The sequence below is a fragment of the Phasianus colchicus genome, chromosome 2, assembly GCF_987193195.1.
Source record: "Phasianus colchicus chromosome 2, bPhaCol1.hap1.1, whole genome shotgun sequence".
NCBI classification, from domain to species: Eukaryota; Metazoa; Chordata; class Aves; order Galliformes; family Phasianidae; genus Phasianus; species Phasianus colchicus.
Genome location: NC_143437.1, coordinates 24,675,635 through 24,819,813, shown reverse-complemented (window position 1 = coordinate 24,819,813; position 144,179 = coordinate 24,675,635). Strand labels below are relative to the sequence as shown.

At 40.5% G+C, this 144,179-nt stretch overlaps 1 long non-coding RNA gene across 1 annotated transcript; it reads left to right on the top strand.

Annotated features, from left to right (window-relative positions):
- Positions 1–27,427: 27,427 nt before the first annotated feature.
- On the top strand, positions 27,428–137,205 carry LOC116233007 (uncharacterized). The gene is made up of 9 exons (XR_016464057.1): positions 27,428–27,644; positions 34,632–34,793; positions 124,607–124,692; positions 127,223–127,381; positions 128,814–128,889; positions 132,036–132,183; positions 133,149–133,249; positions 134,582–134,829; positions 135,505–137,205. It is a non-coding gene; the product is annotated as an uncharacterized LOC116233007 (long non-coding RNA).
- The last annotated feature ends 6,974 nt before the right edge of the window (positions 137,206–144,179 follow it).

The following is a 144,179-nucleotide window of genomic DNA, read 5'->3' as shown; positions in this document are numbered from 1 at the left end:
AGCCTAGGAGGAAATGCTTAGCAGGGAATGTGGCAGCTGAGGCTTGTGCACGGGAGCTCTGTGAAGCTGGCGGTTATGCGGCATAGTTTGATAAGAGTGTGGCTGTAAAATATAAAACTGAGGAGCCCAAAGCACTGCTGTATCAGTACAGCTCAAAACCCAGCACTTTATGACTGTTAACAGTACTTTGCCCTGCTCAGTGTGCTCTTTAAATGTTAGTTAAACCTGACAGCGTGTTTGCAGGTTAGTGTAATATTCCTGCAGCGCAAATGTTATTTATAATAAGTTGTGACTATAATTTATTTATGGGAGGGAGGAGGGGGAGCAGACAAAGGCGGTCTCTTCAGCCTGTTAAAGTCAGTGACCAAACCGGAATAAAAGCCAGGTGCCCCTGAATCTAGTTCTTCCACTTCCAGTTTTTCCATGAAGCTGTATTTAGCATGACTATGATGTTTTATTTTTATAACTGCATCTCCTTGAGTGGCAGAGATGGAAGCCACATGGATATTTCTTTCAGCTTGAGGGAAAAAGTCTATCTTACTCCTCTGTGGAACATGCAGGGAGAATAGCAGTGAGCTCGATGGTGCCATGAGGTGAGCTTGAAACTTTGTCACTAAACAAACAATAATCACACATTCTTTTCACACGAGCCTAGAATTCCCTGTTCTTGTTTTTCTCCTTAATGTTGAGTAAGGAGCTCTGAGAGAAATAACACCAGAACTCAGTCTGCCTCGCTTACTTTATACTTCAATATAGCTGAAGATCAGTTTGGAGCCCTGTTTTTTCTCCAAGAGATAGCATATGTGTTTTAACAGCCTTGAGAGCTGCGGGATGTGTAGATTATGCTCTGGCTTATCTTCCCTAGGGCAAGCTGCAGCACACTGCTTGTTGGGACAGTGTTGAGTTATAGCTGTAATGCACAAGTGCAAACAGTGGGGTCACAGACTAGTATTCAAAACATATATAAGCTTTGGGTGTGCTGGTGACTTCATGAGCCTCCCTCTTAAATCAGCCAAAACAAACTAGAAAGAAAAATAAATACAAGCAGAATCTTGAGCTAGGAATGAAGGTGATCTACAGTGTTAAAAACCATGCATCTGTGTTTCTAAGTGTAACTTACTTTGCATTAGATTGGTTAAGTGACCACAATGAGCATTAACGTATTTCCCGTAGAAAAGCATGTTGCGTGCAATAGATACTTTTTCCTATTTTCGATATAGGAACAGATTGGTTGACAAATACTTTGTCAGTCTGTGGATAAGACTTGTGCTGCCAAGACTTGCATATCTTCTTGACAAGATGAATCCTAAAGTCTTTTTATTGCAAACTTTGTTTAGCTAAACAAATACAGAGATGTCAGGCAACAATTATTTTGTAATCATATCAATAAGAACTCATTGTCCACTTTCATATTACACCTGGCTTTGTGTGATAGCTTCGAACTCTAGCTTGTCTTAACAGGAAAGTAAAAATAGTGTGTGCATGCAGATAACAAAAATTGTCTCCCTTGCAACTGAATCCAAATGAAGAAAAATACTTGTGAAATTAGATTCTGAACAAGCTGTGTTGTATACAAGCTGTCCTCAGGGCCTGATTCTGATCTTGTCCCTCTGTAACTTCAGAAGAATCCTAAAGACTCTGGTGGTTGCTGTGATCTGCCATAATACCAATTATAAACAGACACTGCAGTGCTTATACAGAGTTCAGAAAGTGTCATTTTGTGTTTTAGTGGCAGTATTGTTATAGGTGGTATGGCTTAAGATGCAAGGGCTTGTCTACTTAAAAAAGAAATTCCATTTGTAGTTTAATGGAGTATAAAGAGACAGGAAAAACACCCTACAAAAATACAGATGTCTTCACTTCTGAGGCTTTTCTGTGCTCCTGCTACTTAAACAGGGATCAAGAATCATATTGTTCTATGGGCTTGCTCTTTGTTTACAATAACCTCTTTGAAACTTGATGTTGAAACTGGTTTCCTGGATTGGTTATTGAATCCGGTAGGCTGAGACTGTGCTATGAGTGCTGGGAACTTTTGGCTTTTTTCTTAAAAATAGCAAAGGGTTTGAGATTTGAAAAGCAGCTGTATTTTGCTATCACATAGACTTTGTGGAAAGGGCTTGTTTCTCTGCTTCTCTCAATTTCATTCTCAGTGTTTGTACTAGAGCATAAAAGTAGAATGTCAGAAAAGCAGGATTTTGCATGGCCATAAACGACCAAAGCAAAGGATGAGGATGATCAAACCAGTTATTTCAAACTCCTGAGTCAATGGCAATGAAATATTCTACAATTAAAGTGAGTTGTCAAATATGATATAACGCGTACTCTAGCTTCCTTAACACACCCAGAAATCCTCTTGTTCTTCCTCACATTGTGCCTGGTCTGTTTAGGCCAGGAGCTGCATGAAGTCATGCACTTCATACTGGCTATCTGGTTGTGAATGCGGAATCTTTGCCTTTCCTCATAACTGCCAAAAGAACAGCAATATGTTTATGGAGACTAACTTTCTGGTTACAGTGAGGAGAGTGCTCCCCTGTACACCTGCCTATGGAAATCTGGCAAATAGATCCCGTTTTAGTGTTACCAAATTTAATACTGTTCTTAGCACGCTATATGCAAGGTCTGTGGTCACTTCCATGTGCAAACTGTTGTATCTAGTTTCCTATGCTCACTGTACATGCAATAGGACTGCTTAATGACAGACTTGTAGCCTTTATTCCAAATGTTGTGGTTTTCTATTTTTTGTTTCATTTTAGTTAGACCCCCCCAAAGTAATTAGCACACCCTGTGGGGTTTTGTGTGGTTTCTATCTGAATACCCATGAGTTAATTAGCTTGTTTGCAGTATCTCATTAATTCATTTCCAGCTGCAAACTTAATTGCTCTTTTATTGCTGATGAGTAAAATAGCTTTAGGCTCCCAATTAAAATGGGTGTATAAGAGCTGGGCTTTCAGCTTTTAGAAGGGTTGGTGGAATTGCCAGTCTGCATCCCACTGCAGACTGGACTCCTTCATGGCAGCGCTTTTTGGGGATGGAGTCTTCCCAATGGCATATTTGGTCTTGGTCTTGAATCCATTGCTTAAATGTCAGTTTTCTGCAGAAGGAGGGAAATTGAAGGGGAATTAGTTGCCTGTAAACCTCAGTGTATAGAACTAGAACTACTAAGAAAAAGCTTGTTACTGGTGTAGCCAGGGATATAGAAGCAGCGGACACTATTGGTTACAAAATGGTGACACTACTGAAGCTGCCAGCATTGGTGGTCAAAATTTTCTCGTAGTGCATCTTGAGTGGAATCAGACAGCAAGTCTGTTTTCATATTCTGGAGACCTATCAAGCACTTATTCTTGAAATTTCTGCCTCCTGTTATGCATAAATGGACTTGTGCATGTCATTTTATTTTTCTAGGCTATGATTTCTTCTGTCTAAAATTACTATAATTGAAGAATGTGTGTAATATGTTCTGAGATTGCTGAATGGCAAGCATTATAGAAGAGCCAGGACTATTGATGTTATAAAGAGCAATAGCAAAATTCATGGAAAAAAAAGAAAAAGAAAAAAGTTGCGAAGCTCTCATTCTTTTTCTTTGAGTGAACATTAAGAATACACAATTTATATTCCCAATGGTGACTAGCTTGCTTCCGATGACCTTTACAAAAAATCCATTGCTAGTGTGGAAAATGTACTGAAACAATGTAAGCGTGCTTACTGTAGGCATGTGTGTTGCTTAACACAATAGGGTCCTGAAAGTAACTGAAGTCTCCGGATTCTTCTGCAAGAAGTGATCCCATATGGGAGCTATTGTGATGCTCCCTCTGCTGTCTCTACAGTTCCATTAGATTTCATTTGGGCTTTGCACAAACTGGAAAATACAAAAGAAAGAGACATGATATTGTGAAGGGTTGGTAGAGCTCAGAGTTTGGGGGGAAAGGTATTTCTGTACTTCAAATGGACGAGAACCAAAATCTTCAATAAGAAGTCCTGTGCCTTCTTATGATATGACTGTAGTGCTCAATTTTACTCGTTACCTACATATTTAAATTCCATGCTTTTTAAATTGTGAATCCACTTCAGCAGCTACTTGAAATTGTGAGTGAAATATATTTTCGTGAGAAGGAAAAACTATCAAGCTGTGGGTTTTTATTTTAGAAAAAGATCCAGAACAACATAATCTGAATTCCACAGTATTTTTAGTACTTTCACAGCTTATTCCTTTCCTCATAAAATCTGAACTCTTTCTGACTTTGCCTTAATTATGAGTTTAGGAAGAATTTCTCTTTCCTAGACTGGTGAAGGGGGGGAAATCCCACTTATTAAGAAAGAACATTAGATTTTTCTCAAATCTGAGGGTCACAAGATGTCCAGACTATATGACAAAAATTACAAAACAAGAAATTGGTACAGTCTGCTAACAATTTACTCTGGAATTTTACTCTGGAATTCTTCATGAGAATTTAAATTATTGTGCAACCTAAGAAATTTAGCAGAGATTGTACTCCTTTTCCTGATGGGCGGGGGGGGGAACAGGTTCCTTAGGTGATGCTATGGCACAGATGATGATGATGATATGGCACTTTTGTTCCTGTTTCAGCTGAATGCTAAAACACATGCATAATAAATGTACTTAAGAGTCTGCTGATGTAAGCTTTGCTTTGTTACCAACTTTGACTCTAGCCCAGACTGACTGAAGTTACTGGAGTTCATTATTGGTGCTACAGAGCAGCAGGATGATAGAAAAACTATTTTAGAATCTTGTCTTATTGCTGCGGAAAGTGTCCTTTTAAATAGCAAAGGGATGTATGTGCTTCAGAAAAAAGGTGGGCTATGGTTGGTTGTGGAGATCTGAAATAGTAAAGCCAAGTTTTCAACTTTATAAAATGGGAACTGAAGCAGCAAGACATGAGAAGGGGAAGGAGATGAGAGACAGCTCATGTGGGAGGCCCAGGGTACACCAGAGACCATGTATGGATCTGAGAAAGCTTGGCTCTTGCCTGTAGCTGCTCATTTCCCCTGGGTCTTTGTGCCCCAGACTTGCGAATTGCTATTCTGGGTGTTGCTGAGAGGAAGTACTGTTCACAGAAACTCAGTTCTTGGCGTGAACAGCTTATTCTAACCCTGGCATCTTTTTCTGGCCTGTCATCTTTACCCCAGTGCCTAGACAGAGTCTTAGTGAAATCTTTCTGGTCCTATTTGTTGTGTCTTGGCTTCCATTCCTCTGTAGACGCTGACTTACACTAGGGAATCTCATTAAAAATTCTCTCCATGCAGAACGTTTCTTCTGAGCTTGATCTACAGTAGAATTAGGTGCTGGTGCCCAGGCCTGTGTCTGCCAGGCTGGTCTGTGGCTGTGGTGATGGACAAATGTAGCCTGTGAAGGCTTTTGCAAGTGCTTTTCAAGGGTATGGAGAACAAAGATAGCTGTGAGGCTGCCAACCAAGATTTAACCAAACTGTCCTTGTTGGTCTGGACTCTCTTCTTTCTCAGGAAAATGTTTAGAGTTATTGAAATAGTGCTGATTTCTATTTATTTTGTCACACATTTAGGTTAACTAATGTTAAGTCTTTCATGAGTTATCTCTGTTGGTGATATGGTCTAATATCTTTGTGTTATGATTAGTTTCATAGAGGATGTACATGTTGGCTAGTTTCTCCTGCTGTGTGAACCCCACTGTGCTTGGGAAAAGTGCCTTTTTTCACAGTTCCTGACTGCTTTTTAGTGGAAATGGCGTTTTTCTCAGTATTCCTGGACCGGTGCTTCTCTGGCTGTATCTGGTGTGTCCTTGCTGCTGTCTCTCTGCTCCTGTGTGGTATTTTTTTGCTGCTTATCTCTTACGTGCACACGACTCTTACATGAGTTGTAAGCATTCATTCTCAAACTCTCGAAAAACCTTCAGAGCCACCACAGAGCAGCCCTGCACATCATCTGTGTTTTGAGTGGTGGCTTCTATGGTACAGGTTTGGTTATCTGTCTTGTGAACTAGCTTCAATGCTTTTTTTTATGCTGATTCTGAATGGGAGTTTGTAATAGCACCAGTCAGCTTAACAGAGCCAGTGACTGCTTCACTGAAGGGACTCTGGGAGTCCAGGTAGGGAGGGCCAAACTGGGGAAATCAAACAGCGTTCATGATATGTTGGATATATGTTATCATCATACAGTTTAAAGTTTCCGTGTTCTAGATTTAAACATCACAACTGCTCAAGTTCACACACGTGCAGTCTTCATACAGCCCACCCTCATTTACATATGCTATTGGCAATTTTCTCCAATTAAGAGCATGGGGCTCTTACAAAGCCAGCAAGTAATCTAGACTGAGAAAGATCTGGTCTAAATTCCATCAAAGTTAATAGCTATCTGACAGTGGGCTTCAATAGGAACAGGACTCATTCTTTCAATCAAGGGCAGAGGCATTAAATAGGCAGAATGATGGTACAGAGAAACACACCAGAAGGAAGATGTTTGTCACAGTGAAAATATCGCGTGATATCATTAGTTTGGCAAGTAAGAAGAGGGAAAGCTTCCAATGTTTTAACTGTTATGACAGTTATTTGTTACATTATGAGATGAATTCCTCACTTTATGGTAAAATCAATTTATTTTGAGAAGTGGTGCATCTTGCAGATTTGGACAGATTGGAGGTGCTGAGATATATTTTTTGATTGGTATAAACTTAGTCTAGCTTTGTACAGGAGCTTCATGTGGCAGATGAGAATCTGTCCCTTTGCCTTTCAGGGAGAAATTTTAGCAACTGTAATTCAGAAAGTCACTTTCTTTTGCATCACAGGAGCCCCAGGCTTACTCTACTACTGTTAAACCAGTATAAAAGTTTCCTAACTGTTGCTCTAATAGAAGCTGTTTGGTTTAAATACTGCACTAGAGAATGCAATTTTCACCACAGTGTGGTGAAGTTGCTCAGCATGGTATTTTGCTGTAACATGACAAGGCTTATATTTCAAACAGCTTCAGAAAATATATGGACAGTTTTCTCTCATCCTTACTGTTATGACTTCCATACTATTTTATAGTCTAAAATCTGGTAACAGATGTGTGCGGTATTAGTATTGGGTCTGGTAGGTGTGAGAACCATCACACTTTATGGAGGTGTGAACTCCCCTGTCTTTACTTCACACCTTGCTGCTATCATAAAGAAGAGAACAGCCGTTTGCAGAGCTGAGCTGTGTCCTGGCCAAATCCTTTATAGATGGGCCAATTTCCTTCCCAAATGTTTGATCGCTGTGGTGTTGATGTTCCAAAGACACCCTGGCAAACAAACTCTTTTTGCTGGCAGAAAGGGTTGGTGTTTAGAAATTTAACTCTGAGTTCACTTTTTCCTAGGAAAGCGAGAGGCAAATTTAAAGGAGCAGAAAGCTTCAGACCTTTAACTTGATCAGTCATCCCTCCGCTTCCTTTCTGAAATCCAGGAAGGTTATTTAGAAAGCAAAGGACTTCAGTGAAATGGGAAATAAGTTATAGTTAGGGAAATATTTTCTAACCAGATAATGATAATCAAAAGGCACTTCTGTGCTCTGGTGTTGGCTACAGTTAAATGATAGGCTTTTTTTTTAACCCCATAATGAATATGCTGTTTCTTTGTTTTACATCTCTAAATAATCATGGGCAATATTAAATACATGATATTGCAGAAGTTCATATTGATTTTGCTGGCTGTCCTGGAGCTTGTTTTGTCTTTTGTTAAGAGCACCTCTGACTAAATGTTTCTGATTAAATTGAAAATTGTTGTAGTCAACTTTATACCCAAGCATGCAAATGTTTCTGGGAAACTGACCATAAACTAGGCTGTAAGAGAGTCCTGCAGATTGTGTCCCAAGACTAGCTGCTAGGATATAGGAATATGTTATGCTTTGCTGATGCAGTGTCTTTCCTGGGTATGCACAAAATACTGGGGAGAACTGGCTAGGCAGCTCTAGGGAGATTGGGCCAGAAGCTGGGGAAGCTCTGGAGAGGAGTTTCAGAGAATAATTAAGAAAATGTCTGCTTGCCTTCTCCCCTGTGAAAGTGCTGGAGGTAGCATGATTTTTGACTTGGGCTTGTCATAGCCGTATGTCTTTAGATGGCTTCTCATGCCAAGCCTCCTTGGAGCTGGGAGTGCTGTTCCTACACTGCTGCTTGGCCCCATGTGACGGGTACACCGCACAACCATAACCTCTTCCTCTGGCAAACAGCGTTAAAAATATTGCAAAGATCCAACTGTGGTCTTTTTTCCTTTCCTCTGAAGACTTTCTCCAAATACCTTGAATTACTTTGCACAGGGACGATAAATCATAGAAACATCCCAGGCAGCAGGCATGCACTAACATGCTGGATTTAGCAAACTCTGTGCTGGGGCGCATGGAGCATGCAGTGAAACCTAGTGGGAGAGTTGAAGTTGCTTTCCCAGCTGCTTTCTACTCCTTTTCCACTGCATACTGGTTGGGCTGGAGATAGAATGTGTGTGCATCTCAGCTGCTTCCGTGCCAGCAGCAGACTGGTGAGGTTTTCTTGTGATGCTGCAGCTGAATCAGCCTATATGCTTCAGGGATGTGTTCCCTCTTCCTTCCCACAAGTACCTGTGTCCCTGTCCCTTTTTTTGCCCAGGAGTGTGGGGCTGATTGGTTAGCTCAGTTCACTTTAGGAAAAAAAATTATATTTTGGGGGAGTGGGCTGGTTTCTTTTCCCTTCCCAAAAGCTGGCTCTGAGAGATTTGCAAGCTAGGGAAGCCCTTGCAGAGAAGCAGGAGGAGGGGCCAGAAGGGGAGGGTTGCCTTGCAGTCAGCAGGAGCTGTTAGAACAGCTCAGCTGTGGCAGCAACCACAGCCCTATTACGCAGCACAGGCTGTGGCCTGCTCGGCCTTTTGCCTGCTCTGAATGCTGCTGAGTGCAGACAGAGCTGCATGAGTGCACTGCCAGGAGGAAATCTGCTGCTGTGCACAAGTTAAGACTGGTTAATTATCTCTTAATTTCAATGAGTAGCTTTTATAGTTTCCTTACTGTAGACTTTTTTCTTAGCTTAAAAATATAAATCTTAATAGACCAAAACTTTGCTTAGTGACTAGTACAACTAAATTCTTTGGGTATTTCTTTGCTTATAAAAACAAGTCTTTGCTAATTTTTTTAAACCTTGTAAAGCTTTCTGGCTCAGAAAGCTGTATTTTTGCCAGTTTTGAGCAATGTTATCTCCCGTGGGCTGGGAAAAGGGGAAGCCAGCCCTTGGCTTGTGAGGTGTCTGTAAAAATAAGTTCATCTTGCAGGCAGAAGCAGGGATCTGCTTGCAGGGCCTTCTGATGCTTTGGGTGGAGGAGGCAGGCCCTCATGTATGCAATAACACAGGTGGCCAAATGGTTAGAGAGCTCTGACTCCCAAAATGTAGTGTGCAGTTCTGCAGCAGGCTGGGTTTGGGCTGAGCTGTTGGAGCAGGGCAGGCAGTGGCATGGCCCTGGGCTGCCAGGATCCAGCGAGCAGTCAGAGCTTGGGTAGTGCCTGTGGAGAAGGGATGATGCACAGCATTGGGCTTATTGGAGGGTGTTTTTTTGCACTTATCGTTTGACAAAGACATCAGGGCTCAAATAAGCAACAGCTTTCACCACTAATGCCTTTAATGGGACTGTGCTGGTAATAAATTACAGCACTGAGCTTGTTAGCAGAGTCTAGGTCTCAAATGCTTGCCTTATGACCAATAGGAGAAGCTTTCCCAGCATGGCAAGGGACAGGATTTCTATCTCTCTGCCTCAGAGGGCTATTAGTAAAACAGCAGTGCTCAGCACAGGTCTGCTGCAAAGCTGAGTACTGGCAGCGTATGTAGAAATTTTCTCATGTATATATATTTTTTCCTTTTAACGTTTTAATTTGGCCCTCCAGTATGGGTGTGGACTGACTGGCTGCCTATAGGGAAAAAAAAAAACTTGCCTGGGCCCATTCTATAGGCAGAAAACATCTTCAGCCTTCTGTGAAGAGACTTAGATGAAACAGAAGACAGGAGCTTGTTTCACTCAATACTAATCACCCTAACGTAATACGTGTTTGCTTTTCTCAGTTATGGGCCTGAAGTAGGAGGCTCTAAACAAAAGCCTTTTTCCTTCTCCCTGACAATCTTATTTTAATGCTGCCTGCTATTTACATGAGAGGGAAGGGGAAAAGCAGGAATGATAGCATGTAGTGTTGTGACCCAGCTGAGGAAATTCAGCAGGCTGCTGTGTGCTGGCAAGCACAAGGAGGAGGAAGCACAAGCTCACAGCTGTGTCTGCAGGCCTCTTTTACTGGTGGTGTGTGTATGTGTTTGGTGTTTAGGTTTGACCTCTCCTGACCAGCACTGAAGATTCAGTGGCATCTGGAGTACAGTCAGGAAAATCAGGGGTTAAGTGGGATGTCCAGCACCCATACAACATGGTTGCAGACTTGGGTACCTCTGCTGCTTATGGTCAGGCTATAGTTTTTCTCAGAGGAGTGCCCAGGGTCTTTTCTATGTTAAGTACTATGAGAGTTGTTCATCAAATGGATGGGAAGAGGGAAACTTGCCCAGCTCTTGCTGAGAGTGTGGGGTGCCTGCAGCATGGGATGTTGGCAAACAGGATGGCTGTTTGGTGGGGAGGTGATGGCCTAGTTTTTGCATGTCCCCGGTGGAGCTCTGTAGCAGCCTTGAGATGAAGGGACCTGAAGAGGTCAGAAAATGGTAGTAATTGACTGTACTGTCAATGTATCAGTTGTGTTGCTTTTCAGCAGGTAAACTGAATTGCTGAACTTTGACTGTGTTTGGAGGTATGTGTCTGACCAGCTGGATATTTAATTGAACTAACTCTTACACAAGAAAAGAATACCAAGCTCCAGTAAAGTCTGCAGAACCTCGGCGACTTAACGGATTGTGCCTTCTTCAGGCTAAGATATTTCCTCTACAAACATCTTAGAATTTGGGCAGTGGATAGGAGGGCAGTTGGCCAGCCCTGCTTCCTTTTCTTGTGACTAATTTTGGTCAATGGAGGTCTTGTTATTTTCAGAAATGATCTTAAAACCAGATCTTTCTTTTTTTGCAAAAGAATGCTTCTTTTAGAAAAACTTTTAATGATTGAAAAATACTAAGTTCTTCATGGTTTCTCTTTTCTCACTTGTTTTAGAAGTTAAAAAGAGGACTAAAAGGAGTAGTTACGAACTTTTTTTCAGTAAAAGGCATTTGAAATTTAGCATTTTGAAAGTCACAAAGAAAAAACTTATCAGTCTATATAGTATGTCACCAACCTTTTCCCTCTGAATTTGCACATATTTACCTTGGATGGAGTTCATAGGAGTTCATCCAGGAGGAGAAAAGGAGTTTTTTCAGATTGTCTAGCATCTCTGGTTAGTTTAAAATCTGTGTGTGGGGTGGGGAATCTATTGGTTAGCATTAGCTTCTCAAATTCACCAGGTCACTGTCAACAGCACAACTCCAAACTGGGAAGTTGCTGAGGAAATATGATTGAGTTGATGTGCAGAATTTCAGTGGGGTGGACTGATGTATCAGCAAACACACAATATGCTAAGGAAGGCTACCAGTAGTTATCAAGGTCTCATTCACTCCTAGAATCACTGGCTTGCCTTGTATATTCAAGCTTCTGTTTTTCTCTTAAAACCAATATTTGTACAAAATGAAAATATTCACACTATAAAAATTTAATATATAAGCCCCACCATCCTTCTAATTATTCAGCCAGCTGTTTTGACATGTGCATTGACAAAGCTGGTATGAAGAAACAGTGGCTTGAGTGTTTTTTAGTGTGAAGGGTGTTTTTATCTGTTAGCAACTGTTTAGTAGGCAGCAAGCCCTTAATAATAAATATTTTCTTATCCTGATTTTGTTTTATTTTTTCCTGTTTCCTTATTTCTACAGCTTGGCCATCAGCTTCATGCCAGTCCTGGTTAGTCTCATCTAAGGGATCAGAGGCAGTGAACTAGGGGACAGTGAAAAATGTCCAGTTTTTCTGTGTGGATTTCTTATTTATTTTTTTTTACTGTGTGGTTTTGTTTATACTATATTTTACGTCTATAAAGAGCCTTTCATTGCAGAGAATCCCCAGCATCTTTAGTGGATTTATTGGGAAGCACCAGAGTGGTTTTTGACATGTTGCAAAAATGCAGCCCCTCTAAGGAGGAAAGGTGTTATTTTCCCAGTTTGGGACAAGGTGTAAAGCAGAAATATCTGCCTAAACTCAAAGCGTGGAGTACAGTGAAGTGAAATACTAAGAAGTTGTTAGATTTCTGGACTTAAATGAGGATGTAGAAGGGCTCTTTGTGTTTTGGTACTAGGTTAGGGCTTACCTGAGTGATAGCATCTCCCCAACTTCTTTTCTTTTATTACAAAATTGGATTTAGGTTTGGGAAATGGTATGTGATCTATTGGGTGGGAAAGTAAGGTTGTCCTCGGTTCTTTCGAAAATATTAACCAGATTAGAAAAAAGAAAATTGATTTCTTTAGTGTCGTGTACACCTGGGAGCACATACCCAGCAAAGCACAATGAAATGTCAGTGAATAGAAAGCTGTGCTTGTGCTGAGGTAATGAAGGACCCCACAGCTGTGTTCCTCCAATGTTTCTCATAGTGATTTTCCATGAAGCTATGGAAAAATATTTATCCTTCCTTCTATAAACATGTCTGTAGGAGATTTAAGGCAAGGCGTGCATGCACTCATACACAGAAAAAGTCCCCTTACATAGCCATAATTAATAAAATGTCTATGTTTTAATGCTCCAGGAGGCTACAAAAAAAGCGTGTTTTCCTTATCGCCCACCCCATTTTTGTGTGTGAATAGACACAATCTTTATGGAATAGATGTTCTCACGGCCTCTGTGGAAATCCATGTACTAGAAAGAGCATCCTCTGGGACAGTACAGACTAAAGAAACTGTACTTATTTTGTCCTTCAATAAGCTTGAGGTGCAGAATGTGAAATTCCATACTTAGGAGAATGGCCCACCATTCTTCTTCCTCCTTGCTAACCTATATCTGGATTTTTCCATCTCTCAGGAGGAGTCCTTGCTCACTTCCCACTCTAAGCAGCAATATTTTGTTGTACCAATGCCCTTTTTTAATAGTGAGATTGATTTTTATTGTCAGTTGTCTACCCAGTATCCTACTAACATGCACAATAAAGTAGAAAGGGAGAACTGAGTGCACGCACACATCCTCAAACATGAAGTTGTTTATGTGGTTAAGATCAGACAGTGACCAGCATGCAGAAGGTACACCTCAACTTTGAGTCCACCAATTGACTCAACGTGATTTCAACAAATAGTTTTGATTACATCACAGTGCAAGATAAGGAAGGAGTCCTTTGACAAAGCACTATTTCTCTTGTTGATTTCCAGATGTAGGTCCTAAGAGGGAAGACTGAGATGGAGATGGCTTTTCTGTTGGTGGTAGAATCTGTTCAGTTGTCTTGAGATTAGATGGGTATGGCCTGGCCATAACAGAGGCAAATATTTCTTCAGGACAGGAATAATGTAGGAAATACTGTTGTTTTTTTCTGCAACAGGAAGCTTTTATGTAAAATAAATACTGTTACATAGAGTCAGTCAAACCTATGATATGCTTTGTGATTAATCTTGCTTCTTTGAAATTTATTCCTGGTCCAAAGCTGAGATGAAAATGTCTGTTCTGGGGACTTCCTTATTCATTGTTGTTTCCCAAAGATTTGATTTCTGAGACTTTTGTCTGTAAGTTGTTCAGAACTCGTGGTGGCAAACAGATGCAATACCTTGAATTAGAAAGGGGATGGTATTTCAGTCAACAAACAGATTAAAACCAGAATTGGATTTTGAGATGGGGGGGGAATAATTCAGCTATTCTGTGCTCATATTCTAGGCAACAGTATAAAAGTGAGAAACCTAAAATGTCATGTCATGGGATTTTAAATGCTTCTTAAGTTTCCTCAATTAATTTTTAAATACTTTTTCCTGTGGGACTTTCCCTAACATTAATTGAATTGTAGGAAGAAATTGTGGTTTTTATCAAAACAGACTTTTGGAAAGCTATTCTGACCATATTTAATACTCATCAGCTGGGGGTTTTCACTTTCTTGCCTTTGAAAAATGCTGTTTTTCCTTTTTGACCGAAGCATCAAATTTAAATAGTGAACTTGCTTTCGTTAAAGAGCCTCTGGCAAGGAGCAGACCGCTACGAATGCTGGCATGAGTATTGTGATGGATTCCTGCTCAGACAATTTATCACTTATATCATAAGGAGGGATATCACGGGCCATTGCTGCATCCTGCTGTGAGCTGCTGCATAGTGCAGCCAGAGGAGTTCAACTGTTTCTGTAAGAGGAGGATGCTTTTGATAATTATAAAAACATCAGCCTTGGTAAGGAAGGTCAGGTGGAGTGCTATTCCACTTCAAGCAAGTCACTCTGCAGATATGTTTCTTTTCCCCTTCCAGCCAAGAACTTGTTGCTCCCTTCTGGTTGGTGTATTCTTTCACCTTCCAGAAACTGTCTTTGCTGATGATCTATATGATCTCTATAACTATTCACATTCCCTGCTGGTTTAAAAAACAAAACCAAACAAAACTGCAAGTTACTCAACTTTCTTGATATACTATACTATGCTGATCCTTCTACATCTACCAATGTCAAGCCTCTCCAGACTTGGCCAATAGTCTCATTACATCTGGGTACACAAGGGAGGCCCCCCCCCTTTTTTTTTCCACCATTCTTAAAGGTAAGACTGCTTTACTAGTGTGTTACTCAATTTAACATAAAAGACATTAAAGAAAGAGCCAGAGGACTGATCAGTCTTCGTTACTACTCACCATGTTTTTGTCACATTCAGATACTACAATTATTTGATATGGACACTGTTCTATTGTTAATTTGAATATCAGACTGGGCGAAAGATGGATGGCTGCAGGCTTTCAGTAGAATTGTGTCCCTTGGCTGAAGGTCACCATGCTACTTGTCCCTCTGGGGCTCTAGGTGAATTAGAATGCTGTTTTGAGTGAGACTCAGTAAAGCTCAGGGAACTGCCATCACAAAGCAGCTTGTGAAATCATGCCTCTAGATCAGAATTTCTGAAAGACAGATTGCTGTTTTCTCATTTTACTATCAGGCAAAAATCTTGCAGTGTGATTGTTATACAGGCAATTACAATATGCTGTTAGCCGCAGAAATTCCTTTAGCAGTCTCAGTGGCAGTACTTTTGTAGAAGTAGTCTCCGGGGTTGTCATTCTCCCTTGTCTGTTCCTAGTACTGCTAACTTCATAATACTTGGCAGAGCTGAATTTGATGTTAGCTTGCTCAAAGCTGACTACCATTGATTCCAAATTACAACATTTAATGATGCTGAGGATCTTATTGCCATGAGGAATTGGGCACATCAAGGTTGTAGTAGGATCCTAGAAAGAATAAACAACTCATTTGTATGCAGGTAGATGAATAAGAACACCAGTAATTACCTGCTGTACATAAGACTTGGTTCTTCTAGATTACAATCACTCCTCTTTCATCCCTGTATGCTTTACTTTTGCCCTTTCTTCTCCTTCCACTAGTATACAGTAGTCCCTCACTCTACCTACATTTTAATTTGTACAACAGCTATGTACTATCAAACAGTGTTCTAGTAATTTCTCATTCTAATATAAATTTCAGAAAAGTGCTTGAGAGGAAGGGGAGGCTTTTTTTGGTATAATAATAATAATAATAATTCAAATGCATCTTCACTCTGCAGCAGAATGTGAGTAATTTAAGCACTTGCAGCCGTTCCTCTCTTCTGAGATCGATACCCTGAGCAACTGAGGAACGTGTTGAGTCCTATGCTTAGCTGTTTACTTACAGTAGCCCTTAGCTTTTGTATTGACTATGTGTTATTTAAATATTGGGCCTGTCAAGCTGGGAAGAAACAGAATGAATGACTGCAAGAGTGAGACAAAATATGATGTAATGATGGTAAAATAATCGTAGTGCAGAAGAGGCAAGAAAGTCAAGCTCAGTGGAAGCTGTAGAATGAGTTGGAAATCTTCAGATAGATGGAAGGTTTTCCAATGAAAAATGTTGATTCATTGAGCACTTTGCAAAAAGGTGTTAATTTCAAATAGGTCTTGCTTAGAATGACTGAAGGTCATTTCCATACCATTACAGTCAGCCTTTAAAGGTCTGAAATTACTTCAGTACTGTCTTTATTCTGTTTCAAAACTTTTTTGCTCTTTTTTGGAGTTAATTCATTAATTAGTGTATTGTAATTTATTTTTTAAAGCAGAAGTGTTTTTTTCCATAAAGGGAAAAATATAGTTAGGTTGTGCAAGTGAATTACAAGGAGAGGGCAGTTAGGCAAGAGCAACCTCAAGGGAAAAGCCATGAAGAAAGATGAGAATCTCATACAACAGTACATACAGCAGCACCAAGTGCTTAGGACAGGATCTGTGGGAGCTCAGTACTGGCTGTGCATAACATCACTATTGTGGCATTTCAAGGAGAGTTCAGTCCACCATAGTGGCCACCAAAGTGTGTCACTCTGCTACAGCAGGAAAATCTTGAGCTTCTCTTTTCCCACTCGTCATCTCAATTTCCTCAGAAAATCAAGAGGAGGATGGTACCAGATGGCCACAGCCCTTCCCATGGTGTAGGATGGCAAAGTCACCTTTGTAGAAAGTGCCTGATCTCTTCAAACTGTGAAAGGAGCCAACAGAGATGATCCACCCATATTGCTTGCATTTATATATTTTAACCTCACATTGTGATTTTTGGACACTTAAGATCATCCCACAGATGATGTTGGAAAATGCTGTGCTTGCTTCCAGACAGGACCTGAGAACTAGAACAGGAAAGCAGTATGAAAAGTGGTATGTTTTTGCAGGCAGGGTTCTAGCCCAACTGTGGCTCATAGAAGTGAAAGGCACTGTTTGCTCCTATCTTTACTCCAAGCAATCAGGAGTGGCTTGATGGGGGAGACACTGTATGGTGTTTTGTTTGGGGAAGCTGAGACAGAGGGAAACAATAAATGCCAGACGTAGCTTCTGAAGCCTGTTAAATAGAGAACCAGCAAATGAGAGACACTTTTCTGGGATAAGTACCTGCTGTACAAAGCTTGAAGTTTGGCAAATCAGCAGTCTCTTGTTGAATCTTTCTCTTTTTTAAAAAAGTAGGATTTTGGATTTATTTATTTATTGTAGAAAAGCATTGCATCAATGAGAGAACAGGCTGTCATCAGTTTTTCCACTCAGTGGAAACAATTTTGGCTAATTGCCTGGGGTCAGCAAAGACTAAGTATTCATATGCTGTTGTACTACTTCCATGGCATGTAAATGATGTACCCACAGTGGTCTAAATGTCCAGGTGACCTGATTCAAAAGATTTCTATCCTGGCTCCTTAGCCAAAATAATATTGGTGTGATGTTTTGCAGGTGTGATATTTGTATCTTCCAAATCTGGAACTTTTATCTGTAGTAACCCTTGGCAGCCATTTCCTTGTAAGCAGCAGCACATGTGGGAGGTGCCAGTTGCAGAAATGAGGACGAGTTAGCTCAGGGTGAGGACTGTGATGCTGCACCCTTGCCATAATAGTTTGCTGTCATATACTGGGCTGTGAACTGTGGCAGGTGAGTAGCAGGGCTGTCCTGACAGGAAGGGTGAAAATACCCAGTGTGGGTGTGGGAGGAAAACCTGGGGAACCACTGCAGAAGTTGCAGGGTAAGCCCTTTGCCTGCATGAATCAGAGCGCATGCGAAGAGATGCAGGTTTAGCAGCTACCTGGAAACACACATGCCTTTGTTGCTGTAATGAGGAGTATGCAGACTGGGCCAGGGGTGGGGAAATGACCTTTGTATGAGCATCTGCTGCTGACCTATCTGCAAATTAGCATGAGGAATAAGCATGAAAAATATACTGTCGCATCGCATGTTGATCTCTGGAAGGGAGACAGAGGTGTTAAAGCAAAAGAGTGTGGTAGATGGTCTGCTGAGCCAAGTGTGCCTGCCACTCAGGGATGGTATTTTATGAGGATGCTTGTCATGTAGGAAGATGCGGAGAAACACTGGTAGGATGATTGCATCTGATTTGCTGTTGCTTAGCATATGAAAAGCTTGCTAAGAAGTGGGTGGGTGGTGGGAATAGGTTGTGGTGTTGGAAGAACCTGCCGAGCCACCTTCCAAACTACAGTATTGTTATAGGAGAAAGAGCAGAACCCAACGTGGCAAGCCACCTACTCTGCAGCAGCCAACAGCCTGGGTTGTAGTGCAGGAGCTTCCCCTGGTTCCTGGAATGGGTTTTTGTTTCGTACAGATTTGATCTTAGCCTTAACCACCATCTGAAGCATATTAAAGGCATGTTCTGCTTCAGGTTATGTTTAGACCATGAAAACAGAGTATTTTTTAAACACATTAGCTGGCATGCTTTAATTAATGTAGATTAAAATGTTCAGTCTATCTAAAAAGAATATTTTAAACAATGAGGATATACATATGCATTTTTTCAAATTTCTTTGAATGTGATTTGTCCCTTCTGATAAAAGGTGTAATATGTATTTAAAATGGTGCTACTTGCAAAACACAGACCAGTAAGAATAAAGCTCTTTTCCCATTGTTGCTGTGGCCCAAAGCTGTATAAAGATTTCTGGTATTTTAATGGTGGTAGAAAAATGTACTTGTTCCCTTAACCCTTAACAGGCCTGGTTTGATGTTGGGATGCATGCTGGTTGTGGTTGGGCTGGGGAGCTTGCTCATGGCCTGTTGACAGGTCAGCAGGGCACCTTCTGGACAGACCAAATATGGGGCAAGAAAACTGTGTGCAAGAGGGATTGGGGCAGTGAAGCATGGCCAGCTGAGTGCTCATGTTGCTGCTAATTTTGCTGGAGCCCTTTTTCCCAAGCATGCATTTTAATGCCTGGTTAAATGGGCTTGTTTGTTTAATTGTGTGCTGCTTTTGGCTCTGTAAGTGAATCATCATCAGTGTGCATCCCTGGGTGCTGGCTGTGGCTGCAGTGCGTGGGGAGCTGCTGGCAGGGTGCGGGGCATGCGCAGGGTGGGCAGTGAGCACAGCTGCAGCTCAGAGCCTAGCACACTACAGGCATTTGTGGGTTGTGTGTGGCTCTCTGGGCACGACTCGGCAGCCTCCTGCTCTGGCATGACCTGACTCTCCTCCTCATGCTTCCCAGGCGGATGGGACAGATGTTGCTGCTTACATGTGGCTTAAATATTTTGCTTTTCCCACCCCCCTCTAGAATGTAAACACTTTTGTAATTGGTGAAATCAAATACAATTAAAACATGAAGGGAAACTGAGAAGCCAGTTATCTGTTTAAGCTCAGAAATCCCAAGCTTGTGTAAGAGTAAACAGCTGGTTTCTCTTTTGGCAGATATAGAGGGGAGTGCTACCTGCTATCTGTAACTTGAGCAGAGGTGCATCATGAACACACATGGTCAGAGGGTGGGGGACTAAAAATCTGTTCCAACTGTTTTAAATATTTACAAGATTTGAGTAGGAGCATGGTTTTTTGAGTTCATTTGACCCAACCAGAAAAGGTGTGTGTTGTCTTTTTCTTGGAACAAGGGGTTCCTTTGGATTTTCTTTCCTACCTGTATTTTCTGCTGAAATAGTTCCTACTGGTATCACTAACTTTGTCCTCCTGCTTGATTGCTTCTGTACCTTGTTGGCTAGGCACAAGGCAGAAATTCTAAAGAACAGATGGGCCAGTGCAGCAGAACCTGTAGCTCCATTCCCAAGCCCATGTTCTTCTTTTATGGGTCCGTGTTTAGTACTGGTGCTATGCTTGGCTTTTGCAAATATTTCCACTAAGAGACATGACTGTTGCTAAGGATAATGAGCAAATCGTTAAATATTAAAAAAAAAAAAAATTGCAGCTTGTAACTGGTATTATCTGTATCTTTGGCTGTGGAAGTCACTGTATGTGTACAGTAGTATCTGCATAGGTGTGTTTCTTTTGCCAGCTGTAACTTCCCCTAAACCTTTCTGTGTGATAACCTCTGTTTCCATCTCTCCCAGCCTTTTCTCCTGCCTTTAGAAGTGCTGTCAAAGATTCCAGTATAAACTCACATTCATGTTCTCTTTCACTGGAGTTTCTCCTCCATGTGGGATGCCTGTTGTGGTCATGGTCAGGACTTGGAAGCTGCCTTGTCTTAGCAACAGGCTGCAGCTTTCTGCTCTTCTCCTGTTACCTTAGCATCTGCAGCTCTGGCAGTGCTAAGGGCTGTTCAGGCATGCCAGTTTAGCAAAGCCTGAGGTTAAACAAACACGGCCAGCTTCTGGTTTAATCTAAAGGGGAAAAAAACCCACAAAAAGTTACTGGTTTTCTTTAAAGAAAAAAAGGAAAAACTGATTACAAAGTAATACTGTGATTTTTAGGGCTGTGACTTTTGAACTGTTGGTAAATTAGGTACTTCTGTTACAGGAGTGACTATGGACAGGTCATAAGCTTTAACATAACAGCTTTAGTAAGTTTCGTGTGTCTTTAGGAAGCAAAGAATCATTCCTTCCCTGTCCTTCCTAGAAGCATGTCTTGGCAGCAGAAGATGGCTTCTCCAGGAATCCTGAGATACCTTAACCTTGCAGGATGTAATTGCACAATGTGTTGGCTTCAGTGGTAGACCTGGGTGAAAATCATTCCCAGCCTTTCCTCTCTGAGTTGGCTGCTGTGCTGGCAGTGTGTGCAGCTTCCTTGTATCCCCTGTACTGAAGGCATAGGGCTACCTGGTCACACAATACACTTGTCTTGTTCACTTGTACTCATTGGGGAGCAATGAGTAGCACTCTGGGGAAGTCAATAAAAGCAGTCTGGCATGTATTAGATCCCATCTGGGATGGCTCTGCCTGGAGTGCCCTTCTACTCAGACTGGCTCCAGGCAGGCTGCTGTCTCCATCCCTCCACAAACCCCAAATCTGATGCTCCTCTCCACCACGGAACCCAACAAAGGAGAGCAAGCAGAGTCTATTCTATGTGGAAATATGTGAAATATTGCTAGGAATGGGGAGCTAACTGCAGTAAGAATGCATTTGGCAAATGCATCTTTTCTGTTTATAAATACTGTGGAAACATTCTTTGATTTTTTTCTATTATTACTTTTTCTAACCAACTTTTCATCTTGCTCAGTGAATGGTTAAAGGGAGCATAGCTGTGACTGGAGTGTACTTGTACATGTTTTGAATGTTTGCTTTAGCTCTATTGGTTGCCTGCACTATGCCGTATTTTTTGTTACATCTTTCATATTTTGTTGCCTGCCTTGGGAATTCCCAAACCACAAGAAGCTTTTACATTAGCTCTGCAAATGCTCTCAATGCAAATACTTGTGCTAGTCTTTTAGCATATCTTCATTAATGGATATATGTTTGCACAAGAACCTGCAGTGTAATCTGTGTTTGCGAACCTTCTTGAAGATGGAACTAAATTGCTGTGAATGTTTGCAGTAAGCTCATGAAAAGAAACCTTGACCACCATGAATTTTCAGGATTTTCTCAAACAAATACCTATAAATACTTCTCCTTTCCCTTTGCTGTTTTCTCCATGGTGCGTGTATCTGGGAGTTGCAGTAGTGATATGCTTTTAAAATTAAGATCTTCAGCTCCTATTGCTAGAAAATGTGTTGATCTGATTTATTTAATAATGGTAGCTGTCCGTGTGGGCTGTTTGCTTGGGTTATAGGGTTGGTAGCACTACTCTTGCAACTGCTCTGAGTTTATGAAAAAGGGGCTAAGAACTGAGACAGTTTACCCAGGAAGGCTCCTTTTCTTATCAGAGACTTTCTGAAACGAGAGAGCTCCAAGTTCCTACATGCAGCCCTGTTTGTTCATAAAACCCTCCTGCAGGGGTGTCTATTGCAGCACCCCTTTTGTCTCAATCAAGATAGGAAAATCCAGCATAATTAGTGAAGTCTGTTTGCATATAAAATATAATAGTCCCTTATAATTTGTCTCAGCACATATGACACTTTATTTTGTCTCTGCTTTAAGTGTTTGTTTTGACTAATTCTCATTTACCTGAAAAAAAATCTTTTTCTAGCTTGGAGGGGGGTAAATGTTATTTTTTTCATGCCTTGGTATTACAGAAATTCTTGGGTAGTCTTTGAAGGTGGATTCATGTCAGAGCAAGCGCAATCCTTCTTTGCAAGAAGGGTAGACAGCTTTAACTCCTTTCTTTTATAGGTGTAGGCTTTTCAGAGGATATATGCATATCTATCAGCCAGTTGCTTTTTAGCTTTTCTCTTTGTCTTGCTGTTCAAGTCTCAGCAGAGAGGATGTTATGTTGTCTGCTGTGTCTGTGGTTTTGCCCTGTGTTTGTAGAGTGTATATATTTACTATTTTAGTGAAATATATGCTCATCCACTATTATGCTATACAAATGGGCTTTATCTGCTCAACCAATGTTTCTTGATTCTGGATGCATGACTTGACCTGAGGAAATAATTTAATTCTGGCAGTATCTCCTGGTTTTAGTTCTGACAGGCCTTATCAGATAACATAGACTTTGAACTTTGCATGTCTCTTCCTTTTTGTCTCTTAATTCTGCTGGCACAGGCAGAAGTCACGCTGAACCTCCATATGTGGCCTTGTATGTATGCAGCTTTTATGATACTCTCTGAAATAAGTTTTGGGGTTGCTATCAATAATTCTTACACTATGTTCTCTTGTGGCTTATTGTCATTTTCTACCCAAATGGTTTCACTTCCTTATCTACTCGGCAGATAAACATGTCTGCCGTTAGATTAATTGAAATGGGAATACTGAAATGCTTATTGTGGTTCTGAGTATGGCTCCTAGATGATGTTGTGGATCTTTCCAGGCCTGGCTCAGGATAGGCATGCACAGCTACACACCATCCCTATGCATGCATGCAGAAAATAAACCAGAATTTCACTGCAAGACTGTAGACTTCACATATAAAACTGCCAAGTTACCAAGGCAGAGAAGACACATCCTATGTTACCACTAGAAGGACCTATTCCTTTTTCCTGCGGTTTATCTTTTGGTCTTCCCTCTCTTTCTTTTAAATCCATGTGCTTTGCTACAGTAAAAGACCATAGAGAGACATGACAAAAAAGAAAATTTTGGAGAAGAGGAGCACTGCCAGCAATGCATGGTAATATCTAGAAATTTAGAATACTGCTTTCAGGAAAGTTTTGACGAAAGACAGTTTGTGTGGAAAAGATTTAAAAAAAAAAAAAAAAGCTGAATGGCTGTGGCTCTTTGCCCAGCCTTTAATACTTAAATGTTGAACTTAGAGTTAGAAATAAGCGGCCTGCAATGAGTTGGTGAAATCAGAAACATAGGAATATTCATAATACATGCAAACAAAAAACTTAGATACTGATGATATAGAGAGCCCCTGTTTAAAAAAAAAATAAAAATCTATCAACTCTCTAAGCATTTTCAAGTTGCAGAAAATGCAGAAAGTATCATGATTTTTGTCTGGTTGATATCAGTGGTACAAAATAAATGACTTCTATGAATGTCTGATCTCAAAAGCTAAAGTATAACTTACTAATGAGGACAGGAATTACGTGATTTTGAACGCAACTTGTCAAAGATAGAAATAAGCCTATTGAACATGACAGTAAGGTACCTCACTTCAAACAGTGAGTATAAACAGAAAAAGAGTAGCACAGAAATAGACCAAGTTCAATGCATAAATGAACAAACAAGTAGGCAGAAAAAAGCCACATGAGAAGGAAGTTCTTGGGAGAAGAAAATAAAGTGTACTGAATAATGCTCCAAGTACAGAGTCACCTGCATTGATTGTAGCGGACAGTGTTATTGAAAAGTGTTATCTTATGCAAGCTTAAAGATGTATAAATGTTTGTACAATACAGTGCTCTCACAAGAAAATAATAAACGGTTGTAAATGTGAAGGCATTGCACTCACTATGAAAGGGAAGAACGTAAAAATGTAACCAAATGCTGCAAATACTAAAATATCTGTATTGGATAGTCCTCAATTTGCTATGCCAACATAAACACAGGGAAAGCACCAAGAGAAGCTTTACAAGATGAAAGTGCAATTAATAATTGACTAAGTCAGAGACAAAGTCACTGCTTGCAGTCAGTACAAATAAATTCAGAGATGCAGGGACACTCAGAAAGGGACAGACAAGTGATTTATGAAGTAGAGACACAAGGAACTCCAGAAATCCAGTCTGAACAGACATTGTGGTATCCCTACAGCAAAAAAAAAGCTGAAAGTTATCAAAATGTTTTTTGAAGGTCTGCAATTTCTTCCAGGCACTCTGCACCTGGAGAAAGATTAAAGAATTTTGCTGCTTTAGCACTTGCCCCAAAGAGTAATTACTGTATGAGGAGGAAGAAACAATGTGAAATATAGAGAAACAGAAGAGAATATACTCTTGCCAGTTGAAAAGTCCACATGGGATCAATGTATGGTCATCGTGGAAAAGTCAGTCAAGCTATGATGTACAATGCCTCAGAGCTCACTACAAAGCATGTGCAATTGAGGAAACATTTTCTTAGTGGCAAAAATGAAAAGCAGCTGTCTTTGGCCCTGAATATTGAGGATACCGGCAAGAGGATGAGGAGAACGCCTACCTTACCATGTTCTGGGCATCAGCAAATAAATAGAGGTGGCTGAGATCAAAGCTGAAGAGTGTCAATGCTGCCTCTGAGATACAGTAATGTACAGGGTCTGTACTGGTGGTACTCTTGTGAAATCATACAGGGACAGAAGAATGAAATTTGTCTTAAATCAGCACCTCAAGCTCATCAGTCTGTTGGAAAGAGTCAGAAGTAACTCCTTAGCAGAATCAAAAGACTATCAGTGGCTATCTGAGATGCTGTGTGTGGGATGTCATTTCCATGTTGAGATGTCCTGACCCCAGCAGCTTGGGTTCTGCAAATTGCTAATTACTTCTCTGAGCAATTTAAACTCATTCTAGCTCTTGGGTTCTCCTTGATGGGATTTATTCCCAGCCTCTTTGCAGTTGCTTGCAAACTGGGAGACAAATGTGTGGCATGGGGTATTTTTCAGTCACAATACACCTTACTTGTGCCATGCATAGACAGTGCCACATCATCACTTGTGTAAATGTACTGAAGACCCATCTCTTCTCTTTTGAAATTATATCAGTCACAGTGCTACTGAGATGCTCTTGATGCCCTTTAAAACAGGGCAGTTAGTGGCTTTTGTGTCATGTCAGTCTGATTAACGGAGATAAGAATCAACCACATTGAAAAGGGATATTTGGTAATAAGTATACTTTGTCAGAAATATAAACTGCGGTGCTCAGGATGCTCCTGCCACTGTGGGTACTGCAGCACAGGCCTCTCTGCTCCTATCTCGGTGAACCTAGCTGCAGATCTGGCTGTCTGCCCAGCTGCAGAACAAGAGTTGAAGTCATTTGACTGAAAAATGACCATCGGCTGTAAGAGAATGTGTCATGGAAACTTCTCATAGTAACCCCAATAGTCTTCTGTGCAGCATTTCAAATGAAATGCACAGTGCTGAAAGATTGTTGTGTACATGACTGACACCTTGAGTAAAAAGGAGCTTGCAATAAGAAATTGTGCAACTGCCCAAGAACATGGGAACCTCAGGATGATAGAGAGAATAAGCCCAGCCATATACAACTACTGTGTGGGCAGGAGCTGGAAAGACCTGGGAACTAAGTGGCTCCATGCTGACGGATGTGTGAGGAGGGATGGACGCAGGGGAGGAGTTGTGTTTATCTCTGAGTTATTGAAATGAGCAAGGAGTCTGAGATAAAGTCATCTGAAAGCAGATGGAGCAGCTTGTTGAGAGCAAAGTATTTTAAATAGTTATAGTGAAGCAACGGATTAAAATGCTAACGAGATCATATTCTTGTCATAATAACCTGAGTTAGCCAATACCTGATGAGCAGCTGTAAAACATGACGAAATGAAGCCAAGAGGAGATGATTATGAAATATGCAGTGTTTATAAAAGGCCTTAGACCTCTTCACCCGAAGCCAAACTAATTACCTCATGGTTGTAAATGATTGTTTGGATTCTGGGAATTCAGTTGGATTGTTAGATGTTATTGAAATCGCATGGACAGAGCAACGATGCTCAGAGGTAATGTGATGTCTATAGATTCATTTCTCTGGGCTGTGTATGAGTGGGTTCCTTATGAAAATCACTTAAACTTTCATTCTTAAAAGATTCACTTTTTAAGGCTTAAGTGAATTCTTCATTTCTCGGTGCATTATATGTACTGATTTCCAAAAGATGAAGTGCGCACCAGAAACTGGTCCGTATCATTTTGCTAATTTTACTCAAAAGATGAGGTAAGGGAGTCTTGGAAAGTGTGACATGAATCCAGTAGTGAAAGAAGGATGGGCCTTTCAGAGAAAATTTCGAAGAGTTCTGTGTTTCTTCTATTTAGCGAGCAAACTAAAATCATAGAAGTTTCCCCCTCCATTATTCAAACTGGAATGTGTTGGGATTTATGTTTCTAGGCATTATCAGTCCTTTTGATTAGATCTCATCACATGATGGGTTGTTTCAGAATGGAGATCTCATTTAATATAACTTTGCTCTCCTAGAAAAATGAGTTTTCCTTCACTTGCTCACATAAGTTACATAAGATTTCTGAGTGCTAGGCATTTTCTTCGAACTGAAATGAGAAGCACTTGAGGCTGTTTGCCCCACTGATTTGTTGTTGCTGCTTTCGTTTATCTTTCCCTCCTTTCCGCCCCCTCTCTCTCTTTCCCTCCTTTCTGCCCCTTTTCCCTTGTTCTTGCTCCTTCTTTTCTTTTTTTTCTTCTGTTGTGACCAGGAAACTCCTTATCTGTTGTTTGTAATTTATTAAAGGCTCTGTGCTGATGAGTTGCTGTAAAATTACATGAGCGTGGAAGAAAGGCACTATCACCACAGTGACAAGTGGTGAGGTACCAATGAGCTCCAATAGTAGCTTGGGTTTAGAACAGTGCCAGCAAGTCCTGACAACTTTCTCACACTCCTTCTCTCTGAGGCACTGAATAAGTTACTTCTGTGCCTCAATTTCTCCATCTGCAAAACTCTAAGAACAATGTGATGATGGTAATATGCTTACTCCTAGGAGGTTGAGTAGATTGATTAGGTAATATCTTTAAAATGCTTTGAAGATGAAAAGTATGGTGTAGATGTAGCCCTCCTGAAGTCTAGGACTAAACATTCATATTAATGAGTATTATTTAGGAAGTTTAGCACAACATGCAACAGAAATTGTATTTATAGTGGTGCAGTTAATTCAGTTAATATTCATGGCTTTGTTCTCTGCTCATGCTCGTAAACTTGCAACAAGACTGTAAAGATGGGAGAGAGAATAAGGGAATATTGTCGAACAGGGTAGAATGCTTGTTGTGGACTAATACAGCAAGTCATTTTGCCACTATAAAACCATTTTCAGACAGCTGCAAGGATTCTCATGTACTGGAGCTGGAACAGGAGAAAAGGAATAGATCTTGGTAGATCTGCTGCTATAATCCTTTCTCTGTTCCAGGCAAAGCCACGGGGCTAGACCTTGCTTGTTGTGGTGTTTAGTCACCTTTGCACTTTATCTTACCAGCAAATCTCAGGCTGGGAATCAAATTGCAGCCCTCCTCAGCAGGGAGGAGGGCTGTGTGATCCACCTTCTATTGTTGAGGAGTCATCGCTAAACCAAACGCAGGAGGAAAATTACCTGTCCTGGGGTGAAAAGCAAAGAGGTGGTGCTGTCCTTCCGTCCTGGGAACACGAAGACAGCGAGGCAAGAGAACCACAATTTCTAGCTTTGGGAACCAAACCTGCCTTTTTTTTTTTGCTTTCACGGCAAAATTGTTTTTGCCGGTGTGATGTATGGTCTGAAACCATTATGACTCTGTGCTTTCCTTTGAGTTAATATTTAATTCCTTCTTAAACATTAACTATGGCTAGAGCTACTTTTGTAAAAGAGCATTGCTGTGCTAATAACCCTAATCGTTTCCTTTTAAAAAGCTTTGGGAACAATGAGGAGCACTGTATGTGTCTGAAAAGTAAACTCTTTTAATGACATGTAACTGTTTTGCAACACAAATATTTTTTTGCTGTTTCTTCTGATGTTTACAAACTGTTCCTGCCCAAACTGCAATCCATGAATATTCTGTGGTGAACCCACCTCTTGAGCCTACACTTTTGTTGTGAAGCAAAGCAGTAAAGCAAAGATCAATGTCCCTTTACTCTCACCAGTTCATGTGGTATTAAGTCAAGTGCAAGTCAAATATAAATATATTTGTAGCTATAACTACCAGACAAATAGCTCTTGTCGCAAACATTTCTCAACCACAGACATCAGGAAGAGAATCTTTTATGTATTTATTTCTAATTGTTATCAAGCACCAAAGACTGTGCAGTCAGCTGAATGTTAACCCTATTGTGGGTATAGTACCCTAGAGATGAGAGCCTAGCTGAATTTTTCTGCCAAATGATAAATGGTTTTATTTAGGGCCTATGACAGAGGCTAGAAGAAGAGAAGCTGCCTCCAGACGCTCATGCTCATGCAGCTCTGCTGGTAGAAGTGGAATTATGGAGGAGGTTTGGGCACTGCTAGTGAGACATGGGACCTCCAGGTGAGCATGGAAGGCAGCCAGCAGCACAGACCCTACTGTGGAAGTTCTGTGGAGTTCTAGGACTTTTCCTTAAAATAAATAAATGCCTGTGTATTAACACCTTAGCTCTTGAATTACTTCAGGGATCAGTTCTGAAACTGGTGCAAAGAAAGTGAAACTCACAATGTGAAGGTGTTTCATGCTGGCTGTGCTGCAGAGCAGTGAGGTGGGGGGTAGGATGATTGCCCCTGCAGTTCAGTCCTTGCTGCTGTAAAATTCACAGCCATCCAGGCAGCTTTAGAGCAGAGCAGGAGAGCTGAAGATTTAATGATAGTTCTGGTATACGTAATTGTGAGCAGGAGTGAAGTGGTTTGAAGCAGTGTCCGTAAGACCCAGACCTAGTTATAGTAGCAACATTGGGTGCTGCTGATGGGTAGAGAGTTGAAATCACTCATGCTGAAGTTACTGCCTGCACCAGTAGGGCACTGTACTTCAGCCTTTGAAGGCAGAACTGTGAGACACCTCTGAGTCAGCACTTGGTGCTGTCATCTTCTGAACCTGCTGTTGCTACCAGTGCACTCAGCTGAACGCAGGTGGCAGTAGCATGAGAGCAGATGAGAAGAGTCCTTGTCAGCATGGTCAAAGAAAAAGATGTATGGTCACTTTTTCATTTAATTGCTTTTTGGGAATTTTTTGTTAAAGTCACTTGTCACTGCTGGGTCCTGGTGAGTCCTTGCATTAGTGGACAAAAAAAAAAGGGGGCAACTGATGTCATCTACCAAGACTTATGCAGGGCCTTTGACGTGGTCCTGCTGAACTGTATCCTCATCTCTAAATTGGAGATAGATGGATCTGAAGGCTTTAGGTGGATAAAGACTTGGTTGGATGATCATAGCCAGAGGCTTGCTGTTAATGACTGTGTAGGGGGAGGGATGATCACAAGTGGGTTGTCCCCAAGGTCCATGTTGGGACTGGTGCTCTTGTACATTTTTATCAGTGATGTAGACAGCACGATGAAGTGTACCCTCAGCAAGTTTGCTGATGACACCATGCTGAGTGGTGTGTTTTCCACAATAGAAGGGAGGGACGCCATCCAGAGGAACCTGGAAAGGCTTGAAAAGTGAGTACACAAGAATCTAATGAGATTTATCAAGGGTAAGCACAAGGTGTTGCACTTGGGTTGAGGCAATCCCAGATATGAGCGCAGACTGGGAGAACTCACTGGGAGCAGCACTACAGAAAAGGACTTGAGGGTCCTGATGGATGAAAAGCTGTATGTGAGCCAGCAGTGTGCTTTTGCAGCCTGGAAAGCCAACAGTCTCCTAGGCTGCATTAAAAGAGGGGTGGCCAGTAGGGAGAGGGAGATGATTATCCCTTGCTGCTCTGTTCTTGTAAGATTCTATCTTTGTAAGATTCTATCTGGAGTACTGTATCCAAGCCTGGGCCTCCCAGTACATAAAGAGTGTGGAGCTATTGGAGTAGGTCTAGAGAAGGGTTATTAAAAGCAGTGCTCCAGCACTGATCATTTTGTAATGAAAGGTTGAGGGAACTGGACTTGTTTAGCTTGGAGAAGAGAAGACTTTGAGGAGACCTCATTGTGACTTTCCAGTGCTTGAAGGGATCTTACGGGTGGGAGGGGAATGGACTTCTTACGTGGTCTGTTAGTGACAGGATGAAGGGGAATGGCTTTAAACTAAGAGAGGGGAGGTTTAAACTAGTGTTAAGGAGAAATTCTTAATTCAGAGGGTTGAGACACTGGCACAGGCTGCCCAGAGAAGTTGTGAGTGCCCTATCTTTGGACCCACTTTAAAGCTGGGTTGAATGGGTTCCTGGACAGCTTGATCTACTAGTTGGTGACCCCCTGGAGCCTCCTATGAGGTTCTATTAAAGCTATGTATTCTAGGTTATCTGTTCTGATTCTGTGAATCTCTTGAGTGCTGCAGTTCTAGAGGCCTCATGAATGACCCCAAGAGAGAAGACCCGCTTCCCAAAGCAGCATCTTTCTGTGTGGAGGTGAGGTAGGAATGGGTATTTGGATAGTAGGTGGGGAAAAATAAGAGTTCTCTTAGGAGAGCTGTGGTTGGTATAGCGTTTCTCTTCTTGCATATGCTGTTTTGAGTACAGTTAACGTGCAGGTTTTCAGCCCTCTGCTGATGCAATTAAATTTTCCTATATACCTTTTCTGCAGGGCAGGAATTGTCCTATTTATTTTGTGGTTCTGGCAAAATCAATTTTGTTACTATTCCCCCTCACGCTTGCATAGTAAGCTATGCTGACCAGTCAGCAGTTCTGCGGAAAGCATTGTAGCAATGCTGCCTCTCCAGTTCTGCCAGCCTGTGTGGCTGCCCAGTATAGCTTCTGGGATACTGGCCCCACTGAGCTTTTCCATGTTCTTCATCATCACCAAGCAGACCTTGGAACAAATGAGATATAGCACCAAAGGACTTGTTCAGGAGTTTGTTGTGTACTTTTTGCCAGGATAGAAGGGAATAGAAAGCTAGGTCGTTATGTATTTCAAAAAAAGGAGAAGAAAAGATTGAAACTTCCTTTTTCTAAAAGCCCTGAAGCTCAGGAGCTGCTTTACTCTCTCCTCCTTCTTCCACTTTGTGAAAATTATACCAGTCCAACAAGCTCTGTTACTTACTCACCCTTTACTTCCTGGAAAACAAAGATGTAGAACTGGAAAGGAGCTTATGAGTTAATGAGTCTAGGCTCTCTTGCCTCAGCAAGCATGTTGCTTGGTCCCTTTCTTAAACTTATCACATTTCTTCTAAAAAGTTCCGTTTGGTTGTGTGGTTGTTTTTTTTTTTTTTTTGGAACCTGAACTCTGCATCTTGTGTTCAGTACCACTCATGTAACTTGTAGCCTAAGAGTGCTCTCCAGTTGCGTGAAAAGTCTATCCGCCTTTGCCGGGAGCTCTTTGGCCGTGCCCAGCTGAACCTGGTGCCCAGGCACTCCTTGCTCCCCGTACCTTCGCTGGGCTGGGTTGGCTCCCTGCCTGACCTGATTCCTTTATGGCTCTCTCTAGTATCTTTGTATTCGTAGCTATCTGCTCCAGGAGGCTGCCACTTGATTCGGACAAGCCTGGTGTGCAGGATAATAGGCATTTAAGAAGGTGTGGAAATGTCTTTAGGGAGGAGAGTAGCATAAGAGAGCACCACAAAAGGAGTGGTGTTTGCATGAAACTGAGGTACTTGGAATGTGGGAGGCGACTTTACCTATTAGACAGGGTCTGGGTGGGATGCGTGAGGCCAAAATGAGACCAAAAAATGGGAAAGGAATAGGAAACTGGAGCTCGAGTAGAATAATATAGGAAGTGTAGTTGGACGTAACACTGAGCCTTGAGAAACAGAGGACGGGCTGTCACTTATCAGGAAATGGCAAGAAACACTGCAGAAGGAGGGTGGCACAGGAAAATCAGTAGGAAAGGAGCAGGGTTTTGGCAGTTTAATTGGTGTGTTCTTGCATTGAAAAATACATTGCTGCTGTACGGAAAACTGCTTGTGTTATGGGGCAGGTATGGGATGACTGTGCGCCGTGCAATGCAGAAGTGTAAACTTCTCTCTCTTTGTATAAAAGCTCCAAGGATATCCCAAACACAAGACCCTGGATTTCAGATTTCTCTGTTTAGTCTGCGTGCTATAATTTAATCTAATATGACAAAATATTTGTAAGCACACATTTGTTTTGTCATGTGTATGTTTTACTTCTGATTTAAAACAGAATTAGCATTTCATATGTGATATTCTCTCTTTAAAAGAAAAGGGGGGAGAAGACTCCTATCCAGTGCTGGCCTTGTCGTTTGCTAATCTGCTCTGATCAAGTTTTATGACCTGGGATCATGCTAATCCCCAGTGGTCATGTAGTTACTATAGTTTCACCGATAGAACAAGGATTGCGTGCAGCAAGGCAATGCAGCAACAGCTCATAGCTGGGGTAATTCTGGATGTGGGCACGGACCTGCTCCAACCTCCTAGACCCCTCCGTACCTGGATGCAGTAAGCAGCACATCTCTACCACTCATTCCTCTTGTTCTGCTCTGCTTGCATGCTACTCAGAGAGGTTTTGTTGTGCTCCTGGACTTTCAGTGACTTTGGAGTTTGAAGTTGTATGTTGGGGAAAAAAAAAGAAAAGAAAATTTGTACAGATCTTGTGTCCTACTTCATAAAAAGTGGTTTGTTGTTTTGCAGATAAGTAATCCTCCTAGGACAAAGGTTACAGTAAGTTTTATGGACTCAGTGGATGAACTCTGGGTGTGGGTATCAATAGTGCTGTGCTATTTTAAAGACTTCTTTTTCTTCACAGTTCATCTCTGCATCCCTCAGTGTCTCCATGTGTCAGGTAGAATCACAGAATCGTAGGGGTTGGAAGGGACCTCCAGAGATCATTGAGTCCAACCCCCCTGCCAAAGCAGGTTCCCTACACCAGATTGCACAAATAGGTATTCAGGCGGGTCTTGAATATCTCCAGAGAAGGAGAGCCCACAACCTCCCTGGGCAGCCTGTTCCAGTGCTCCGTCACCCTCACTGTAAAGAAGTTCTTGCGCACGTTTGTGTGGAACTTCCTATGCTCCAGTTTCTGACCATTTCCCCTTGTCCTGTCAAGGAAAATGAAGATTCTTTTTACTTCATAAATCCCAGTGACTCTGAGGAGAGGGGGTGCTACCATATTAATTTATGGGGGGCAAAAAACGGGGCAAGGCAAGATAAAGCATCAAAGATTGCTATCTGTACGGCTTGTCTGCTAACTGAGAGATATGCTGTGAGTCTGTTTTATACTCACAAAAAGGAAAAGTCCATCAAAAAGTGTGATATTGCTTACATAAATGCTGCTACGGCTCTGCCTGTGACAGTCTGGCTTTATTAGAAAACCTATGCAGTCTCAAAAGTTGGGTTTATGTGACATTGATTTTTTGATCCATTGCTGTAAATTGCATGTAAATTTAAATTTATTGATTCATATTGCACTGGGATGATAAGTGTTATCAATTGATGTGCAATTTCCTCAAATGCCTTCACCATCAGGAGAAGCTGCAGATGCTGGGTGGGATGTTGGTATGTGTACGTTTCCATTTCAGCCCTGTGTAGGGCCCTACAGAGAGGCAGGATGCAGCCGTGCCTCTCTCTGCTGTGCTTTGTGACCAGAGGATGTTGGCCCAAACAAATCAGCATATGTCAAACATCTTTCATCAGCTTTGACTTTGCTAATGGCGTTAATTTGCTTTAAATACTTCTGCCATTTCAGATTCTCAGTCCTTTGTCAATGGAATGGGATGTGCCTCCTGTTGAATTTGAGATGTAGAAACCTTCCTGTTCACTTGCCAGACAAGCTCTACTTTGGGTGTAAAAAATGCAGTTATATATCCCCAGCAGACTGTCTCCTCTCTTGTGTATCGGATCCCTTCTCAACCTGGAGGCAAAAGCCAAAATGTCGCAAAGTAGGCAGCTGCTTCTTCCTAAAACACCTGTGAGTCAATTCCCAGTGGGCATGAAGATGAAGATAACCTGGAGTGCTTGCAGGGACAGGCTCCATTCATCACCTAGCAGTTTCTTGCTAATCTGTTTTAACCCTCCCTGACACTTTTCATCAGTCTTACCGTTTCCAAGACTTGTCAGCCAGGAGGGCTGGGTTGCCCACCAGGTGTGGCAGGAAACTGGGGTCCAGGAACATCTGACCTGAATCTTAAACTGGCATGTGTTGAAGATGTTTGTGAACTTCTATTCTAGTGAATAACTGCAGCTCTTCCTCCTGTTGCTATGAAAGCAGCTACTGACACTGCATGTTGGACATCTGACAGTTCATGGGCTGATATCTGTGTGTTGCCTCTCCTGATGATGTGGTGTTACCTATCAGTAACAATTACACAACATTAACTGTGAAATAGAGATAATTGCTGAATTATTTTGAATATCTTGGGGAAAAGCTCTATAATTGCCTAAGATGCAACAGAAGTATGTTGTCTGTCTAAAACAAGAAAGGACTTGATACAGAAATCTCTCCAATCTGAATACAGCACTTTCTTTACTACAGGTAAATGAAAATGGCATACTGACTGATGAAGAAACAACTGCAAGTTGGAGTATTTATTCAATGTGTGCCCATGTATAGCCTTAAAAGCAAAAGCCTATTTATAGAAGATTAATATCGTAATCCTTGTTCTTTTGTTTTAGCGTCTTGTAGCTGAATTGTCTTCTGGAGAGAATGAAAAGAATAGAGTGGAAGTGTGGAAAGGGTGGAAAAGGCTGGATTGCTCAATCATGAAGCAGCTCCAGGCTGATATAGGATGCCACTGCCTATTATATCTTCAGGCAGCATCAGGCTGAGGGTATGAGGTAAGCTACAGTTTGCTTCGTTTCATGAGGCTTTAAGGATTCTGGTTTATAACCGTGTTATATCCATGGAAAATTCTCTCAAGTTGCTCATAGTTCTCATGCTGATTTTCCCTATGAACTCATGTTGTCAAACCCACCCAAATAATTAAATAGAAAAAGGACTTCTTTTGCCCTGCTGTTTTTTCTCTTATATTTGAGGTTTGTGGAGGTGCTCATGCTTTTCAATTTTTTGCCTTAACCTGCAAAGACTAGAGATGTATTTGTTTAGAAACAGCCTCCCATCCATTCCCCCATTCCCCAGATGAGAGCTGAGTGGCTCACCTCATCCTCTGGATGGAAGGTTTTAAGAAATTTCTTGCACTGATGTGCGAAGTACTAAAGCAGGGTAACCAAACTGCAATTTATGTTCAAGAACACATCATCTTTTGTGTGATGGCCTGGACAAGCAATAATGCCAATGTCTTGTGAAAACTGCAAACTGTTTTAAAAGAATTCTTACATTAAATTAAGTAGAAACAGGAATGTTTTTCAAACTTTTTTTTTAAATCTCACATTGCATTATTACTGTTTCTGAATAGCTATTGTGCACAAAAACTGAACTAAAAGCTTTGTGGTTTGTTCCAGTGTTTCACTTAACTCTTTATTAATAGTCATTGGGTTTTTTTTAGGTCCTCCTGTAATTTGATGTCCTTCATTAATGCTCTCAGAAAGCCATGTATAAACAGAGCAAGTGCATTTCATGCCTATTCATTGTTTATTGCTGAAGAGGCCTAATTTTTTCCTGACATTTATTTTTAAAGAAAGAGTTACTATGCTCAACAGAGTAATTGGGCATAAAAGAAAAAAAAAGTCAAGAGCAAGTAAAGTAGAAAATTAGGACATCATTTCTCCAACTCTTCTACCTTAGGCATAAGCCCAAAGATACATTCATGTTTAAACTTTTCTTAATAGCTTGTACATCTGGGGAATGTGTATAGTAAATCAGTTATTCAAATGTAAAGCCAAATGGCAGTGTTTTGGAGCTCTGCATTCCCCTAGATTTTTCAGTTTCATTGTTCTATTTTCTCAATGCCAGAGTCTTTGGAATGTATTGCAACGTGACCTTAGATATTTTATGAAGTACGCCATATATGAAAATGTAATTCCAAAATAAAATACACTTATTTGCCACAGAAGGAAGGAGGTGAACTAGAGATTTGTGGTATCAGTACGTTGTGCTAAGGGAAATTATAAAGCTGAATCGCTTATTTAAGGCTGTCTATTCTGTTATGTTATTATTTTAGAAAGGAACACATAGTAAGATTATGCCAAAGCCACTCCTTTTCATACAGAAAAAGTATTGTGTTTTGTCTCTTATGTTTTTTGTAAAAATTGAAGGTTTATCCACAAAATAGTATATATTGTTGCCCACTACTATATGTTGCACAATAATTTGATTTTTCTATGATTTAAGTTGTTTGGAGATCGAAAGGCTTAGCATATATGCTGCCTGGAAACAAAACAAAATATTTTAAACCCCAAAATGTTTGCTGTACCTAGTATACTCTTTTTCTGTGCATGGGAGCTTAGCTGCTGGTGTAGCTCTGCTAACATGACCTCTATGTAGGTTGTGATTTCCTAGATCAGTACAACTTGTCAGCTGAGTAAGCTACTCTGATGTAAGTATGGTTCTTTTCTAATTGGTGATAGTGATTTTGCCCTGGAAAATGCTCTCATTTTTCAGTACTGGATACTGCTAAAAGGAAGAGAGGGAGACACATTTAGACTGGCTAATGTATCTCTTCAGACTAAACATAGACTTACAGAAAATAGTGAAGCTGACAGAAGTTCATAAATAGCCCATCTACCCTCTCATATCACCTGCCCCAAGTTAGGGTAAGTTGTCTTGGGGGAGGGCAGTGGGGAAGCATGGAATATGGGAAGAGACAAGAGAATTGTGCCTGAATATAAGTAACCTTCTGACACTACATACGTTTACCTTAAAAAAAAAAAAGTCATACATCAACATCTAACAAGATATCCATCAAAGTGAGATATAAGAAATAAAAGAAGTATGTAGTAAAAGGTAATCACAATTTACAAAGTCTGCTGTGCGGGAGGGTGAAGGAAAAAAAACTCTAGAGATGAGTATTGTGATTCATTTTGTAATAATTAATATGAAAGAGTCTTAATCGGTTATAAAACATAACAAAATTCATTAAATAGCAATTGACGTGAATTAACTGTACTTACTTGCACTTTTTATCTATTTTACCCCTGAAAGTTTTTTTATGAGCACCTACAAGATACAGGGATCTTTTGCTAATTAATCAGTTGTGGTCCTGTTCTGCATGCTGTGCAGAACTATATAGCAAACTATAACTATTAGACTCTGGCCAAGCCATGACCTGGCATTATCACTTTTTCATTGGTCTGCTATGGAAATCTTCCATTATAATACGTGTCCTGAACTGCTGTTACGATTGTCCTGAGTATTCACTTTTGTCTGCTGAGAGCGTATTGTCTGGAAACAGAACAAAAAATGTTCAGCCACGTTCATCACATTAGATTGAGATCAAATTGCTTAATGGTAAAGTTTCCCAAAAAAGAATGGCAATATTTGCAGGACAGCAGGTTACTGCTTTTTACCTGCAACATCTCACTAATCTTCACAGATGAAGTGTGGCATTGCATACCGAAGAGGATGGTGGGACTTGAAGCAAACTGGAGAATGGTTAAGGGCTCTTGACTATGTCACCCTTTTCTGGAGCTCAGAAATGATGCTACTCACCAGCTGCAATCAGAGGAGGGTGTTCCAAAGGGAGTGTAACATGCAGTGCATGCAGCTACATCAGCCTGAACGTTTGGCAACCGTGTATAAAAGGGAAAAAGTCCAGAATGTAGCACAATGGAAGTAGTAAAACACCAGTGGTAAAGTAAGACCTTTGCTTTAGAATGATGGGATGAAATCTTATTGTGTTGGATCCAGAGTATCATCTATTAGCTGCAGAGTCATCTGCTTCTGGAGAATCTGATACCTAAGCAGGAGAGGAGGAGAATTTGAGAGTGGTAGGTAGTATCTTGTGGTCAATTCCTCATCTTCAGATTGTCAAGGTGCTCCTTCCGTTTCATCACAAATGTCTCTACTCTGTGCAGTCTGAGGATGTGTAGCCTGCTGATTTCCTGTAATGCCATCAGTCATGGTAGTTTTCTTGAAAACAATTGTGCTTTTGTGTTTTAAGTCACCAGTTGTTGTTAAGGTATGTGAAAGATAAGGGAATGTTGTAGGGAGTTGGGCAAGACCATGAGGAAAGAGGGGAACTTCCCTCTGAAACTGTGCTGCTGTGAGGGGCTCTGAAGCACAGCAGGCAATTTGCAGGGCTAGGTCATAACTTTTTCTCAACTGTTCTATAGTTAGATCAACTGTTACCGTATGAGAAAGTTCAAATCTCAGCACCCTCTTAGTCTTAAATGCATGCTTCTTCCTGTCATTCTGCCATGGCTTTCATAGGAGAAGGTCAAAGTGCAGGTACAAGTGTGTGTGCTGTGCTTGGCATTGCCACATGAGCCGGGCATCTGCAGTCTGTCTGTCCTGCACCACAGTTCAAATCTGTGATGCTTTCTGCATCCCTCTTTGCTCTTGGGTTTTTTTTTTCCTGTAAAGCTATCTAAGGAGCTCTTATAAGATCAGCTTCAGTGTGGATTGTGGATTTTGCTCTCCTCCTCCTCCTATTGCTGGCTGCTCCAGCACTTCTGATCAAATTCCAAGTTTGCTGTAGCTAAGACTCTTTATCAAGGGAAAGCATGCTGTATGCAAAGCACGTTGAAGTGCCCTCTTACAAAATGAGGTTTGACTTTCTGTGATATCAAAAAGAGCATTAAACCAGAATTTAATCCATCCTGGGAAATAGTATTTCACAATCTAATGCCTGAAGCCCTTTTCTTTTTGATATGAGGATCAGAATTTTGATCTCTCTCGTGGTTTGCCTAAACATTTTCTGTTAAATGACTGCAAGTTAATAAGTACAAAATAGTGGGTGGTTAACTACCATTTAGCAGGCCAACACTTTGCCTAAATGGGAAAGCTCTTTGTATAAGATAAGGAGTAAATTGGAAACAGTGAAATTAAATAATGTAGCCACATATTGTAGACATACCTGTTTTGGTATTAAATGAGCTAGGGTTATTTCAGCTTACAACTTACAAAGGCTTTTAAACTCAGCAGTGAGTCTTATCCTGGAACGAAGGTCTGTCCACATGAGTAAGTTGCATGAATGCATCTCTCGCTGCTCAGCCATCTTGGGAAGATTGTTCGAAGCCTATGAGGCGAGGAGAGCTACTGGAACAATTGCCAAGTGACTTAATGAAAAGAAAAAAGCCCACATATGCTGCATGTGAAGTGTCTCCTTCGATAATGTATGATAGTGTGGAACAATGGAGTGGGCAAGCTCGATAAGAATTTCCAGTAGCTTTGTGCTGAGGGAAAGGAGCTATGATAGCTGTGCAGAGAGCAGTTTGTTGTAGACTGATGAAATGACAGGTTTTGTGAAACGATGAGAGGGGAGCTGATACCTGAGCCAGTAATGGGCTGCCAAAGCCAGGAGGGAATTATCATGCTGGAACACTGTTACGAAAGCTGTTGTAAGCATCATGTGCTCCTCCTGGGTGTAATGGTAAGATGGTAGTAAGGCGGTGTCAGACAGAGGTGATGTTAGGATAAATACTAGCATGGCTGTGCCTAAGGACCTTCTGAAATGCCAGTAAAAGTACTCCTGTAGAGGTGAAAAAGCTTATAGTTACCCTTTTAAGGAGAGTTTGGTGTCTTCTGCAGTTAGACTGTTTTGTCTTTACATCACCTTTTCTTAACTGTCATGATACTGGAGTGATCATAATTGCGTATCCTTAGTATGGATATAAACCATGCAAACTTTGAGAGATTTTAAAGCCTTTTGAATGGTTTCTTTAAGGAGAAACTATAATGAATCGTAGAATCATAGAATTCTTAGACTTAGAAGGGACCTTTAGTGTTCATCTAGACCTTGAAACAAACAGGAACATCCACAACTCAACTAGATTGCCCAGGGCCTGATCCAGCCTCACCTTGAAAGACTCCAGAGATGGGGCATCAACAACATCTCTGGGCAGTCTGTTCCAGTACCTCACAATCTTCACTGTAGAACTCCTACTACACAAATCACCACTCTTTAAGTTTGAATCTTATCACAGCAGACCTTGCTAAAGAGCCTGTCCCCATCTTTTGTGTAGCTCCCCTTTAGATACTTCAGATACTATCAGGTCACCCTGAAGCCTTCCCTTTTCCAGGCTGACCAGCCCCAGCTCTTTCAGCCTGATTCTCATAGGAGAGGTGTTCCATCCCTTGGATCATTTTTGTGGCCCTCCTCTGGACACATTTTAACAGGTCCATATCTCTCCTGTACTTATGACTCCACATCTGGATGCAGTACTCCAGGTGAGGCCTCACCAGTGTAGAACAGAGAGGCAGGATCATCTCTCTCAACCTGTTGGCCATGCTGCTTTTGGTGCAGCCCAGGATCTGGTTGGCTTTCTGGGCTGTGAGGGCATGTTGCTGGCTCATGCCCAGCCTTCCATCCACTAGTACCCCCAGGTTCTTTTCAATGGCAGGGCTGTGCTTCACCCTTTTATCCCCCAGCTTGTATTGTAGTGGGGGTTGCTACAACCCAGGTGCAAGATCTATTTGTTGGGCATAATGATATTCTTCTGCACCCAAGTCTGCTCAAGTTTGTCTTGGTCCCTCTGAATGTCATCCTGTCCCTCTGGTGTGTTAACTGCACCTTGCAGCTCGGTGTCATCTTCAAACTTGCTGAAGGATGCACTCAACCCCTCTGCTGATGTCACTGATGAAGATATTAAAGAGCACCGATCCCAGCACTGAACTGTATGGGACACCACTGATCTCCATCCAGGCACTGCACCATTGACTGCCAGCCACTCTCTGGACTCAATCACAGAATCACAGAATCGTAGGGGTTGGAAGGGACCTCCAGAGATCATCGAGTCCAACCCCCCTGCCAAAGCAGGATCCCTACACCAGGTTCTTTGTCCTTTGAACAGTCCACCCATCAAATCCATATCCTTCCAATTTGGGGAGAAGGGTGATGTGGGGTACCTTGTCAGAGGTCTTACTGAAGTCCAGATAGATGACATCAGTGGCTCTTCCCTTGTCCTTTGATTCAGTGGCACCATCATAAAAAGCTGCTAGGTTGGTCAAACTGGATTTGTCCTCAGTGAAGCCACGCTAGTTCATGAACTTGGGTATATCTTGGGTTCAGGCAGTTAACAACCAATACCTATAAATCCTGAATATTGATAGTACCAACAGCAGAAGAAAGGGTCTTGGCTCAATGTTCTTCTTTCTAGATCAGAGGTCTCTGTCAGATGTTTCTCCAAAGTGTTGCTGCAAATCCTTCCTTCACTGTTGCAAATTGATTACCATGCTTTTCTGGTCAACTCTTATACATGCAAGGCTCCAGCAGACAGCTTGCAGTCTCTGGCTTTGCCATTTTCTTCCTTCATCTGACAAATAAGTTTGCTTATAAATCTTATGGAAAGCTGCTCAGGCTGCCTGACTTGGTTCCTATTTACAACTTCTTCATGGAATGTCTTGCTGGTGGTTTATACTGTCTGTGTTTCCTATTTTGTTAAAAGTTATGCCACTTTTGCTGTTTGTATTGCATTGTAATTGCCTGCTTCAGTGGGCATAACAGCTGTGCTCTAGCATAGCCTAACTGCTCAAGGTGAACATGAAAATGCTTAAGGCCTTATACTAGGTAGAAGAGTGTATTATCAGGATTGGGGCAATTATATGAGAGCTGATCTTTTACTGAGTAAAAGGGATTATATTGCAACAGTTTACAACTTTACATGTTGCCAGAGTATTATAAGCTTCCTCAGCACTTGCTAAGCAGATGAGTTCACTGGTAAGGAAAAGGAAGGTGCATTTAGGAAGTTTCCACATTGTTCTGCACCGCATTGTGAGATAGAATGAAAAGGTCCCATACAGCTCCATACTTGCTCCTGGGAGAAATTTCACTAGCCCAGTGGGACTCTGCTCAGAAAGCGACACCTGGATATGTTGTTGCATATGTGTAGATTAATTACAGATGGGTTAATACCAGAGTGCTGCAAGAATGAATGCCTGCACCGTTGTGCTATGTCTTGACTGACTCTGCAACTTACATCAGTGGGCTGAAGAAAAAAAAGTTACATTATAAAAAGAAAACTAAAACATTTTCCATATTTTTTTTCTTTCCAAACTGACCCAAGAAGGTCTAAATTAAATTAAGTTGGCAGGTTCAAGTGTGACTCAACTCATTGTTTTCATTCTCTCCTTTTGGCAGCCTTTGCTAATTCCAGATGTTAGTTCTCTAACCACATGGAAAAAATTCTTATTGAAAAGGAGGGGTGGGGAAGAGGGTGAGAGAGAGGGAGAAACTGTTTTCCTGCATTTGGTACATTTTTAAAGCAATGATGATATTGCGTAGACGGTGCTAATGTGCAGCAGGCACTAAAACTAGCTGGAGGCATGCCCAGGAGGAGACAGCCCCAAGATAAAAGCCTCTGTGTTGTAGGGGAGGAATAAGAAGAAAGCCAAAAGCAGCTATTTCAACAAAATGGTGTTCTGTCATTCTAGGACTCATTTGTTGGGAATTGTAAAGGTGGGACAAATGGGGAATTTAGCCTGACCCACTATATTGGGGAAGCTTGGAAAGCTATAGTATCGTGTCAAGGAGGGAATGACTGTTTTTCTTGCACTGTGATCACAGAGGAATATATGTTTAACTCATAAATAATGCCTTACTTAGAATGGAAAAAGGATTTGTATCATCTTAGTGTGCTCTTAAAGCACATGAATCCACTTATATTGCTTGGCTTACCTAGCACTGTGCAGCTTAGGGACAAATGGAGCACTTCCTAATTTAATATAGCATGTAAGCTCTTGTGTATTGCTGTAATGTTATGTTGCAAGGTGGTTGCAGACTTTCCTTTTGTACTCTTGAGGCATCCTTCAGGATTTGACAACTCTAGGGGTCTGAACCAAACCACCCCTGTGCTGCAGGGGCTAAAGGGCAATCCTTTCTACAGTTCATAGCACAAGAAGTTATGGACTGAAGCACATAAGAATTGTGCCTCCTGACAATGCACAATAATGTTTGGTGAAGGAAAGTGCAGTTCCCATGCTCACTTCCCACCAAAGGAAAGCATCTGTTGTTCCCAGTCTCTGGAGCAAAGCTACACCTTGTGCCACCGTCAGTGCTTGCCCTTCTGTCTGAGCAGGACACCTGAGAGCATGTGAGCTTAGGACCCTCCACAAATAAATATTGTACAGAAGATCACCCATTGACCTGTTGAGAGCTATCGTACAGGGTACCGTAATCTTATTAATAGAAGCTGGTTTAGTGAATACATTTAGTAGCAGGCTCAGAACAAAGCATGCAGGAGGAAAGAGCAGTGTGCTTTTGAGAACCGTGAATTTTCCTTCTTAAATGAAGCTTTTACATAAAGGACCTCCTTAGAAGACCATTTTGGAGTTTCTTATTCTTAGGGGAGAAAAATCCCTTTTGCTATAAAAAGAAAGGCCAGCCTGCATCTAATTGATTAGCTTGCTATGGTTTACTTTTTTTTGCTGATGCTGTTTTCTTTCCCCTACAATGCACAAGATGCAGTAAAATGATATGGTGGTAGCAAAAAAAAAAAAAAAGAGGGTTTTTCTGTCTGTAGGTGGTTCTGTACTGAGAGTCCAGAGAGAAAAAAGAAATGCTCTGTTACATCTTTTGTTGGTAAAAGTAAGAACTGTTACTGGAAAATACTGTTTTGAGATTAGCTGGTGGTAAGCCATGACTAATGCTCATTGTGTCACTATGTGCTTGCTTTTGGGTTACTAGGTCTCCCTCCAGCCCCCTCACTTGTTTCACGTAGCTGACGGAGCCTGCTGAAAGTTGTACCGTAAGGTCTTCAGTACCAGGACTGCTTTTTCAAGATTGTTTGTGTGTTGCTTAATGCAACAGGGGTTCTGGTTCAAGACTGAAGGCTTTGGGCATTAACATAGCAAAAATAGTAAATTTAGTGTTAGTTCTTGGTTGCACTGACCTTTGCAGCCTCTGGGTCACTTCAGTTTTGGGACTCTTGGAACACAGAGCCAATGTTGGGTTTCATTCAGGGAGTAGAAGCCAAGTCTCCAGCCATGTTCATTGTGAAGTTTTCAAAATGGAAAACAATTGTTGATTCAAGTCCAAGATATTTTCTGGCTCTGGTAATCTTGTGTTCAGCATGATCACAATTAAATACATTCAATATTGGTTTTAGGGGCTTAGTGGCATGTATTGTGTTAGAAGCAAGAGAAAACAATACATTTGTTACTGGTTTTTATTTTATTTACTTAGTAGGGCATTTACTTACTTGGGGTTCTCTGGTTTTGTGGGTAACCCTAAGGATCTTATTGCAAAGCTAGCAATGATTGCTTTACTTTTCAGTAAAAATAAAAATGTGAAAGGCCACACAGTTTTTATCTCCATGTATTTCAGATGGAACGTGCCCTACTAGCCTCCTTCTGGCACATTAACAAAAAACTCTGTCCCACTTCCCCAGATAATCAGCGATAAGATGCTGTGCTGGGAAATGATGTGATGATACAATAGCTAACGGCTAAGGAGTGCTTGTTCTAGCATTGACTTTTGGTGAACTATTCTGGACCAGATTCAGGCAGGACTACTGCAGACAACAGTAGCTACAAAGTTATAACAGCATATATTTTTTTCCAGAGCATATGAAAGCTTGCCAGAAGGGTTCACCCAAAGCTAGACAAAACATTCTTGGCAACGTTGCCTCTGGTTTGGGTTGCTTTCTTCTGTGTAATGTAGGAAGAGAATATAAGAGCTACACTGCCTGAAAGGAAGATATAAAGAATCAAGTGTCCCAAAGGAGAAAATTAATTTTGTTCTGTTTCAAGGGCACATTTAAAAAAAAAAAAGTATTTGTTTACCTTGGTGACATCACTCAAGCTCCCCTTGCAAGAGGCAAGGTAAGGAGTATACTTTCGAGGTCAAATGAGTCTACTGAAATATTGGACCAGCCAGCCTGGCAAAAGCTGACAAGATTATTGCTAACAGTATTTAAATGCAATTCTGTAATGTGATTCATCTAGGTCTCCATACTTGGTCTGTAGGTAGCTGTTTCCTTCAGCAGCAATCCAGAAGATTCAGGAGGCTCATAGTACAGTGATATAAAGAGAATGCCATGTGATATGTGAAAATAAAAATAAGTAGGAAATGTGCTATCTTTAGACAGTGTTTAGACTTGTAATTAAAAACAATACTGTTTTATTTACAATCATGAAGTTGCCTCATAACTGCTGCCTAAGATTTTATTTAAAAAGGAGAAGCTAAGCGTGCTTGGTCGCTCATCCATGAGGACAGTTGTCCTAATTTATAGATGAAGAGGTAGGAGGATCACTAGTGTCAAGCACAGAAGAGATATTAAATTGGGTTGAATGGAACCTGAAGGTCACCAAGGTTTGTGATGATTACATTCAGCCAATGGAACAGGACTTTATTTTATCCTTTCATGTGGCTCTTCTTATTTCTTACATATATGGAAAGTCAAAGTGGAAGGAACGTAAGGCGTTCTGTTTTAACATGAACTTAATAAACACATGCATAACAGCTCTAATTTCACCTGTAGCTGTTGATCAAAAAGTATATGGAAGATAATTTTGAAATATTTTCTGCTATGCTTAGCAGTTTCAGGGTTTTTTGATTTGGTGGAGTTTGCTTTGCTGTCTTGACTGTGCAAGGTAAACTGGATGGGTCAAAGAGGTCCAGATTCCAGCCTGATACTTTGATTAGGCCTCCCAGCTTGCTAATACTGGAAATATTTTCCTTTTAAGTAGGGTGTAATATTACTTTGATTCTTCCAACCAACATTGTTTTCTGTCCATGAGTGGTTGTGTCATGACTGAAGTAATATCTGTAGATTAGGTTGTACCTGCAAGAATTTTAGAGGTTATGACCTGTTTGTATACATGTCATTCACTCTTCCTCATACAAGCAACCAAACACCTTCACAGAATCAAAACATGTTTGAGGTTGGAAGGGACTTCTGGAGGTCATCTGGTCCAACTCCTTGCTCGAATAGGGGCAAGATCCTTCTCTTTGGTCATTAATCTTTCTCTTGGTTTGCAAGGCCAACAAGTGGACCTCTGAAGCAAACGCATGTATTAGTGTGTGTAATGTAAGTGTGTCCTGAGAAAGTAAATGCCAAGTATGTTTTTGCTGTAGAAGATAGAATGTGGTCAGTATGTATACAAATGTTACATGGAGAAGGCTGGCCATTTGAAAGTCTCTTAAAGGTATAGTTTCAACTGATTATTGAGTTATGCGGAAACTGATGTTATCAAATACTGAGGAGTAGACAGGCTAGATGGAGATTTCAAACATGCTTTACTTTCTGCATTCAAGGGGTCCTGCCAGAAGTAAGATTGTCTGAAAGTAGCGTGACTATTTCTGGCAATGGTTAGTTTTGAAATACTTGACATTTTCAGCAGTTTTCAGTTGACTCAGGGAGAGAAGTCTTTAGTTATGAAAGTATTAACCTGTTGTACAGGAAGCTCCAAGCAGCAGTGAATAACAGTTCATCTAACAATGAATGTAAAGCAGCATGTTTTTCAACAGAAGAGGGAAAAAAGAACAATGGGAAGTGATGATGACTGCTGTAAGACTGAAGTGTGACTTTTTTCACCCTGGGTAGTAGAGGAGTCTTATCTGAGGCGAGTCTATGACTTGAGAGAATGAGAGAGACGCAGTATATGAAAATGGAAGATGCAGAGATGCAGAATAATTCTCAGTGGTTAGACTCTGTGGGGCCAACACGGATGACAAGCGGGGTGGAACATGGAGACTTACAAGCTCTATTGCGTTCAGTATTTATCATTTTTGCTGCTCTTCGTTGGCAGTCCTTTATAGAGGTTGACAGTTGAGGTTGTCACAGCTGTACCTGCCTTAGCAGACACAGGTGTGATATGAAGAATAGCGGAAAGCTGAGCTTCAAATGGAAATCTGTACCAAATTAAGGGAGGGTGCAATAATATAAATACAAGAACAGTTCCTGTAATTCTGCCTCTGTCAGTGGTTAGGAACAAGCTAAAAGAGCAGGCAGACTTAAAGTGATTTTTTTTTGTTTGCTCAGTTGTCAGTTGTCTCTTGCAATCCTGAGCCAAAGGTAGTGTGTAGCCCTTGATGGATCACTCTTACATGGTTTTGTGCAATTGCTTTTGAACTGGCTTAGTCCTGATTTCTGCAGTATCCTGTGGCAATGTGTTCCACAGCTGATTAATAACTAGTGCAAGAAATGGATATTTTGTCCTTATACTGGACCAACATTCTGACAGGTACATTTAATGTGCCTTTATTTTTGCATCATTTGCATCTGCAGTAAAAAACAGTTTGTTTTCAGATAAATACCCTGATACGGGTTTGCCACATAGCCTCCCATAGAAATTCTAGAAAGTGATTTCCATCAGTTGTGTTGGTTAGCACTGTGGGATGTGGCATAGCAAGGAGGATGGGACTTACCACTGCTGACATCTGCAGGTCCTCATGAGAGAGTATTTAGTTACTGGGCTCTTCAGCTCTGTCTTTAAAGTAGGCTGACTGGTTAGGCATTATTACGTGTAGCTGGTGAAGGGAGTGAAGGTAGTGTTGACTTCTAGGAGGCTATGGCAAGACTCCGTTGTTGTGCTGTGCAGTTAGAGCCTGTGCCCTAACCAGCATCTCTTAGACATCTGGGATCTGAATCATTAGCAACCAGCACAGTTTATCTTAAATCTGCAACTGTGGCTCATCTGAGTATTTGTAAGAGGAAACAACATTACTAAGAACTTTCAAGATCAGACCCATAATACTGGTGCTGCTAGATTTAATCTGTTTGACTTTCATTTCTGGAGAACTACACTGGCATAACTGCTTTGGTGATTTCTGCCAGCCTAATACTGTTGCTTTTTATGACGGACAATGTAGGTCTTCCTGTTTACTTTCCCAAATAAGATGTCAGTCAAGTAACCTTTTAGGAAATACTGCAGGTCACTTCTGTAGTGTGCCTCACTGCATGGAAATATTTATTGCCAGGATGAATGATATTCTTAGATATTCATGGGAAATAAGCAGCAATAATCCTGACAGGAGGTGTTGGCAGAATGAAGTGTGAACAGGAAGTGATTAAAGATAAAAGACCATCTTAGGAGTTACCTTTAGCTCACTGTGTGATTGTAGGTGTGGTTAAAAACAGGTCACAACAGAGCGTAATGCCTGCCAACAACAAAGCTGATTGGGGATCCGAAGTTCACTCATCACTCAAGCTAGATTGATATTACATAACCAGAATGATCACACTGAATAAAATTATTGGTGTTTAACATATGCTTTTTAGCTTTAGCTGTGTTTCAGTGTAGGCAGAAACATATGCCACATGTCTCATAAGTAAAGGTGTAATAACTACTAGATAAAGCTTTTAAAACATTTAGTGTTAAAACATTTACCTTCATTTTCATTGCAATTATGCACTGAATGAAGCAGGAGTCCAGGCTAAAACAGCATGTAATCACGTAATAGGGACTACCTCATAATGACAAGGAAGGCAAATGATGGTTGCACCATCTATGTTCATTAGTGTATTTCCCAACCTCTTAGTTTTGTGTTAATTTGGTGGGTTTTTTTAAAAACCTTTTAGTCCCGGTGGCTACCTTTTTGTTATAGTTTTAGTGTATGTTTGCAGCTAATACTTCAATTACTTTCTAATACAGAAAACCATGATATTAGATTATTAAAGCATTGTTGACTGGTATCAATCTTGTCTGTCTTAATTTGTGATAATTTCTCATTTATGAATAACAGTATGCGTGTGACAAATGTGGGCTATTTATTTTGTGCATAGTATCTTGCTTGTCTGTGCATACAAAGCCTGAATCCCTAGGCTTTGGGAAAAGAGAGAGAAGATGAAATCATGAGCAATACTCATATTTCAGTAGATCTCTCTGAAGTTTCCCATCTGATTTACAGCCTGGCATTGATAACTCCTCCACAATAACTTTGCAGCTCATCTGCCTTGGCCACCAGCACCCTGTCCTGTCTCCAAATACTTTAATTCAAAGTAAAAGGGAGATATTTTCCCATGGGGAGCAGGATGTACAGGGCTTGCATGGGATATGCTCTACCCACAAATAAGTAGCCTTTATCTGAAACTTGTCATTTACATTTCAAATGATCGAGAGATGAGTGGACTACTCAGTGTAATTACAGCATGCATATGTAGTAGGATAGTTTGCAGATCTGAATGGGAGCACTCCTTAAACTGGTGGTTGTGGTGAGAGGTGATCTTAACGTTCTGTACTCACACCCGTCCATGCTGAGGGCTCTCTGATTCCTTCTCTCAGATGGAGAGCGATTACCCCTCTTCCTTATTCCTACCCTTTTCTATCCCCGTTGTGATTCCTTTGTGCTGGTGTTTGGCTTTGTTGCCAGGTCTCAGCTTGCTCAGTCTTTTCATTTGCTTGCCTAGGTTTAATCTTCTTTGAAAGGTCAGCATTGTACTAAAGAAGGATGAGCCCTGTGTCAAGCACTGGTGTTTGAGGCGTTCTGCAGTATGGGAAGTTCACCATGTGGTGCTCCTCATTAACTAGAGCAGCCAAGCTCACTAGGAGCAGAATGCATTACTTATGCAAGTCTTGTGTAAGATACTCAGCAGAACAATTTAGACATGATCACTGAGCTAAGAGGGTGGTTCCAGGATGTACCTACATAAACACTTGTTCTTAAAATAATAGCTGAACAAATCAGCAGTAGGCGAGCAAAAGGAGCAGACTAGTTAGCTAAGCAAATTTTTTTGTTGATGAATCCCTCTAAGGCACTGCCCTGCTCGTGATGAAAAAAGCCCCATCTCCCTTCTTTCCTACTGCTGCAGAGAAATTCGCTTAGATGCCAGAAACGTTGCTGTGTTACCTCACCTGAAGAGGGAGTAATTGTTTGGGACACTTATGATTTGCTGTTCAAATTCCAGCTCCTCCCTGGGTAGGTCTGTTTACTCTAAACTGTTGGCTGGGTTTGGGTCTAAGGGCACTAGCACACACAAATGGCAAACAGGTTTTACTTGACAGAGGGCTTCACAGTTGGGAGGCTAGAGGCAAGGTGCAAAGCCCCAGCAAATGAAAGACATAAAAAATGAAGCAGTGTTGCTATGTTTAGAAGTTTTTAAGTATCCAGCTTGTTGTTTCTTTTACTCACAGCTTTGAGGGAAGTCTGGCTTAAGAGGAAAAGAATTGCTAGATTGCTTCTGGTAGATGTGTATCTTTGCCCAGGCTTTCTCACTCAGTACTTCCCCATGTTGCTTCCCTCATGTATTACACAAGGCTAAGTGACTTTATCCTTGGAGCTGTCAACTCTGGGTAGGATAGGAGACATCAGAGCAATGACTGAACTGTTCTTCAATAGTTCTAGATTTAAATACTAGTTCTGAGTCATCCTTGTGATTTTTTTTTAGATGTGCATGTATCTTTGAAAACACAGAACAGAGTTACCACAGGAGTTGTCAATTGTTCATTAACTTAGTATTTTATTTTTCTTGCACCATTCAAAAGAATCTTTCTACACTAGTTTTAATATCAGGGCAGGAAAGCTCTTACAGATGTAACCCAAATATCTGAATGTGAATTGCTTAAGAAGGCATCTTTTACCAGCAGACAGATGGAAATGTTTTTGATGGTGAAGGGAGGGGAAAGAATTTGCAGAAAGGAGTGAGCTCTGACTTGCATCTTCAGAGCTTGTCAGGGCTGTATTTGTGTTAGCCCTGATGAGTGTGTGCTGTCAAAGACTGCTCTGCTTTTGGTTCTGCTGGGTGCTCAGTGACAGTGGAGCCTGAGAAATGTTTCCATGCAGGCATGGTATTGTAGAAGTTGCCAAAACACAGTACAGTTCCAACTACACTTGAAAAAAACAGCTGTTGACTCCAAGTCTTATCCTTGCACCTGCTGCAACCTGGCCAGCACCACCTGGTGCTGCCCTAGGCAGTGCTTACACCTGCATCCCTTAAATTAGGGCTTGGATTTTACTAAGAGAACAATTGTTTGGTGAATTTTCTGCTCCCAGGATGTGAAGCAAAATAGAGATGACGTGGTTAAAAGGACACAAGGTGCAAAACAGAATGAGGTGTGAGATGGCAAGTGAGACAACAGCTATGTTATTGGATGTGAATAATGTAAAAATATGGAAAAGTCCATTAACAATTCAGGCAATTGAAACTGAGGAGAGGTTATGTGGGAAGAGCATATTTGGGGGAAACTTTGTGGCCTGGTGTGAAATTACCAATTAATTTGTTTCAGGTGTGTTCAGTGATCTGTACCAGCTTCCAGTGGAAGTTCTGGGTTTGAAATGTGCTGTATGGAAACTCATGGCACGTGAATCCAGGAATGTCTTTTAGATTTCCTTTCAATGAGAACTAATTATTTGGTGAAAAGAGCTATGTTGTGTCCAGTGCTTGCTATAATGAGTTGTTGGTATTTGAAAAAAAATAATAGAATGATGAGAATGTGTGTGGGTGATAGGACAGGAAAGTCAACAGCTGAAGAGACACTGCTTTGAGAAAAGAGTGATCTTGGACTGAGGAATAGGAAGGTAAGGATATTTCCTGAGGCATGGTGTCATACTGTAGATTGGGTCAAAGCAGAGTCATGGTGCTGTGAAAAGAGGAAGATCCTGTCCCCACACCTGTGTTGGTTCCAGCTGCTTTGCAATCACCATGTGCTAGTTTCTGTGCATGTTGGATTGCCCTATGGAATAGTTCAGCTTCTTAAAATGACAGGAACCTGGTGCATGGTTTTCTTACTTTTTCTTACTTTTTTTTTTCCTTTTTCAATAAATGAAGTTCACTGTGTGAAAGGAAGAGTGAATGTGGGAGCTAGTGCCCTGGGAAAAGGGACTGTGCCACATGGTTGTTGGGCAGGATGGAGGTTGGCGCTTGCATTCTGCAGCCCTGACTTGTTGCATCAGCACTGATTCAAGATGGAAACCACCAAAAGGGTTGGCAGCAGCTGAAGGTGCACCTCTCCCCATCCTGAGTCCAGAAATGGTTCAGGAGAACAAGCACTGTTCACAGTGCAGCACATGTTGCAGGGAGTTTTCAGGTCATCCAGGCTGCTCCCGTTACCTCTGCTTCTTTCTGCTGTGTATGTGCTGCCCTGCCTTGTCCTCATGCTGATTTGTGAGATGTCTACCAAATTTTAGTGACTTCTCTGGTACTTCTATTTTAATAAAAACTGGTGTTTTTATTTAACTCATGTTAGAGTGGATTCATCATGCTAGCTTATGGCTGGTGTTTTGAGGTTTGAAAGCTGGTGACAGAACTGATGTCTAAGACATTTATAATTTTTTTCTGGGGGAAAAAAGGGAAAGGATCATTTATAACTTATGTGAGTCACTGTTTGATACTCAAAACCATGTACTATAAATATTTTTATTAAGAGAAGTTTGTATCTGTTCCCCAAGAGCACTGCAGTCCATCCAGCAGTTGAACTGGTATTTCCGTTGTGGAGATGGATGCTCTTCTCCGGAGAGGCCTTTCTTTCTCCTCCAACAGTATGTATAAGGGATATACAAAGCCAGCTGGTCAAATGGATTAGAAAGCACTGCACCACGTCAATGGGACCCATTGTTTGTGTTGTTGAGAAAAGACTCCTAGTTAAGAAAGAAAGAAATGCCTTCCCTGTAATCGCAACTAACGAGGAGACCCTAGTGTAGTTTTTGTGTTTTAAAAGGCTTTGACAAAAGATGTTTTGGACTCTTGGATTAGTTTATGTTTCACCCCCCCCTCCCCAGAACACTTGATCCTAAAGGATTTGCCTGAGTCATGGATTTTTACTGGGCTTGTTAACTCCGTTGTTGTTTTTTTTTTTTTTTCAGCTAGTGGAATAAAGAAATCCTTTGGGGAGAAGCACTCACTGGGGATTAGCTGCAAGTGGACCCAGCAGCTTGGTGGCTCCCCAGAGGGTTGACCTCTGACTCCTGGGTCAGATGCTGACTTGTCTTTCGCCTCCTGGCCGAGCAAGCTGAAGGTTCCCAACAAGTGTTTGTTCTGTCCTCACTGGTTTCCCTCCATGCAGAGATGGGCAGTGCAGGAGATGGGTTCTGTGTTATCACAGCTGCTACTCCACGAAAGCAGGGGAAATTGATAAAGTAGATAGAATATCAAAGGCTATGGTAACTGTTATTGGAAGGAAACCATAACCTGTTTTACCACCTAGGGGGACCTGCCTGATTTGCTCCTCTATGATTTCAGAGCTGCTTTTCCAGCAGGGTTTTTCCTGCACAGCAGTGGTTCTTCAATTCATTGCAGAGTTGAAAGGTGTAAAGAGTGGCTTTTGGAAAGTTTCTGCTATGGATGGTAACTCTACCTAGGCCTGATGGTATCATGGATGCTGTGGTGGTGGCAGAGAAAGGTATCAAGGGAGCTGCTTGCACAAGCTATAACTGCTGTATATTAATAGAACTCATTTACTTTGGCTAAGAAGTTACAAGCAATGTGTTTGGGATGCAAAACGCTGTAAGAAGAGAAGCAAAGTTTAAACTGAAACCTTGTATGTAATGGAGGTTAGATTTTATGTGTAAGGCTAATATGTAGATGAGTACCACTGAGCAAATGAATTATGCAGATTAACTCTGCCTTTGAGAAGACTGGTTAAACACTATGCTATCCACTGCTTTCCACTGCCTTTGAAATCCTGGCTGTTTTACAAAGCAGTCAACTGCATCTTTTATCAGGTTATCGAGGGCTTAGATCAATTCATGATGAATAAACGTCCAACCTACTCTATTGAAAGTTCTGTCAGTCATTGTAGTGGGTCGGTAGGTTTTCAAGAAACAGCTGTGGAAAAGGAACCTTTCCCTCATAGCTATTGTTGGAGAAAAAGTAACAAATCTCTTTCATTGTTGGAAGGGAGTGTCAGCTCGCATGGAGTCAGGTTTAATGATGTGTGATTTTTCTTGTAAATAAACTGGATGGAATTAGGTGAACCTCTGGTGTATTAAAGCATTGCACCTTAAAATGAGATTTCCAAACAAGTCAAAGGAATTGAGCTCCAGTGCAGCTTAAATTTATGCCCTGGCATGCAGCGGACGGGGGAGGAGGGAAAGAGTGATATTAAATACACTAGACATATTTAAGTATTAGCTTTTTTTTCTTCTTAGACATTTATTAGCAGTTGATTTCTTGTAAACATGCATAGCAGAAGAATGCTTTTAGAGGCTTTATAAAATGAGTAGGCTGTAGGAGCTGTAGAGTTATGTACAGAGGTCTCTGTGTAGGAAGAAGCAGCAGATGGGAAGAAGTTGTGTAGAAAGCTGGCAAGAAGCAGGAGTGATCAAGGAGGGGCAGGCAATCTGTAGTGTGCTAGGAAGAGGAAGACCCTTAGGATTAAGAATATGGCAAACTTTGTGCCTTTCTGGTATCTACTCCATTGGTCGGTGCAGAACTGTGTTTCTTTTGATTTTTTTCTCCAAATTGGTTGCAGGTGATGAAATGGCTTAAAACTGTTATCCATTAGGAAACAGAAATCTGCAGTGTGTATTTCTCCAGCAATGGCAGCTGTCGGGAGTGCATCAAAACTTTTTGCCTTGGCTTTCCATGGGGTATTAGATTAGGTTCAAAGTCTCTCTGTTGGTTGTCAGGATCCCTAATGGCCTGCAGTAAGGGTTTGTGAGCAGCTGCTGAGAGCTCAGGGAGGAGAGGTTTTGCTCCTCATCTGCCAAGAAACCTTCTTTAGTCAGAGTCAGATTGCTGAAGTAAAGCAGCATGTTACTGTTGGCGATGTCTCTTTCTGCATCATGGACATCCTGCACCCCATCTTCATTACTTCTCTTCCCTGCTCCTGGCTGCCAGCTGCAAGTCTAGTGCCTGTCAGCAGTGAGCAAAATGGATTCAACTCACTGGCCCGGAAGAAAACTAACGTGACAAAAAAGCGAGTTGTTTGCTCCTGGGTTAATGAACTGAATCAGCTCTGTGAAGGCTCTGGTGAACATCAGAGTTTGTTGCAAGAGAAGAAGTGCATTAACATGACTGGGATGGAGAGGAAAGGGCCAGGCTGGAGCGCAGGGTATGATGCTTTTGGTTATGATGAACTGCTAGAGTGATTCACGCAACTGCACTAGGACGGTCTTAATACAGGACTGTAAAACAGGAACTGCTGTTAGTTTGGTGCACAGCCATTGCTGTTATTATCATAAACAACCAGTTGTATGTAAAAGAAGAGATTGAAGAGCACGCACATGACTCCAAATTCATTCCAAAAAAGAGTAAAGCACATGATAGCTGTTAGTTGCATTGTAATGCACTGCTGTGAGTCACTGTGGCACAATAATGGTGAAGGCCATATCAGAACTTACTGGGGAGGAAAATAAATCATCAAGGTGAAGGTACATTTATGCCCAGTCTCCAATAGCCATCGTGAAGGCACCATGTTCCAAAGAAGAGACATTGTGCCTGTAGAAAAACTGTTAATGGATGCTAAATTTCCTTAGACTGGATGTATGGGATGCTCCAGGATTGTAATTTATTTGAGTTCTGAGAAGCATTTATCATTACTTGGTTGAAGCTCATGTAACAAACATTTTTGAAGCTCTGTTTCAGATCAGCTAGCCAAGTTCAATTTGTGCTGGAGATCATGACTGAGACCTTTGCCTCATAGGGTGACCCAAGAATTTTGGGCACAGAATTAAGTTCTAATTTATTTGAAGTGTGAAGGAGAATGTTTGCATTTTGTAGTGTGTTCACAGCTTCAGTGAGTGTGAGCAGTAATTAATATCAGCAGTTAAAAGAAAAAAAAAGGTACTAGATTTTCACCATTAATCTTTCTGACCTTCCTGTGTCTTTTTCTCTTGCATGCATTTTTCTTCATGTTCTATTTTGTTCAGAAGACATGTATGGGTAAAAGAGAGAGATCTTTGGAAGGTTTTCTTTGCTTATAATGCAAGTTCAAGCCATTTTCCATGTAGATGTCCATGTAAATTCTGTAGATAGTAAACTGCAGAAATTCATTTATAGCTCTGTGCTCTTAGGCAGACCAGGTACAAATAGTTCAACCCTAATCTGGCTGCCTAGAGAAGTGCAGTATTCGTGCGAGCTGGCCTTGAAAAGGCTCTGGTACAATGCAGCGTGAATATGATGGGATAGTCTGTGGGCTGGGGAAAGATCTACTTGGATGAACTGGGCCTCCTTGTACAAACTTGCCACCCAAGCCTGTAAAATGACAGTTGAGGACCTTACAAGATATACTTCAACACTTCAGACAGCTAAAAGAGATGTCATGTGAAGGTCCCTCTGCCCAAGTTTGATCAGCAAATGTATGGACCACATACCTTTGCTCTGGTCAGTTTAAGGGATAGCCCTTAAACTTTAACAATTAAACATGCTTTTTTTTTTTCCTTTTCATTTTAATACACCAGCCCATCCTCAGTACTCTTCCAACTTTGTTGTACCATTAATTGTTACACTGAATAATGGGAGTGATTAGGATAGAGACATTAGATAGAGCCAGGTATTATACAGTTGTCCCAATATAGTCATTTGTGGCAACTTTGACATTTGAGTGTCTGTGATTAGATACTGCCATGGTAGTAGGCAGGAAACCTTGGGCTTTACAGAAGTTGAAATGTGCTGCCAAGCATTTGAAAAGTTTGTCAAGTTTTAGCATGTGTTCTGATCTGACCTGAGCTGGATGCTAACTTTCATATATTATTGGTATGAGCACTGTGATTGCTTCTTTTGAAGACAGAAGAGATAGACTTTATTCACAGAGGGAGAACTATGGAAATTATGACTCTTACTTCAGGTCTTTCTTCTTGTATTTATAAATGCTCTTTGAAATAAATCTGCAAATGCAGGATATAATTCAGATCAGCTGAAGCAATATATTCAGTGGGTCATGCACAGAAAATTGTAGGTGTTCCTCATATGTTATGCAGATTTTTTTTTAAATGTTCTTGGCAAAAACATGATGTTTCTGTGTGGACAGCAGTACTGATGTCCTGTTGACTCCCTTACCTTGCCACTAACCACCTGGAATGAAGTTATTTTTATAACTGGCAGACTTTCTGTAAGCAAAATTGTTCACATTTAGCAGCTGAATGGAAATGCCTGGCATGCTTCTTGTGGCCATCCTTGATTGCTGATGTTACAGGGTAAGGCAAATATGCCACAGAATTATGATATGTTTGCATCTTTGCTTTATTTTGCTTAGGCTAATTATCAAAGATAATCAAACTAAGATACACAGGCTCAGGCTACCTGGTGTCCATGTTTAAGCCTTCCCGAAAGCTGGGTGTTCTCTGAAGCTGGAAATTGGGTAAAATTTCTATTAAATAGGAAGAGTCCACAAAATCTGAACCTGTAGTGCAATGGCATCATTAAGTCTGGCAGATTGGTTTAACCAAGAATTGTTACAAAGTATATGATGTATACTGATACTCTTTTCCAAATCCCCTGATATATTTCCTCAGCTTTGTTGGAGAGGGCAGCCTAGATGAGATCCTTTAGTATTTCCCTTTTTGTAGATGCCCAAACGATCTGTTCTCCTTCTATATTCTACATGTTCTTGCCATTTTCTGTCTGAGCTCAGGCACTCTAAATAGACAGTATTCTAAGTATTGAGAGTCATCTTCCTCTGGTCCTTCATATGTTCTGTGACACTACCTAGGCTGTCACTCTATAGTTTCTACAGGAGGAAAGCAAACTGTGGCAATCTGAAGTATCAGAAAAAGGAGAAACACGTATATTTTCTAACAGTCTGCAAGGATTAAGAAAACTTTATCTACTTCACCTAGTAAAAGAAATAAATTCCTTATGTGAGAGCTACATGTCAATAGTCTTAGCAGTTGTCAGCCTTCTGCAGAGTCCTAAAAGGGCTCTTATGGGGCTGCATGCTGTAGGCCCTTCAGCATGCTGTAGGCCCTTCAGCAGAGTTTCTAGGCATGAGAGTCTCAGCCTCCTGGATATCCTTCTGGACAGAATTTGCATTGGTCTGGGCCAAGGACAAGGAATCTGCGGGTTGTAGGCTGAAATGATTTTCCTATTTCTTTGTATGTGTCCCGAGCTGTGCACATGGTCTGAAAGGCAGCCCTTTGAAAATAGTGCCATTAGTGTGACAGGACCAGAATTTCACTTTAGGCACTTTTACATCTGCATATGTAATCTGCTCCGAGCTGCTTCAGGCAGCACTGGGATGACAAATGCCTGGACAGGTTTCCACAAGTGATGCCACTGATGTTATAGACTGGAGGTGGGGTGAGGAGGATGGAGTCTTTCAAAGCAGGTATTGAGCAGGGTATTCTTCAGGGCCACAGGAACAGGAATGTCCTTCAGATCATCATTTTCAGTGGTAAAAGAGGGTGTTGCTTACTAGCTGGTGCAACAGCCACCTATCAAAGCATCCCAGCTCTCCTCTGATGCACTGCAGTTCCAGCACTAGCAGTTTTCTCTCTGCTACTTTGCTGGTTCTCTAGCCTGCCTCCTTTGCCTTCCTGGTTCCCCCAAGTCCTCCAGTTTGCTGTTTTGAGCAGATGTCTCTCCTGGGGCTGCTGTGCTTCTGTATAATCTTGCTCTGCTAGAAAATGCTTAAGCTCTTACCTTAAATAAATGTACACGATAGGAAAGACATTGATTTCCAACAAGACAAAGCATGGAGATCCAGACTTGTTCAATACTTGGGGTTTAGATCTGAGGCTTTGCAAATGTGAGATCTGAACTTGTGCCAGTGTCTGATCTGACAACGTATCAGTGTTTCTTTGATTTTTCTTTTTTTTTTTTTTTTTTTTTTTTACTTTTCCTATGAGAGAAATTTAACTGAAGTGGTTTGAGGGGGAATATTTTAACTATTTGGAACAGACTCTGTAATACGATAGTTTTCTGATCTATAGCTGTTGATATGACTGACAGTCAAACTCTGATCTTCATGTCCATGTATTCAGAAAAGAACCTGAGCCAAAGCTAGCTAGGGAATCTTCCCAGGATAAACAACTTTGGCTGTTCATAATAACGTACAACCAATGTAGATCATTTAAATTGAAAGCTATGTTAAGGTTTAAGGTAGGTAGGTACCCTGGAAAACATCATCAGAGTTGTTTGGCACTGACCTCGGTTGGTTTCTCATCTCCAGCATCCCTGCTGAACCTTGCACTTTCTGCCTTGCATTGCTGTAAACAGCCCAGACTATCTGCTACTAGGAGACAAGCTTCTTGTCCAGAGAAACTTACTTATTCCCTGTTGCTCTGACTGTGGGACTGCCTTGCAAATGTTTTGGGTGGATGTTCTCCTGAAATGCTAGTTAGACTCAGCTCTGCGTAAGAGAGGAATTACTTGTGCTTGAACCTTTCCTTAAACAGCTCTGAGTGTTCTGGTAAATACAAATTGCAGCTCAATATTACAGCTTTTCATTACTCTCTACTCTTGATGGCTATTTCTGTAAAGAGGTACATTTTGAGAACCAAATGAATTTATGTATATCTTAAAAATGAGAAACTTCTCTGAGAAGCCTACCACTAAAATTATATGCAATTTTCTTTTGGGGCAGCTGGAGTGTTAGGGCCATGTGAAGGCTTTGCAGACAAAAGGGTTGTACTTGGAGCCTGGAATAGCAGCAATACCAATTGCTGAAAATGTCTGAGAGAAGTCGGTCTCCCGTAGTGTCTTGCTGGTCAGTTCTGTGTGCAACAGGAACCTTTGAGCAGCACAGCCACTCCTCACAGCTGGCGCCTGCCCCTAGGTTCCTCCTGTGGGGGAGCAGCACCTGAGATGAAGGGGTTTTCAGAGATCACTCAATTATGTTTAATTTTTAGGGGCTGAGCATAGGTGTTTGGAAGGAGTCCTCCTGTGTGTAGCAGTTTATTTCTGGCAGTTGCTCTTGCTTTATCATTGCCTGGGGGTTATCACTATCTGCCAAACACATGCCTACTGGAGAACTTTGATCTTCCCTCTCTTCACAGCTTGGTTATGCTTTTTTTTTTTCTATGGATTTTTGTAGAGAACTTCAGACCAAGGCTGTGACCACCCTTTGGTTCATGATGGTCAAAGCTTCCCCTTTTAATCAAGCTTTAGGGCATGTGCCACATCAGCTTGTGCACGAATCTCATTTTTTCTCTACTTCCCACATGCAGTAATATATTATTATCCCTTCTTCTACACCGGCACCAGTGCTCACATGATTCCCTATTGCACTGTTCCAGGGAGCTGATCCAGCCAGAAAATAACCTGAAAAAGAAGTACTGAGCTCTGTGAACCTTATTCCTAGGGATCAGATTAGTAAGTGCTAGTGCTGGCCATGGGGAAAGGTGGGAAGATGTATCCTGGGGTTATGGAAGAGTGCTATAACTTACTGTCAGAGGTTTTTATACCACCATGCAACCTCAGTGATTTGAATGGGGAATTTATAACTGTGAGAGCCTTATCTGAGTCAATGACTAATTGTTAATATTACTGTGTTTGCCCTGCAGAAATATCAGGAGGCTGCAATCATGATAGGAGCACTGCTGTGCCTAGCTCTGTGTACACACTAGAGGAAAATTACACTGTGTTTGCAGTCTCCATAGATGTGTCAACCAAACACAACCAATGACAATACAAATGTGCTTTGGTCAGAAAAACTGTAGAGTTCCTAACTGAAAGTCCATCTCAACCCTCTTATCCTATATTCTATCTGATGGGATAGCAATATAGAAAAAGCGCAGGAAGTGTGGTGTGCACAGCACTGCCTTATATGGTACACCCTCACAGCTGCAAGGATACAGGACTTCTGTGCTGTAAGTTGCATCCAAGTGATAACAGTTACCAAGGGACTTATCCTACAAGGAGTTTGTCTGAACTGATGAAGACCTGTCTTGAATGTCTATGTAAAAGCCAACTGTAGTAGGTTTCAGTCTTATCCTATGTTTTATTATACATGCTCTTTTAAAAATTCTCTGTGTACCTTATTTTTTTGTATCCAAGATAACAATTGCTTATCTTCTCTGCAGTTTTACTAAATTTGTGAACCAGAGTAATTTTAACTGTATTAAATTTTCCCAACTTCTTATAATCTGGGTTGTTAGTGGGGAAAAACTACAGTTGTAAGGGTGGGAACTTCATGGTCTCCTTTGTAAAAGGGTTGAGCCCTCTTCACTCATATGGTATGAGCTGCTTTTGGCACCTCTGAGAGTTGAAATATGTTTGCAGTTGTGTGCTGCAAGCTGAAGGAAGCATTCCTCTATGTGCTACAGTGGGTTTTGCTCTGTGACTGTGGAGGAATGCAGCATTTTTTTTTTTGGGGGGGGGGGGAAACAACCAGAAAATTCCAGGAATTGGCAAATTTGAAAGAGTTTCATCAGTTATGATCAGTTGGCTCCTAGGAACCATCTGAGGAACGTTTCCTCTTTATCAATATGGAGCAGAATTAAAAAGTGAATGTAATATATCCAAGTCTTGTTTCCCATGCAAGTACAAACAATATAAAATTATAGGTTTGAGTTGAAAGGGAACTTCAAAGGCCATCTAGTCCAGCTCTCCTTCACTGAAGAAAGGCACCTACAGATACACCAGGTTGCTCAGAGCCCCATCCAGCCTGACCTTGAGTGTCTCCAGGGATGAGGTGTCCACTACCTCTCATGGAACCTGTTCCAGTGCTCTGCCACCCTTATTGTAAAAACCTTTTTTTCAATATCCAGTCTAAATCACCATTTTTTTAGTTTGAAACCATTTCCCCTTGTCCTGTCACAACAGACCCTGCTAAAGAGCCTGTCCCCATCTTTCCTGTAGTTCCCCTTTAGATACTGGAAGGCCACTATCTGGTGTCCCTGGTGCCTTTTCTTCCTCAAGTTAAACAGCCCTAGCTTTCTCAGCCTGTCCTTATAGGGAAGATGTTCCATCCTTTGGATCATTTTTGTGAGCCTCCTCTGGACTCTAACAGATCCACATCTCTCCTGAACTTAGGACTCCACATCTGGATGTAGTACTCCAGGTGAGGCCTCACCAGTGTAGAACAGAGAGGCAGGATCATCTCTCTCAATCTGCTGGCCATGCTGCTTTTGGTGCAGTCCAGGATACTGTTGGCCTTCTGGGTTGTGAGAGTATACTGCTGGCTCATGTCCTGCTTCCCATCTACCAGTAGCCCCAGGTTCTTTTTGGCAGGGCTGTGCTACATCCTTACATCCCCCACCTCATACTTATAGTAGAGGTTGCTACAACACAGACACAGGACCTTGCACTTGGTTTTGTAGAACATCATGGTGTTCTCCTGGTCAGCCCACTGTTCAAGCCTGTCCAGATCTCTCTGGATGGTGTCCCATCCCTCAAGTATGTCAACTGCACCATGCAGTTTGGTGCGCAAACTTGCTGAGAACGCATATGACCCCTCTGCTCATGTCACCAATGAAGATATTAAAGAGCACTGCTCCTGACACTGAACCCTATGGGACACTGCTTGTTACTGATCTTCATCCAGACATTGAGCCACTGACCACCACTCTCTCGGTGCAATCTTGCAACCAATTCCTTGTCCATTGAACAGTCCATCCACTCATATTCTTCCAGTTTGGAGAAAAGGATGTTGCATGGTACCATGCCAAAGGCCTCACTGAAGTCCAGATAGATGACATCAGCGGCTCTTCCCTTGTCCATTGATACTGTTACACCGTCATAGAAAACCACTACATTTGTCAAGTGAGATTTGCTGTTGGTAAAGCCATGCTGGCTGTTTTGTATCACCTCCTTCTCTTCTATATGCCTTAGTATAACTTCCAGGAGGATTTGTTCTATGTTATTACCCAGGGCAGAGGAGAGGCTGACAGGTCAGTAGTTCCTTAAGTTGCCCTTTTTACCCTTCTTAATAATGGATGTGACAGCCTTTTTCTAGTTACTAGGGATTTCACCTTACTGCCATGACTCTACAAATATCACAGTGTGGCAATAATAATTTAATAATATTTTTAGATTTTTTCTTAGAAAATAATGATCATTTCCTTCCTCTGTCTTTTGGTAAATTTGAGAATGTAAAGAGACATTAAACTGAATTTGACACGAAGCAAGTTCAACAAAATTCTTCCTTTTCAGCCTGGCTACTTATTGCTATTTCTCTGGTCATACAGATGAATCTGTGTGTCTGTGCTGAAATGATCCAGGTTAAACATCAAACAAAAAAATCCAGCGGCAAAAACATGTTTTGTTTTTTTTTTTAATTAACTTTGATCTGCAGATCCCACTTGTTTTATTGATACACACCCCTCCATGAATTTGTGTTGGTGTAAGTGAGGTGGCTCTCAACTGCCAGGGATCATAGGCGGGTGGATTTGGGCCTGGGGAAACTGAATGGCAAAACAGGAGAACACTTGAACAGAAGTGTGTTAAACAGTGACACTGGTAATTCTTTGTGGCCTCAACTAGCTTCTGCTTTCAGTTCATGTATATACAGCGTATCTCCAGATGGAAGTGGCCTTAACTGCTGGACTACTCATCAATATTGTAACGATCACCAAATGTGACATTTAAGGGATCGACTTCATTTTGAGTTGATTTTATACCTGTTTATATTTAGCAGAAAAGCATTTGTGTGGTGTCTCACAGATTTTTTAAACTGAAGAAACTTTTATATATATATATATATATATATAAAATATATAATATACTATTATATATATTATCTCAGCAGAACCCTTTACAGTGACTGGAAGGAAGACAGGGAATTGAAAAACCAGGCTACTGACTAACAGGCTAACTCCATCTCTGCGTATTTAATTCTTTATTTGTGCCACATTAGTAATGCCAGCTTAGATTTTGGAAAGGATTATAGGCTCTGCAGGTGAGAGATACTATGTATACATAAGATGATATTAGAAGGTAGATGTAAGCAGCTTCTTCTGAAACTTCTGTTATAGGAAAGATAGAATGGCTTTAAGGGCGTAATGCTTTTTCTCCCAGGCTGTGCAGTTCCTGTCTGTAGTACAGTAAGGTTTTGTTGAAGATGCGAGATTATAATGCTGCACAGTGGTCCCAGCCTCTGTTCCTTTAAGCCCTGTACTGGCATTTGACCACCACGCCGTTGAGGTGACTTCAGTTTTTTAAATGCAAGACATTTATATGAAAAGTGTCTGCACATCTTTGGATTGCATCCCGGTTTCCCGAGCCTGCCTGGGACAGACTTGTTTCTCGATAGGATCATGTAAATCAGAATAACTGGAGATTTTGTCTTCTCTGGGCAAGCTGGTTACGATTGATATGTAAAGCCTTAAATACTCCGAAGGTCAACCAATTAAGAGTGATGATTATGAGTTGGTTCGTAGTGAACTCCTATTCACTTGCAGCATTCTCCAGTCTAAAGTTTCTTCAGAGGAGATGCAGGGATAACACTCCGGGGTGGGAACGCTTCCTTTTTACATTACTAAGCGGCATTATTGTCTAAAATGTAAATCAAGTAATTAGTGAGGTCAAGAGACCACACAAAAGATTTTATTGGTTTGAATAAAATGCAGCCTGACATCAACCGGTATAGTAACAAACAGATTTTGTGTGTTAGCATGAATCAGCACGTTAGATGCAATTTCACCTGGTGTCTCACTTATGCTGTTCTGCATTTCCAATTTATTTTAGGGATGTAATTATTTAGATATATATTTACTTGCTTTAGGTACTGTGTTACCTACCCCATTTCTGCATAAGGCTTTAGTTTTCATTTCTACTCTGTCTTCATTCTGTGGTTTATTTATTTATTTCTCTCCTTATTGCTTTGTTTCTTCTTTTCTCATGGAGGTATGCTTAGAAGTTACGTGCTGTTTATCTTGCTCCACAGCTGCTGCTCTGAACAGTTTTTCTTGCATTCCCACAGTTATGTAGAATCTTTTAAATGGTATAAAGATGTGAATTTAACAGATTGTAAATTAGGAAGCTTGAGCTGCCTTCTTGGCTATCACCCATGTATTTTGGCTTTTACTATCTGTTTGGCATGCACTACTTTTTCATTCAGATGTAAGCAGCACTACTGAAGTGAAAAGGCCTTGGCTGTGTTTTAATAGTAATGCTCTAGGTGTTTGCTCACTGTGTTCTTGTGCAAGGGGCCACAGATCCTCCCAGTAAAATAAATTTGTCACTTCCCAGATTATCTTCTGAATAGCTAAGCCAAATGATGAGATAAAAGATGATCTGGATCATTTGCCATCTGAATCATAGCGATTGAATGAGAGGAAAGGGCCCCAAATTGTGCCAGAGGAGGTTCAGGTTGGATATTAGGAAAAACTCCAAAAGAGTGGTTGGGCATCGAAACAGGTTTCCTAGGGAGGTGTGGTGGAGTCACCCTCCCTGGAGGTGTTTAAGGAAGATGTGGCAGTAAGGGACATAGTTTAGCAAGGCAATATTAGTGGTAAGTGGACAGTTGGACTAGATAATCTCAGAGATCTTTAGAGGTATTTTCCAACCTCAGCAATTCTGTGATTCTTTGTGCAAGGGGAGCAGGGGCAGTGGGAAGATAGGTGATAATGTGCCAAGTTTATAGTGAGCTGGAAGCTGAACCCAAGTCAGAATTACCCCCCATTGCCATGCAAGGTATGTTCCTCCAGATTCTCCCATCCTACGTTTTGAATTGGCATGGCTGCTAGAGACTTCTTTAAATAATAGTATGCAAGCGTTTACATGAAGAGATCATGGAAATTTTTAAATAAATCCTTATTTTCTGGTTGTTGTGGTTAAAAGAAAAAATCATTGTCTTGCCTGTATTTACACATGAGAGACAGGAATTCTGCCAGTCAGTCATGGGAGCAGTACTTCTCCCAAGTGAAATGCCCTGTGAGGTGTGTAAAGTAGCAGAGCTGGATGAGAGGGAGGGAGGACTGGCTCTGCCAGTTAGGGAGAGTCAGCTAAATGAATTGAGTGCTTTACACTGTGGCAGGGATTGAATCATGTGCCAGACAAAGCAAACAGCAGGCGTAGAGCTCAGTTAGCGCCCACTGGTTATTAAGAAATATCTGCCCAAAGATATAAGGATAAGAGAATAGGATTTTAGTTCATCTTTCGCTTGTCTGTGAGGTTGCAGTCCCCTGCTTTTACTCAGACCATTCCCCTCTCAGGCTAGTTATGCAGCATGAGGTTGATGTGAAACCTCAGTTCTGCTTTCTCGCCTTTCCAAAGCAGAGTAGCACCTAGTTTAGCGTGCAGGCTGTTCTGGTCATACTGGGCATTCGGTGCTCTCTGTGAGATAGGGAAATGTTATCTCTCATTGTATAGACAGTGATTGCAGCACAAAGTAAACAAGCTCCAGACCTTCAGAGGTAGTTTGATGCCTGAATCCTGATGGTCTCAAGGTCATACAGGCTCTGCATATTTCTAAAGCTTGAGGCTGTTGTGATTTTGTGCCTGGAAACAGATTGTGTTGCAGGCAGAGATGGGATCTGTGTGTCCTAGGCTGGTGGCTTAGCTGCTGGACCAGACTGCCTTTCCTAATCTTCTGTTCAGATCTCTGCTTTCAACCTGTCTGTTCTGAACGATGAAAACCACTGTGGTTTTATGCTGAAGCACTGCCTCGAAGCTTGAAAAGGCTGGTTGGGTATGGGAGGTCTGCTTTGTTGAACCTCTGCCTTGTGGGAACACAAAGCCTCTGTTACACTGTGAGTAGAGCAGTGTTCAACATGCAGTTACCCCAAACCACTTCACTGCCTAAGTACTGCGCAGTGGGATTATGGTGGAGTATTAGCACAGATAGAAGTGTGCCATTTTCAGTCTGTGTTTAGCAGGAAGTTCCTCAGGGGGGAATGGACACCGTAGGCAAACACTGAAGTAAAAAGGGAAGTGTTTCCACCACCTATTGTGTCATGGATGCGCGTATGTATTGCATATGTGTATGTATGTGTAAACCCAGAGTTTATTAAGTGCACAGAGGAATTCCTGGTAATTAGCAGACTGGATTTTGCCTGGGTTAGAGACTTTTCTAAATATGCATGCTAAATTTTCTGCTTTATGCCATGTGGCTGGCTTTTAAAAGTGAGCAAAGTCACTCTTCTCTGGCTCTGAATCTGCCTGTTAGTGGAGGACAGCCAGTAGATATTTTTGCTGGGGATTTAGGAGAAAAAAAAAAAAAGCCAACATGGCACAGAGTATCTCTGTTCCCTCCCACTGCAAGGTTTATTGATGCTGTCTGCAGATTTGTGTTTGTTTTACTGCTGGTAGTTAGAGCTGGTGATCAAAGGCGAGTATAGCCGAACCCATGAAGGGATGTAATTGGTTGGACTCTTTGAGTCCTCTGTAACAATACTCAGTTTTGTTGTGTTAGGCAGGGCTCCACAAAGTATAAAACATTGTATGATTACCGGGGCAGTTGGTCAAATGTTTTCTTCTCGTCTCAATTCCTTTTATACAGGAAACCAATATAGCTGGGAGCCCAGGGATGAAAGCTTTAAACCTGGAGGGTGCCTGGTACTTCCTGAGAACCTCACAGGGAAAACGTTCAGTCCCCAAACAGCCTCGCTGACAGATACGTTTTTATAGTCTATTATTTTCTCCCTTCGTTCTTTGTTTCATTTGAATATAATAGGCTCTTTATTTTTAACTGCTCGTCTGTTCCTGCTGTTTATATCCTCACCCCAAAATCATAATTCTCTGGTTATTTTTTTTTCTTCCTTTTTTGACATCACATTTGGTTCTAACTGTACTACAATGCCTGCATAGAAGGGACATGGTTTATTTTTTTACATTTTCCATTTTCCTCCTTGTCTTTTCAATAGAATCCCATATTTCAATTTGAACCAAAAGGTTGTAGACTTATTTATAGGTCTTGGATTTTGGCAGTGATGCGTGTTATGTGGTTGTATGACTTCATGAGAGAAAAAGCTGGAGCTGCAGATGAATATATAAAAATGTTATTTTCCTGTTTGTTTCTCTAATGCATAAGATGGAGAAAAGACCTTAGGCTTATGATAGTATAGTTACTTTATTTCAAAATCACCTGTTTATTCGTTTAGATAGAATAGATGGAGAACTTTCTGGCACGGTAGTCTTTAATTTGGACAAATACGCAACGTAGGGTACTTGTGTTCATCTTATACTGGCATTCATCTTATAAAATTCATTTCAGGATACTGTCTGTGAGAGCCAGCCCCCCTCTCTTGCTGCCCCTGCACAACCCCATGTCCTCCAGCCTTTGGGGGTGAAACAGTGGTGTTTGCTCAACTGCCCTGTGCATACAAGTGGCTCTGCATGCTGCTGGGTCAGCATGACATAAATGCACCACCTCTGATATTTTGCAGCAGACCTTGTTGTGAGTTCTTGTCCACTGGCAGCAAAACAGGCTGGAGAGCCGGAGTCAGGCTTTGCTCTCCATGCTGCCACTGCCTCTGAGTGACTTTTGGGCAAGTTCATAAACCTGGTGCTTACTTTACCCTTCTCTAAGTTAGCAGCTGCCGTGCCTGCCTCCAAGAGTATCTGAGAATAGAACTGGTGGGAAAAGTTTTTATCCCAGAAAACCCGTTATACATACTTGCCTATAATTATTTAGCATAGAACATTACTTATTTACATGCATGTACAACATTAATTTAGCCTCCAATTTAATCATCATGAAAACCCGAATAATTAAAATCTTCATTACAGAATGTTTCCTCATCTCCAGGTCTGTCAAGGCTCAGTCATAATGCATTTCACTGTGAGATAGTTAGATGCTTCAGTTGGGGTTTTGCTATTCTGTGGAAAAAGTATACTTTTTTTTTTTTTTACTGAAATGGGATTTGCTGCTCAAAAGCTGTTTCAGGAATAGCTTTCTATTGCGTAACTTAAAGAAGTACCTGGAAGTGATTTTAAGCTGCTTGCAAAAGAACAGCCACGGATCTATGACCTTATAATTATTAATTATAATGCAATTAATAATTATTATTATGATTACTTAACTCTTTTAAGTGTATAAGTTCTTTTTATGTGCTTTCTTTCTTGCAGATTGATCACCTTAATTACGGTATGTCTGTTTGCATGTACTTAGCAACTATTAAAATGAAACCTGAAGTGCATTCTCAAACAAATTAGGAACTGCTTTGTATGTTTTGAGGCTATCTCAGTGGGAATGGAATAGTTTTTCATCTCCCTTTGCTGATGAAGTTTGGACTTTTGCATTATGTCATTTTCCCAGACCTTTGACAGAAAATGCTCCCTCTGTTCTCAGTATTTTGACCATTACTGGTAATTGTCTAATAATTAACTTTTAGAGCAATGGGGAAGAAAGCATATGCCATCATCCTGAAATGCTGAATTCTACCAGCTCCTGAAAGGGATAAATCTCTAGAAGTTTACAGAACAACGCATTTTGTAGCTGGATCATGTAATTTCATTTTCATGTTTCAGTCACTTTTCACAATTACCTGGGCAACTAGAGAATCCAGAAATCCCCTTTGTATAGACGTCTGCTTGCAAGTCCCCACAGGAAACATCTGCAATACTGAATTAAATACAGATGCCATTTTATGATCTTTAAATAATAACTTAAAAGAGTAGAATCACCTATGGAATGGGTTTCAAAAATCCATTGAGATTAAGCCTGAATTTGAACCCCACTTTGCTGAAGCCCTACTTCGCACACAAATTATGTCTACACAAGAAAGATGAGTCAAGTTTTGTACTATTTTTCTCTTTTTCTTCCCTGGCAGTATTGGGGTCACTCAAGGCAGTCGCTGCCCATGCTCACCCAGATGAGCAGTGCAGCCATTATGTCTCTTCCTACATCAGCGTTTTTGGCAGTGTCCATGTAGAAGTGGACCAGATCTGATGGGCTGTCCAGCCTGGGCCTGCTGGCAGAGTTGAGACTCTGAAATATTGTGCAGTTCTTCCTCTCCCGCAGATAAGGCAGGAGCCTTCCTACCTCTGTTTACACTGCTATCTCCTGGGCAGTTTTTCCATTCTGCTTCAGCTGCTTTCCTTAGCAGAGCCTATTAGGGGTATGTCGCAAAACTTTTCCTTTTGTTCTTAGCTCGAGATCTCCATTACTGGGGAAGGATAGCTGAGGCTTTGGGATTAAGGAGATCTGAGTAGGTGTTTTTTTTTCTTGTCTTAGTTCTTCATTCTTCCTCACCAAATTGAGCTATAAAGAGAAGTGATAACATTTGGCTGCCTTGCTGGCTGATGCATTGGTGTTTATAGCAGGTTTTGAGAGTGTCCTTAGAAAGTAAAGTGCTATTGGTGGTAGTAGTGTAATATTATAATTGTCTGAATTTTGCATCATTTAAACAAGTCTTTAAGTTTTCTACACCTCAGAAATTAAATCACTTCTAATGTCATAACTAGAACTTGTTGTACACCAGTTACATACCAATTATTTGTGCCTTTCTTAGGCTAAAAGAAAACAAAAGTAAAGGAGTGAATAAAGATTCTGAATCAGAATTGATATTGACCAGGTATTTCTTTCTTCCCTTCAGTTTGATAAGCTGTCCCAGTTTTCTTCAGTCTGGTTGCTTTTATGTGGCTGTATCTATCACTATATGGCTGGGTTTTTTTTTTGTTTGTTTGTTTGTTTGTTTTGCTTTTTTATTGCTGATAATAGCTACTGAGACTTGAGGAACTTTATTTGCCTAACCTTGGATCTCTGTGAGAGAAGCTGGTAACTTTGAAGCTTTTAGCCTCCTGCATTTAGAAACGTTGAAAGAAGCAACTCTAAATTAGGGGGTTTATTGCAATTTTAAACACACAAATAGATGCTTTCATTCTTACAAACAGCATCAAAAGGCTATAGAGTCTGGAGTATATCAACCATATATTGGTCATTCACCATTAATCAACTTACACGTGCCTATCTCTCCATCAAGATCTCTCTTCTTCAAATGCGTTCCCTCAGACATTATGCTGGATAATTATGAAGCTGTGAAGAATCCCAGTAATCTCCAGTTGTTACGTGCTGTAAGCAAGGACAAAATGGCCTCCTGACATTCTTTGGTCAGGACGTTGTGTTTTGTTACACGGATGAGTCTCTGTGCTTATTTACATGCAATTGTCATTATACTTCAACCGTGGAGTTTGAATTTTATGTTCCATGCTTCTCACAAAGATTGCTTAAAATAACAGATGCTAACTGTTGCAGGCAGATTAGTTAATTTTATAACTAGTAAATCAGTAAAGTAATAAACATCAAAGTGGTTAGGTCCAAGGTCCAAGAATATGAAGAAGGAACAAATACTGTGTATATGCATTAATTGTATGTTATGACCATTCTCTTTGGTGTAGTACTGCCTGTGTGTCACCGCCACGTAACTCTCCTATGCATGAGTTGTGCAATTTAGTTGGGCTTGCATCTCACTGGTCAGTGTATTGGTTTTTGTTAGTGCTCTTGTTCCATAAAGTGAATTCTTTCTTTGGATGAGAAACACAGCAAAGGAACAAATGTGTTGCTTTAGAGGGGCAATGTTCTTGTTCATATGCATAAGGTATTGTTACTGGTAATATACATTGGTTTGCGTGCCTTTTTTTTTGTTTGTTTGCTAAAATACATTTTGATTGCATGTGTAAAACATGAGAACTATTTTAGACGCATGTCTGTACATAAAGCAATTGAGTTAAACATACTTTCCTGTTCTTCTCATTTTGATGTTTCCTCTCTGGCCAACTGTTATTACTTTTATGTATTACCGATGAGCCCACTCCCCATATAAATCTAGTGATAAGCAAACTCTGACTGAAAATCTTGTGTTAATGTTCAGGAGTTCATATGCTCACTATATAAGACAATTATGCTAAGAATCAAAAAAGGGTAGATCAAGGAATCTGCAGTCGTGCAGGGAAGTATGTATGAAATACAGAGATTAACCCAGATTTCCCTAATTTCAATCAGCATTTTAATCAAAGAACATCTTTCCTCTGTTCTTTCCTCTCTCTTTTGTTCTTTCTCATCTCAGATGCATGTTTTATGATGATAGTCCTGATAAAAATGTATGGCACCAAGACAATATATGGATTATCTGCTGGGAAAATAAAAACTTTCTTCTTTTTCTGTCAGCAGTCTGTATGGAGACAGAGAGGCCTATGAGTGCCAAGATGAGTTCAAGAAAAGTCTAGGGAATTTCCTTCCTGCAAACCTTTCAGATCAACTTTTTTTTTTTTTTTTGCCTTAATTTGACTCTAGGAACAAATTGAGAGAAATCATTCCATGGTGATGAATGTGGCACAAATGTTCTGTAATTTTACTCTTATTCGCTAGACAAAGATCACTATTTTTCTTTATTTCCTGAAGTTGTCTTTACATTGAGATCGTCTGATGACACAATCTTCAGAGGACAGAAACTATTATTATGCACGTGGAAGACTTCCATTGTTTCCCCTGCTGCTCCTTTGGTTTGATGCTGTATGCAAGGATTAATTGTAGGAAATCAGTGCTCCTCTTCCTAAACATAAACTAGGTTGAACTGCATTCTTCCTGTCTGCTATTGTTAGCAAGAGCATTAGAAAACTGCATAGCAGGTTAGTCATGGAGGAGAAAAAGTAGGATGGTTTCCTTTTTTATCAACTGTGTGCATTTTCACCTTCTGAAAGTAGGTTTATTTACACTGCAAATTATGTCAGTCTTCATGAGAAGGATAATTTCATTATCTTCAATAAAATTGTATGGTGAAATAAAGAAAAAAAGTATAGGTTTTTTTTTTTTTTTTTTTTTTTTCAGTTTTATTTTTGTTTCCCTCTCAGCAATGGCATTCACTTTCAGTCTGGCGTAGGCAAAAGGAGGGAGCATTTGAATGTTTGTTCAGTCAGCACGGTAAGAATTTTTTCAAACGTTTATAGTCCTTTATCTTTTAATTATTTATCTTGTAACATACTAGTAGCATTTCTGAGTTTCAGATGAGGCTGGTTTGTGTCCAAGAGACTAGTTAATCCAATTTAAAATTTTTATTCCATTTTTTTCTTCTTATAAGGAAGAATATTCATATGGCATCCTTATAGGGTGGAGGCATGTACTGCAAAATAAAATGATTCAGAGAAGCATTTCATCGCTTTGATTAGGGTAAGAAAACTTTAACTCACTGTCTTGGTGCTTTAAAAGATGACTATTCTAGAAGGATTTTTAGGTTAATGAGGCATGAATAAATGTAAGCTTTCCATGAAGAAATGAATAAAGTGATTGTATTTGCTGTGGCCAGACAGTGCATTAATATCTATTACTGCTATTCAAAAATGATCTTTTAATAAGCTTGTTGTGGAGGTGACCTGAGGCCCATATGAATTTCAGTCAACATTCTGCATAGATGTGCTCATTTTTAGGGCAAAGTTTGAAACTGTAGGCCTTCTGCAAAAGAAACGGGGAAACAAGGATTCATTTGGTAGAAGCATGAAATAGTTCTTTAACTGTAAAATGTGAACTAAAGACATGCCTACAACAAATGTTATTGACCTACACGCTTGGCAGAAAAGACTGGATGGATTTGGGATAGATGCTCATCTTGAGAATGTCTTTTTTGTGTCCTTATATTCCGTAGTTCTGGGCTGAAAATGACTTAAAAAATTGAATGAAAAAGTGAAAATAGATTAAATTAACTAAGTGCTAATATCAACAAAACCTCATAAATTTTCTATCGAAGTAGAGAATTGACAGATTTTGTTCTAAAGAAATCAAGGCATCATTCAAACAAGCATTTAAATTCACTGAAAATTGTTGGAAAAGAATATATCTAAAATACTCTGGCCATCATCAACAATGTTTTATAATTGTGCTTGAGAGTTCAGTTTTCAAGGAATCGTTTGAAATGTTCTCATAGCAACACACCAATCTCTTATTATTACTTGTGTTCCGGAGGTGCCATTTGGCTTTGCCTCTTTCAAAACCATTGAATGTATTTAGGGCCTAAGATGAATATTCAACAGTTCTGTAGGCTTTAAGGAGTAAAATCCCAAACAATCTTAAGTCAAAGGTTTTAAGTCATATTTCTAGTCTAGATTTTTTGTTGTTGTAATAATTTTAGTGACTTGAAGCATTGCTACACTACTTCCCAGGAGGCTGAAGTCTGATCTAAATGTGCTGGCCGAACTGCAGGAAACTGGAAGGGCAGCAAGAGTGCTGAAACATGCCACGAGAAGCTCTTTGAGGCCAATGTGGTACTTCCCGTGGTGCTAAAGCAACACCAGTTTTACTGCTGGAATTACTTGTGAAATCGTTAGAAGATTTCAACATTATGTAGGTCAAATTTGCATGAGAGCATGGTTTATGTGTGATGCCTGTTGCTTTAAAGCGCGGTGTAATGACTCGCCCATTGCCCGGCGGAGTGCTCTTTTTTGATGTTAAACACCCAAGGCACTGCGGTGGAAGAAGCCTCAGTTGGCCAGTTTTTTTTTTTCCTTGTGAAAAGTGCATTACAGTAGCGCATTAGTCATTCTTGCTTGATAAAAGCGAGAAGGATGAATGAGAAAGCAAAGCACAATGTTGAGATCTCAAGGGCAGCTTACGTTGAAAGACTTTTAAAGTGTGTTGCAGGGAAGACACGGCTGCTACTTGCGAGCTTTCTGACGAGCCCTTTGAAACACCAAAGCAGACAAGGTCTGTCTGCTCTGTGTAAACATTCATGAGCATATAGCGTTCTCTGGATGAGCTGGGGCTTTGTACCGGGCCACTACATTCTCCTTTTTCCCCAGCAGTGCAGTTGGCTGCTGCCCTCCAGCATGTTGCACAGCACGGTCGCGCTGCATGCCAACAGTGCTCGGAACAAATGAAAAGCTCTTTAAGTAATAATGACCATTGGCACTACGTTGCGTAAGCGCTATTAGTCTTTCTGTTTCAGGGTTCAGTAAATCACAGTTTGCACTATTTAATCAGTCCCGGAAATGCCAGATGTTAGGATCGGTTGGGGAAATAGCAGATTTGATGACTTGTGGGAAGAACTTATGCTCATGAAAGAAAAGCAGATGGTTTTATAGTCTCATGTTGTTGGCAGGACAAATAGAAGAATCTCTTGGTGCAAAAGAATGATTTGAGCATCTGGTATGTTAGCTAGTTCCAGCAGGTTGAGAACATTACTACTTTTACTTCTAGAATCAGAAGTCACTCAGGTGTTAGCCAAGGTTGCAAGAAAGTAGCAAGGGTGTGGTAGTGAAGACAAGACCCCAGTGTGTTTGGCAAGTGATGCTGATAAAGCTGAGGGCACCAAGCTCACACCTCTAAGTTGAAGGGCTTAACGCTTGATCCTTCTTTCCCACGTCCCAGCCTCCTTGGTTCTGTGGGCAAAGTGTCATAGTCTTAGTGACTTAAAACTGCCTCATGATTTCATTGGGATGTCAGAAATTCATTAAGAATATCACAAAATCACAGAATTGCCAGGGTTGGAAGGGACCTCAAGGATCATGAATCTCCAACCCCCCTGCCACAAGCAGGGCCACCAACCATTCCACCTAATGCTAGACCTGGCTGCCCAGGGCCCCATCCAATCTGGCCTTGAACACCTCCAGGGACGGGGCATCCACAACTTCTCTGGGCAGCCTGTTCCAGCACCTCACCACTCTCTCTGTAAAGAATTTCCCCCTGATGTCCAACCTAAATCTCCCTTCCCTCAGCTTAAAACCATTTCCCCTTGTCCTGCTGTCACTCACCCTTTCAAAGAGTTGATTTCCCTCCTGCTTGTAGGCTCCCTTTAGGTACTGAAAGGCTGCAATGAGGTCACCCTGCAGCCTTCTTTTCTCCAGGCTATATCAAGCATTTTTGCGTGTACTATGATTTATAGGTTTGCTTTTTTTCTTTCTGTATGACAGTTTGATTATAACTTCAAGCTGTGATGTTTCACAAGAGGAAGAATTCCCCTCTGCTGTTTGAGTCCCCAGTTCTCTGCCTTTTATTTGCTTTCCCATTGAAACTTGGGAACAAATGCCCCGAGAAATGGTGCAACAGCCTTTCGATGGCTTTAGAGACCTAGACAAAGCAATGGAGAGAACATGCAACATGGAACTTATGCACTAGGGAAACATGAGGAAGACATTCAGTTATTGTTTTTTTTTTTTGTTTTCTGAGTAAAGCTACTATTTTAATTATATTAAACTGCAGGGCTCAGGCTTACGAGGTGTTCAGAACCCTCTGTTCCTTCTGACGACAATAGGTCTGAAGAGTGGCAGTTCAGATTTTTTTTTTTCCTTCCTCACAGCTGTATACCACAGTGAAATTTATTCCAAGCCTGAGGTGGCTTTTAGATTAAACATTTGGGATTTTAGCCCTCTAACTCTGCTTGCAAGACTAACTCCAAGAAAGATAATAAGGGCATGAGAATAAGTTGCTGCTTCAAGTGTGTGGAAATGTTGTTTTAAAAGCTTTTTTGTGTGTCCTAGAGATTTGGGACTGGTTATGAAGCTTTTCTACTCCAGTTTTTCTGTTGCTGGCTTATTACTGTTCACAGTCTGTGTTTCTGTTACACTAAAATGAAATTGACTGTAAATGAATTATGACACATCTTTCCTCTCAGGAGGTCACTTCTCTTTAAAGGAAAAACATTATTTAATAAGTTACAAGTGATGTGTCCCAAAAGATAAATTCCAGAATATGGATTAAACTTTGTGATATAAAATAATATTATGCACAAGGAAATAATTTAATATTAGGCATTAGATAAGAATTAAGATGTCTTAAGAAAGAAAGAAAAGTCCTTGGACGTAACTTTAGAGGGCAAGGTTTTGTACTCTGTATGCTCTTTTAATATTTTGTTTTGGACTGAACGACAGTGCCAAGAGCAGGTTTTGAGAATATCAAGCAGAAAATCTCAAAATTCTGTTCTCTTAATTTTGAACAGGCACAAAACTGAGTGCACTCAGTTGCATATGTTCACTATGGTGAAGTTAAAATGCAAATGTCTCCGGAATGAAATTGACAACAAAGGGAGCAATTAGGCAGTAGCAGTGAACTATTATTTATGCATCTCACCTTAAAAAGCCCATAAGGAGCAATAATCTGGTCTGAGGCACTGACAAGAAAAGTTGTGCATGCAATTTCTATTTCAGAGGAACTGAGGGCAATAGGAAGGCAGATGCTAATTGAACAAGTTCCCTAGGTGTGTGTATCACAAGTCATCTCTAGAGTTACTGGAGTGACTTTTTAACTCCTTTTTATGCCTCTAACACTAAAAATGGAGGAAAAACCCAAAGAACAGGGGGAGAAAAAGTTTCATGTTTCTGCTCTCAGTGTTATTTGTTCAATACTACCTTTCAATCCTGATGTTCCGAAAATTGCAGAATGACACAATTGCTCAAAACTGGTTTTGTTCTTGGAGTCTTCTGCTACTTGGAAAGGGCTTTTCGGTGAAGAAGAGAACTACTACTTCTTCCACTGAGAGTGAGTAGGATGGAGTTGATTAGTGATGCAGGCTACTGCAGAAACCTACTTAATAGAATGTATCTGAGTTTCTACATCCTGTTCAGAAATGAGAAAATGAGAAAAAAAAATAGGTGTCAAACTACAGTGATCTGAATGCAGGAAATTGATTTCAAAGGATGACTGGCTTTTTTTTAATATGGGTGAGGGTGGTTTTTCTTTTTTGTTTTAGACTGTTTTTAGTCTGAATTGAAATATGAGCACACTTGCATGTAATAGAACAAAATGTGGAACCAAGATCTAGTAGTCATCTAGTAGTCAAGGAAAAAATAACAATTTGTGTCAAAGACTTCATCATCGAAGGTGGATCTTGTCCTGTTTGAAAGTATGAAGTGTCATGTCACTGCGAAGTTCTCTAAAATGGTCTCACAGAATTTCAGTACTTTGTCAAAGCCTTAAAAAGAGCTGAAAATGAGGGAAGTCCTTGCTGTAAACTTAAGCAACTTGGCAAGTCTGGGGATAGTTGACATCCTTGTTCAGTATCTTTTTCACTGGCAAGAGACGACCTATTGTCACTGTAAGTCATTTAAAAGTAATATTGAAGTTGAATGAATATTGAAATCGATGTGTTCTTTGGGAAACTGCAAATCATTTTTGTCCCTTTTTTTTTTTTTTAGTTTATTAAAGCTCTTGAAAGGGCGCTCTTTTCATTCAACAAAGATATATCTTTACAATAAGTACTTAGTGGCTTGCATGCTTCAGCTTTCTTCTTGGTGGTATCAATGGTGGAATCTTTCCCTTAAATCTCTGCATTCTCCACCTATACTCTCAGGAAAAAAAAAAAAAGAAAAAAACATTATTAGACGTTGTTTAACTTGTACTGAAGGTATGAATCATCCTTTTTATTGAAGTCTGAGAGACTGATCTGTTGTATCTAAGGACCTGAATCGGGAAGAAATAAATACACAGTACTTATGGAAATGAAACGGAGAAAAATGCTAATGTTCTGGAGGGAAAGCAATTAGTTGCTTGTTCAGGGAGGTGTCATTAATCACTATCCTCTGCTTAGGACTCACAAAGAAAAGGGAAAGATCAAGATGCGAGCTCTGAAGAGTTAACCATAGCACTGAGAGAAATTTGTCTATTGTTTCTCTATTAATATCATTCACCAACTTACCACTCATCACCTTTTCCAAGTAGTCTCCCTATAGCAACAAATGGCGCCATAGATAAGCCAGATGCAATCTCATCTCTGCTTTCTTTTCATAAACGTTTGACAGTTAGTGAAATAGAAAAATAAAGCAGGAGAAAGACATGTATTTTGTAGAAGCTGCATTTAGAAAAGGGGTCTCTGTTTTTGCTGTAACCTCCCTCTGCTGTCTGATGGGACTCCAAACTTATGAAGTATGATTTGATTTCCTTAAAGGAGTTGTTCTGTTATTGTATTGCCTTCACAGCTATCTTGTGGATCCTGAGCTTGTATTGTGAATATTGAAAGCCTGCTCTCAGAGCTGTAGGTCCATAATTGACTTCAGTTCTTTCCCTCCTTTAGTTTGTGGCTATTTTTCATTTTTCTATTTAATTCCATAACAATTTTTCTCAGGGACATATCTGCTCATAATTACTACATATATGCTGTTTATCTGTCTGCAGCATGATAGAATGAAGATGTGAACTGCTTGTTTTTTCTGGAAATGTTGCTCCAAGTCCTTAAATAATTTCTTTACTAGATAAAGTCATTATTTTTCCTCAAAATAAATCCATTGCTTTTTTCCTTTTTGCTCCAAGCTCCTTTCAGGTCAAGCTAACTTTAAAAGATGGAAAGCATTTCTCTTTCTATTACATGGGAAACAACTATATGCTTTATCTACATGTAGCTTATTTCAAAAGGAGACTATTATCTTGTCTAACAATTACGTAAAAGTATTTCCAATCTCATTTGAGAATTTAACTATGCATATAATGTCCATGACTTATATAAATCACAATGGCAAGAGCTAAAAATTTGATGGCACAATGTGTAAAATTTCTGGGGAGATACCATCACTTCTGACCAGTGGGCAGCTTTGCTGCTGATGTTAATGGATCAAGACTTTGCCCTGTGTCACTAGCCCCCTGGAAATCTTCCTGAAAGGCAGCCTTGTTTCCTGGCTGAAGTTGCATTTGAGGTATCTGTGGCTCTTGGTGTTGCTTGGGTGGATGTTTCTAACTTTTGAAGAGCGTCTTGTCTCCTTATCTGTTGCAGACTGTGCTGTGAACACTTTTTTAACTACTTCCAGAGCTCACTTCCACAGGCACAACATTTGGCTGCTCCATCTGATTACCACCAAAACAGAGGAAAACAGCCTTCCATTGCCACTTTGTCACTGGCGTACGGTCCAGCCAGTGTTTACAGAATGCCACAGTTAACATTGCCCAGATGCTCTATCTGTGGAAAAATTAGAAAGCAGGCAGCACCAACTGCTTGTGTTTTCCAAACTCAGACGTTTTATCCATGGTTAGTCTGCTCACGTGAGCCAGCATCGCCCCATGGTGGGGGTGCTGGCAGTTAGGCCTGGCAGCCGATAGCTGGAGATGTTCACATTGTTTAGGTCACTTTTAAAGTCCCACGTGTCAGCCTTTTTGAGTGTATGTCTGCTGCTGAGAAATATAGATAACTTCCTTGGGGTTGCTTGCTTTCGAGGATTGCGCAAAATAACATCACCTCGTGACAGTTTTTCTGGGTGTGTGTATCACACTCTCAGACCCACTGGTCTGAAGAAGTAAAATCGTTTTCAGCCATGCTGAGGGAGTTTCTGAGCTAAAATACACAATTGTACTATGCATTATCATCATAGAATCGTGTCAAAAACATATTTTTAAAAGAATTAATATTTTTCAAGAAGTAAATGCTTCAGAAATGGTAACGTTCCACCAAGTGCACACCTGGAATGTGAGAAATACTAATCGTAGCACTTCCACTCATTTCCTATGGACTGTGTAAAAGGTACAGAAATTTCCAGCCTAGACAATTTTTAACATTGCATAACATTTTTTTCTAAGATGAAGGTTAAATGCAAATTTTTTTGAAAATGTTTTTAAAAAACACTTTTCTTGGAATTCTCTATTTCTTTTTAAGAAAATTTTCATTTTCTAAGGAGTTGGTACTCTGGTGCCTGTATATTTTGACCTTCCCATACAAGTAACTTTTGTGTACAACACATAAACAGCCCCAGTACCTGTGATACTCTTACGCTGTTAAAAGCATGAATAGGCATTTCTTCTTTAAGGGCTGGAGGTGAGGTTCTTTTAACTATTTCATATCCACATTCCAAAACCTATTTAAAAACTTGAGCCCCAAGTCCAGCTGACAATGAACTCTATTTTCAGCTGAAGCCCCCACCTCCCCCGCTTCACCAAACACTGTTTCTGCTGCTGGTACTCTTGTGATAAAGACCAAAACTGTTGTTTGGCTGACATGCAGAAGGAGTTGTTTATCAAATGAAGGCTATTCTAGGACGATATGCTCTTTAAACACAACAATGGGGATTTTGAAGATAACCAAATCAGTACTACATAGGTGTTAGATCTGCTTTAAATTGTTTCAGTGTTGGAAAGTAGGAGGGGGCTGGGGATTTGGCTTTGAATCCCTGCCTTGTGAGTGTGAAATGGTTGACTCCAAATTAGCTGCCAACTGTGCTTTGTGCAAGGATTTGTAAGGCATGAGCTCAGTACTTGGGGGGCGCAGCCCTGAGGTGTGGTGGAAAGGGGTTTCAAAAAATTCAGTTTTACTTTATCATCCAGCTGTACCTTGTGCTTCACCTTGCTTTGTTTATTTTTTGATCCATGCTTGATGCTGGTTAACTCACCCCACAATTTCTAAAAGCAGATCGACAGTCATCTTTTACTTAGACAAGGTAATGATTGCACTCTACTAAAACAAATTACTTGTTTTTTCGGCTTGTAGGAAAGTGTCAATAGCTATTTAATAGGTGGGAGGAAAATTGAAAAAATCTTTAGGAAGAATTAATTCTGTAGAGGAAATCAGCAGAGGTATGTGATGTGATTTTTTGGGGTTTTTTTTGTGACTTTTGTAGGAGAACCTCGCCAAGAATAAGGGTGACCTTCAAAGGATAGGAAGGAGCTTTATAAATTTTGTGTCTAGCCCTTAGATGATTGTTGTTCTTTCTGAGCTATGAATATGCCATGTAATGAATTTTTTTTCCAAATGTTTTCTTGTGTATTTTTGTTATCTTGCTATAATAATGCCTGTTACTAGATACAACTGAAAATTTCACTTTCTCACCTATTGCAGTGACCTTCTAGAGTACAGTGATTTCATTTAAAAACCTCTTTTCAAAACTAGGAAAATGATGATTCCCTATAAATGGAGGTATATAAACTCTCCCTCCTCCCCCCCCTTTCCCCTGGCTAAAAGCCAATACTTCTGCATCTTTTCATATAATGCCTTTATATATGAAAAGAAAAGGAGCAGAAAACTTTTTTTCCTCTAGTGCTGATCACACGTAAGCAATTTATTTAAGGCTACAGAGCAAATTGTTTGCAAGAGCCGGGTGGTTCTACCAGCTGTATGGTTAAAGCTTAGCCTAAACTTACTCAGATATTTGTACCATGTCCAGGAGGACACATTTGGAGGTTCTTTTCCTGGAATGCCTGTTCTGATTGATTACGGGAGGGGAGAGGTCTTTCCTATTCATCTGGTAGACATCTCCTGGCCTCGAAATTCGAGGGCAATCTATTTTCCTCTGTAAGATTTCTACCTTCTGGAAATATTCTCCATGTTTCAAATCAAAGGCTTAAATTCTTCTTAGTGTGAAGGGAGCACCTCAGTGACCTATGCCTAATACCACAGTTTGGCATCCTCACCTGAAACTTGGATTTCATCTCTTAAAAGACTCCCACTAGGAAGACCACATGGAAAAACTAATCCTTAATAGACAGCTATTGCTGTCTCAACCATTGCCTTTTACAACCAAGCATGATGCTGTAGAGTTGAGGAGGGGTAGTTCTCTTGCTTGTGCTGGAGCCAGCCTCACTACCTGACATTTTTTTTATCCAGTAGAGATGCATTTTTAAAAACCGTATCAGACAAGCAAGAAGAAAAAGCAACTCAGTAGTTATTATTCAGGCCAGTATAGGGATCCACTTCATCAGTGAAGTAGGCAGAATATGCTGATTATTGCAATAAGATTTGCTGGAGCCAGCCCTGGCATGATTGGCAAACAATGAACTCTTTTCTGTGTTTTCACAGAGGGATTGTTTTGCGCAGGGACCCAGGTATGTCTCAGCCAACAGTGACAGCCACATAGCTTGCTGTGGTGGGCAAGTCCCGGTGGAGCTATGGGTTGTTCTCTGCTGCTGGAAGCTAGCTAGCAGAACGCTTCAAGGCTATGTTACCTGGGATTTAAGCAGTGTAGAACTTCTGAAACAAAATCATCCTGTTTAACTGAAAAAGATTCCTAACAAGGGACTGGGCTTTAATTAGAATGTCCAAATACAGATTAAGAGGTCCTTTTGTTTGAAAATGTTTACCCTTTTGTTTGAAAATGCCTTTTTTTTTTTTTTTAATCTTATCCAGGTCAAGAAACCGTACTTATATTTGGCTGTGCATTTTCCGGCTTTGTTCTAATACTGCTTGACCTGCCCGTGTAATTTGACAGAGTGGATATAAGGGTTGTGCCTAGTCATCATGATAACTCATGTGCAGTGACTAAGGTAACAGAAACCAGTTTTTGTGACAATGTAAGGGGTAGAAATCCTATGCAAGAGGAAATACATTTCCATACATCAAATACCATGCAATTTAATGAAGGAAGCAATTATACCTTGCAGTGCTGCTGGAGTCCGGAGAGCACTTCTCTGTTTTGTGGGTACCCACATGCTGGCGTTTGCCGGCATATGAACTCAGCGCATTGATTGCTGCCGCTTGAACTCTGGACTTACGTTTCTCATTGGTTGTTTGCTTTAACCACAGGGCTGAATGGAGCCTTTGGAGACTATCACAGTGTAAATAAATACATGTGTGTTTGTTTCTGGCCTGTTTAAAAAAAAGAGAAAAAAAAAAAGTGTGTGTCAAAGAAGGGGGGGAAACTGTTAAGCATGCATTTGCGTGCCTTTGAGATGCAGGAAGTACAGGAAGTTAAGGGGGTTGGGAGAGGGCTAGGAAAATCTTTCCTAGGGGTATAACAATAGGAAACACAGAGTGGTTAGGTGCTGTTAGATTAGATTAGTGCAGATTTACTTAGCAAGTGCTGTTCGTTTTGATATTAATCATGTAGAGACACTTACAGCTTGCAAAAAGTCTTATTCTACAAATGAGCATGGTTAGTATTTTCTTTTATTATCTACAGGAAGAGACTATGATTTTTACTTTTTATTTTTAATTTTGGTAGAGACGCTGAACAGGAGCTAGAAAATGAAAGGTGGCAGTGAAGCAGGTTAGACATACTAAATTTCTCTGCTGCCGCAATCATCCCTAGGCTGGAGTTTTGTTCATCATTTGCGTTAGCAATATTTTTCTTTGTGCTTTTGCTGTTGTTACAATTTTAAACGTGATGAAATATGCTGACTTTAGCAAGTTTTATGTTTCAGCAAAGGAGAGACTGTAAATAGAACAAATGAATTCACTGTTGGCTAGGGCTAATTTTGTGTAGTTACTAGCTTACATCATGGTTTTCTCTGCCAGTTAGCTGCTTGAAAGTAAAATAGGAGGCATGGCATGTCCTGAAACTGAGAGAAAGGTTGGAGTTTCAGAGAGAGCCTCTTCACACCATTGCCAAATCGCCTTTCGTATACAATGCATTTGCATTTTCGTATACATTTGCACATAAAATAGGGCACAAATCTGATGGCTGCAAACAATCCATCTCAATACCTGCACTTTCCCTTCAAAGGTTTTACTTACTGTAATCTTGAAATTTGCTGTGTGAGAGAAACCTGGTGTAAGATGTGGCTGTGGATCATCACAGAGCCTAACAGAATAGTCCATGATGAAACCTCCCTAATGTACCCATAACCGCTTGCAATGCTCCCCTGGGGAGGCATTGCCCCGAACAGCTGTGCTGCAAGAACATGACAGTGCTGTAGCAGTGGGAACCTTTTCCAAAATGCTGGAGCAGGCAGTCCCTGCACCACACCCGTGTGTCCCTTCTCATTCTTGCTTCTGGTATTGCTCTTTTTTTTCGTTTGTTTGTTTTCTTCTGGGTTTCTCCTCTCTGAACACTAAAAAGATGCATTATTATATTCTTGCTTATTGCCTCTGTAAATCCAGCTGCTAGTGAGAGCTCCTCCTGCTTTTTTTCTGCATTGTAGTGCAGCTAACGCCACTATCATTGGCATCATCTGAAGGAAGGTGACAAGCCTCTCTTAGGCTCCAGTCCCCTCCCAGCCCTGCTCTCTGCAAGGCACCTCTTTTTAACCTGCTCCTTTAGTGGACAAACAGAAAATGGGCTCCTGCGTTTCTCAAAGCAGGTCTTTCCTGCTGGAAAGAGACCTGTATGACCCTTGGTAAATACATTTCTTTCTCTCTGTATTATATTATTAACATAGCTTTTTCTCAAATCCTAAATGGCTTATTTATCCACATTGGTTGATTGTTCAACTTTCTGCATATTGATTTCTAAACCAAATCTGAGCTATCAAGTGCTTATATAAACTGTGTGTAGACTGGTACTTTCTGGCTTAAGTTAAACTGTAGGGTGGATTTGTATTTCCTAGCATTTTCCTTGTCCCACTTTGCTGAATCAGTTTCCAGTGTCCCTGAAAAAGAACGTCTTGTCTCCCTTCTGGCTTTGCTATTTCCCTTTGGTTGGCTGAAAAATTTAATAAAAATACTACTGCAAGCAAGAGCCATACACAAAAGTATAAATGGAGCAAATTTCACTGGCTCAACAACTCAGGAGGTCAGATTTGGCAACCTGCAATTTAAAATATGTTTTCAGATCTTCCTTAATTCTTAGCTATATACAACTGTCAAGGTGTTTGTTGTTTCCCCCCCCTGGTCCTACTCTGCTGAAGAACTGACCCATACTGGCTGGATGGGGAGTTTGAGGGCCACAGGAAGTGACTGTGTCAGTGTTTGGTTTCTCTGGGCTTGTTGGAGAGATGTCAGCATAAGCTGTGTGTAAGAGGCCAGGGCAAGGTATGGTGGAAACCACAACAGAGGATCCCTCTCCTCTGTCTCAGTGCGAGGTACCTCACCTCTACTAGGGCTTTGTGGTGTTGCCACTATGTGAAAGTGTGTGGTTCAAACTCTATGAAGAAAAACTCTTTCAGATATCGCAGATCATCTTCCTTTTGCGAAAACCTCCCTCACCTCCAAGCCTCCTCAGCATCACACTTGAGACTAAGTGTAACAAATCTTGCCCTTGTTTCTTATCTTGTTGCACGCATATCCCACACTATGGAGGCAGTGGCATTCCTTCTGTACCATTTGCCTTTAGTCAAGGTGTAGCCACAGTTTTGTACTCTCCTCATTCATACCATTACTTGAAACTGACATCCTTATTGTGTATTTGACAATGTGTGAAATGCATGCATCAGAAACTTAACTGTAACCACCTGCTGTGTTCTCCATAGTGTATGCAACCCTATTATAATATAAGTGTTGTTATCTCTGCTTTGGGAGCTAAAGAGACCATCCTTTTTGAGCTGGCCCTCTCTTACTCCAGTGCAAAAAACAGCCGTGTTGAGATAGTATCCTTGTCCTCTTGTCTTTTTATTGCATCAAGAATTCATACTGTAGCTACTATAATGTGGACTTCCCAACATTATTGGGTCATACAGAGAGAGGTACTCAAATTTATCTTAGCTCCAGGTCTGGAAGAGGCTTCATTTCATAGAGCTAGCAGCTGTAGCTATTTTTGAGGATGTTTGAAGTCTGCACATACCTGGATAAGCTTTAGAGGACCTTTTTTAGCCCTTTTTTTTAGCTCTGCATTTCAATGGTTATGCTGGTGACCTTTTTCATTATGAGAATTCATGTTAATTCATGGCAAGCCAGAACATTATTATAAACTTCTCAACTGTTTCATTTTTTAGGGCTTTGAAATGTAATCAGAGGTGGATTTATCTGATACTAAGAGATGAAACAGTTACCAACCCTAGGTTTCCTCCCTTTTATTTTTCTAGGAGGTTACTGCCAGAGTAAACTGAAATTGGAGGTGGTTTATGTTAATGCTGCAGCCTGCAGACTGCACTTGCTTGGGAGTTTATCCAGCGGGATCAGCTGATCCCACTGCAGGATGGTGACCTCTGGCAGAGGCACAGGACAGAGACAGCTGCTTCAGCTCTCCCAGCTAAACCTGCTTAAGGCAATGAGTGGGAGTTGTTAATACCACGATTTGTTTAATTGTTGAGCTAATAGAATTTTGGTGTGCTTTATTACAATACAATGCATGAAGTGGAAACAGAGGTAAGGTTGAGTGTGCCACTTGGGAGCTGGTTCCTAATTATTCTTTTTCTTACTAGTAAGAGCTTAAAATGAAAAGTAACCTTAAACATATTCAGCTTTCAAACTTTGCAGCTGTATAAAAAGGCAGCCCACCCTGAGAGGTCTGGAGCCACCCTGAGAGGGATGCGCAGTACTTCTAGGAATACAGGGCAAATGTGAGTTTTTAATTAGCTTGGTCTCCTGATTTTTCTCCAAATATAGATAGGCACTTCTCAGCTTTAGTACTTGAGAACAGGAAGCCAAGTGTGCTCTAGGACCTATTTGCTGGGAAGTCTGGTAGAAAAGGGGAATCCAGAAATTATTTCTACTTGAATAAAGATAGGATAAAGTTTTTAATGTTAGATTAATGAAAGTGGTGCCCCTTTCCTTCTCCCCCAGAATTCACTTTATAAACAGAACATAAATAAACCGAATCCCTGCTTCAGAAACTGTAACATGGATTGCACTGGTGTTGTGTGCTGGCTTGTGCAGTGCTGCATCCTTGTTTCAATCCTTCCAAGCCCTGAAACTCATAGGAACAGACGCCTTTGCTGTGGGGAGCTTCCTTCTGTGCTCAGGCCCACTGCAAATCTGCATGTAATGGTCCTCTTAGTAGAGAAGCTGAGGGCACTTGTTGCTGTGAAAGTACCTTGCCCATACTGGAGATGGTGACAGAATTGGCAATGAGGAGGTGACTAGTCGTTTTGTGAGCCCTGGTCTGGGGCCAGTTTTCATTTTCGTCTTGTTCTCTTTCTGTTTTTCTTTCTCTCTCACTTTTGTTATTTATACCAATGAGCAAATGTTGCTTATTTTTAGCAGCCTTTCCATTCTACTCAGGCACTGATCCTTAGTAATGGAATGCCTGTGGCTCTCCCCAGGGCACCATCCCATGTCTAATAAGAGCAGACATGCAAGCTTTCGTGTAGGGAGTTATTGATTTGTTTCCAGGCACGTAGGTGTGTGTGATACATGTAAAAGGTGCCCATGCATACTGTATATTAGCACACTAACATTTTTGCAAATAGCTTGAATGATCTGCCTTGGGCTGTTGATGAGAAATTATTTCTTTATGTTGTATATTTCCATAAAGCAAGCAGACTTGCAACTTGCTTATTTTAGTGTGTATAAAACCAATAATAAAAAACCAAACACACCCAAGTACACACACCCATATCCACAAACAGTGCAAAAGCGAACTTTCTTTAGGGCAGATAGTTTCAGTTTGAGGAGGAGCAAAGGAGGTGGACCAATTAATTGCAACAGATTTAAGAGTTACTTAAGGGTATGTAATGCAAGGCCCCCCTCCTTTCCTTTTTCAGAGCTTGTGTTGCAGTGTTGCTAGCACAAAGGGTTATAGTCTTGAAAAAAGTGCTGAAGAAGGACTTCCTCTGAGGTCTGGGTGCCTTGGGAACCCTTTCTTCACAGATTAGCAGCTGACTAGCAGTATCTTCCAACTTCCACTGAATGGCCCAGCAGCTTATTTCTACTTTCCTACTTTGGGAGACAAGTATATCACATTAGGCACTGCCTCTTTGGTAAACTTAGACCTTAAATAAAATGTGTGGGTATATTCAACTTGAGGCAACACAGATTATCCTTGTCCTTGTCCAAAATCTATCCAGAAGTACATCAGCACCAGGCAGGAGTAGCTATATATTTGAACTGCAAGGAAGGAGATGCAGACAATTATTTCTTGCCTGTCCGTGCTAGTCCTTCATCCCCCTGAGGTAAGAGGAATTTGCTAGAAGAACAAGTGCCCTGAATCACTACTGCCCACTTTGCAGCAGCAGAGCTCTGCTGCTGACGCTAATGCTTTTATTGCTGCAGAGGATGTTACTGATGTGTGCTCTGGCTGGAGCCTGTTGCAGTTCTGGCTGGAAAGAAGCCAGGAGAAGAGGTTGTCCCATGCCCTCAGTGTCACTGGGATGCTACCCAGACTGCAGGCATGGCTGCACAAGTGCTTGGATCTCTCAGCAGGGCTAAGTTTGAGAACTTCATATAGGATTAGGGGCCTACTTCATGCATGTTGGTAGAGGAAACTAATTTACTCCACAGAGGAAGAAGAGTCTGGGGGAAGCATCACTCAGGTGCAGCCACATCAGTTGGATGGCTCAGTGCTTAAATTGCTAATGCTGTGCCTACACAATTGCTCTCACTTTTGCCAATGCAAAGGAACTACCATTGATTGCAGCTGACACATACTGGAGACAGCGGGACTAAAGCAAAGCTTGTTTAGAGAACAAAGATGTGCTGCCTTTGAGAGGGAACTAAATACCTTTTCTTCCTTAGATCTTTGTGATCCCTCCACCTTTTGCCTTGCTCCAGTTACTGCTGGTTTTAACCTTGCTTTGGTGGATCTCTGGGGTGAAGTAATCTGCTGTTTGCCAAGAAGCTGTTTTGTTGCTGTCATTGGGGATCCAGATCTTATTATCCTGAATGCGGTGGAAGGGGGAAGATACTTATTCTAATATTTCTTTATTATTTTTTTTTTAAGTTCAGCCGTACTTGTATAGTGAGATCTGTGCTACTATGCTCCCAAATTACTAAAATTGCAGCGCTACTGTCTAACGTTTATTTTAAAGTAAATAATTCTTATAACTGATATTCAGATTAACTACCATCTTAGTCTGAATTGCAGCAAGACGTTTAACATGTGTAGGATATGCTACCCATCTCAATTAAATGCAACACCACATCAGGAGATGTTTTCATATTTTCAGGTAAGCAGGCTGGTGTGGGGAAAAAGGTTAGTCTATTAACACCTCTTCTCAAAGTGAGCCAACTTCCTTTCTACATGGAATAATTATTTTCTCACATAAGCCCTGTAGTGCCTCTGCTGTGTTTGCACTTGTAAGTCTCAAACATTGCAGTACAGATCGCCCTTTATGAGCCGAGTCTGAGGTCATGTGTCTGCATTTCAAATTCACTTTGCGTGGGCTATCATGTAATGGCTTGTGGATTCTGTAGGTGTAGGGCTACAGGAGCCATATTTCAGGTGTGAAGAAAGCAGAACGCTTTTTAATATTTAAAGCACCCGTGTGTGCAACTCAGGGCTACGAGTACCTTTGGCAAAGCTTTATGAATTCTGTTGATTCATAGCTGGCATCTCACCATCTGTAAGGGAAGGGTTACTTACAAGTAAGTATGTCATGTGCATAACAGAACCATTTAGAGCATCACTAGAGAGTGTAAAGGTAAAGTGAACTTGGGCACAGAAGTCATTATGCATCTGTGGAAGACTTGCTGGGAGGAATATTGAAAGGCTTTTTGTCTGCCATAGCCCAGGGTTCATAAGTGCTTTTAGGTGTCTGGCAGTCCATGCTTCTGTTTATTCTGTTCCAGTGAGGATTATGCTGCTTTGCCCAAAGGCAGTTCAGAAATAGGTGATGGTGGGAGAAGTGGTTGTACCCAGCGTGCCAAAGAAATATCAGAGATAGGAAGGTTTCTATCCTGGACCATGAATCCTGGGGCTCTCACAGATAAAAAGTTACAGCTGGAGTTGGAGAGGGTGTAACGACACACACATCTTTGGTCTAATCATCTTCTAAAGTCTTCTAAAGTTTTGGCCAGGGCTGGATTAAAGAAGATGAAAAAAAAAAGCTAATGAATGCTGAGCAGAGCTGGTCTGCAGCTGTCCTCAGCAGCTCTCTTGAAGGAGGTCTTTTTTTCACTACATGCGTAATTGCTGCATGTCACTGTTTCGAGCAGCTGTGTATTGGCTGCTCCTATGCACTCATCTCTGAAACTATCTCCTAAAACTCTGTACAGCACCTGGAAAAATATTATCATTTAAGGTGGCATTAGTATTTAGGTTCCAGTCACAATTTTGTGCTAGGAATGCTATAGTTGAAACCGTATAGGCTGCCCATGCCCTTGAATGCATATTTTCTATCTACAGACACTTAACGTTGAAAGAGGAAATGCGTAAATGTAATCCTGCTCTTTTCTCCTAGTAAGAGCTGGCTAGACCAGTGATTATTCTTAACAGGTGTGAAATCACAGTAAGATCAGAGCCGTCTGGCAGAGCTGCAGGAAAATTTGATTTAAAAAAAAAAAAAAAAAAAAAGTCAGTCTACACATATTAGCCAGGCTAAGGGAAGGATTTCAGGAACTACGGGTGGGAATATATTTCAGTTTTTCTGGACTATCTTTGCTATCAAATTTTTGTGTATCTATATACAAAACCTTTTACTGTTAACTTAGAGCCAGAATTTACACATTGAGCTTCAGTGTGCCATGATCTGCTAATCTTGCACCGACAGCACGATCTAAAGGGGCAACCCCAGGTGAAATAGTGACAGTACAGAGCTGGTGCAAGGAGTCCCTATGTAAGGTGAATTCTTCGTCATGCAGAGTACAGTTCCATAGGAGCAGGTCGTTATGACAACCTGAAGGGAAGAAAAAAGGCAAATGTATTGATGCAATGTACCCAGTGGTACAGCACACTGCAGAAAGCGAGTGGCTGTTCTGCAGTGAGGAAGGCAATCTTGCAGCTCCTGAAATATAAAAAAGGTCTGAAAGGTGCCTGTCTTTGCTTGGAGGATTTTTTTTTTCCCTTGGGTTCCTCAGCATTTTTCCAGCATTTTAAAAACAGGAATGTTTACTGTGGGAAACTATTAATGAAGCCCAGTGGAATGGTGACAGGAGGGGTAAGTGCATATAAATTCAGGAATTGAACGGGTATATTCACTAAGAAAAAAGGTGCATTTCCAACATCTGTTAACTAAAATATGGTAACGAGCTGAAGGTAAGACTTTAAGGCTGTCCTCTGTGCTAACAGGCCCACGTGGGGAAACTAGGAGAGCCCTGGGGTAAAACTGCAAGCCGTCTGAAGGCAGTGCTCAATGCTAGGGCTGTTTTTAAATTGCTGTAAATAAGGTGCCTTTTTGTCCTAGCAAGGATAAGGCATAAGATGCTTTGCAAATGTTTAAACATGGGTTTTTGTTAATATGTCATTGGCCAGTTGATATTTTGGATAAAATTATTCTTTGTGAAAACTTTAAAATGTGACTCTTTGCAACTGATCATTCAATCATTATTAAAAAGCTATGAAGGAAACCTGAAGCACTCCAAGAAACTGAAGGAGCTGTCTTGTGAAACACTTTCTGGTTCAAGAAAAGAGGCAGAGGCTTCAATTTTAAGAAACTGCTTTTGGAAAAATACTTTTGCAAGTCATTTCTTTTTTTTATTATTATTCATGGAGTATCCAAAAGAGAAAAAAAAATTAGAAGCTACTGAGCCATAGCTGTTGTCTGGAGCAGCAGCTGGCAGTGCTACCTCCCATCCATGCCAAGTGGGATGTGCAGCAGAAGCCAGGGCTGCAAAGCCTTCCACCTGTTTTTGAAAAGTAAGCACACGCAACCTGAAGTTACTCAGCGTATTCGTTTGGTCTTCAGCAGTTGGGTGATGTTGTTACTGCGACTTTTCTGCTGTCTCATATCTCCTGCGACATGTGCCAGCTGATATGGGAGCTGTGACATACCACACCCCCGCGGCTGGGACGTGGCTCACATGGTCTGGACTCATCCAGAGAACTTTAAAGAAACTGATAAGCTCTATCTTGTTTAACTTGGCCTTTGGAAGACGTTTGTGGAAATTTCTGCAAAGGAGGTGACATCAGTTGTTGTCACAGCTGCTGTGTAAGTCTGCAAGGCTGTGTCTGTTCAGTATCTAGCTGGGGTGCGTATGTGTGTGACAGTAGATATTGATAATAGATTGTGTTCCAATCAAAAGCCAGCTCATATCGAGTAGGTGAGGAGGTTCAATTGCTCAGAATAGGTGCGTTATCTTCAAAGCTTGATGTGATGATGGAGAGCGTAAAATTAACAAAGCAGAAAGAGAACCAGCTCTGGAGAGCCCATACTGCATTTGAAACAAACCTTCTCCCAGGGGAATTCCAAGTGTTAGCATGTGGGACATGCTCCAGCTGCTCACTGCTCAGACTTAAAATAAACCAGGCAAAGTCCCACGTACAAGCCCTACCAACTGAGGCGGGCTGCTGCTGCAAACTTTTCATTTTTTCTTCCAGTTGGGTCAGAATTACAATAAATATTTTTGATGGAGCATTTTGAATGCTAACGTTTTGCACAGCTTTGCTTGTGCTTCTCTGAAGTGACACATTTCTCAGTGCAGTTATGAATTTAGCAAAAATTCTGCTCTGTATGCGTTGACATACTGTCCTGGGAAGAATGGAGTTAATAAAGAGTTAGAAATAATATTTTTACCTTGCGTGATGCTGACATTGCTATCAGTAATGTTGCTTTCACAAGCTAAGTACTTTTGAAATTGCAGCATGACTTAACTAGCAAGGAACTACTCTCCTTGGATATTCAGATTGTTTCTAAAAGAGAAACATGTTTGACTTTCTTAAGTTAAGAAAATAAACACACCATATAGCAATATTTAAGAGGAGAAGATGGCTGGGAGATGCACAGTTATTTGTCTGACAGTTATGGATGAATATCTTGGGGGAGCTCTAAAAAAAGACTGTAATGCCATTTGCTTTGTCTTGGTTTGAGATTGATTTCAGTTGTTTTTTTTCTTTCTTTTTTTTTTTTTAGATTTTAATAACCTGACTATTATTTGTTTCTAGGGTAACTGAGGTGCTTGGGAGGGGTGGGAAACGAGCAATTTAGTGCAATCTATGCAAATAATGTCTAAATTTTTTCTTTTAACATTTTCCTATGTGAAACTCCATTCATCAAGACTGCTCCATTTTTCACTGATAAAACCTGTTGAGCAACGTAGCACAGCATTTAGGAATTTAACGCTCCTGTTACTGTCAAAGCACAGATATCAAGCTACACCAGTCAGCTTGAAAATTGTGCAGGTGACTGACACGATCCACCTTCCTGCTGCTTCTCTTCGTCCCTTCGATGCACACATGCTAATTTGTGTTCACATCAGCAAGCTTATCCAGAACATATTTATAAGAGTGAACTCTGCCACGCTATGGTTGATCACATACTGTGCTAGGGATATCTTTTAAAGGTATCCTGAACACTGTGACAGAAGTATTTGTCACTCAAACTATTTATAATTCTAGGAGCTTACAGGGCAGACGTTTATTTTTTTATACAAAATGCTAGTACTTCCTTTACACAAAGACAATATTGTCTATGTCTGTATTGATGTGTGAGGCAGATCCTGAGGATGCTGTTTTCAGATAGTGCTGTATTTGCACCCCAGCTGCACTGCTATTCGCCTGGTTAGCCCTTCTGACTCACGATTGGCTTTGGGGTTATGGTGCTCAGTCTGCTGTACACTGAACCTATCTGTGGACTGTTGGAAGAGGTCAGTGTAGGGTGACTTAAAAAAATGTAAAGCTGTTGTCCATAGACTTCAGTTTTCCATGTAGCACCTCCATAGAAAACTTTTTATGGGTTTCCAAATTGAAACAAGCTGTACGATCTTGCTCTACTGTTAACCACATTGCCCCTTTCTCCCAAAAGCTGTGTAAAAAGTATACAAAGCCCAAACAGTGTTGGAGAAATAGGGGAGAAAAAAAAACCTGTGGTTATCAATCATGCTTTCCTAACCATCTCAAGGAATTGGATATAAACTCTGAAAACATCTTCAGAACCAACTCATCCTTCCCTCCTATTGCTTGTTCCACATCTTGAATTATTCTTAACTCTGCATTTCTGGGAATTGCAGGCAATGTATAGATACTGTGCTTTCAGCAGGCATGCAAGGAATGTTATGAGGGTAGCAAACTTCCCTTTCCCCTTGCCACTCAGAAGATTTATGTACCAGTATAATGAGAATGAATGATGAGCTGCTGTTCACTGACAGAGACCTTATGGGTCAGTGTGTGCCAAAAGGGTTGATAACCTTTGTGCATCAGGTTTTGTTCTGAAGAGACAGAAAAGGAGAAAAGAGTAGATGTAAAACTGGATGGACAAAGTAAAGGGTATTAGCCAAGCTCTGGCAGTAAAGCTGAAAATCTGAGCTATTTATACAGTTGGAAAGAGAGTTGGTGTATTTTCATTAGTTTGGCACACAGTATTGACATTTATAGAGCTAGGAGATGATCCTGCCTAGAATTTCAGTCTCTTCTATTTTTTAGGTCTGTGAGACAACGTGATATAATCCAGCTTTGGTCTGAGCATTGGCCAAGCATAACTGGAGGGGCAGATTTCAACCTTGAAATAGAGAAGTCTCTAGGTCACTTTAAATTTGCCTGGAGACAAAGCATGTTAAAGTTGTTTTTTTTTCTTTTTTTCTTTTTAGTTCAAGAGCAAGATAAAATGTCCATTGACAGAATCACTATTACTACTATATATGTTATTCACTTCAACACCTTTCCCATATCATATCAAGTTAATGACCATTTTGTGTGTCTGGTATACATCCAGAATCCCTGTTGCAAAGTCAAGGTTGTGTAAGATATCCCAGTTTGCATTAGTAAATGCTATAGCACGCTTTTCTTTTGACAAGTATCATAAAGCTAAATAAACAGAAACCATACTTCTTTTTTTTTGTCTAGAAGATATGAAGTTAAGATTAAATAGTGAATATTTTCAGTGACTTTACCCCCTACCCCTTTACCAAACTCCATATCCTACATAATGAATTCTTGGGAAATGAAAAGATGATGAAGCCTGAAATGTTTTGCTTCTATATACCTATATTTTTGTCATCTTGAACAGAAGCCTAAGTTTTATGCCTACTGGAACTATGTCAGTTCCAGAAGGAATCTCTCTTCTAGTATTTATCATACTCTAAAAATTTAGGTTGTCTCAAATGTTCCAGCAGCTCCATGAGCTCTTGAAACTGATTTAACATTTCACCATCCATTTTTTTTGCAGTGTGATGGAAAACTTAAGGCAGGACTTGGGTCCTATTGAGAGGTTACCCAGTTGCAAAGCATTTTTCTGAAAAATAAGGCAGGGAACTGGGTGCTCTTATGCATACACCTGAAAGATAATTGGAAATCACTGTGCTACATTTTTCATTTTCAAGTGCCATAAAAAAATTCCCCCCTGGAAGGACATGAAGCACACACGTTTTCTCTTTGAAAGGTGTTAGCAGAGTGTTTTTATATGTACTTATGATGTGGCAGTTGGGATGGAATTTGGAAGTGCTCCTCTGCAGTGGGCTCATCACTTGTTCTCAGACCTGAGCTGGCTGCAGAGAAGGGCTGTTATTTAACTATGCATCATCATACTGCAGCCCAGGGAAGTCAGAAGCGTCACTGCCTTTGTTGCTTTGCATTGACAGCCAGTCCAAGCCACATAATGGCAACAATGAGGAGAGCCTTCTGTACTCTCTGCACAGCAGTCACCTTTGGCAGAGGCAGGAGGACCAGGCATAGCTGTCCTGTGTGGAGCAACCAGGGGAGAAGGAACGGGATGAAGATGCTCGCTTGGGAGCTCCATCCATTCTAAGTGTTGCCTGTGCCTAAGTGATTTCATTTAGCCCTGAGCTTGTAATGGAAAATCTTGCTTGATTACAGCTTAATATACCATGGTTTATATTTATGACTGAGTTGGCTTGAGTTAACAGTACCTGTAGAGATACGCTGCTTGCAAAATATGCCTCACTAGCCAAAGCATGCTGTTTATCAAGATGGGTTAGGAAGATCCAGTGCTTCCCTGCAGGCATGTTGCTACTTGTAGCTGTATTTAATAAGATGTATACTGCTGGATTATTGCAGAGTGGTTTATACTGGCTTTTTTCTTCCTACTTTTGAATCCATTTGTTGGTGGGTTGTTTTTTTTTTTTTTTTTTTTTTTTTTTTGCCATCAGGAATATGAACACTTGCAAAAGCAGGGTCAGATGGTGAGACTGGATTGAAAGAGGATATTTAGATTCCTAGGACGATGCTCAAAAAATCCTGTGGCCTCTGCAGTGCTACACAGCCACACACACTGGAGGTCTCTGAGTTAGCATCATGATCGGAAGCTCTGTAAAGTGTTTTGTGTTCTCCCCTAGCTAATTAACAGGGGTGCCTCTCAGCATACCTAATTAGCCCTGTTTCTGCAGCATCCTTAGGGGCATTGCTAATCAGCGTGGGTGCCTTGCTATACAGACACAGCTATATTGCCTCTGGGTTCCAAGCTAGCATCCGTGCAAGACACTGCGATGTGCTGTGTAGGCAAGCCTGTTTCCTCAAAGCTGCCTCAGGTTCTCTAACAGCACTTTGCTGTATAGACTTGCCTCGTGCATTAATGAGACCCCAAAAGTTTATGCAGGGAGAAGGATAACGACTTGGGATATGAGCCAGAGCATAACATTTCAGGAGACAGATGTTTTAGGGTGAGTCCAGAATTTATTTGCATTTACTTTACCTCTGCATCTACTTGTTACCTTTGGATTAAAGGCTGGTATTAAAAGTAAGTATGAGCTACAGTGAGGCAAAAAATAAGCCTGTATTGAGGTGTATGAAGTCTGAACCTGCTTTTTTGCAGCTTGCTGGTTTTTACTTTTCGGTTCTCAGCTGAACTTTTAGCTGCTAAAAAGGTAGCCATGAACCGAAGCATTTTTAAAGGATGTTTTCCCATTGCTGTGGTCAAATAATAATGGTAATGAATCAGCGTTTATGGTTTTACAGACCCTTCTGTCTCTGACCTTGAAGCCCTTTTCAAGCATGTGTAAGCATAGCTCACATAAGTCCTATGATGAGGCTACACAGCAATTCCCATAGTGTGAGTGGTAAATCTGAGATGCAAAGACTTGCCAAAAGTCTCTTGCATTTATTGGAATGAACATGTCTTCTCTGGTTTAACTTATTCTTGCACTGTGCTCCTCAGAATTTTCTTGTACGTACATTTTCTTATCAGTGCTATTTTAACTCACTGATACCAGGTGAATGCAGTTTCGTTTCAGTTAAGCTGATCTGAAAACGTTGCATCACACTATACAAGAGCTGCAGAAAGGTGGCTTATTATTCACAAAGGGACTGTACACTGCAGGGAGCTGATAAACAAAAGGTCCACTGTTTCTGTCTTCTCTTACAGTATCAGTAGCAACAGGACTGCACTGATACCTTCCCTGATAACTCAGCCTAGCACGAGAAAACAGCACCATTTGTGGTTGCAAATGGCAGCCTCTGCGTGGAGTCTCCAGGGCCCGGCAGCTCAGTGGGAATCTCCTCCTGCGGAGTGGAAAAGATCCATCCAAGGCAGCCTGAGATGCCTCTTTATCTTGTTTCACTTTATTGTCATCTTTCTAACAGCCCCACATACACATAACACGGAGCTATCCAGTTTTCTCTCCTTCCCACAAGGAAAGCCTATGGCTACACCTGTGTCATATCTGAACTGATCTTGGAAGTGGTCTGAAACCTGCCGTATTTGTTGTGGCTTTGTTGCACTGAATTTGGGTTGCCTGCAAGTTCTACCTCTTCCTGCAAGTGACAGCGGCAGTTGTTTATGAAAGACCCTCCCTCTGCTGTGAGGAGAGACTGGATACAGGGAAATGCCCAGGTCAGGTGATGGGTGTGCCCTGATGTGTGCAGGTCACACCAGAGCCAGCGTAGGATGCATAACAGCAGGTGAGAAAGTCTAGATGGTCCCTCGTGGGGGACATGGTTCAGTGGGCAATATTGGTATTAGGTGGATGGTTGGACTAGATGATCGTAGAGGTCTTTTCCAACCTTAATGATTCTATGATTCAGTATACCATTAAGGATGAATGCTCTCTGAAACAGAGAGCGGAGGTATTTTCTGCTTCTTTCCCTGTTGGAGATGAGGGTACTGTGAGCAATGCTGAGTCTTTGCAGCACAGACAGGAGAGGAGACTCTCACAGCTAAGTCACTTTGTGGTTGGTTGCTGCCAGAACCATTCTGTGGTGTGAAAAGGGCCCATCTCTACCCTACTGCTTAAATTAGTTATACTTAGGCACAGCAGTGAGCTCCCAAACAAGAGGTAAAGCCTTCTGGTTAGAGGTCTTAACAATACTCTCTTCATACAGTCTTCTGGTTTTAACAGATGATTGTCTGTAGTGGAAAAATAGCATTGTTTGTAGTGGAAAAATAGCATTGTTTGCCCCATCCTTGCTGGAGCTGTGTGCAAAAAAATTTTGGGATTAAAAAAGGCTTCAAGAGCAAAGAGGAGCAGGAGACAGAGAAAGATGTGTGTCTCAGCAAGACTTTCACAGAGAAGCCTCAACATGTGTGCAAGGTGAAAAGAATAACAGGATGACTTCAGTGTTGGCTTGCGATGGGCAAGGGAGGGCCCTCTTCATCAGGGGCTGGCAGAGAAACCCGTAGCCTGCAAAGAGAGAGGAAGTACAGACCTTGCATCAGAAACAAGTCCTTTTCTAATAAATGATGGGATGTGTAGGAGTTCCTAAAGAAAGACAGCTTTCCTGATCCTCATATCTTTAACTTTTTCCACCTGATGAAATACTGCAGTGGTTCTCCTGCTTTACTCAGTCTTCTGTGCATTTTGGGGAGGGATTGAGCAGCGTTACCCTACACAAAAAGGTATCTAAAAGGCCAAAAACCAATACCAAAATCTGCACCAGGAAGAGCAGAAAGCCAGGGCTGCTGTAGAGTTTTCTGTTGCTGCATGATCCCAATCTGAGACATCAATGTGGTAGGGCTACTGGTGTTAAAGGAAAACGCATGTATGTTCTTACTGACTGATTTTTTTCCCTGAGGCTTGGTTCCAGTAACAGATGCATCTTAAGCAGTGCATCTAGTCACCTAGACCCTGTTTATAGTCAGTGGGAATAAATGTGTCCACAGGGAAATTTGTCCCACCTGTGTTAATTTTGGGGGAGGGGGGAGCTGTGTGTGGAGGTGGTAGGAAGAAGTGCCCCTAGGAAGGGCCTGCCCACTGCTGCTGACCACACAGGGAGCCCAGGCAACTTTCTGGGGCTGCTTTTTGTTCACAGGACGAGTCTGAGTATACTGCAGTACTGCCCATGTTTTTGATTAGGCTGGAACAAGGAAGTACTGGGGAAAAAAACCACACAAAAAACAGCATGAAAGAAGGTGATGCCTTATTGTTCTAAGGCTGAAGCCCTGAATGTTAACCAGATATTGCAAAAGTGTAATAAGGATCTACACCTTTAAATGAGGGATGCAGATAAAAAGAAAAATGCTTGTAGCTTATTAGATGTGCTCATAGCTGAGTGCTTGCTAGCAGGATCTGAACACGAGGCATGAAGTCAGTGATTGCTTACTGGTTTTTCTCTGGTACTGATGAAGCTGTGATCAGATCTAGAAACTACAATAGTTTTCAGAAACTATGGCACTGTTGAAAATAATTTTGCAGCATAGGTAAATATAATGAATTGTAGTACCGGAATGCAAAATTTTCCACTCCCCTCCTTATGTTAGGTTCTGTTATCTGCAACCCACTAGTTTAAACAAAACAAGTGGGTTTTAATTTACTTTGCTACAAAAATCAAGACTAATTTTCACAGAAATATTTAACTTTAGTATTAAGATAGAAGTGACCAACCCAGGTTCTGACAGACAATTTTATCAGTCTAGTCTAACATCTAACTTCTTTTGCAGCAATGCATGTCTTGAGTCAAAGCAGGTAAGCTAGTGGGGATGAGCTCTTTCCCAGCCTAATGAATCCCAGATGATTCTTGTCTGAGCATATTGCATATCTCTACAATCTGAGCCAGGCTGGCAATTGTGCTTTGCTCACCTCTGCTTTTGTCAGAACCAAATGTCAGCTGAGGTGCTTAGCACCCGATGGGTCTGGCTCTAGGGTGGTGCAGAATGTGACTGAGAAAGAAAACCCCATGACAGTGACTTGGTTTTGTCCTTATCCATAAGCAGAATGCTCTCTTGGTTTTAGTAAGACCATCCTTAGCAGGAGTGTGTGGAAGGGCAGTCAGTTCCTCTTTACATGACCCTACTTTGTGTAAAGCCACATCCAGAGCAGCAATTTCTCTCTCCCTTCCTCCTTTTCATGTGTCTGCTGCCTGACGGAGGAAAAACTCATGCTTAAAGAAATTCGTGGCTTATGCAAAGGAGAACATTTAAATAGGAAGCAGGTTAGCAGAAAGTTTCTTGCTGAAACTTGAAACTATACTGAAACATTAGATCTAATATCCTAGAGTTGTTGTCTTCTTGTTCTCTTCATGAGCTGATTTATGAATTTACATTATACCTCTGGCTTGGGACATGCATTTTGGTTCAGATTGTAAATTGTTCCCTGTGCCCTCTCCCTCTTCTCTCAATCCCCATAGCTCGGAAAAATTAGGACGTGTTTGTAAAGGTGCTGTTTTCTTCCTTGGCCCATGTGCTGGCTGGATGACTCATAAACCAAACATTGATATTATCAGTTGGCAGTTATTTAAACCTGAGGTTTCAGGTTAAGGACTAACAATGAATGCAAATCTAGCTGGTGAGAGACTGTTTGTAATGGGTGCACGTGTGCTAGCACTTGAAACTTTTGAAGGATTGTACCCACAAACCCTGTAGCACAAACTCTTAAGATGCTGTATAGGATATCCATTCTAGGGTGTCTGTGTTGATGATGTGGGGGTGCATCTACTTCTCAGGTATCTCTCTCCTAAACTGCAGCCCCTTCCTGAGTTTCACAGAGAGGATTCCTGTAGTTCTCTGTGCAGACACCACTTGCTGATAGCCGGGGATTGCTGGTCACTTGTGATGGAGCGGGTTATCCCTCAGAGAGTAAAGTATTTGTATAACAGTTTAAAAAGATTTGTGTTGCGTATGTAACTGTGCCTGAGAATGTTCCCATGTGCTGGGACATGGCCCTCTTGGCCCATGGGCTGCTGGAGCACTTGGTGGAGACAGGCCATCTGCAGTAGACAGATTGTATGCAGCCACCCAATTTCACAGACCAAGAGATGCTACTAAAATGGAGCATTTGGAGGGCAGTTGTACACAGTTCTTAGAAACGTGCACTGACAGATTTCATTCATTGATATAGATATAGTCTAAGAGCTGGTCCCATTATTTCAACACAACAATAACAACTATGATGTCATAAATGTTTTCAGTTAGAAAATGCCCTACTTTGTTAGGGACAGAATGACCACTGGCTCCTCTCACTGATTTTCTCACTGTGAATGGGCAGGTGTCTTGAGAGCCTTTTGCTCCCAGTTCTTTCCCACGGTTTTTCCCATGTACTTCCCAAAGAACTGCCTTGCTGCTGCTGCTGCTTTCTCTCTTTGTGGTGTGGATAATAACTGGTACAGACTGCAGAGCAAGAAAGATCTCAGTAAGCCCTACACTGGGGTAGTGAAACAGCAGTGAATGTGCAAAGTAAGCCAGCAGCAGAAGGGAGATAGCTCATTTTTTATCCAGTCCCATAGTGGTGACAGGAGATGGAAGAGTCTCTGGGATACATCCTCTTCTTATATTTAGAGAGAAGTCTCTGTTTCTATATCCAATACTTATCCACACACTCTGGCCCCAGGAGTTTAGAAATACTTTGGTGGATTTTTTGTTTTGTTTTGTTTTTGTCTCCATAGAAACCTGAAAAAACACTAAAATTGGTAGCAAGACAACTAGAATAGTGAAGTACTTCGATACTTTCTAGAGAGTCATTTTTCTTAGCAGATCAATGTATATTGCTAATATTGCTACTGTGGACAACAACAACAACAAATAAAACCCACATTTAATATGAAGTGATATTCTGCCTGTGTAGTTCGGTAGATATGTTGATGTTAAATGGACAGCCTCCTATAATGATTATTTTTTTATTTAACTTTTTTGTTGCTGTTTTTGGTCAAAACTGGGATGGGGGGGATTTTATTTTTTTGGCTTTGGACATTCTGGTCAGAAGTGTGGGGATGATATCGAGAAGAACAGCTGGGTCGTCTACTTGTGGACCTTCTCCTGCATTTGTGGTTTGTTGGCCTACATCACTTGCTAGAGCTGATTTCATTGTATTAGCTACCTTGCACTGAGTAGTGTGTTCTTTCAGGAGGAAAAGGCTTTATCATGTCAACATGTATTGCCTTTAGGCTTAGTCTTTACTGGGGATATTAAACTACTTAAAATTCTGGAAACATTTGTGAACAAGGCATATAAACACATTAAAACATCCTTGAACAATTTACAAATAGTTTAATTAGTGTTTGGAATAGCTTACCTTTAGCAAATTTAATAGTCAGCTAAAACTTTGGTGTTTGAAACTCAGTTCAGTGCCAAACTGGAAATTAATTTTGATCATCAAATCTCCCATTGTGTGCTCACAGCTCATCAGCAGCTTCATGAAAAATTCATAATTCCCAGGAATAGGAAATTCTCAGAAAAGACTGAAGATGAATATTGGAAGTAATAGGACAAAACTTAAATTTCAGTACGTCATGTTTATACAAGGCTACTTCAGCTGATTCAGTTACAAACCATTCATTCCTGTTGTGTAAGCATGGCCCAACTCAGATATGAAAGTGGAGTTGTTTTTCTGAAACCCCATCCCACCGAACCTCACAGCTGCATCTTTTTATCTTCCAGTGTGGTTTTGGACAGCCATAAATAGAAAGCATACAGACCTCCATCTCTAGTTGCTAGTTGTAACCTAGCAATGGCTGTAAAAGACTGCAGAACCTGTGTGTAGCTGAATCTCATGAGTTCCTCCATATTATCTACTTTGTATTGTGTATTCATGGTGCTTTCACGTTTTTTTTTTCTTTTTCTTTTTTTTTTTTTTTTTCCCAGAAACTGATCCTGCCAGTGTCACCTTGCAGGAAAAAAAAGCCACATCACCTGAAAGCAGGGAGACAAAGTCTCTCATCAAAGCTCACTGCATCTATTTTGAAAATGAAATACTTCGTATATTTTTATAACTTGTGAGGAAAAGCAACTCTTCTTAAGGGCTTCATAAAACTCTGCAGTCCTCTGTCTGTATAACAATCAATAGAAGAGGGATAAGACTTATTGACCTGGGAGGTGATCAAAGTTACTTATCTGATTGAAAATCAACTGGCTTAGTTCTGTTACATGGAATAAACAATAAGAACATGTTTAACCCAGTGCTTTGAACAAATGATATTGTGCTTTCTCCCCACTACAGCATCAAAAAGTTATGTTGTAACCTTCACTTCCCCTTCTGAAGTGTTTTGCTCTGATTTTGTATGCTGTGCATTTAATTAGTAGGGCATCCTACCTATGTGGTGGGAAGAAAGCTTTTGTATAACCCATATTTAACTTATGGAAGGTAGAGCTGTGTGCAGTTAGTCTCTATTCTGTGTGACTGTGGCAACAACACAGAGTCAGTAGAGTACACGTAGTGAATTTCAGTGATACTGTGTACAGGTGTTTGGATAGCAAAGGATTTGCTCAAACTGGGAGAGGTTATTTTCCCCAAGATTTGTACGTTTTTTTTAGTAGTTTTCCATTCATGTACGTCCCAGTACTCAAGCATAGGAAAATAGGAGAGGGAGTCAAGTTATGGAGAGAGAGTTCAGTGCTTATGTTTGGCTTGACAAATACTGTGTTCTTATAAGCCTAATTTCTAAACAAAAGGAGGCTTGAGACATTTGGATAAACAACTGATGATGTCTGAAGTTTAATTAATCCTGCTCGTTAATCTGTTTCTGTACCTCTGATGCAACTACCTCTGTATGTTCTTCCAAAACATTTCTACTGTCTCCTTTTCAAGGGCTATTTTATTAGAAATGTCCTTAAACAGTGAGTCAGTATTTACCAAAACACTCCTGAATAGCCATCATCTCGTGGTGTGTAAATATCACTGCTCAATTTACATGTGGTGCTGCTGCTGATAACTTTATTTTGCTATTTCAGACATTTTTCTTGATTTTTCTATTGCACTTTCTTGGGAAGCAGATTATGAAACTTTCCTTGCAAGATCCACATGCTAGTTACCTGGGTATTCAGAAATTAATGGTGATAATACCTGAAATAAAGCTTTCAAATTCTATAGTGTTTTCTAGTCATATTTATAACTAGATTTTTAAGTTGCTTTTTCCTTCAAATAACACACTGCTATTTCTTTCTGCATTTACTACTAAATGTCAGGAATTGTACAGAGCTTGGATCTGTTCACAAGCAAATAATACTCCTGCAAGGACTGTTCTTCATTGTAATTCCAGATCTTGGATGGGAAGAGTCTTTCTGCATGGCTTTGAGCCCCTTATGTCACTTTGGTTTCCTTTGTTGAAAGCCATTCCTGGAAAGGTTTCTGTTTGTTCTCCTGGCCTGGAGAGCAGTGACACTGAATCAGGGGTGCAGCTGTTCACATGTTTAAATAGGCAAAAAAATCTTTTTATTTTTAATAAAAGTAAATCTCAAAGACTGCTGCTGCTCTGCCTAGCTAATGTGTTATACGAGCAGTAGATGTTCCCTGGAAATGGTAGGTCTTTAGAGTCAATGTTATTGTGATAACGTGGAACTGGCTTCAGAGTAGCCTTTGGACAGAATCGCCCTGGCCCAGCTCATTTTTTTTTCTGCTTGGGGAGGCATAGAGGAGAAGGAAAGGGCATTGGATCAAGGACAAACAGGTGGAGTCAAGTAGCACATAACAGAATTTTGTTTGGCCCAGTAACAAAAGTGTAAACCAGAAGACTCTCGTGAACACTCTGTCAGTGCTACTTTTGCCTGTAGGAGGTCAGGTACTGGAGCAGCATCCAGTCTGTACAAGCAGCTAAAATACATTTCCTGTAACAATTGAAGTAGAAAGAGAAGTGAAGCCTGCCCAAAAAAGTGCTAAAATCTACAATCGAGGAGTGAGGTGGGCAAAGAGGACCAGAATGAAAAATGAGCTGGTTGATGATTGAGATGTATGTACTGGGACCACAGTAAACCACAGTGCCATTAAACACACAAGAATGAACAGTTTTAACAGCAGAATACAACTATATTGTGTTTAGCAGATGTCTGCTATAGCATTTATACCACCACCTGCAAATTTACCACCAATGTAAAATTTGAGCAGAGATGAAAGGGTGGTACCACTAAGTGCTCTTTTTAGGAGAAGAAGACTAAAACTGAGTTATTTGTGTCTATTTAATGTAATTTCCAAAACTGTATTGGGTATCTTGGATGACAATCTGAGACAAAAGATTAAATCTATCTTTTAAGCCTGAGAGATGATAATTCTGTTTCTTCTGACCTTTTCTAGCTCCTCAGTGTGCCTGTTGTTACAGCTCTAAACACCATGACTTGACTGAATTCTGTGCCAGTGGGGTGACTTCTGTTGACTTGACTGAGCTTTCTGTAGGAGTGTGTCAAACTGTCTCAGTATCTTTCTAATGTTAATTTTTAAGGTCAGCTTCAGTAAGATTGCTTGAAAAGAATCAAGACCTTATCCAACAATTTTTAAACAGGTATCAACTTGGATTTTTATTAGTTTCTATCCTCTCACGTTACCTAAAGTAATCCTGAGTGAGTTTTCTACTCCACATCTGTGAGTGCTGTGACTTGTACTGTGAATTAGTTTATTAAGATATCATCCATATCGGAGAGATCACAGATCAGAAGTAGTCTATGTTTGCTTGAAGATATGTCAAGAGGCTAAGAGAATGATTTAAAAAAACTCTTACTATAAGGACTAAAACAGTTTTTCTTCTGAAGTTTCTAAGAAATTTCTGTAAGTTATCCATTTAACGTCTTCAAAGGTTTAAGGAATTACATATACTCCTCAGTATAGCGAATCTTATAATACTGCTAAGTGAATTCCAAACAAATCCTTCCTTCCAAATATTTCCATATTTCAGTGTCTTAAGCTGATAGCTAACATACAATGATGTATAGTTAGTTTTCTGGTTAGTTTACCTCTAAGAGATATGCTGGCATGAAATTTAAACAGTAGCAAATCCTAATAGCCTAGATGCAAAGTTTTACTCTTGAAAAATTATGGAAGATGCTGGTAACTCAGTCTGTATTTGTATGCACCTGAATTTCAGTGTCACCTGAAGTTATAAAGGGCTCTGAGTTTTCTCAAGATAATTAGCCAAGTGCTACTAAACTTGCGTTGCCTAGATTCAGTGCAACAAACCTTGATGTGTGTGGTCACACTTGAAAAGACTTCTGCAGTTCATCAAGAAGCCGAGGCTTTGGTTATGTGTCCTCAAATGACTGATTAGGTAATATTTGTACACCTCTACAAGAAAAAAAGAGTTTACATAGAGAACTACATGAATATTAGGTTTTATGGTTATTAATAATAGTTTCCTGACGAAAGTAGCATGTTACATTGTTACATTTACTGTATCCTGATCTTCTATTGAGGGGTTCTCTCTTCACAGTGTCTGAAGACCTCCTGTTTCTTTAGAGATCCTGCAAAGTGGGAACACAGTGGTCCTCCTTTTAATGGCAGGAACTGACACTAGGTGCTGTGTTGAGTCTAGCCTCTTCACCCTGTGCTGCTGTGCTTACCAAATGTTAGTGCACTGCTCTGCACCTCATCCTTGTGCTGCACCCCACTGTGTAGCAGGACTGCCGGTAGGTGAACATCTACACAGTAGCACTGGGTTTTCTAATGCTTGCAGAGATGCCTTCTCTCCTAAGGTACAAGGTGGAGTGACACCACTGGTGAGAGTCTGCCAGGTTGTGCAGTAGGGTTTTGTTTGGGCTGGTAACAAGGCTGGGATGCTGTGAGCTGCCCATCCCAGGGACTGAGGGGGGCAGAGTGTCTGCTGGCCATGTGTCTTCTTCCCAGCTGCTGGTGGCTTTGTAGGGAACAACACTTATGCCAGGGCCACTATGGCACCTGCTTTGCCCTGGAACCAGGCATTTTTCTCCTGTAGCAATAGGCCTCAGTTTAATTTGGGTAGCAAGTGTTTACAGATTATATCGTCTACTTAATAAGGCTTCTGTGACAGCTGTTTTGTCCAACTATCATCCTGATGTAAATGTTTTCACCCAATGGTCCTTGGATACCTACTAATATACTACACTTTCTCATGTGTTTGCTGATTGTTGTTTATTTTCCTGAGACATTTGCTGGATTCATAAAGCACAATTTTTTCCACTCTACTTCTGTTTCAGGATAATGTTTAATCCATGACCCAAAACAGCTTTTTAATTCTCTTGATTATAATAAATTGCTAAATGGAAAGTAATGGAACTAAGCTCCTAAGCTCAACGAGCTTTTGTTTTGAGGTTGAACAGTGAATCTTAGAAAGCTTGTTTTTCACTTGCCCTGAAACCTTCCCCTCCTGCCTCCCTTCTTTCATGCCAATAAAAGGTAACCAGAGACAGATGGGGGCTCGCTTTCTGCCTCCTTTCAATGGGAGCGTCCTCTGAATGCCTCTTTCATGTACCTGCAGAGACCCTGCTCTGCTCCCTGCCGCGGCCGAGGTTCTCAGAGGTTCAATAGGTTTTCATTGCCCGCATTTCTGGTCTGAAACAGACTGAGAGAAATGAGTGCTAAGTAAACGCGCTGGCGGCCGTGCCAGCATCAGCATTCCTGCCTGCTGTGCTTGTGCTGGCTGTGGAGCTTTGCAGCTGGGTTACTATGGCCCCAGCTCCTGCATACCCAGCTGCGGGGTGTTGGATGTACTGGCTGAGGATGGAGGTGAGGCAAAGCAAGGAGTGGAGAGTCTGATTTTTATGAGGTTGTTTATTCTTTCTATAACAAGTGTGTAGTGCCTTATTGATGCTGAATGGGAATTTAACACGGTGATAAAGTAAAACTGCAAACTTACCAAGTCTGTTTTCAGCTGCCTTTGTTCTGTACTTCTAAACATCTGCAAAAAATGTGTTCTGTGACACTCAGACACTTCTGTGAATGTGCACGTGATCATATTCAGCACCTTCTGCAGAGGGTCGATTAACCTGCTGCAGCTGATTGAAGTCAGTAGAAAATAAATCTGTTATTCTCTCCCTACCAGGCCTTCTGCATGTGAGGTTGGTGTTTGCAGGCTTTTGGGTGAAAATAGAAGTTTATTTTCATTTTTCTATCATAAACATTCTACCAACGTTCTGTTGTGGTTTACAGAATGAGATTTAGAAAACACTAACATTTGATAACGCAGGATTTTGCATCTGGTGTTTTTATTAGCTAAGACAAACTCCAAACCCCCCTAAATGCACAGCTTGCAGTGGAAGTTACATGTGAAAGGATTGTGCATTCATAACTTGCTAATAACAGGATCAGAGCATTGTCTGTTGAAGCAAGTGAAAGAACCTGAATTGCATGAATTAGGGCTTTGTTTCCACAAACACCTAGGCATTGTGTAGACAGGAAAGTTTTCCCTTCTACCAGAATAACCCTACTCCATACCACACGTAGGCATTCTTATACAGACTTAAGACCAAGAAAAGACATCTTTATTCAAGAATGAGAACGTGCAATCAAGGATGTATCTTGCTGTAAATATAGGTTATGCCAATCCTTCCACCTCCCTTTCTTCTACTTGTCTCTTCCGGAGCTAGAGACAATACTTTTGTCCCAACTGCTTATTCAAGGTCTGTTGATGATTATTGTGTTCCTTTATGCTATGAGTGATGCTTTTCTCTTATCTCTGCTATGCAACTAACTTGGGTGATATTCCCCTTCCTGTCTCAGTCTGGCTGAGCTGCTGGCCTGTGTTCAGGACTTCTTGATGCATCTCAGCATTAGTTAGGTAAGGTACCTAACATGGATGGACAGAGTAAAGCTGTGGTGATGGTGTTGATTTCTCAGCCTAACATGTGTGATGTTAGGAAGCAAATGACAACAGGTAAAAAGACTTATGACTGGATCGTCAATGTGGAATTATGGTGATCTTGAAAGCCTTTTCCAGCCTGCAGGATTCTAAATCCAGCCATCAACTTTTCCTACCAAGTGCCATCACTAAACCATATCCCTCGGTGCCAGTGTGACTCTTGCTGCTCCATGGAGAAGTAAATGAAGGAGGAGTTGGAAAGAGTTGCAAGGCCTTGACATAGACCATTTACTGCTTGTGCAGCAAGCAGCCAAGGGCTCTGCAGCAGTCCTGTGCTACTCACAGGCTGGCACACCTTAAATTTAGGTTAACAGCAGCCACAAGTTCCAGTAAATGAAGACCTTCTCTTCCCCCTTTTTATTGTTGCAAATACATATTACCGCTATCTTTTTCTATTCTTTATTTATTTTTACTCCCGATTGATGGTGCTATTCTATTTTTTAGAAATTACTTTCAAGAGTTTTGGAAGTAGCAGTTTGTCAGCTTATTGAAATGAAAGGCCATCCGTATACCCTGATCAAAGCAAGAAGCATGAAATCTCACGTGTTGCACTTTTGAGAGCATCAACAATGAAGCTAACCTTTCACCCTTTACTTTCTTTTAACCCTAATTTTGAAAGACAGTAGCAAACCATTCAGCTAACTTCTTAAGTGCAAGAATATTCAGGCTTGCTCGATTGTGATGCCTTTTCAAGTTCTTTTCAAATGAGTGGGAGAGCTGGCGGTAATGCATACAAATACAGAAGCTGGTAAGTTCATTACTTTGAGTTTCTGGTGTGGTGGCAGTAGTGAACTGGTTAAAAGGTTGGCTTTAAAGTGGTCGCAATTAGGCTTCAAAGTTAACACCCCACCCCACTGAGATGAATGGGAGCAGTTGACGTTTCTTAGTGCTATTGTTTCAGTCTGGCTTGCTACAGCTTCTAAAATAAGACAACAGTACATCTGTTTACATTCTGCTTCCGCAAACCCAGATGGGCTAGAAACTTCATTGTTTTTCAAGTGGAAGCTCAGATTCTGGAGAATACAGCAATATCCACAGGGTATCTGTAGGAAGAAGAGCTGAAAGCCTTCTTAATCACAGACATCTCCCCCTTCCCTGTAAACTTCTATTGTCCCAGGACAAATCTGTAAACCACTGGGGGGAAAAATAAAGCCATGTATATTTGAAGTACTTTTTACTTACTACATGACGCACAATAGCTTCTCAACAAGTCGCTAACTTGCCGATTTTCTGAAAAGGGTGCAGGGTTTTGAACAACTTCTGTCAGTGGTATCTTCTGTTATAAACGGTAAAGGTCCTGGGCTCGCTGTGTGGTAGCTTCACTTTAACCTCTTTTAATAAAAAACTTGTTTTGTCTTCAGAGAACTGAAGAACTGAGGGTTTCAGTCAGGAGCTGTTGAGACCAGGTGATACTTTCTGTGTTCACATGGGCAGAGAGCAAGTGAAAAAATGTTTTTGTAAGATATGTTTTATGTTTTCCTGATTCGTTAACAAGACAGTTACATTAACTTCAGTAAGACCTTAGGAGCTGAGATGGATGAACAAAGGTGCAAGCAGGGCTGGGATTTGGTGCAGATGGTCTCTATTACTGTATGCCTCAGTACATGTTGGGAGTACACTCTGTCCTCTCTGTTGCAGGGTTTGCACGGTGGCAAACTGCCCTCGGTGGCAGCCAGAACCCTATGAGAGCTTCTCTGATAAAGGCAGCCCATTAGATATGCTTAGGCTGTAGATTGAAACCAGCTGTGAATCTGTCGGAAAGATTTTCCTCATTGTGCCTTCATCAGGGTGGAAAGTTTGTTGCTCCTTCTGTGTAGATATATTTTGGGCTTCATTGCTCTAACTGTGCAGATCCCAGAGCCTGCCAGAGATAAGGGCTGTTCTTCTGTATGCAATCTCCTGTTGTACCCTGGCACTGAGACCCTGCCTGCCTTTTGCCTGTGGACAATACAGCTTGTGCTTCTGAAGAGACATTGTGGACTCTTCCAAATGGCCTCCCAGATTTCAACCGTGTTGTGCAGTTAAGCATGCCATCTGTGGTTGGGCTCCTGGAGCTCCCTGCCTGTTATGCAGGAAGATGGAAGATTTCTGGTTATTAAGAGGACCAAGTACAGAAGGGAACAAGTTTTCCTGGTATATTTGCCATGTGCAAGTTGAACAAAAAACCGGCCTTTTCTGCTATTTGTAGTAGAGGAGTGTGCAGTCTGCAAATGCAGAGGAACAGTGTTGAATGAAAGCAAGGGCTTTTCCACTGTTGTAATGATGATCATTTGGATGGTGTTGGGAGGAAAGAATGCTTCTTATACCTACCTGTGTGTGCCTGTTCACTTAGTTTTCTTTAGCATGGAATGTAAGTCCAAAGCACACCTAGCTTGTCTCCTGCCCAACTCCAAGCGGCGTTCTAATCCAGCTATTGTTTTAGCTGACCATTCTGCACATTATTCAAGAGAACTGTGGGCATTTCTGTGGCGTGAGCTGGCTCCTCTTGGGTCCAGCTCTTCAGCTCTGTGCTAAGTGGGATTGTGCAGTAACCTGGTTTGTGTGGAGAAAACAATGACAAAACACAAGAGTATTTATTTTGAAAGCTTCTCTCATGAGTTTGTTTTGTCTTTCTATCTAAAAACATTGCTTCACAACTAAGATAACATTAAAACATTCTGGAGAAAACCTAGTCCAATGTGATGGAAAAGTTACAGTGTGGAGCAAGAGCCACTCCATACAGTTACAGGAGGAACAGTGTGCTATTCAGACAAATGGCCCAGAAAAATGGAATCAAATACACATTTGTTATAAATTTCACTTTCCAATTCTCTCAGTTATTTCTGATTCTAAAGAGGGTCACTAAGGTGTTATCTAGGCATGAGTTACACGTCTTGTTGAAGAGAGTAGATATGCTATTTTACCTTTCAAATGCAATCAGAAATCATTTCTGTAAAGCTACATTGGAAGAACTTGAGGAAGTTAGGAGGTGCATTGGCCAGTTCTGTATACTAATTGGCCTATTCCCCTGCATCACAGCAGTGTTGTGATACCTGTGTGTCCAGAAGCTCAAACTGTCTTTTAATTTTTTTTTTTAACACTGTGCTTTTTAATTTTTTTTTTTTAATTTTTCCTTATTCTTCCTTTATGCCTTCGATTTGGTGTTTTTTTTTTGTTTTTTTTGTTTTTTTTTTTTTTTTAAAGTCAATTCTGCATTTCCAGTTTGTGCTGTATTTCCTCTGTCAATTTATAGCTGATGTTTCTGCTACTGTTAATCTCTTTGCTGGTCAGAGCTAGCTCACAAACTGGTAATTACAGAATACAGCAGAATCCTAGTTCTCTTTGAGCAACTTGGTGCATTGTGGCTATTGCTGAACCCTAGAAAAGGAGGAAAGATACAAGCCAGTCCCTTGTGTAATTCTCATGAGAAATGGCCTGCAATAGGAAAAGAAGGCAGCAAAATGAAACAAAATTTTTCAATTAATAGACAGTAAATAATGAATTTTCTTCCCAAAATACTCTCAAAGATTTGTTTTTATTTATTACAATTTCTTCTAAAAGAAATCTGAAAGAAAAAATATTCACTTACTATTCACAGTTTATGAAAAAAGTCGTTGAATACCCAAGTATTACATAGGATTAAATTCTCGTCATTTTTTTTTCTGAAGTTCTAATTATGACAATGGTGCACAAGGATTATGATTATTACTATGAATTTCCTTCTTTTTCTCCTTCCTTTTTTCATCGTAGACAGTGAAAATAGATTAATCTAACAGCTTTTACATTGTGGTCTGTGGACCAGACCTGGATTGTAAGACTTTTTATTTCAGCAGTTTTGTTGTTCATGAACTGACATTTCCTTCTACTTCTGGCCATGCTTTTTCATTTTCTGAATGAGTAAACTTAAAGTAGAGAATACTAATCAAGTGTATCCATTTTTATGTCCAGCTTAACATTTACATTAAAGCAAAAATGACAACAGAACTGCAGAGGTAACAACTTCACTAGAGATGGAGTCATCCAAGGAATACAGAAGTGGCAATAGTCAGGAAAAGAAATCTGGGACATCCGTGCTTTGGGCATCCAGTAAGGATGAGGAAGCAGCACAGGTAAAGCGTAAGAGAGTATTGGCTCTGACTGTATGAATTTTGATCTCAGTGGAACTGTTTTGGTTTGCTGTTCAAATCATAGGTTCTGGTTCATGGCAGGAACTAACAAACCAAGTAATGAACAATTATGATTGAAGTAGATAAGTGAGCGCTACAGGATCTTAGCTGCTGCAACACACTGAGTTTTTTGTTTCCATATTGTGTGTCATGGTTTTACTATTTTAATGCTTCTTTTTGTATAGTTTGGAGGTGGTTGTGTACGTGACCAGATTCACTCCCCACTGGGATATAGGCCAAGATTTTCAAAGCGATTGTTTATTTTGAGTGCCTCTATTTTTTTAAAGGTCCCAAACTGATAAGTTTTAGAGAAGGCTTTAAAGAAAGGCAGAACACAAATCTAAATCATCTTGGTTTTCTGTGATGTGTCAATACAGGAAGGAAAAATGAAAGTAAAAAAGAATGTAGTCAAAATTCTTGTTCCCTTTCTATAATTTGAGTGTCTGACCCCTCGCTTGGTGAACTGAGGCCAGCAGATTTGGGCACAGTGGTGCTGGTGCTCAGAGCATGTACCCTGTTGCAGAGCCAGCAGCCCCAGCTCTGTGCTTCCGCTGTTACCTTCCCACTGCTCCGGGGCTTTATCTGAGTTTTCATTGTAATCTTAAGATGGTGGCAAGATCAGGGCTCACTGCACCCTATGGGGAATAGAAGTAACAGACACACAACCTGAATATAATAAGTATATAACCAGTGTATTCCAACTTTCTGGAGCTGGCCAAGGCAAGAGGACAGGCTTTTAAATGGTACCATGAGCACAGGTACTGCTATTTGTCTTAGTCTCACCTTTTCACTCACATTCCTGTTTGCTGATACAGAGCAGGACTATTTGTGTTGCAGAATAAAGTTCATTTGAAAGAAATACTGGTGCTGAATTTAAAAACAACAACAACAGAAAGATCCTGGAAGCATGCTTACAGGTTCCAGCTTTTTGAATGCCTATTTTTAGGACTAGAGGTCAGCTGACATAACTCCTTTAAAAACGCACGTTGAATTCAAGAGAAGAAAATAAAGAAGTGTAAGCTGTGAAGGCTTAATTGTTAAAAGTGCAACAATAGCTTACAAACAGTCTGCAATGCCTGATCTCACAGCTGGAGGAAGGGATACTTATTAATAGTTGCAAGGAGCAGGAGGATAGGGCCTGAAACAGGCAGCTGGCAATATAATAGGAAGCCTTGTAACACAAAACCATTGCCAAAACATCCTTACTGAAAATTCGTGGCAGAGCCAGCATCACAGGAGCACCATGATAATTCAGTGTGAATGTGATGTCATCACCAGGCTTCAGTATTTTATAATCTGATGTGTCCTCTGAACATGCTGAGGATGAATACCTGTTATGCTGGGAGATGGCAGGGGTTTGTTTCTGTGCAGATTTCATTCGACTCTAATTCCTTCACTCCACACCCCAATTTAAGCAGAACTCTGTGTGTTGTGAGTCCAGGGGGTTACTGCATTGGAGATAAAGATCTTATGAGAAGAAATTGAGGGAACTGGGATTGTTCAGTCTGGATGAGACTCAGAGGAGTCTCTTCAACTGCCTGAAGAGAGGTTGTAGTAAGGTGGGGATTGGCCTCATCTCCCACGTAACAGCAATAGGACAAGAGGGAATGGCTTCAAGTTGCACGAGGGAAGGTTCAGGTTGGGTATTGAGAAACATTTCTTCTCCAGAAGAGCGGTAAGGTATTGGTACAGGCTGCCCATGAACGTGATGGAGTCACTGCTCCTGGAGGTGCTCAAGAACTATGTAGATGTGGCCCTGGTGGACATGGTTTTAGTGGGGATGATTTGATGATTGGACCTAGATGATGTTAGAAGTCTTTTCCAGCCTTAATGATTCTATAATTCTATATAACAGGAGATCCCTCCCTGTCACCTCATCTCCCAACATAACTGTGCCCAGTGTTTTGATGGGACCAGTGATTTATGACAGATCCAGACTGACATCCCTTAAAAGAAGTCCTGAGGTAACTGCGACAAATATGAGAATCTGGGAAAGTCTTGGGACCCACAGAAGTGCTTCAGTGCTGGGGAAGTTTTGATTCCATTTGAAAGAATGTATCTATAAAATTGCTTTAGCGCTGACTCCCCTTCTTGTGTCCTGCTAGCTCTGTGTGAGATCTGACGTTGTTCTCCTCTATTTAGTAACAAGAACTCTGCTGGAAAGGGAGAGGAAATCTAAACAAAAATTGGAGCCTGATTTCTTTTTTTTCTTTTAAACATCATGCAGACTTAATCTAGGTTGCCTGTGCCAGTCATAATCCCTCCTTTCAGGTTTGTCCTTTCCATGTGGGTCAATGGCAAATCAATGCCTGATGCATCAAATCCAGAAACTTGCTGAGGCTGCTAGTATCCCTGGCAGCATCACAGAGTGCAGATGACACTTATTTTGACTGTGATAGCATGTGCTCTCAGGATCAGTCTTTGCTGTAGATGTGATATTTGTGTGGCTCTGCTGTAGGGGTTGCACTGATAAAAAGCATGTTTGCCTTCACCTTAGTTTTAACCATCTTATCAGGTGGGTTTGTTTGTTTGCTGTTTGTGTTTTCTTAAGGAGGATGTTTTCCACACACACCCTTTAATTAACGAGGTAATTATTTCCTTGCAGCTTTTCCTGTGCATGACTGTTTTCTCCATCATTATTGCCCTCTCTGAGCGGCACCGGTAAAATAGGAGTGGCATACGAAGTGTGAGGACAGGCAGGTTGCTCTGTTGTTCAGGTCTACTTTGGGCAGTATAAGCTGTTAGCTGGTGGGATTTTGTCTCCTGCGTTCTTAACTTTTCCTGCACTATGCAGGAGAAATTTTTAAGGGGCTACCTACCTACTCTATAGGAATTCATCAATTCTAGTCATATAAAGGAAATGATTGCAACTGCAACCATTAATAGTTTCCAGGTTAATAATCCGTTGTAATGGACTTTGTAGAAAATGATCAGAAGGAAAAGCAAGGGCAAATGTTCTTTGTTGCAACCCACAATAAGGTGTACACCTATGGTTTTCTTATCTAAGCCAAATTGGCATGTAGCAGAAAGACAGAGAATCCCACTCCTCATTCTGTACATTATGTATTTATTTTTTCTGTTGGTGCAGCCTGAAGTGTGGTAACATTGGCTCCTTCTGCTCAGATGTACTCTTAGAAAGAAAGGGCTCCTTTACTTTCTTACCTCCTACCCATTAAAGCTGAATCACTGTTTAATTCTCTGTTTCAGGTACTTCATAATCAGATATGTCCATCAGAACTTCCAGTCTGGTTCCAAGGAAGATCTTCTAGATTTCTAGATGATTGAAAATTGATGTTAAAAATGCTCTTAGTCATGCATCTGATCCATGGAAAATGTCACTTACAATAGAGGAAATATTCTAACTTCTTTGTTCTTTTTGCTCTGTTCGGACTTTGAGCATCCATTACTGTTATATCTCAGAAGAAATGCTTCCCTTCAGGACTTCCTCCTTATTTATTAAATTGTCTTGAGGGAGAAAAATGTGAATGGGACTGAAATTGTGGCCCAACTGTTGGGAGTGCTCTTGTTGTTATGGGAGAGGTGTGGTGATGCTGTGCTTCTTGAAACAGCAAATCTGCTACTTCCAGTGGCTGAGGCACGTTCCAAGTGCACTGAGGTCCAGACCCCTTTTCTGAGTTAGGCAGCTCTGAAATTAACTTTATCTCTCTGCCTTCCCTTTACTGGCATTTTTACTTTATTTTAGGCATTAGTTTCCTTCATGTATTTTTTTGTCATTACAATTACTAAAAAATGCAGGACTAGTTTGGGTTATCCACCTAAATATCTTAACAGACATCCTGTGATACTTGCCCTTCTCCTTCTTCTGTGAAGCCAGGCTATGAGTAATGAAAAGTTGCAAGAGATTTGTTTAATACACTATTATTTTCTTCAGACAACTTTTTCTCTTCACCTTTTCAGCACATGCAATCTGTACAGCTTCCTCATGCTTTTGTTTTTTAAGATATTCTTCAGAATAGAAAATAACTTTTCTCCTGACTCAGACTTTGAATCCTTTGAAACAAAATCAAGATAGTTTGTCTGTATTTAGCTCATTGTACCATGGTTGATTAAAAGAGATTTGATTTTTTTTTTCTTCTTTTTTGTGATCTAGTTTTTGAGATCAGCAACTTAATTTTGATTTCCAATCTACAGCAAAATTGTAAGGTCACAGCTCAGTCTGACCCTATCACAAGAGAAACTGTAATTACATTGGGTTTAGTGGGGTTTTATAAATCATGGTGATTCATATAAAATATTTCTGAAATTAGGGTCTATGAATGCAGCTATTGGCTCTCCTGAGTTCTACAGAAATAGAGAAGACAAAAAGACCACAACGTAATGATTCAATCACTGATTCCAAAACCGTGATTGAACATGATCACGCACATACATGACTGTATATATGTCACATATAGGTGTATTTGTGCTATTCTGTACTTGTTCTATGTCCTGTGTTAATATGCATGCCGTATATTGCACATCTATATACATACCTATTTAACATACAACAGAAATTAGACACAAAAATGTCTTGCATAATTTGTGCTCTGAGCTACAAGATTTATGCCATGTGAATGTTTACAGTGTAATTATTTCACTATTCCTCTGCTGTGCAACTAAGAGGTAGCTGCTCAAGACAGCCCTCTGAGCTTTCCCAATCCAGACATGCCATCCGTAACCTTTCCAAAATGTGATGTCAATGAAACTGCAGCTGGTTAAAGGGCTATGCAGGGCAAAAAGTGGTATTAGTGGCTAATAAAGGCTAATTCTTTTGCAAGCAAAATTAGCTCGCTTCACTAGCTTGTTATGACTTGAAGTGTCTGGCCATTGAACTATGCATCTGGCTCATTTGTTGATCTCAAAGAGATCGCACCCTGACTGACAGCTGTAGTGGACTGGAAGAAAGTAGCCCAAATGAGTAAGAACAAGAGCACTTCAGTTTGTGTGACTTTGGGACAGTAGCAATCCTTGCAAACAGCCTTAATAAGCAGAAGAGAAGAACCTGACAAAGAATGTGTGTGATATGGATACTGGCTCAGGGCAGTAATTTTTCTTAAATGACTGGTTCCTAATGCTCAGCTTTGTTGCCCGGAGATGCTGCCTCCAAATCCCAGTATAGACAACTACTCAAGAGACACAAATGTGCAGTAGCTGATTACAACAATCCCAAATAATCTCAAGGGGACTGATTTTGGTCAAGTCCCAGAAATTCTTGTGGTACTCTGTAGTGATTCAAACTGCACCAGAGTAGCCTAAGCTTTGTGTATGTGTATTTATTTTTAGCTTGTGTTGTTTTGGGGCAAACACCACATCAGAGTGCATTTATTATCAAGTTCCTGTTCCTGCACAATGTGTCTGTACAGATTCTAAACCCCTTCATCAAAAAGGCTCATTTCCTTTTTTTTTCTTCTTAATCTCAGATTGTTTTATGCAGAGCTGTTGTCCCTGACTTCCTTTAACCTGCCCTGCATCGAAGATCTTTTAGTGTCTTCTCTGCATCCTTTCTTTCCTTAGCACATACTTAGTGTATATACAAACACACTTGCATGTCCATGCATATTTTAAACCATTTCTGCTTTAGTCCTGCAGCCTTCTGCCTGGTCAGATCAGCCAAGGGCTGTTGCGAAAGGTTAGTGCTAGGGAGCACCAAAGCACGTGTTCCTTGTGTACTTTGAGTGCTTCAGAAAAGTTTTAATGCCTTCTTTATTTGTGCAAAAATTGTTAAAACTTCCCAACTCTCTGATAATGCCACACAGACAAATGTTCATTAAGATCGGGACTGACTACTTTTTCACCATGGTATTGTTTTTGCAAGTGATTTGAGACTCAGTGTTAATACAGGTCATTGAGAGGGAAAGGTTGGTGATGCTGCCTTCTGTGCTGTGTTAAACCCTCAAATGATGTTGTTCCTGGATTAGAAGTTTATAGAGACCATATTTTCATACTGGTTTATGTTCTTAAGTAAATTCTAGGTCTCAAACTTATCAAACATTACTTGAGGTAAAAGGAGACCTTGGACTAATGAACGAGTTTGGCTTCTGTAGTGTGCCTAGGACACTTCTTTCTCTGGACTACAGACTCCTGTGAAGTGCTGCCACTGACATTCTGGCAGAGGCTGGAACAAGAAAAGGAAATCTTCCCAGAGTTCGACCCTACAGGTCGAACTCATCAGCCCCCAAGTAAGAGAAACCTACTCACCCATAAACATGATGGCTGCAATTGGGCCTTTGCATCTGCATTGTTTTGTTCTCTGTTAAATTTTTAAGATTGTGTCATGGTTGGGCACAGCTTTGATGCCCTGTGAGAGGCTAAGACATGATGGGAGTGGTATGAATGCTCTTTGCTTACTGAGGATTTCAGGAAACTGTACAAGATGGAACTCCCAGGATTTTCTCACACCAGAAGACACTTATCTTGCAGAGAGAGAAGAATGTAAAGTCTCTGATCCAGCCCTAGACAGAGAGCTATTCTTAAGTAATGTGTGGAGAGGAGTTGAACATACGGTGTGTAGTAAACTATAACTTTGCATGTTTAAATGAAAATGAGAATTACAGAAGTGAGATCTTGTGGCAAACCATTTGGTAGAAACAAGAACTGGAGCTAATGGATCCTGAACAAAACATGATAAGCAGTAAAGCATTTGCTGAGATAAGTTTCTTAACAATAGAAGTTACTATAGAAGTTGGTGCTGCAAAATCCCACTTGTTTACAGTTACAGTGGCAGGAGTACATCAACACTGTGACCACGCTGAGGCTGCAGATGGCAGTCACACCTGTTCTGATATCAAGTATGAGAGGATTAGTACCTGGTTAACTGAAAAGGCTAGTAGAGAATTTATGAAGACATTTTGACCTAGCTAAGAAGTCAGAATAGTCTGTTTCTTGTTGGGATCAGGAGTCAAAGAACTAGTAAATTAATGTAGGTTGTTGTCTGTTCCTGTTGCTGTTCCTGTTAGCTTTTACCGTTTATCCTTCCCCTCAGTTTATATCCTGTAATACATCAGATCTCCAACATGGAGTGTGGTAGATTGCAATCTCCTTAATCTTTTTCTTGTTACGGGCTATACTGAAGCCAGCGTTACCTCATTTCCTTCTCCTTTTCCTGATGAAGAAATTCAGCTCTCTACAAATATTCTTGATTTGGTTTTGTTATTACTGCTATACTTCACTCTTTTTGGTTCTTCTTCAGTACCTCCTTATCAAAGGCCATTCTCAGACCTTTATTTCTTGTACAATATCCTTGCTTTGTCCTGCTGTAAATCTACATCTCAACTGTTTGTCACCAGCTTTTCTGTCTGTGTTATGGGAAGCTGTTTTGGTGTAATAGAAACAAACAACTCCCAAACAACAAACCACTGTGCTACACCAACAGCCAGCAGTGGTGTAGTTGCCCCACTGCTGAACTGATAAAGCCAACAGTGCTGAAGCATTTCTAGTTTTGTGCTTTGGACTCCTCCTCTGAGCTGGTTTCCTGATTTGTCCCATCAGCTTTGTGCTCTGAGAGCAACTGCTCTGCTGGTGAGAGTTACAGCAACTAGATCTCAATTTTTCCCTAGCATAGTCAAAGCAACAATGATGACTACCTCTCCCTAAATTTCCTTGGCAAGCTTTCAAGAAATATGTGTACTTAATTATAATTTACTCTCTGCGGTCAGCAGGAATATCCCAGCTTTTAGTATTTCAGCAGTATCTCTATAACTGTTTTTAAGTCTTCACCTGTTCTCCTACAGAACAAGGTTACAATTGGGTTAAATATATGCAGCATTGATGACTGCACTTATTGTACATGCAGTTAATTCTCCTTTCATTTGCTGCTTCATCTGCCTGTTTTGACTTAAAAAGAGAAAACAAAACAAAACCCCAAAAACTTCTACCACTTTCTTTTGGAAAAGTAGCATCACTTTGTGTGGAAATCTTTCACTCCTTCCTTGCCTGCACATCTAATGTGTCCTTTAAAGCTGTTACAGAGTTTTAGGCAGAGAAGCAGTTGTCTGTCAAATTGCTTCAAAAGAAACCACAAAATGAGCAGGTCATAAATCCAGAAGCAGCACAAGAGTGGGAATACGAGACCTGCAATATGTAATGTGACTCTTTCAGGCCAACCTCCCGTATTGCCACCCTGGTGCTAAATATACTGCTGGTGTCCTTGCAAGAAACCAAATGCACTGATCTGGGAAAGGCAGTGGGCAGCATTAGTTTAGGGGTGGTTTCATTTCTGTGAATTTCCTTGATAATACACTAAGAAGAGAGTAGCTAAATTCTCCTAAATGTTTGTTTGTGCCTATGGTGGTGAGGTTTCACAAATATCAGATCATCTTAATCAAATGCCTAATTTTTAATCTAGCATTTTAATTTTTAAAGACATTTTTGTTAAAAATTGTCTTTTTTAAATAATCCAGATACTTATCTTGCTCTCCAGGAACTCCTATTTTAGATTAAGATAAGTGAAATCTGCATTTGCAGTTCATGAACAAGTGTTGTAAGGTAGGAAGGTTATTTCAAAGAGTTTAGCTTGCCTGTGGCATTTGTATTAGGTAAGTGATAAGTCAACTCTATGTTGTATTGCATTTTACACAGCATGCAGATAACCAACCTAGTGAGTCCTGGAATGAACCTTTCCCTATTGTTGGTGAGGTGGTGGTTTGAACTTTCTAACTTCAGGAGATGTAAGGAAAAGAAATATTGAAAAACACATATTTAGATTAACTTGAAATTAATTTTAAAAATCCATGTGAATTCTTTTTGTATGTATATAAAATAGTAGGTGAATTTTGAACCACAGTTAGCAGCTTTTCCAGCTTTCATGTTTTTCACTCATCAGTTTCTTTCTTTTTTTTTTTTTTTCAGTTTAATAATTATGTTTTGTTGTTTCCAAACTGATTTTTTAGGAAAATGTGTAATTTTTATGATTTTCTAGTTTGTACCTTTAGTGCTACTGATGCCGTACAGGAAGGCCATCCAGGGTTGTGATCAGCACCTCTTTAGAATTTTTAGCTTCCTTTTCACTGATGACAGAGGCTTTGAACTTTCACATCTAACTGTCCCTTGCTTTGAACTTGGAACGAATTTCCTCAAATGCTTTGATATAGCATTGCAGCACACTTTTCATGATCTCTCTCTATCTCGCTGTTCAGCAAATAGTTCAAGGCTCTTCTTTCAGCTTTTTTTTTTTCACAGAATTTTCTAGTTGTTCCATTGGTAAATGAAATATTTAATGGTTTCTAAAAATTAAATGTTGGATTCTAGTTGATTGCAAAATTGGGTAGATTTTATTAATGTGACTTATATCAGTGTTTTGAACATATGGTAAGTTTCACTAAGTTATCGTGAGTAATAGTTTTTATATCTTGTTTTTAAAAGACTTGTAGCTGAGGTACTGAATGAGTTCTTTGCCTCGGTCTTCACTGGGGGCCAGGATTCCAGTACTTCTCACGTCCCTGAGCCCTGCATTCCTAAACCTCGAGGTGGGGACCGGGGTGGTAAATCCACCCCTGCTGGGAGGACAGAGCAGGTCCAAGACCACCTCATGAGACTGAATGTGTACAAGTCTATGGGGCTGAATGGTGTGCATCCAGGGTTCTGAAGGAGCTGGCTGAGGTGGTTGCCGAGCCGCTCTCCATCATATGTGAAAAGTCATGGCTGTCAGGTGAGGTCCCGGATGACTGGAGGAAAGGGCACGTCACTCCCATTTACAAGAAAGGGAGCAAGGAGGACCCCGGAAACTACAGGCTGGTGAGTCTCACCTCTGTGCCTGGGAAGATCATGGAACAGATCATCCTGGATGACATGCTTGATCACATGAGGAATGGGCGTGTGATCCGTGACAGCCAGCACAGCTTCACCAGGGTAAGGTCATGCTTGACCAATCTGGTGGCCTTCTATGATGGAGTGACGGCATCGGTGGACAAAGGAAAGGCGACCGATGTCATTTACCTGGACTTGAGCAAGGCCTTTGACACGGTCCCCCACCACATTCCTATCTCCAAATCAGAGGGATATGGATTTGATGGGTGGACTACTCGATGGATAAGAAATTGGTTGAAAGGCCACAGAGAGTGGTCATCAATGGCTCTATGTCCAGGTGGAGGCTGGTAACGAGTGGTGTCCCCCAGGGGTCTGTCTTGGGACCGGTGCTCTTTAGCATCTTTATCAGTGACATTGATGATGGAATCGAGTGCACCCTCAGCAAGTTTGCTGATGAGACCAAGCTGAGTGGTGCGGTCAACATGGTTGAAGGAAGGGATGCCATTCAGAGGGACCTCGAGAGGCTAGAAAGGTGGGCCTGGGTGAACCTGATGATGTTCATCACGGCAAAGTGCAGAGTTCTGCACTTGGACCAGAGGAGTCCCAGGCATCCATACAGACTAGAAGGAGTGGTCCTTGAGAGCAGCCCTGTGGAGAAGGACCTGGGGGTCTTGATAGATGAAAAACTTAACATGAGCCAGCAGTGGGCCTTGCGGCTCGGAAGGCAAATGATATCCTGGGCTCCATCAAAAGAGGAGTGGCCAGCAGGAACAGGGAGGTGATCGTCCCCCTCTATTCTGTTCTTGTGAGGCCCCATGTGGAATATTGCATCCAAGTGTGGAGCCCCCAGTACAAAAAAAGACAGCTGGTGGAGAGGGTCCAGAGGAGGGCTATGAAGATGATCAGGGGACTGGAGCACCTCCCCTACAAAGACAGGCTGAGGGAGCTGGGCTTCTTCAGCCTGGAAAAAAGAAGGCTGCGGGGTGACCTCATTGCAGCATTTCAGTACCTAAAAGGAGCCTACAGAGGGGAGGGGAATCAACTCTTTGAAAGGGTTGATAACTGCAGGATGAGGGGAAATGGTTTTAAGTTGAGGGAGGGGGGATTTAGGTTGGATGTCAGGGGGAAGTTCTTTACAGAGAGAGTGGTGAGGTACTGGAACAGGCTGCCCAGAGAAGTTGTGGATGCCCCGTCCCTGGAGGTGTTCAAGGCCAGATTGGATGGGGCCCTGGGCAGCCAGGTCTAGCATTAGGTGGAATGGTTGGTGGCCTGCTTGTGGCAGGGGGGTTGGAGATTCATGATCCTTGAGGTTCCTTCCAACCCCGGCCATTCTGTGATTCTGTAGCTCCATCCCAATGCATGTGGATTCCTCATGTCTGAATTTGATGCCAATCCCAGGGCAAGGACCTGCAAGAGGTGCCACACTGTGGGTCATAACTTGCATGTGGGAGCACTCACGTCAGGTTATGCCTCATGTGCCCCATCCTCTCCAGGACCACAGCATCAAGGGACAGTGAAAGGCAACCAGTGGAGCATCCCTCTCCCTTGCCACTGCAGGGGACAAGACTTTTGTTTGTGAAACTAGAGAGGCTCTATGAAGTTTAAGCCATACAGCTTTTTGCTGATTTTCCATTCTAGGCCCTACAATGAAATTACTGCTGGATGAATCCAAAGAATCGGCATGTGATTTTGAGTTAAAGTTTCTCCAACTACAAAATTGAGAGGTAAGGGTTAAATTATTTTGAGATACTGAGATGGAAAGAACCATGATTATTACAGCAGTACAGCTTTCTGTTAATGTCAAAAAGGGACATGCTATGGTCTTGCATTCAGAAAGAATCAAATGCTGTGAAACTAGTGGGAGTATAACAATAGCATGAGGAATGCTGGTAAAATACCAGCATGACATGGCTTGAATTAGAAATATTTTATATTTGCCACATGTTAGGAGCCACTAACTCTAGTGGCTACTGTAACTGATTAAGATTTGTATAGGAATCTGCTTTCAATATCTGTGCTTTAAAAATATCTTGGAATGTAACACTGGAAAATATATTTCCTGAAGTCTGCCTCAACACTATTTTGTCACTGACTGATTTCTGGTTTTGTTCTTTTTTTTTTCTTCTTTTTTTTTTAAATTATTATTACTTTTACTGTAGATTCTTAATTTTCTTTTTCAAAGAGCTGACATTATCAGAGATTACATGCTGAAGATCAACTGATAAAACATTAGGGGTTTTTTTTTGTTGTTATTTGTTTGTTTGTTTTTTACATCTCCTGGGTCTCTACTTGAAGTGCCTTGAAACTTAAACTCAGCCTAAGTAAAGCTTAATGAATGCTTTAAAGTATTATCCTCTACTTAGTACTAAGGAAATGAATACTGTAGTGCCAAAAGTATAATCATGGTAACTTTTCTTTGGTAGGGACTTGACCAGCCTTAACTCACTGATACTGTCATTTCTGCCCTGTGGGTTTGAAAGGTCAATGAGAAGATTCCTGTACCACAGAGAAGAATAAGATAGCAACAGATCTTTGAATATGTTATATCTCTGACAGAGATTTCTTCTGTAGTGTAGAACAAATTTATTTCCCATATGTTTTAGCTTACTCACCAGCTATATAAAACCTCTGAGGTGTATATGTTCACAAAATACTCTAAAGCAGAAAGGTGAAAGTTTAAAAATCCTTTAAAAATTTTTTGGTGAGGCCTCAGCCTCCCTTTGGAGTTGTCTGTAGTTTTACCATAGACTTAAATTGTTCAGAGTTAGGTTTAGACCAAGTCCTGTTAAAATCCCAGCTATAAAGAGCTTGGTAATTTAAAGCATTGTTGTCAGCAATTGCTTTCACTTGAGCTGGTGGCTTCAAGTATGTGTTCACATTAGGAAGTTTTCTAGTCTTCCTTACGCTTCTTTCAAATCAGGACTTGATCCTTCTTAAATGCAATACAGAAATAGGAGCAAGTGCTCTTCAGTCCAAGAGCATGAGGTATCTTGCTACTTTGCTTGCTGTCGTAATGCTCTTGCAAATATTTTATGCAGGAATTATTTTAAAGTGGCATTCCTCTGTACTGCACATCAGTATGAATGGTGCCATCAGAGAGCACGCCTGTCTACCTCCGCTGCCAAATCTGCCGCTGCAGAATCTGATAGCGAATTAGATATATCCAGTAAGGCAGAACTTTACTCATTGTCAGACCAAATCTAATGGCTCTTCAACCTGGAAGCAATGCCACCAAATGGCTCTTAGAGTGTATAAGTATTTCTAAAAAAGTAGTAGTGCTCAGTAGTGAATTAGGAGCTTGGTTGTGTGTTCAGTAAAGTTACTTAGGATGTCAGAGCTGCAAAAGACAAAAAGATTTAAGTTGTTGGAATAAATGTGTACGCAGAGTTCTATCTTCTTGACTTCACAGAATTACTCAGACTTTATTTTAAAAAGGAACCACGTTTTCATTGTACTAAATGCGACAGCACTGTAGTGAAAAGAACTCGGTAATGCACAGCTTGATGATAGGGGACAGTGTGATGCAGAAATAAGCATCACTTGAACACACTGGTTCAGATGCACACTGCAGGGATTAAGAGGTTCACAGCAATGTGTAGTGGCTAAAAGCTACCTGGCAAATGAGGTCAGCTCTGAGCCTGTTGGGAGTTATCCACTCAGTGTCCAGAACATTCTTACTGTAAAACAACCTATTTGATTGTCATCATAAGCAGTGAATACCCAGATAAAGAAATGTTCTAAAGTATTTTGAATTGACAGAATTACTTCTCATGGTTGGAACTGAGCTAGACCAATAGTCAAAACTATTTGGATGGTAATGGCACATTTGGTACCGCGTAACTACTGACAAAATGTAAATGATCACATGGTGACTAGAAACACACATGCCAGGTTGAGATAGTGTGAGAATTATTTGGCAAATGGGATTAATGTTTGCATGGGAGACACTGTGGAAAGGCTCTCGTTAGTCATGTGAGCATGTGTGATGTGGATGAGATGTGTCGAGAAGCTTGAACAAACACAGCAAGCGATCATCCTGTTATTAGAAAAGGCTCTCAGAGCCATACCATCATGATTCACCTTTCTGTGTATGTTTGTGCATCCTATTGTCTGATCCCTGGAGCTGCAGTGACAAACTAGGGTATTTCTAGCCATCTGCTCAAAGACAAAAATAGGAGTCCACTGAAATTGCTGTAGTGGTAAGATGCTTGCTTCTTTTTGATTTAATGGTGATTTCATGAAATTATAACCCAGGGCTTGGTCCTCCGAAAGACTAAAGTGTTCTAGTGATGACAGTAAGATTTATCCAGAAAAGATGTACAGGATCCTGCGTTGCATCTAGGAACGTGACTGAGTACCTTGGGAAAGAATGCACGAAACTGCTCAAACTGGGGAAAAAAGAACAGCTACAAGGTAAGAAATGTGCGGAAGACAGACAGGACATAGCTTGTTGCACCTTTATCTGTATTTAGGACATCTCCTTTCTCCCAGGATCCTCAGCAATGGACACACTATTGAGTGACACTGCTTTGCATAGCATGGTTAGCATAATCGTCTGTAACTTTGCAATGTAAAACTTGTCCCCAAAATTGTTCAGCCAGTTTCCAGACCCTTCTTTAGCTTCCCAAAATGTCTCCTTTTCAGTAGCTTTTCGTCATGCTAATTCACAGCCCACTGCTCCTTTTCGCACATTGTCTTTATTCTCACTAAAATAAATCTCTCCTTCCCTGGCCTTACTTAACTGTCTTGTAGTGTTTACAGACAGGCTATCCTCTGAATTCAATGGCGTTAACACTTACTGACCTATGTTTCATTTCTTGAGAATCATGACATTTAGTCTGACTGTTGACTAAATGTTGACTAAAATATGAGCATTGTTATTTTTGCAGCACTGATATTTTTCAGCTCTAGGAGCTCTTAGGTTTTCTGTATGAGTCTACAGAATCATCAGTTCTAGCCTTGTATACAACATAATCCATGCAAATAAATATAATGAACAGAAAAAATGTCAGTTACTTACGGTCATTTATGGCCGTCAGCTGAAATATACTGTAAACTAGTTTTGGATATTTTGTTTAAAAAAAACCTAGTAAGTCTTAAATCTTGAGCAGTGTCAGAACATTGATAGCAAGCTTGCAAAGTAAGACCTACAGTATGGTGTCAAGAGAATTAATCATGTTAATTCCAGGAAATTTAAAGTGACACCTCTCTTTGTCCACAATAGAAAGGAAACTAAAAAGAGGCAACGTTTGATTATACTCATTAGTTAACAACAAAGAAAAAAAGAAAGAAAAGTGGCCCTACGCATTGTGAGAGGAAAATTAGGATTATATATCAGGGAACTACTAGCCAAGGAAAGCAGCTGCCAACTGAAGCTTTGGAATCAGCAGCAGTGAAGATATTCAGGGCTAGGCTAGACTTGCATATATCAAAATGGGATAAAGAAATCAGTCCAAACACAATGTAGGGATAATCCAACAGAGTGCCCTGCCAAATTTCTACCCCAAATAGTGTATGATTTAGTTGGAATAGAAAAGGAAGGCATTTTGGCTTGCTAAATCTTTCACTGTTTTAATCTTAAAAGCACAAATTCCTTTTTTTTTTTTTTTTTTTTTTAAACCAGAACTTATTGTTAATAACTTTTTTTATTTTTTATTTTTTACTTCAGGAGCATTTAGGCTTTGCTATGGTTTCCAGACACACTGATCCTAGCTTAGACTGTTGTTACATTTTTTCAAAATTAATGTGTGTGTATATACATATATATATACACACACACACACACACACGTATAATAAAAAGTAGGTCTTAGAATGAAAAATTGTTTCACAATGTCTTTTCATAGGAATTTTCTGGACATTGTCAAATCATTCATACCAAGCCTGAGGAAAGACTGTCAGAAGGATATTTATTTGTTAGAGGTATGTAGGATAGTAAGACTGGAGGGCTAGGATGGTTATAATGGTGTGGTTAGCTATTTAGCCTATGTCACAAGTTCAAATAGAGGCCAAGAGGGATATTCATCATTCATTACTACTGAGTTATTATTGAAATGGGTGGTGACCTACTCCTAGTGGCCAGGTAGGCAGCAGAACAGTGTTCAATACCGAAGTGAGCTGACAGGCTAACACTCGTCATCAAGAGCTGGGGTCCAGGTTTTTAGGGGTGTCTATCCATTTAATATGCAAATAGTTGCCTACTGCAGTTTTGGAGAGTTTGAAGGTGCTCACCTGAGACTGCAGTTGAGTTCATGTACCTTAGATTTTTACAGAAGCTAGGTAGACATTTATCTGGAACATCAAGCACCTTTGAAATTACAGCCTAGAATCCTCAAGATATTTTCAATGAAATTGATTCATCACTTTTCAATGCAACCTTAATAAGCCTCATAATTCCTCATTGTTTAACACAGCACATACTGTGAATGAAGACGGACAACAGTTTACTTGTTTTCAAGTATTTTTCAAGTATGCTGCTGCAGGCATAGTCTTCTTTCACAGCAATGTCTTCCAGTACAGGAATCATATCAGAGATAACAGACTAGTACAGAGATGGAGCAGATAACAGTTTTAAAGAGCTATTTCAGACATAGAATTAGCTTTTAAGTAACAAATTGATCTTCAGATTGAGTACCAATTTTCTGTAGAAATGTGACATACAGAATTTAACCACTGTAACCACAGTACAGTCTGTACCTTGCATTTCCTTATTTATACTGTAAATATTAGTGCTAGCTTCTAAGAAATGCCAGAATAGATCAAGGATGACTCTTTGCAAAAGTAAGCCTGCCACGTTGTCACTGTGTTCTGAAGACATGTCACATGGTGGGAGGGAAGTATGAATATCTGCTATCTGATGTATACAATTGAAAAGGGAAAACACAGAGTGAAATCATCAAGCCACATTAGCCAAAGTGAACAGATAAGAGAGGGTATAACACTGGAATTGTAAACAATCAAGCCAAGATTACACTTCCATGTATAATAGTGTGTGCCTTTAGATGTGGAAACGAAAATGTTAATACTAGTGGCTTATCACTGGAAATGTTCAAAATGCTGCAAGGATGGGCCTATAATAGCTATGTGTATAACCCTCCCTCCCCTGCTATTTTGTGTACTTTTTGAGATTGTTCTCTAAGTAACTCAGGCCGGAAAATGAAACTCAACTGACCTCCATTCAGACTCATGCCCATGAGTTTGCTCTCTGCTCCCACACCCTGCTTCCTCTGCTGTGCCATCAGCACTTTGTATCACCACTGCTGAGCTCCAGCTTTCCCTTTCTTTGCCTGCCCAGCTTGGATCCCAGCACCTTTCACAGCCACACCACAAAAGGAGTCGCATACACATGCTGCTCACAGTCTCTGTCTTCCTTCTGTTGGCAAAACCACATGTGCTCAAAGTTGTAAATAAAGGTGTCAGATAAAATGCAAGAAATGTGGCAGAGGCTCTATTTCCCTTGTTCCTTTCCCCTCTACCACCAAGAGAGGAAACCACAATGACAGGAAGAGCACAGTGTTTCTTCCCAAGGACACTCATTGCTGTAGTCAGCTCACATTTACCCAGATTTTGCTTTCTGTGTTGATACACATTGAGCTTTGCAAAATACGAGGCCTACTTGGACATTTAAAGTCAGTTGAGTAGGACATTTTGGTGGAGAAAACAGTCAAGTTGGCTACCACAGAATGGGAGCTTTTATAGTCTACCATTCAGGCAGGGCTGCTGAGCCAGCTCACAGTAAGAATGTGCAAGTTGTGCTGTTTTTACTTGCTACTGGTCTAGCATTGACCTGTTTGGAATAACTCATTTATTCTTGCATACACATGTATACACCTCTCAACAAGATTTTGGGTGGATTTTCTGAAGCTGATGGTTTTCTCAGAAGACTTTGCCTGTGGTGAGCACACTTCATTACTCTTGTTGTGCCACTTCATAACTTCTTGTTAACTTTTTATATTTTACCCACTATTCCAGTGCAGTGTTTTTTATTCCCTGGTTTTCAGCCACCACTCTTGTCCATTTTTCACTCTTTCTAGCTTGCATGCAGACACCATCTGGCATTACCCCCAGGGTTTCCTAGACAAGGGCAATCTAGTTAGCCTTGTGAAATTCAAACCTCAGGCAAAACAAAAACTTTATAAAACACCACGAGATACTTTTTCTCACTTCTGTATGAGGAGCATCTACATTACTCAGGGCAACTGTAAGAACAGAAATTTCATCTCAAAATGAGTTATCCTCTCAACCAACCTATTCTTTTCTCCAAAGTTTTCATTTCAATTTAATTGAGTTACTACAACTCTTTTCCAGTCAAGCGAAAGTTTGACCAGCTTGTGTGTAATTACAGGGCTTCAGAGTAGAATGTCATGTAAGGAACTGTCTGTAACAAAGCCTGAAATAAAGTAGATTGGGAACAGATTTAGTAAAGAAATTAGGAAGTCATTCCAGCTCTCTTTTCTTTTCTAAATAACATATTGCAAATAAAATCTCTGAGGCAAGATTCTGGACAAAGACATTCTTTTGAAAAGAGACCACAAGATTCCTGGTTTTCTTAATGGATAAAGCAGAAAGAATTGGTCTCGGTCTGGGACACTCAAAATGCTGATCCTTTTGAACAATGTGGACAAGTACAGAATATTGTCCAATGTATTCATCCTTGAGGAGAAATAAACTAAATTTGTGTGCTCTGACTGCCTCATAGGAGTTGAAAAAGAGCCCCTTCCTTTTTTTTTTTTTTTAATGTTTGCATGTTTTCAGAGTTTCCAAAGGAATTCGCTTGGGCTGAGCATTTCAAGCAGTATATCTGATTTTCTCTGAAAAATGATTATCTAGTTGCACAGTTGTGAGATTTGGGGCCAGAGATTCTATTATTTATAGCTTTGAGAATCTGAAGTCAGTATGGAGCTGTGTACCTACACAATTCCCTATTGCTGGCCTCAGAGTGAAGACTGAGGTGAATTCTCCATGACAAAGTAGGCTTCTGAACTATAAATACTTTGACTTTTCAAGTTTGTTGTATTTTGCTCTCTCTTCTGACTGCACAGTTACTTTACTGTTGTATGTTTTCACAGGAAGAATTCATATTGCAGCCTTGCTCTGACAGCACTGGGGCAGTGATATGGTGAAGACAAGCAAATTTTCCATTGCTGTATACTATGGAAAGGTAAAGTGCAACCGGCCACTTCCTCAGTTTGGCAGTCACAAGTATGTGAAAAGAAGGTATGTGCAGCAATATTTGGGGAACACTGATGCAAGACATCAGATGGTCCTATAAGATGCAGGTGACATATCTGTCAACTTTTGCTTTGCAGTGGTCCTCAGTGAAATCTTCATTTTGTTTTTGTAAGCCGGCCTTGATGGTATATGTAGGTTTATATTTTGCCAAGATCAGAAGAGCAGAAATAGACAGGCTAATGTTAATAGAGGAGGCAGTGTCTGAAATTAATTACACAGCTAGAATTTTGCAGCCTGGAACTGAGTTTTTGTTGCTCTGTAAACATTCTTCTAAAATGGTCCCCTTTTCTATGGTGTACAGAGAAGTATCTAGCTGGTTGAAATTGTTGTGTCAGTCAAAAGACACAGTTATTTATCAACAGTCTCAGAATGGTTAACTTTTTTAAAGAGTGTGAGATGTAAATCAGCAATCTCTGCTTTTAATCACAGTAGATGTATGAGTTCCTTTTCAGTCCTAATGAAGGAATTTGGAGCTGGAGACCACAACATGTTTGAAGTAATTTTGATGTCCCTTTTGCATAGTCCCAAGGTATCTAAGATGTGGCTAATAATAATAGCAGGTGTTGTCTTTTTCTCTCAGCATGTGGCATGAAAGTAGTGTGGCCACAAAGCTATGCATTATTTACATGGTGTCAACATGTCAGCAAGTGGGATGGCAGAGAGCCAGGTTAAATCACTTCAGATTTCAAACACAGGACACCGAATAATAACACTGTGTCACACTTGAGGACACAAGAATCTGGCAAATCAGCAGTAGAACAGTGTGCCAAGTTCATTTGAATGGCTTTTTTTTTTTCTTTTTTCCCCACACTGAATGATGAAGGAATCAAAACTGAGAACCAAGAAAACTGTAAAATTGGTTTTCTTTTTTTTTTTTTTTTCTATTTCCCCCTCCACTCCCCCCAAAGTAGAAAATTGTATTCAGAAAAGAACTTTCTTTGATTACTTAGTATGAAGATGCATGGATTTCTGCCCTTCATCCAGGGGTGTCTACTTCTGAGAATGCACAACCACACTATGGTGCGTCTGTCAGCCCTTTGTCTTTGTTTCTGTAAGTGGTAATTCTATGTAATTCTATTTGATCTTTTTACTTTCTTCCATTAGCTTTTTGTAGAAGCTAATGCAACAGGTTTGCAATCAACCAATGGGCCCTGTATTGTATTTGTAAAAGGCAGTTATGTTATTTAGAATGGGTGCTTTAAGGTTTTGAGGCTTCCCAAGTGAATGGAGCACATGTAGAAAGGCTGCTCTCAGGCATTACCACTTTTGCAGCAGCTCTGATATCTGTATCACCCCTATGGCTTGTTCACCTTACCATCTTGTAGAAAGCTAACTCAGCATAAGTAAAATATGGATGGTGTTCTATTGGTTTAGTAATTCAACCGGGCTCACTCAAGGGCCACATGAAAGTCAGAGAGGATGGAATAGAAGCCTGCATGCCAGAGAAGGGAGGATGTGGGGAAAAGTGAAGGCAGCAGGACTGCTGGCTGAATTCAGCCATACTGTGAAGCTTCACTCTAGAATGCTTAATGCACAAGAAGGGGCTGATGGAAGGTTAAAAGAAGCATCCAAAATACTGGGATTCATTTACCTCATCACCATAATACCCGTTTTATGAAACTAGAGCTGTTTATTCTCATAAAAACCTTTTGCTTTTCTAATTTTAAAGGACAATGCAGCCATTGGAATCCATGCACAGTTCTTTCAAGTTAAATGCTTAGTTCAACATTCCACTTCCATTTCCTGGTAGAAAATGTTTTATATGAAAGCAACTTTAACCTTTCAAAAAGGGTTCATTTACTGTTACGTTTGGTATCAACTTTCCAAAAAATGCAGTCTGCATTTGGCATATTATGGTTTCTGGTTTTAATATTGGTTTAGGAAAAAAGAGTCATGTGCCATAAGTCAGAAATAAAATATTGCACCAGAATTCTCTCTATATGTGAATTCACCCCATGAGCAAATGGTTTAAAGTAAGTCTGATCACTTAAAGCCAAGACTTGGGCTCAATCTAACCATGAACCAGCTGGTAACAAATAACACATTCAACTCTCAGCCACAGGAAACTGTTAGGTTGCCTTTTTATAGACGACCACAGCTCTAAAGCTCCAGAAGCACGAAGGAATATCATACGGACTTGGAAAGTGTTGAACACCTACCATATGCACATAAAGAAGGGTAATAAAGATAAAAGGCCTGAACTGAGCTTTAATTCCTAAATTTCTGCTTTTGATTTATCAGCTACTTCTGCATTGCCATGATTTTCTTTGGCCTAAGTTTAGGTAGAAGATGCTTGATCAAATCAGTCAAACTCAGGCTTTCCGCTGTGAATGTAACAGATGATAAATATAAATTTGTGAGTGCTTTCTTGCTTTCTTTTCAGCATTTTTGTGTATTCATTTCTGAAGTGTTGACTGTGCTAACAATGCACTTCAGTGGACAGTTCCTGGCTGTCTGTCCCTGCTGGGATGGTGCTGCTGACATGGTGAGAGGGATGCTGAGTTAGAAGAGCTGCATCAGAATGGATCTGAATTTGAGCTAGGGCTGACATGGTTGGGTGCAGTACCATAAAGACATGGCCGAGACACTCTGTGGACCTTTACAGCACCTTTGCATATGCTCAGCTGCCAGGTTTGTCTTGGAGTCTCTGTGCTCTATTGCAATGTTTGGAGATATTCTGAGAATTACAGTTCAACAGGACTTCTGCCATCACTAAGCACCTCTTGCAGGAATATAGTGCCTTCATACTGGCCTAGCCATGAGTGAGACAATAAAGGCTAATCCTCAGTGCTGCTGAGCTTCAGTTTCTAATAAAGGACTCAGAACTTGTAAGGGTAAAGCTTCAAAGTGAATACCAATTTACAGGGGGAGGGCAGATAAGAGGGTTGTAGCCCACCCATTAAGTCCACCTGGTCTTAATATATGATAGCAGTCAGTCTTTGTGCGACACACTTTTTCCATATCCTAACTTTGTTACAGGGAGTGAGATTTCCAAGAACTGGGTTTACAGGGTACTTGTCGAAGTTGGGTACACTGCAGAGCCTAAGTCTTTCGGTCATACATAATAGTTTTATCACCCCTTGAACTGCAGCAGGTAAATCTGACAGTGATGGTGAAGCAGACCCTTAGAAAAATAATATTTATGACATTTAGTAATAGTAATCTTTTCTGATGATGAATACATGTCCAATGCTTTGAAGATGTAAAAGTCTGCAAAAATGCAAATTATTATTTTATCTGGAAATGTGTTTTGTGGTATCCCAAAAAGTAATCTCATTTTTTATTCTTTTTTTCATGCATGTGCAGGGGTTCTCATGAATTTTCAGCCATGAGTCCATCTGGGAATAATTCCACTATGAGAAGAAGGCTTCCATTCTATCAAGAAAAAAGGCTGCATGGATGGAAATCACGGAAAGCTACAGAAGAAAGTATCAGTCATTGTTTAAAAGCATTGTGGCCTGTGAAGATGGAAACCAGAATGAGAATTTGCTTCCAAATTTTATAAGCTTCTAGAAACTAAAATGATGAGAAACAAATGCAAAAAGTTCATAAAAGTACCAGTTACTAAAAAAAAAAATAATCTTAAGGCCTTATTCTTTTATGATGAATAAAACTGATTAGAAGGATATTAATGAACCAGAATGCCATCATTTAAACAAGTAGAGATATTCCTAGTATGTTTAGGTTGCCAATTAGATTAGTCTTATACTTCTCAGTTGCTAACAATGAAGTTATCAGCCACTGGAATAAATTATTAAGAGGAACAGTGAGCTTACCATTTCTTGAAGTCTTCAAACTGAGAGTGAATGGTATGCTTTAGCAAACAATGGAGACACAGCTGGGTGAAATTATATGGTTGTACTAAAGAGCAGGAAACATGAGATGTTCGATGTGGTCCTTTCTAGCCTTAAGAGCTATAGATCTATAATTTCACAAATACCATTACAAAGAATTCCTTAGAAGTAGTGATGACCATAGCAATAATCTGAATCCATCTCCTGATTTGGGGTAGATTATTCTAAAGAATTTTGAAAAATTACAGGCTACAGTACTGTTTCTATGTGGTACTGTCATTACAAGGTTGTGTAACTAGCATAAAGGGGGCACTTTGTAATTTTACGTATTAGAAATCCCTTTTTGTGGACTAAAGAGACCCTTCTTCTCTCCAAAAGAGCTCATTGTACTTCAGTTCATGAATGAGTGTATAAACAAGTAAGCATGTGTACTGCTTTCCTATGTGATGCGTTTCTCTCTAAAATGTGTTAGGTTCACTTAGTGAAATAAAAAAATGTCCACAGAGGAAATTATAAGATACTGCTTATTAACACAGACGGTTTCTAAGCTAAACTAATTTTCTTTTTGTAGGGTGACCTGAGGCAAAGAGAACCCTTTGCCATAGCCAGTCTTCCAGTTGAGGACAGCTATATCATTGTTTTCCATATTTCCAGCAACCTTTGGCATTTGTCACTGTCAAAACTTAAATACAGTGGGATATTTGGAAATTTGGGAAAGGAATGTATAACTGACTGAACAGTTGGACGTGAAAAGAAGTGGTTCTTCAGTTTTAGAAAGATAAATAAATTAATTGACTACATGTTTAGAAGGAAGACTGTGTCATTTCATGCTGACTCTCAAACACCATCCTTACAAATCTATCTTTAACATTGTCTGATTTAAAATAAACACCAACAAAGAAAACCACTGCCGCCACCAACAAAAATCCCAAAACAACCCCCAAAACTGTAGCCTATGCTATAAAAGACTATGAGTGCATGAATAGCATATCTTATTGTCAACGGTCACAAAAGGTATTCATTCAGAATGGTTAACTATCTCATAAGACATAAGAGGAAATCACTTTTCTGACGGTATGACTTTCATCCAGAAGGATGGGGTTGGTGGTTCAGCTGAGACATCTGGATTGTCCAAACTAATGCTAGAAAAAATGTAATGACATAGCTTTTCAAACGGTGACGGAGAAACTGATGATCTAGTGTCCAAAATGGATATGCATAATTCCAGATGCAGATTCTTGGATTTTAGATTGTAGTTAATGGGTAGTAATCTTTGTTTCTATCAGTCTAACTGTTGTTCTGGCTTGCTTCTTCAATATATGCACATTGTGCCTTAATAACTACCTCCACTGTTCCTCAGTTGGAGTGCTGTCTTCAAGACATGCTTTAGCCAAATGCCTCTCAGATACTAGGAGCTGATCACAGTATGAGAGCCCAGCAGAAATCTGATCACTTGTCAAATGCAGGAATCAGCTTACTTTATCAAGCACTCTTTTATTGAGTTTCTTAAATTTATGACTCGTGCATATTCAAATAAATTCAGCTTTTTCTTGCTACTACCATGTTTCACACTCTGGAGAAATGATGTTTGGAAAAGCTGGATGCTATAAAAGGGGTGTTACCTCTCTTAACTTCTCTTAAGCTTTTCAAATATATTATCCTTTACATTTTTTTTACCTGGTTTATTGTAACAGGCTTACCATCAACGGCTACCTTATTTGCCATGCAAAGGCCATGTTAAAATACAGGTGTGTATATTTAATACATTAATTTCATGAGTTTAAAAGAGCAATTTTAGTTTGATTTTTTTTGAAGAAACTCAGTTTTAATCCCTTGGAGATAATCTGAGTAGATCTGTTTTAAAATATACACCGTGGAGAATAAGGAGACATTTGTACATTTGAAAGTTTGGAGGTCTGAACTATAATTTTATTCACCAAGGTGGTTCTCAAAAGTTACTTCTGAGCTACATAGCAAGGAAACTAGAGTAAGATTGATCTGCTAATTATGTTCCCTTTGTTGTGTGGATATACAGAGAACAGTTTTCTCATCCCACAAAGGTTCTGTTCATCTTGAAATTTTAGGCCTGGCATGGAGCTCAGTGAATATATGGGTGACCTAAGAAACAAGCAAACATATTATTTCATCATAATGTTCTTTTTTTTTTTTTTTTTTTTTTTCCTTTTTAAAAATTCCTTTTAATATAAACTAAATTGAATTTCAACAGAAGATGCTTTTAACCACAAACCCAAGGCTTTTTTTTTTTTTTTTTTTTTTTTTTTTTTTTTTTTTTTGTATTTAAGATGTTGAAATGGCACAGTTCTAGAATTTCAAAACCTTTTTTTTTTTTTTTTCCCCAAACTTTTTCGAGGACAGGAAGTTCTTCTGGAAATAATTTCAGTTTTTATGAATTTTCATTTGTGTCCATCTCTCTTCTTTCCCTTTTGAGAACCTTATTTTCTGTCCCAGCTGTTAACCCAGGCTTCCAATACTTTCTATAAATTTAAGGTATGGTCACCTTAATCCCCTTTATTGATGTATTATGGTGAAACATGGATTTGAGGCAACTTTCTTTATCCACTTCTGCAATAAGATGTTGGTGAGAGTATTGTGGCAGTCTTAATCAGAGTTCTTCTTTCCTGTATGATGAAAGACTGAGAGACAGTTTATAAGCAAGTAGATAGGAGTAGTAATTAATTTGATTAGCTCATTGAGCCCAGTTTTCTTTACATCTATCTTGAAGAATAATTCACTGTCACTGATGAATTGGTTGTGTTGATGGGACAAAATCTGATGCCTTCAAGAAAGGACTATTAATTAAGCTTCCTTAAAATGTCTGGTAAAGGATGCTGGATTTTTATTTTTTTAATGGCAATACTTGTACATGGTTGCAGTACACTGGAAACAAATGCTTTTTGTGATTTGTCTGAATGGATAACCTGTTCTGCTGAGAAGAAACTACCTTGCAGCTGGTGATGAGGAGACCTCAATAGCTAAACAAAAGCACCAAGGTTTGGGTAAGTTCTGCACAAATACTGCCAAATTATTCTAGCGAAAGTCTCTATGAGAAAAGAGTTACAAATTAAGTAATTTAGTGCTCTGAAAAGCAAGGTTGATTCATAAGTACTGAGTAAGGTTAAATAAGGAAATTAACAAATAAGCGAGAAGAGATTTTTCTCCTTACTAGAACTAAGAAAGCCTGTTTCAGCAGTTTCTTCCTTTCTCCGTTCCAGCTGAGCATTATTGTAGAAGGTCTACCAATTCAGAAAGCAAATATGAGCAGAATATTGTCAATTACAACAGCTTTAAAGCTCGTAATCCCATAGTTTGGTAGTAGGTTTTTTTTTTTAATTCAGAAAAGTTGAATAATCTACTACATTTCTCATTTTATGCTTAGCTGGGGAATAGCTGAGATCTCCTAATATAGATGTTGCCTTCATATAATAGCTTATATCATAACTCTTCTATCACAAACAGTGAAGGTTGTGGGAGGATGACTGATTTTACTGGGTCTTAAAATCATAAAATCATTGAGGTTGGAGAAGACCTCTATGGTCATCCAGTCCAACCATCCACCTACCACCAACGTTGCCCACTAAACCCTGTGCCTAAGTATCACATCTCTACATTTCTTGAACACCTCTAGGGACAGTGACTCCACCACTCCCATGGGCAGCCTGTTCCAGCGCTGTACTCACAGAACACTCCAATCTGTAGCTCAGATTGTATTAAGGATACGCTTAAACATATGTATATATGAATTGGTAACTCTATAGCTTTCTTTCATCTTCTTTTGAAATGCAGTTATGAAACCACAGCAAATAGTCTGAAGTCTATCTAGAAAGTGATTAACTCTATCCCTGGGATCAAGACATGTTCGTGGCTAGACAGAGGAGGGGAAGTAGATAGTCTCAATTTCAGTGTGTCTATATATACCACATATTATCAGTAGCACTCTTGTAAACAGGAGGAATTAGCAGCAGCCTCAGCAAAGTGTCAGCTCTTCTCTGTAGTCTCACAGACGGATGGTGCTTCACAATGCGTCTTTTTTCAATTGAAAGTTCTGAAAGAAGCTTCTCTTTATCCTTCCAGCATAGAAACCTCTTCTATTTCTTGTGTCAAGACCTCATTAGCAGCCACTCGTAATGCAAAATGGCAGCCCACAAATTGCAGCTAGTGGGATATATCCAGTTAGATGTATGTTATATCCATAGCTGTATGAGTGCTGTTCTGAAAGTAATGTCTACTATTTGATTATACTGGCCCACAATGTCAGGGGCAAATGTTGGTGGTACAGCAGTAGAGGCTGAACCTTCCCACCAACATTCCATTGCACTTTGTTGCCACGTGACAGAGGGCAGCAGAGGGGCAGTCTGACATAATGACATCTGACATGGAAGTGCAATATGAAGCAGAGGTGTGTCACTGAATTCCTCCGTGTGGAATAAATGGCAACCACTGACTTTCATGACTCTTGCTGAGTATTTGTGGAGACCAAACAATGGATGTGAGGGCAGCGAGGTGGTGGTTGGTGCGTTTCAGCAGTGGCAATAGTGACAGTAGGTCACCTCCACTGGTGCAGATTTTTATGAGCATGGCATTCAGATTCTTGTTCTTCTCTGGTGCAAATGCATAGCTAATGGTGGTGACTGTGTTGAAAAGAGTGTTTTAAGCTGAGAATTTGCTCAATCAAATAGTGTTATTATGCTCTTTGTATTGGTTGTAGTTTCTATGGAAATAAATAGGAAGCATTATTTTCAGAGCGGCCTACGTATTATGAAAATTAAATGTCTGCACGTAACAGTGCGCTCTGGGTTTCATCCCTCACTGTCTGTATTAGTCAGTTACACTCTTCTGCTATCTGGTTCATTTTGTATTGTTTCAAAACCTAAATTTGATGCCTAGCATCACTGTTATGTTTGGACTGACATAGCACTTGTGCATCATAAAGGATCAAAGGAGAGATTTTTGGCAATGCAGTAGGGAGCAACAGGGACTCTTCCCAGGGAGGTGGTGGAGTAGCCGACCCTGGAGGTGTTCAAGGAACATTTGGATTTTGTGTTGAGGGATATGGTTTAGTGAGAACTATTGGTGATAGGTGGATGGTTGGACTGGATGATCTTGTAGACCTTTTCCATCCTTGGTGTTTCTGTGATTTTGTGATTCTGTGATACCTTTTACTCTTGGAATGGAGGCAGGATGGTGACCGGAAGTAGTTTTCTTTTAGGCACAGTTTGCAGCTGAATGCAGAGGAGGTTTAGTTTCTGCACACCTCATGTGTACTGTGAAAGTGACTAACTGCACTATTCATTTTGAACCTGAGAAGGAAGCACATCAACTTGCGGTCCTGCTACTAAAATCATTTGTTTAAATGGCAATTCTTGTTTCTGAATCCTGGTGATAGTTTGATTTTACTAATTGTAAGTTTGTAACATCTGCAGATTCAAGAATATTTCAGTAGTATCTGAGATCAGTTTTAGTGTTTTTCCCCTTGATTGTAGAAATAGGTACTTCTCTATAAAAAGAAGAATAATGCTTCTAGTGGGAGATGTTGCCTATGGCAACCTCATCCAATCTGTCATTGCATTATTTAAATAGTATACTGCATATAATATAAGTACTTGGGCATGGATGCTGTCAGTAGATAATACGCAGAATAAAATTAAATGACATTATGAACCAGGAAAGCATATAATATTTTTGATGTCAATATAAACATCAGCCAGGAGAAGGGACAGCATTGATAAACAGTGTTGATAGCTGGGTTTAATCTTTGTCAACATAAAATATATCCACTGGATTTCGAATAACTTTGCTATTGGCTGCATTGACTAAGAAATGAGCCTCTTGACTATTTCAGGCATTGGAACAAAGTTATACATGCACTAAAAGCTAAACATGAACTCTTTCTGTTTACTAGGTGATTGTGTACTTCATGCTTCAAGAAATACCCAGCCTTTGTCTTTGGACATTTTTTCTTTTCCTCTTTGCAACTCAACATCTGTACTTCCACACTTAGATCAGAATAATTTTTCCAACTATTTTCATCCAAACAAAGCCACCTGTCATAGGTTGATATTGACCTAACTACATTATATCTTAGCTCCTGCCTTCAGCTTAAATTCCTGCAGGGTCAGCTTAGTAGTTTAACTGAAGGTAGTTGTTGCTTGTTACACAACTTTGAAGAGCAACATTACTGATTTGCAAGAAGAGAAAATTTATTCTGGAACTAGGATATGTTACTTTTATGTATATTTTGGAAAATCAAAAGGAAATAAGTAACCTTCCATTTCCTTTCTTCCTCACGCAAAGAAATGAAGCCATTTTGGAGATGGATATTTAAGTTGTGTGACATGGATGGGATTATTTAATAAGTATTTGTTCTTTTTCTTTCATTACATGAGGTTGTGCTTTTCTTGGATCATGCAGATTCTTGTAAAAATGTAACAAGCTACTATTCTGAATGTACCAAATAAGAAACAGATGGATCTCTTTAAAGAATAGTCTATCAGTGATATTAATGAGAACTCATGTTTAGAGACCGGGCACCTCCCTTTCCTTATGCCAGGCTTCTTAGCTTGAACAAAGAGACTCTTCTAGCAATGATGTGCACATGGGGAAGGAGAAAAAGGAGGTCTTGGTTGCCTCAAAATAAAGCACAGCATTTTCTGTCATTTCAAGATGTGATATCTTGCCTTAATTGAAGTGGCCTTGTGTTGTTCAGTTACCTTGCCTGGTGACACTCTTCTCAATAAAGTAAGGCTAACGGTATGAATGAATGGCTGCTATGGTGGTACTTCTACTTCTTCATGAACCTTGGCTCATATCACATGCTGTCTACTCACAAAACTGACTTATCTACTTGCTGAAAGTGAGCCAGCAAACACAGCTTTAGAAATGGCTGGAATATGCCCTTTTGAACTTATTAATCTCATCAATATACTTGATACGCCAGGCCTTGGGCAGGCATCAGAGATACTCTGTGATTCTTGACTGTTCCCAAAGGTGTTATAGCAGAACACGTGATCTGCACAAAAGGTGCTCTTCAGAAAAATCAAGTAATAAGGCTGAGATGTTCCTTTACTGAGCATATTTTCTTTTACTTGGGGTATTTCCAAAATGGGATGGGTGGGATGTACAGTGCTTGTTTGTAGATGGAATGATAACTTAGTCTAGATAAAGCACATACATAGTGTTATTTTAATAAAAGAAAGTAGGCTAATGTTTAAAAGGGAAATATAATACGATAAACATCCTTTTTGTACTGGTCTAGTTATTTTTTTAAACTTTTGTCAAGTTTGAGGTATTTGCCTTCCAAAATAGAATTTTTGCAAGAGTCTGCATGTTTTATAATACCTTTTCCAGTATCTATTGAGCCAAAGATCTGTGGTCTAGTGGGCATCTCAGTTACAGCTCTTTATTGAGCATCTAATACATTAGGCTTTAAGTCACACAGACCTTTCTCTTCCAGAGCACAGCTCGTGAGCCTTAAATTTTCAACTTTATCCAAGCTCCAAGGAAAACTCCCCAAAATGAATCCAGTCTTACTTTAGTGATGTCCCCACTCTTGGATGTCCATGTTGTTTTGGTTTAACCTAGTCTAAGTATGAAGAGCGTGAAGAAGAATTTTTTTTTTTAGTTTTATTTTGATGTTAAAGCAACCTGATGATGTGTAGAAAGAATTTACATTTTCAAATTTTAACTCTATTTCCCTTGGAGCATGAAGTTACGTTAGGATGTCCTATTTAGATTTTTCTGACCTTCTCATACATCCCTCCTTTAATGCATCTTTGAATGATTTAGAATAACTAAAAATTTGATATTTGCGGTTATATTCTGTAGATGTTATTAGCATTTATCTCAAATTGTAGTAAGATTACTTGCAGTAAACGTGGTAGAGAACGTGGTGGAGCCAGATACTTGTGCCACTATCCACATAACTATGCCAAATTACTAGCCTGGGGTGCACCCATTCAGCTCTCATCAGTGCATCTGGTTTATTGTAGATGCCTACTGTTTAAAAGACTATATGCCTTTGCTACTTTTCTGATCTGTTCCAGGACTTTCTTAGAGAAGGAGAGATTAGATTAGGGAGTGAGAAATGGTGTGAAAATGTCATATTGCCTTCATAAGGAGTTCTATGTTCAGGGTGAATCATACAATCATGAAGAGTGGAAAAGATCTCAA